Genomic DNA, 144,179 nt, shown 5'->3' on the forward strand with positions numbered 1-144,179 from the left:
TTTATAATAAACTCGAAATATTATTATTTAAAGTAATAAATATACTATTAAAGACATTTTTTGATTTAATAAAAGAGAGAAAATAAATTTAATAAATTTTATTTTAATTAAAACATGGAAAGTTTGCACATGAAATTGAAATGAATTAAATTAATAAACAAAAGGGTTTGTGTGATTGTAAAACTAAAATCATAAAGGGAGAAAGCTCTGTATTAAGAAATTTGAGCTCATTTGTCCAAATAGGTTTGGCGGAGCAAATTTTGAGACAAAGGGTTTTTGAGAAGATAGTAATTCTTGTGAGTTCCAAGGATTCATATGGTTAGCATCAGATCAAGGTAGGATCTTGTTGATATTTGAACAGTAATTTCCTTTCAAAATTCCTCTGTCTTCTCTGTGTTTGTTATGGATATGTTTCAAAATTAATTCAGGTTGAAATCCTTGTTAAATTTAATGTTCTTTCATATGGAAATGTCTATAATCAAAAATCAAATTTGAAACCCTCATGCTGAGAAATTATGTTTGTTTAATCAACTTAGATAGGGTTTTTTATTATTGGAAAATTTAGATCTGTATTGAAATTGGAAATCAAATTGGGAAAAGTGTTGTTATTTTAAAATAATAAAAAATAAAAAATGAACTACTAGAAAACACTCATTTACAAGGTTGTGTTTTTAATACTTTGTTATCAGTGCCAATCTACTGAGCACAAGATTAGGGATTTCCCTTTGTTGAACTGCAATCATCCACCCGTCTCCAAAGTTGAGCAAGTTGTAAATGCCAAAAGAGATGAATGGACAATGGTGGTGAAAAAAGGAAAGGGCTTGACTACAACTAGTGTGATCCCTTTGCCTGTATATACGGGTTGACCTAACTCAAGCCTAGTTCAACCAGAGCCTTCAATTTCCTCTGCCTCTTGTTTTAAGCCTTGCTATGTAGGGGATAGCGAGAGGTCACACTCTTGAGCCTTAGCCCTTATGGATTTGAGTGCCACAAGGGACGTCAATAATCTCATAGCAAAATCTTCGTAGGTCTCATAGCCAAGACAATTGTGATGAGTATTTTGATAACGGGGAGAAGATTCGAAGAGTCATTTCTATTGATGACTCTTCATTCGATGCTCCAACATGTTTGCATAAAAACTTCTCCTCTCTTGGAGACGAGGATGATATGCAAGCTAGTTTACAATGAATTATCTCTAATGGAATGTGTGGGGGCTGACATACCTCCCTAAAAAATATTTTATTTGTGAGACCAAGTGCAAGCTTGGTAATATTGATGTTGTTTGCCTTCAAGAAGTTAAAGTTACTAGGTTTTTACTCACCTCAGCTTGTATTGTTCTATGGCCAGATAGTACCATATTCTCTTCTCAACATGAGGTTGGTTGAGGTGGAATTGTTACTATTCTCTCTCCTCATTTACTTTCTTTTATTATTTTGCATGGTTTTGACCCACTACACATGATGGTTTGGATTTTGATGTCTTTTTAGAATCATTCTTTTGGTATTGTTAATGTTTATGCTCCTAATGATGCTATGGAATGATCACACCTATGGTGCTGGTTGGCAGATAATTGTCCACCTATGACTTGGGTCTTTTGTGGGGACTTCAACATGGTAGAGTTGGCCACTGATAAGGAGGGACTTCTTCCTTTTAGATGGGTAGCTAGAAAACATGAGGCCTGGTTTTATATGTGGAACAAGCTAGGTATTTTTGATCCCAATGCTAGCCACCACTACCTAAATGGGGTTTGGCATACATGGTCAAATTTTTAAGCTAGATCCGATAGAGTTTTAAAGAGACTTGACAAGGCTATGATTTATGCGTAGTCCTTTTTCTCTTTTTCCCACAAGTATTCCCTACCTATCACTCCTTTTCTAGATATGACACTTTCTGATTACTCCCTCATTATTTTTTCTATCACTTGGAAAATGGCTCAGGTCCATCCTTGTAAAGCTTTGTTTACCTCAACACCTCATTTTTGTCCCATCCATCCACTATTTCCCACATTCTTTGAGTGTGGAATCTTGAGCCTCGACCCCACACCCATGTTGGGTGGATTCAGTGGTGGAATGATGCCATTCTTTGTATTGTGAGGTTTCTTTGCATTTATGGTAGACATTTGGCCAAGTACCATAAAAGATCTTATGAAGCTACTACCAAAAATCTACGTATAGCTTCTAAAGATCTTGCCATGAATCCATTTGATATGGATCTCTAGATTAGGCTTGCCAATATTTAGCACCATAAGATAGTTATAGACATCTATGCTGCTAGAGGAGCTTAGATCAAGGCCCATCTCCACTGGTTGGAGATTGGCGATTAGGCTTCCAAGAAATTTTTTAATGTTGTGTAGGCTAGCCATTCTATGATGGGCATCAAGTGCATCAATGAAGACCATCAGGTCTTTACAAATCTGCCAAATATTCTTCAAGATTTTATGTACCATTACGAGAAGGTTTTTATGGCTCAAGGGCATTTTGCTGCACATCACTAACCTCTTCAAGAATGCCTTGCAATTACTCCCAATCGGCTTGCTCCTCAAAATATGCCTTTCATGAGAAAAAATTAACGCTTTCAAACTTGAAGGAAGTTGTCATTTCCATTGTTTCTGACAAGGCCCCTGGTTGTCATGGCTTTCCTTGTGAATTTTACAAAATCTTGAGGGATGATATTGGTCCTAATTTGCTTCAAGTTTATTGTGAAGCTTTCAATTCTAATTCCCTGGGCAACATTATCAATAAGGGAAATATTAAATTCATATCTAAAGTTGGTGATCCTTAGGAAATTTGCAATTGGAGACCCATCATCTTGTTGAATATCTCCTACAAGATCATTGCCAAAGCCCTCCCTCTCAAAATTTGACATTTTCTTCCTCACATTGTTTGGCATAAAAAAATTGATTTGATCAAATCTCTCTATATTTTGGACAACATCATTGTTGTTTGGGAAGGCGTGGAATGGGCTATTCAATCTAAGCAGTAGGCCTTATTTCTCAAAATCAACTTTGCCAAAGTCTATGACTAGATTGAGTGGCCCTTTATTCTAGCTAAGTTGCAAGCTCTGGGATTTGGGCCAACCTTTCTATAGTTTGTGCAGATTCTTCTGGGGGATTAATCTGCTTACATCACCATTAATGGGAGGAAATCTAAAGCTTTTGGGCTTTATAGATCCATTTTTCAAGGTTTCCCTCTTGTGCCTTTGCTCTATGTGTTGGCAGCTGAGGACTTTGGCTATCTTCTTGCCAATCCCATTTATTGGGGTATGGTATGTGGTATTTCTCTTCTAAAATCTTCTACATAGCTTGTGAATGACCATTTTGCTGATGATTCCTTTCGTACTTTGCTTGAGGAGGAAGATAATGTTGGCAATGCCTTGCAGTGCCTAGATACTCTCTGCGTTGCTTCTGGGTCTACCATTCAATGACACAAAACCTTTTGTTATCGATAGTCCTTTTTGCTAGGCCCTCAGTGGCTTCAACAATATGGATTGAAATGGGTCTAGCATGGGGGAATCTTTAAGTTCTTGGGCATTCCCTTCACTTTTTAAGCCTCCCCTATGGAGTTGTGGAATGTTGTACTTGCCAGGATTGAGAAGAAGCTAGAATATTGGATCACTAAACCTCTTTCCCTTGCAGGAAAGTTTCAAATTTTCTCTAAAGTTCTTACTTCCAAGCATGGGTACTATTCTTCCTACTAGGCTCCTTCTAAAGCTTCTTATCTCAAGCTAGAGCATCTCCTCCAGGACTTCCTCTAGGTAACTGATGTTATGCATCATGGCTTTCACAGAGTTGCCTAGGATTATTGCTGCTTACCCAAAGCCTCAAGGGGGCTTGGGTTTATTTCTAGTCAAAAATAGGGGATTTCCCTTTATGCCAAGTGGGTCATTTAGGAGCTCACTACAAATGAGGCATGGAAAATTATTTTAAGGTACTGTATTTCTTTAGGCTTCCCAATTAACTGGCCTACCTAGTAGGGGATTGTTTTTTAGACCTTTCTTGTGACTCTTGAACCTATTCAAATTTAGGGTACTTTTGTTGTTAAGAGTATTTGGAGAGCTTGGGAAGCTCTCAAACCATGGCTTTGCTGGTCTAGTAATGGGTTTAGAGGTAGGCTTTCAATGAACTAGCAAAACCTTTGGTGGTCTCTTTTGTTTTCCACTCAAGGTGTTCCTTTAGCTAAGATTTAGGGAGCCAGTGCTCTATGTTTATTCTGTAGGGGTATTAAAATTCCAAAGGATTTATTTTCCAAAGTTACTATGAGCCTTCACTTTTGGGAGAATTTGCAGGTCCATTTCAAGCTAATCAATGCAGTTGATCTTCTAGTTTTTGTAATGCCTCCCAATCTGTTACACAAGCTTGGTATATACTCATCTCACCCTTGGTGGAAGCATTGGAAGTGGTATCTACTCCTCCTATGGCTAACTACAAGCCCAAGCTGGGGTATTGGTGGCTAATGCCCCATCTTCTGATGGTTGATTTCTCACTTTGCCTAGTATCTCCTTTTCTAGGGTTTTCCTTTGGGCCTTTGGCTCTGGCATTTGGGAGTTCTAGATCCTAGATGCCCCTTTTGTGGCCAGCCCAAAAGCTTCTTGCACATTGTTTGGTTCTGTAGGCAAGCCCAAAGATATTGGCTCTAGATTCATGAATTTTTCAAGCCTTTCGACCTCAAGGAGTTCACTTGGCATATGGTGGTGCTGGGAGATCCGTCGAGGCTTCCATTTAGATATGCCTAGATTTGGCATGCTTTTAGAATAGAAATTTTGTTTACTATTTGGAAGGACAAAAATGCGGTTTTATTTTCTCACAACTTTCTTGATACTCATATTGCTATGTACTCTAAAGCATGTATTTACAATAATGTCATGATGTAGATTCAAGTACAGACTAACAAAGTCACATTGGAGGTGGTTCACCTATAGGAGCTACTTTCTCATTGGGGAAATGTGCCATGTATGGTTCCGCATGTGCATCTAGATGCAATTTTTTGTGACCACACTCCTCCTCGTGATTGTTGGTGAGGTTGGAATAGATCTATATGCCACTCACACACTTCCTGATTGTAGCTACATTACCACTCTCCTAGTGGTGGTTTTGGTGGTCATCGCCGCTCAACCTTGCCTCCATGGAGGTTTGGTTTAGGCTAGTCTCCAGTGGCTCCCCTTGGTGCCCCTATTATGGGTGGGTCATCTATGCAATGTGATCTTAAATGGACTTTCCCTCTGCTGGACTTAGCCATCTCCCCGTCCAAGCCTAAGGGAGATAATATGATGATGTTGATGTTGTTGCTGCTGATGATTGGGCTCCCCTTGAGCCAACCACTAACCCCAGGGACTTCTGGGGTTATGATGATAAAGACCCTCCTTTGGCTAGCACTACTCTTGCTATATGAGGCTTTATGCTTTTCTTTAAGCAATTTTTTTGAATGAATTGTTGTTAATCCAAGCTTGTGCCATTTGAACTTGTGGCCCGGTGATCTTGTATCCCCTGAACCTCTTTTTTTGTGATTCTTTATCCTAATATTATAAATTAATGGAGAGGTTTATTCATCAAAAGAAATGGATCTAGTTTATATGGAATTGATTCTAAATGAAGGAAATTCTTGTTATACTTGTGAACTTGAGAAAAATTTCTCATATATATATATATTTTTTATCTCAGATTGGTTTTGCCTAATGAGTGTCTACACACTTATGTCATTTACTTAGTTCATAAAAAATAGGTAATACATGTCGAGCACAACATGTATATGATAGAGCATGTCGAGTCCACAGTGAGTGTCGAGCCACTCATGTGCTAAGTCACTCAAGTGCTGAGAAGATAATGAGTGCTGGGTGATTCAAGGGCCATGTAAGAAGTGCATGCCGAGTGATGTAGATGTCAAGTCATAGAATATAAATTAGTATATGTCGAGCATTAGAGACTTCAGATGCTAATTAAGATAGTTTTTTCATAATTGTTTGTAATGACACAAACAATTATGTTAGTATATGCTGAGCATCAGAGACTTTAGATTCTAACTAAGATAGTTTTTTCATAATTGTTTATAATGGCACAAACAACTATGTAAACCATTTTTGAGCTAACTTGAGGATTAAATTATGATATTTTGGAGATAAGGATGAATGTTAAGTTGGAATCCCTATGAATTGCATGCAGCCAATCAAGAAAAGGGAAGGTTTAAGCAACAAAATGGATCAATCAAAGCAATTGATTCATACCTAATCCTAAGTCACCTAAGTCTTCTTAAAGAGGACAAACCCTAAACTTTCTAAGGTGAATGAAGGAGTGAAGAGAGAAGTTTGCATGCAAAAATAGAGAATTCATGGTGGCTAAAGTGTTATGATCTAAGATTACATTGTAGAATTAGTTAAAGGAGAATAGAAGAAAGGACATAGTGTACAACAAAGAGACATCTAATTAAGAAGGATCGAGAATAAATTATTTTAGAGGTGATCTGTCATCAGGCAAGGAAGTGCTAACTGCATTATCATTGCTAAATCATTCTAGCAGGTGAATCAGTTAAATCTCTTAATAGAGTAGTCCTAATAGGTTGTATTGAAATCCTCTAAACAGGGGCTTACTTAATTTTGAGTTAAAGGCCTTTAGAAAGGCACACTTCTAATAGGGTGTTGAAATACTTTAACAAGGTGAGACCTAAAAGTCTTTGTAAGCCTTTAACAAGGTAGACTTTTCACAAGGTAGATTATGTTTCATGATCAAAACATTGTAACCTTCATTGGATACACTTTATTACTATAGTAGTGAAGATTTGTGGGTTTCATCCCCACTCCAATTTTACCTTCTCATTGGAGGGTTTCTAGGTAATCATATTTGGTTTCATATATGTGTGAATAATTATATGTTTACATGATTTAGATGTACATGCTTTACATGGTATTTTAGTTTACTTAGTGAATGTATGAGATGGATGTGTGGTGAATGCGTTTATGGGTCAAAGTTTAAACTACTGATTCACACCCCCCCCCACATTAGTTTAGCTTTCCTATTGTAATTCCAAATATATGACACTTTAAAATAGAATGAAAACTTGAACCTTGTTTGTAAATTGAAACTTTTATGTTTTCAAACAAATGACTTATGAAGCAAAATTTAATGTGATGGATGGTTTACTTTGAGTTGGGTTTGGGTTTGACTTAGAACATTGACTAGTTTTGGAAGTTTATGAAAGGCTTGGGAGTTTCTATTTTATGATGTTGTATGAGATGCCCTCATTTTATGTTTTGATCTTTGAGGTATGGATGAGTGACCTCATCTTTTACTTTCTAGTTGCTTGTACAGGATTGAGGTGAATATTGTAATTTTATTGGTGTAACCTTTGAAATTTTGATCGATTATCTCTTGGTGCTTTCTAGTTGCTTGTATAGGACTAAGGTGAATATTGTGATTTGATGAATTGTACTTTTTATGATCTTAGGGTAGGTTATCTATGTGTATGTTTGGAAGTGGATTACAATGGAGATCAGAGACCTAAACAGGTTGCCTAGGTAACCCATTGTAAGTTGTTTTAATAAGTGATAAAATTTCATTAAATGGGTTAAAATGAATTAAAAATAATCAATGCTTTACCTTGTCCATGCCTCAAGTGCTTGTACAGGCTAGGATAGGAGTAGATAGGATGCTTGGTTGTGACCTCTTCTCATTAGTATGCCTTGTCTATACAAGAGGATATTGATGCCACATGGAGTCACTAAGGGTTGGAGTCGAGAGAGGCTACTAGGGTAAGCTTAGAGTTGACTCATGAGATGACACGTTCCCACTTACATAGTAGATTTCCTATGTGTCTTTATTGCCTTTGGATTTAGATGTTACTTGTGTCTTGGTACCCTTTGAGATAAATTTCTATTAGGTTTTCCTTGATGTAGATGTTGGTTATGATTGTTGGATTTCATTTCCATATGGGACTTGAGATTCTCCTCAACATGGTGGGAGTGGGCCATTTAGGTTGCACAAGGTTAGGTTGTAGTGTTTCTTATACCATTGAGATCTGACTATTGGATGTCATTACTGGATGTACTTGTGTAGTTGTTCCTCTCATTATGATCCTATATTTTTGTTTGATGGTCATATTTTGATGTACTTTACTTGGTTATTTGGAGATCTTATGAGATGTTGTATTCATTCATGATGTATATTCTTTGGGCTTTTCATACCTTGTGACATGTACAATGAATGATTATATGTTTTGGTTATGCCATGTGGCATCTTACATAATTGTATATTATCTCATTATATTCATTCTTGTGGTTATTCTATGATGTAGATTTTGGTTATGTATCAGATTTAATATTAAGAAAACTTATGTATGTGATTCAACATCATGGAACCCTTAAGAGATGGTATTTGTTAATAGATTGTTTGTATGTCTGTGGGTTATTTCTTCCACTATATTATCTCTTGTTATTTTAATCTTTAAAAAAAAAAGTTTGGCAAACCTAGTAAAACTTTAGGTTAATTTCTTTTGGGTTCCCTAGCGGGATGTTACATGTATGCAATCAACCTAATTAAGATACCAATCACAATATTTAATTATGAAGGGAAATAATATATAAAAGAATCATCTTGAAATGAGTAGAGGAAGTTGTATTTTAGATCCAAAAAGAACGGATCTCAATTTGTATCGGTAAAATTGATTGTGAATCTCTGAACATAATGAAAAACCTAGAAATTGATTTTCTAAAAAAGTAGCAAAGAACAGGTCAGCCTAAAAGTATAACTATTCCAAAATTATTCCCATGAGGTCACCATTATTTTGAGACACTACAATGAAGTCAACTGAAGTTCTCTAAAAATATTTTAGGAAGTTTTAGCTCTGTAATCACAATTTTTCTATCCTACTCCTACACATAGAAAGTAAAGGTTTTTGTTTCTTGTTGGATGAGAGATTTCCTTGGGCAAGACCTAGATTATGGAATCAACCTTAAATTGAAATATAATTGATAGAGAAAATGTTAACATGTAATAGGATTAAATACTATCAAATTAAAGATACAATTACGTCCATTAATGCAATTGAATTGTATATGTGACCAAGTATGTAAATGTAGTAACCTTGAACCAAAGAAACCAAAAGAAAATCAAAGAAGCCAAAACCTCATGAATATGAATGTATGTGATATTTGATGGATGAATTATAGAAGAAAATTGAAGGAATATGAACGATAGATCTCCACCTTTGAAGCCAAACTCCAATACCACCTTGAAGGAGGAAGCTTGATGCAAAGAGGAAATATTTCGAGTTGATGAATGCTTGTAGATTCTTGCTTGCTTGCTTGCTTGAGCTCTATACGTTGAAATATTAAATGCCTTGGATGCTTTATCATAAAGAGTGTGGACGTGAAAATTAAGCTCTCAAGCCTCATTATATATTAATTTTTAGGTGGGAAAACAATGTTAGAGAAGTAAAGTTTTTCCTTATTAATTAAATCATATTGATTTAATTATTAAGTCACTTATTATCTCTATTTCACTTAAGCTAAGCTTTAGGCATATAATAATTAATTATTATAGTGCAACCTCAGTTAGATTCTTGATAGGGTTTCGATGTCCTTTTCTAAGGACAATCTCTCTTTGTAATAATTTATTCACTTTTGATTATAGCAATCTCTTTTTTGCTCATCAAGAATGTCTCTTCTTTGGATCTTTGAATTCAAGCCTCCATAGCTTTTGCTTCTTGCTTTTTGTGACAACTATTTGCATGCAGGTGATTCTTGGGAGCTGTGGGGTTGATCTTTCATAAACTTCAACATGTATTAGAGCTTTACATCTTCATGCCTTTGTTTTGTTTATGAGAGCTTTGGATTGGCTTTCAAATCTATGATTTTTATTTCAAAGGGTTTCATTTTCCAAAGTTATTTTTTATTGAATCTAGGAGGTCATTGATTTGAAGTGCACTTTGAGCCCAAAAGATGCTCACTATTGAGCTCAGAGCACCCCAAAACCCTTATTTTCATATAAAATTCATTCAATTTGGACATAGTTTGAATCTGAGGCAAAATAATGTTGCTTCTAGATTGGGCACATTTCTTGAGGTATTGATTCTGTGATTTTCAGTAATTTTTAGCTAAAAATTTGAGGTTTTTCAGCATGACAATGAATATTTTTGGCACACAAATCAATATTTTTTGTATGAAATTTGATATTTTTGCATGAAAATTGAGATTTTTGTACATATTTTGAGATTTTTTGACACACAAATTGAGGTGGTTTTGTACAAAAATTAATGTAGATTAACACAGTTCTTGAGGTAGTTTTTGGTATTGGTGGGAAACTTTTCGAGACATCTTGGCATGGATCCTTAGGTATGATGCAAGATACTCCTCTTAATACCATAAACTCATATCAGAAACAAAGAAACAATAGCAAATGTGAGAACAAAATATGGACTTCTTATTATCACCGCAAATGTGGAATTACAAAATTCTCAATTACAATATGCTAACCCAAATAGGTGCCTTCATTACAGTAATATGCAAGATAGTGTTGCGAACTATCACCCATAACTGCCCTTGACAATATTCAAGCCTTTCTTAAATAGGTAGTTTTATGCTGCTTGAGAAGGTTCTAGATGCTCAAACTTAATACTTAGGGCCGAGAGACCCTAACAAAACATATAGAGTCAACCAAATACATTTTTGACAATTATTTTGGAAATTTTGGGTAGCCCAACTTTGGAAGGCCATAACTCAAAAATTGTTGCTCCGATTGGCTATTATAACCACTTTTCAAAAATGCCAACTCCTAAACTATAGGCACAAAACCACAATAGTGCCCTTCCATCACATTTTTGAACCTCATCTAGGCACTGTAAGGCATCCAACGGTGAGCTTGAAGATTTTTCTGCAAATTTTTCCATTGAAATCCACAATAACTTCTCTGATACTTAAGCTAGAGCAATGAGATTTTTATGCTAAGCTTATATCCCTAAAATGAACCTTCCTATAGAAAATGAGAACATTCTAAGCTCATATGAGAAACTTACTAAATATAGCAAGCTTCTAGAAATAGCAACCTCCTTGTCTACTAGTCCTTATTAAAATAGAAAAGATTAGAAATAAAAATATTTTTGGGTGATGCAAGATTTCTCATACAATCAAGATGCTCCTGCATCAGACACCCAGGAAAATTTTAGAAGTGACCCTATCACATCTCAGGTGTTCAGAGGAAAATCAAGATGGTTTACCTCCTTTGTTAGCCATGATGAATCCTCAACTAGTCTCCCTTTCCATTTGAATAGATATTCCTCATAAGTTCTATTTCTAGCACTTTTTCCAACATGACTGTCTAGTATCTCTTCAATCTCCTTTGTAGCTGAACTTGCTGTAGAATATTCCATTGTGCTTCTGCAACTTCATCTCCATCACCTCCTTCATAGTACTTTGTCAAATCTAAAATATTAAATACTGGTGAAATATTCAATTCAGTAGTTAACTCCACTTCATAAGCATTTCTAGAATCATGCCTTTTCACTATCTTGCATGGGCCAAACTTTTTCATCTTTAGCTTATTATATGTGCCCACTAGAAAACACTCCTTCCTCAAATGAACCATGACATCATCTCTAATCTAAAATAACTTATATCTCCTTTTCACATCTACCTTAGCCTTATATTGTGTATTCATCTTTATGATGTACTTCCTCACCTCCTCATGGATGTTCTTTAAATGTTCAACAAAATCTTCTTCTTCAACACTAGTTATCTCTCCTTTATCCAACTATCTCAATTTAGAAGCATTTTTGGGACTTTCCATATACATTCTTGAATGGTGATTTTCTAGTGCCCCTATTGAAAAAATTATTATATGCATATTTGGCCTATGGTAAAATCATATCCCATCCTTTTGGTTTATCTTTGACCAAGCATCTTGGAAAATTTCCCAAACTATGATTCACAGCTTCTATCTATCCATTAGTCTATCGATGATGTAATGAACTGAACTTTAGATCTGTCTTCAACTTCTTCCGTAATGTACACCAGAAATACCCAAAAAATTTGGTATCTTGATCTAAACCTATACCCTTTGGTAGACCATGTAGTCTCGCCACTTCTTTGAAAAACAACTCTGCTACATGAACAACATCACTAGTCTTCTTGCAAGGAATAAAATGTTCCATATTTGAAAACCTATGAACCACCACAAAGATAGAATCATGCCTACACTATGTCCTCGGTAATCCAAGAACAAAATCCATGATGACATCCTCCCATGTCTTCTCTGGTATAGGTAATGGCTAATACAACCCCATATTTTGCTTCACTCCTTTCACCATCTAACATACTCTGCAACTTTGTACAAACTTCGTCACATCTTGTTGTAACTATGGCTAGTAGTAATTTTCAGCAACCAAAACTATGGTTTTTTCTCTACCAAAATGTCTAGCTAATCCTTCACTATGCTTCTCCTTGATAAGATTCTCTCTTATTGAACTTTTGGGAATGCACAACTAGCTTCCTTTGAACAACATATTATCCTGGATCATGAAATCCAACCACTTTGTCCTATCAAGTGTAATAGGTTCTCTACAAACCTTCCACACTTCACCAAAATCAAGATCATTTGGATACAATATACTGAGTTCCTTAAACCCAACCACCTTTATCTACATTTCTATCAGCAAAAGTTGTCTTCTACTGGGAGCATCTACAACTTTGTTAGACTTCCCACTTTAGTATTTCAAAACAAATGTATAACTCTGCAAAAACTCAACCCACTTTAAATGCCTTTGGTTCAATTTTCCTTAACTATTCAAATATTGCAAAGCTTGATGATCAGTATACAAAAAAACTCCTTAGGAAGAAGATAGTGTCTCCACTTCTTCAATGGTTGAACTATAGCATAAAATTCTTGATCATAAAAAAAATATTTTCTTTTTGCATCATTCAACATCTCACTAAAATAAGCAACAGATCTACCTTCTTGGCTCAAAACAACTCCTATTGTAGTACCACTAGCATCACAATCTACACACCTTGTTAAAATCAGGAAGTGCTAAAACAATCTACTCAGTAAATTTTTGTTTGAACAGAGTAAAACTCTTATCTACTCCTACAATCCACTTAAACTCTTTCCTATCTTCTCTCATTGTTTCAGTCAAAGGCCCACAAATACTACTAAATTTTTTTATGAACTTTCTATAAAATGTAGCTAGTCCATGAAAAGATCTTACCTCTATTTCACTCCTTGGAGTAGGCCATTCAAAGATAGCCTTCACTTTTTCTGGGTCCATTTTTAGACCTTCTTCTAAGACTACAAATCCTAGGTACTCCAAATCTTTCTTTACAAAACTACACTTCTTCAAGTTTATCAGCAACTTTTCTTCCCTCAACTTTTCAAACACCTTGCGAATATGAATCAAATACTCCTCCAATGTCTTACTAAATATCAATATATCATTTAGGTAAACAATGACAAACTTACCTAGAAACTCCTTCAATACCTCATTAATGAACCTCATGAAAGTACTTGGTGCATTGGTTAGCTCAAAAGGCATGACTAACCACTCATACAATCTATCCTTTGTCTTGAAAGCAATCTTCCACTCATCATCTTCTTTGATACAAATTTTATGGTACCCACTCTTTAGATCTATCTTTATGAAATACTTAGCTCCACTCAAACAGTCCATAATATCATCAATCCTTGGTAATGGAAATCTATACTTTATTGTGATCTTGTTGATAGCATGAGAATCTATGCACATCTTCCATTCTCCATTCTTCTTTGTTGCTAATACTACCAGTACAACACATGGACTCAGGCTCTCTCAAATCAACCCATTCTGCACTAACTCATAAACTTGCCTGTTCAACTCTTCACTTTCTGCTGGTGTCATTCTATATGCTACCTTGTTTGGAAAATTGGCTCCTAGAACCAAATCCATCTTGTCACTAATCTTCCTTATTGGGGGCAATCCATTAGGTACATTATTTGATACAATATTAGAAATCTCTTCCAACATATCTACAACTTCTACAGGTACCTTCTCTACTTCTTCTTTACTATCTTTAGGAATTATAGCAAAACACATATGCTCATGCTTCATACCTTTAAGGAACTCTTTTCCATCAATCAAACATATTTTGGCAACACTACATAGCTTTTCTTTTTTATCCTTCAATGGCTTCTACTTATGTTTCACTCCATCTTTAGTCAGAGGGTAGGTATTTGCTTGCCCATCATGTACAATATGCCTATCAAACTAACATGGCCTACCCAACAACATATGACATATGTCCATAGGTATGATATCACATAGTAACTCATCCTAGTAGTCTCCAATATTGAAGTTCATAGAGCACTACTCATTGACCATGACCTTGTGGTCATCTTGCACCCAAGCAACATGGTATGGATGCAGGTCTTTCTACCTCTTCAGCTTCAACTTGGTGACAATCATTTCTGACACCAAATTATTAGTACTATCACCATCAATGATCACATCACAAAAATTATCTTCACATATGCACCTTGTGTGAAACAAAGTCCTTCTTTGATAAGGTTCATTCTCACCACTCAGTATGACTCTTCTATTAACTAGGACTTCTCCTCTTTCAGCATCTTCAGAATGTGAGGATCTGACATCTTCATCAACATGTGCAACTCTAGGTGGGTCTTTAGTTCTTCGATCTATCCTTTCTTGGCACTGGATACATTCAAATGCTCTATGCCCTTCTTCTCTACAATGAAAACATATTCCACTAAAGCATCCTCTTCCAGATCTTTGTTCTCTGCCTCTTCCACTTTGGTTCTGATTGCTACTTCCAGCCTCATCTTTGTTCTTCTGATCATCATTACAACCTCCACAAGATCGTCCGCCAGATCTTCCACCATAACCTCTTCCACTATTCTTATTGTCAAAGTTCTTGCTCAGTTTCTCCTCAACCCTTAGGGAAAATAGGTATGCCTCCTCAATACTACTCATTCGAACCAAACTTAGCTCATACTGAATGCTTGGCCTTAACCCATTAAGATAACAAGCGAATTTCTCCTTATCAACTTCTACATGGCCAGTTCTAATGAGAACTGGGTAGAACTCTTCGATATACTCTTGAATAGATTTTCTCATTTGCTTCAACCCTTGCATTTTCTTCAATAGATCAAGCTCACAATCCATGGGAATGAATTATCACTTCAGTTTATCTTTGATCCGATCCCATCTAGTGATTTTTTCTTTTCCCTTTCTATTTCACTCCAACTAAATCTCCTACCACCAGATCTTCGCATGTCCCTTTAGTTTTTCCTTCACAAACTTGACGCTATCAGGATCATCAATATCTTCATACTCAAAGTACCCCTCTAGTTGATTGATCCAATCAATCAGCTCCTCTAGGTTAAGACTTCCCAAAAATGTGGGAACCTCAAACTTAGGTCTTTTTCCAATTTTGGAGATGGCCCTAAAAAGCATCTCTTCCTCTAGATTTAGAATAGCCTCTACTTAGACAATTTCTTCTACTTCATCCTCATCTTCACTTTTGTCTCTTATGGGAAGATTCATTCCCCTACACATTTGTTCTTCCAATGCTTGCATTTATCTTTGGAGGGTTTGAAAACCCTCAGGTGTAACACCTGTAGCTCTTTCGCCACGCTCTCTTCGTGGAGGCATTTTTGTGCTTGTACTAAAACCCTAGTGCAAACTGCCTCACAATCGATGATCTATCTACACACTGAGCCCAAACCATGGTCCTGGTGCAAATTACCTCACAATTCGCGATATATCCACACGCTCAAGAACTCTAGCTCTAATACCACTTGATGCAGGGTACTCCTCTTAATACCATAAACTCGTATAAAAAACAAAGAAACAACAACAAATGCGAGAAAAAAAATAGACTTCTTATTATCACCACAAATGCGAAATTATAGAAATCTCAATTACAATATGCTAACCCAAATGGGTGCCTTCATTACAGTAATTTGCAAGATAGTGTTGCAAACTATCACCCAGATCTACCCTCGACAATATTCGAGCTTTTCTTAAATAGGTTGTTTTATGCCATCTAAGAAAGTTCTAGATGCTCAAACCTAATACCTAGGGCCGACAGACCCTAACAAAACATATAGAGTTAGCCAAATACATTTTTGACAATTATTTTGAAAATTTTGGGTAGCCCAACTTCAGAAAGCCATAACTCACGAACCATTGCCCTGATTGGGTATTATAACCACCTTTTGGAAATGCTAGCTCCTAGACTACAAGCACAAAACTATGATAGCACCCTTCTGTTGCATTTTTGGACCTCGTTCGGGCACTCAAAGGCCTCCAATGGTGAGGTTGAAGATTTTTCTACAATTTTTTCCATCAAAATTTGCAATAACTTCTCCAATACTTAAGCTAGAGTAATGAGATTTTTATGGTAAGCTTATATCTCTAAAATTAACCTTCCTATAGAAAATGAGAATATTCTGAGCTTGTATGAAAATCTTACTAAAAATAGCAAGCTTCTAGAAATAACAACCCCCCTATCTACTAGTCCTTATTAAAATAGAAAAGATTGGAAATAAAAATATTTTTGGGTGATGCAAGATTTCTTATACACCTAGGATGCTCCTACATCAAGGTAGTTATTTTTTTTTTGGCTTTTGACACTTTTTTGACCTTCATGTTCTTTTTTGGTCGTAATTTGCTCATCCAAACTCTTTTTTTTTGCAAATGAGATATCACTGAAAAGCTAGTTCCTAGCCCATCATGATGGTGAAGTTTATTTTGACTTTTGATAGTATTTGGTTTCTATTTTATGAAATCAAAGTCATAGGTTCAACTTTTCACTTTGGGAGACATATCTTGAGACAATCTATTTTTTAGATTCTACTAAAGGAACATCACATGTAGTATATTTTTTTTTTGCAGTCTAGTGGATATCTTGGTTGTTTCATGTTTGGAGATCAATTATGTTTCTTTAGATGATTTTTCATAGATTGTGTTGGCTCTTGATTTAACAATTTTGAAAATAACCAAGAAACCATACCAATACATCTAATGTTAGAAAATTCCTAAAATGGATGCACTTGATTGCAGTCTTGGGCCAACTATAAGGATAATTCCTTCTTCTTCTTCAAGCTCTGTAAGAGCTAGGCAGGTGGACCTCAGATTCATTATATGGTACCAGTGTGAAGGCATACAATTGAATCTAATTAACAGATAAAATCCCTTAATCTTCTATATTTATGCAAGCATTCATGAGTTTGAAATAGCTAATAATAGAGCTCATGAACCTGATAAGCCAAGTGAGGGAATCTCTTTTAATTCTTTAAACATAAAGGGATAGATATTCAATTAAAATTTGGATCTTAGCATAACCTGGGTATGCAACAATAGAGAACATGTAACCTTCAAGCTAACCAATCTCTTATTCATTGGGCATCTATCTATTTGACTTGCAAATAGACATCAATCTTCATAAAAACTCTGATACTTATTGTAATATCCACCTGGTATAACCTGCAACCTTATCAGTATAAACAAGCATTTACCGGGATCTTTGTTCCAACAACAAATTTATTCTAACATACAACCTTAAGGGATTGCAATTGAGTTCAAGCTCTTTGTTCTGAAACACAAAATATTGAAAATAACATAAGCAGGAGATGAGAATTAGAATGAAGCTAAAGAAAATGAAGCTCTTGCATTAATCTCATTAAAACCAATACATCATCTATGTATCAAAACTCATAAAATACACAAAGAATGACTCTATAATATAATAATGCTTCAAAAGAAATACAATACTACTATTCACAATAGAGGAATATTGAGGAAAAATGGTATCATAGCAATGGGAAAGGATTTCAACTAGATTGGAACCACAAAGTAGTTACATTGTAATGAAAAATATCCAAAAACTAGAACCCTTACATAGAGCAAAGAGGAAGAATATATAGAAGAGAACATATTTTCAGGCTCTGGAAGCTGAATTTGACATGTGTCCTATTGAAAATTTCTTCAATCTGAAGTTGTTGAAACTGATCTTCTTCATCTGCCTATAACCAAAAAACCATAAATGAAGTAGAAATATCTGATATATCTCCCTAAAGAAATCTATAAAATATCTCATGGAGAAAATATTAGGTACAAATCAAATCAAAGTAGGAGGCTTAAAATCTGATTTAGCTAGTCACATCTTCTTTTGTCATGAAATCAACTTGTGTTGCTGGCAAAAGACATAATTACTTCCAACTACCTTTAAAAATAATCAAATTGTCCTTCACTATTGTTGATGAGATCAAAATTGATGAAAATTATACTATATCTAATTGCAATTTCATTTGTAATAATAAATTTGCACCTTTCACTAAAAACCCCCAAAAATACAAATCCTCTTGCAGTCGCTTTTGGTTAACACCTGCACAAAATCTGACTGCAAAAATGGAAAGTTTGTTCTTTGTCGATTCCAATGGTATGCTACACTACATGTTTCAAATAAAATTCGTGTCCTTGAGATTGATTTGAATTTCTAGCTCCGAAATTGTGAACAATCATATAAAATTAAATTTTTAAAAAAATTACATAGTCAAAACTATATAAAATCTTAAAATTATTAAAATCTTTCAATTTTATGAACTTAATCATTGAAATCTCATTGATAGTTTCATTTTTATTTTATATTCATTTTCTCTTACTCCCCTTGCCACTTGTCTATTTTTGAGTTGTCAATTATCTGGGTGGGCCTCCATATTTAAATCTTTTTAAAAATTTCTAAATTTACATCCCGTATGATCTTAAGATTCAACCTTTCATTCTACAATGTTATGATGAAATCGTAGCATTGTGAACCATAAAACTCCACTTCTCGTCCATATGCCAATCTTTCAATTTTTGCCTCTCATCGTAGCATCACGCACCTCAAACTGAGCCTCCCTGATCTTACGATGAACTCAAAATTTGTAATATCTTACCATTAAAATTATGGCCCTCTAAACATACGAAAAACATATCATTTTCGTAGCATTAGGGCATTTCAAATTTTTCTAGGCGATCCTATGATTGTGGCCTTGAACTCTACCTCTTTCGATCTCTCGACATCTTGATTTTTTGGAGCATTGCAAAGGTTTGGAAATCCTTGCACAATCCTAAAAACAAATCGTAGCATCGAAGCCCCATGTATTGAGCTTCACGATCCCCCGATGTCATCATAACATTAGAACCCACATGGAATCTGGCTCTCGATCACACAACAGGTTGCCACATGTCTTTGCCAAATCTCTCTTCCACCTTCTGCCTGGATGGTCAAAATGGTACTGATGTTGAGCAGATGGACCCCTCCACATATGCATCGGCTTGCTTGAACTGACGTGTCCTTGAAGACACATAAATCTTGTGTGCTTATGTTTTTAAATACTCATAATATTCTTACCCTAGATGCATATGGGATAATCTTACCAATTAAATGCCCTTTCATAGTGAAGATCCTTCCTTGTTGCAGATTTTGTCTTTCTTGATGACATGGAGGTTCACACTTACCTACAGATCTACTCTGCCATTTCATTTTAATGTGGAGATCCTGCAACTGTGAGTGTCTTTTCCACGTTTACTACCAAAATAGACGTTTCCTCTCCATTTGGCATGGGCTTTCATTCTTCTTACAAGATACAACTTTCACTGGCATCTCTCCCGGCCAAAACATGGACTACCCTTGCTATTTATGTCGCCTCCCCTGCACTTACGAATGCTCCTCTATTCTACCTGTAATGTCGTGGAATTTCTACCCCTTTTCTTGCAGATTTGGGCTTTGGATGTGGAGACACAACACCTAATGCCTGGGTGTCCAACTGTGGATTTCTTCTACTGAAGTTGTCCCCTTTCATAGATGGCTTCTTCGATTCATTCTTTTGTCTTAATACATGGACTCATGATTTTGCATATTGTGTAGAGGTCAACACAGTAGTAAATATCTCAAAACCAATGTCTAGAAATTAAGCTTCCTTTTAGTTGATCTTGAATTTCCATGTGAATAGATACCTTTTTTTATCAAGCATGGGAAGCTTGCAAATGTGGATATTCATTAACATCGGTGCTCATAGTTTTATTTAGCCTGCAACTTGGCTTTGCCATGGAGACTATGGAAGGTGGGAAAATATCATATTTTCCTCTTCATCTAAATTTTAATGCATGTGCAAGTCCTCATGCCCATTTGGCTTCCACTAATGAAATGTCCATATGCGGATGCCATTTTTGTTTGAGATATTACAATCACTTATGTTTGAATGTCTTCAATTCCCACTATTTTATTGATCTAGTGTAATCAATTGGGCCCCAAAGTGAGCCCAACTAATTTTTTTTCATTTTCGAACAATTTATAAGTAGACTAATCCATTGATCACCTCAAAATGACTAAAATCAAAATTGACCACTGAATCACCACTAAGAACTTATTTTAAATCATTTCCACACCACTATGAATTCTATGTTAGGAGGGTTGTTGCCTAGCTTTAAAAATTGATTAAACACCTAATCGGGCTTTGAAACTTTGGGCTTCTATTCTCTCTGACATACTCAACAGGCCTACCAAATCTCATCATATGAAAACATCAAGGTCAAAAGATATTGACCTCCAAATTTTCTTACTTAAATTCACCTACGAATAAACATGTCAGAAAACTAGAAAATGTGTTTTGTTTTAGCTTTCAAAACTAGGCAAACAGATGTTTGAAGTGACAAAAAATGGGGAATTTGTTCTTTTCCATGAGAGGAATATAATTCTATGATTTGGGATAATGAGGAATCATAGGACACATTTGGAAAAAGTCTAAAGTTAGCTATCTAGATTTGCAAGATGGTGAACATTAGTAGAAAAGTGTTTTTTGCAAATCGAAAGACCCTAGGAAAGTGTGCAGATGGATTCATCAAGACTTGAAAAATGAGACATTGGTAGTATTTTTGGAGTAGAATGTAGGGGAACAAACTATTCAGTCTAGGAAATCAAAGATTTAAAGTTATAACATCCCGAATAGAGGTATGGATCAATCTGCATTTCTAATTACCAGTGAAACTTTATAAATTGCAAATAGAATCACGTTTGAAAATTGATCAAATAGATTTTTCATAAGCTCAAATTAGGAACATAGCAAGCATTTGACCCCTAGAATATGATTCAAAAGGAAATTTCTCATTTGGGTCAACTGGTCAAAAGTTATAACTTGTCAAACAGGGCTATCTGGAATTATGAACAATATGTAGGTTTATAACAGAGTCAACTGACCAACTTTGAGACATTCAAAACCTAGTCAAAATATGTCAAAATAACTTGAAACTTGGAACATAGGCTCCTTGATATGCATATTAAATATTCTCGAAGTGTCGATTCATGAATCTTATTTGGCTAACAGATCTTCAAAGGAAAATTGGGCCCTCTGTCACTATTTGACACTTAGGTAGAAAATGCAAAATTGAAGACTACTCAAAATGGGATGTCAAAATAACTTGAAACTTGGAACATAGGCTCCTTGATATGCATATTAAATATTCTCAAAGTGTCGATTCATGAATCTTATTTGGGTAACAGATCTTCAAAGGAAAATTGGGCCCTCTGTCACTATTTGACACTTAGGTAGAAAATGCAAAATTGAAGACTACTCAAAATGGGACTTCATAGAATGGTTTAGAATGTCAGGTTATCATTAGAAAAAACATGCACAAGCTGAATGAAGGGTTTTTTAAACATAAAACACCACTTAAGCATTAATATAATAGCCGAGTACACAAGCATGAAAAGCATTCATGGGGGTTCACAATGACTCAAAACGGGAATGCAATTTTGAGCACTAATAGATTGTACTATCATTTCTATCATCTTTACATTTATTTTGATCTTTTCTGACATCCTTTTATAGTATCTTTTCAAACACACTAAGATAAAGTGGCACTCTATTGCATTTTGGGATCTTGCACGTCTTTATATTTTGTTGTACTTGTAGTACATTATAAAGTACCTTGGGGGGTTTCATGTTGGCCATATTCTCCATCTTCATTTTTCAAGTGAGTGTTCCTTCCATGAAATTAGCCTCATGATTGGTTGATGACATGTGCCATTATAGGTGTTTGTACTTCTTTTGCAATCTCAATGTTCCTAGTTCTTCTTTCTATAGGAGATATTTTATTTAGTTTCAGTTTTCATGTCTCACCTCTTAGCATTATAGGGGGCTTATACTAGTTCTATTTATTTCTTGGTTTGATGGAGTGAGCTATGTATTTAGTGTTTGATCCTATGTACTAGGTGATTGTAGTGGTTGGATACCTATGCATTTCAGTGAGATGGATCATTTATGATATAGACATTCTTTCATTGCTATTTTTGGAGGCCATGAAGATACCTTACATCTTCGATTGATGACTCTTCAAACTTAGTCTTTTCTACCTGGTCATGCTTCAGTGGTGTTCTTCATGATCATTTTTTGTTCCTATCTTCTTGGACATTTCCTAGTTTGGAGGCTTCTTCATTCCTTCACTAGTTCTTTTTAACATTATTTCCATCTCTTTTTGGAGTAGGGATTTTCCCATGTGGGTTTCTCTATTTCTCCTCTTTACAGAGATTTGGTTGTGCTTGGGTACCTCATCAAGCCTTGTTGCTGGGACCCAAATTTACTTTTAGTAGTAGTTCTAGGTTTTTAGCTACTCCCTAAGTTTATCTTAAGGGGGGGTGTTAGAGTAATAAATTTTTTTCCTATTAATTAAATCAATTAAATAATATTGATTTAATTATTCACTTATTATCTCTATTTAACTTAATCTAAAATTTAGGCATATAATAATTAATTCTTTCATTAATTATTATAATGCAACCTAGGTTAGATTCCTATTAGGGTTTCAATGTCCTTTTATAAGGACGATCTCTCTTTGTAATATTGATTATAGCAATATCTTTGTGCTCATCAAGAATGTCTCTTCTTTGGATCTATGAATTCAAGCCTTCGCAACTTTTTCTTCTCTCTTTCTATGACATGTGTTTGCATGCAAGTGATTCTTGGGAATAGTGGGGTTGATCTTTCATCAACTTCATCAAATAATACATACCAACTAGGAAGTAGAGAGTTAAAAATTAAAACCATGAGGCATTTTGGGCCCTGAGCCTCATAATCACTAGGGAAAGGGTCAACCTAGATTGACCTCTACTACACTAGGTTGATATGTTCCCAAAGAAGGGAGAAAATAGGGCTTAGAAAGGTTTAGGAGGAAGATACGACCTAGACGGATTAGTGAAAGAGAGAAAGAGACCAAGACCATTCTGAAGAGAGCTAAAAGTTCTCAAAATGAAGTGTATCCATTTTAAAATGGTTCATTTCCCCCCCACTTTAGTGAGTGTATGAAGCAAGTCATACTCTCGGTAAAGGGAGAAAAAAAGAGAAAGACAACACCACATTAAGGTAGAACATTGCTAAGCTTAAGGATACTCCCATGCATAAGAGCATGAAGAAAAAGAAAAAGAAAACAAAAAAGAAGAGAAGACAAAAGACATAAAAATTGATTAGTACTAAAACCCAAATGAATTAGTGAAGGAATTCTTAGTTAAGGAAACATCTCACACACTAATATCAAATTTAGAAGGCTTTTATAGAGGATAAAATATCACATAGGAAAAGCAAGAGTATCACAAAGGACTACACCCTTCATGATTCTATCCCACTAACGTGAACACATAAAGAGAGAGAGGGGGGGGGGGTGGTGGTGGGTGGTGAGTACCTTGTCCAGTAAGATTTATGTGCCTTATTGTGAATCATAGGAAGGAAGGAATGATAGTCAATCCAAAAAACAAAAAAAATAGAACCCAAATCAAATGATCTAGTAACTTTGTGTGCCTAGTAGTCAATCCTATGGACTTATTGCAGCTTATGCATGCATGCGTATATTTTTCCACCTGTGGATCAATTTCCTAATATCACCATAGTAATTTTCTAATATCACCACTATGTGTGTTTATGTGTGTGTGTTTCCCTAGGATTCTCACTAATGCATGTGATTTATCAATGTATTTCCTCAGGATAAAGGAGTATCACTAATACCCATTGAGGATTTAGTGCCTCAAAAAGGTAAAAAGTGCATAAAAGTGTAAACTATAGTACAAAGAGGGAAAATGTATTCCCCCCCCCCCCCCCCCTTATGATTACTAGGTAGCCATAGGCATCATAAGGAAGAGAATCAAGGATAACTATTTCTATCAACAAGGAGATATCCTTTATCAATAATGCATGCCATAAACTTGGAAAAGAACATTGACTCTTATAAGATAAGGAAATAGATAAATTATGAAAGAACATGTCATGTATGAGAAGATACCCTTAAAGGAATAGATCTTGTGTGAAAGACATCAACATTGAAGAGGAGTGTAATGAATAATGATAACAAATTCAAGAAAAATAGGGGAAGAACAACAAGAATGAACCTATTCAACCCCCTATTTGTAAGTGAAATAGGGATCTTTGGATGAAGGATGAAAAAATTTAGTGCACATAGTAAGGAAAATGTTCTTATAATGATCATAGTTTTGCAAATAATGAAGAGGTGATGATCAAGGACATGCACCTCTTGTATAAGAGAGAGTAATGATCAAGACACAATTCCTTATAGGAAAATAATTTCACATGATAAATAGATGCCACTATACTAAGGAAAGTGATCCTTAGACAAAGAGAGATAAAGAAAGTACAAAAATGCTTTCCCCCCATGTTTTGAGACAAGAACAAAAGTATCTGGTAGGGTTATGCAACAATATTTCATGAGAATTAAGGATGAGCTGTAAGAAATGACTGATAGCCATGTACAAAATAGAAATGTCCCATATACAACAAGAGGTAACATAGAATAATACCACACTATAGAGAAAAAAGAGAGAAAAATTATAGGATACTCAACTCTAAACAACATAAGATTCTAAAAAAGATATCGCATATGAAGTAATCTATAGATGATTATTTAAATGAAAAGAATTAAAATACAAGGTATAAATATACATTTTCTAGGCATGTTATACTTATGATAAAAGGATAACATGAGGAAAGATGATGAGAGAATCCTCCTAGGATAGATCCTTTATAATATGCATAGTATAAAGATAAAGTTTCACATAAAAAATGTTACACAACCAATCAATGTAGACACATTTAAAGATTACATACCCAAAAGGATAAAAGGGAGAAGGGATGGAATATTGGGCTATCCTAACACCAAATATGTCATTTGCAAGAAAGGATATCTAAGTATCAAGTAGCCAAAAAAAATCACAAGCAAAGATGAACCTTGCCCTACATTGAAGGTGAACAAAGAGAAAGGCCTATTGTACAACTCATAAACATATTATGTAAAAGTAAAAGGGAGCAACTAAAATAGTGATTAGAAATGCTTAGTATTTTTATGAAGAAGCTCGAGTAAATATCTTGTGTGTAAGAAAATTGACCAATTTCAATTTTATTTACGAATATAGACAATGAATTATACACAATCAAAAAGAGAATATCCATTAGTGCAATAAAAAGGAAATTAAAATATAGAAATATAATTTGTAATTGATGATTGATATTGTAATGTAGGAGCTTGCAAAAAATGATGATAAACCCTTAAGGCCAAAGCTTACCTAGTGCTAGTAGGAGGAAAATGTTGAATTAGAAGAAGAAGGTTTAAAGGAGGTCATCAAGGAGGGGAAGAAGAAGATGGATCAATAGAAGGGGCTATATAATCAAGACCCCTCTTATGGTGTTGTGAAGGAGGGTTAATAGGATTCTTAATACCATGTTCATTAATACCAAGACCTAAACCCTTCTAACCTTCTCGAGCTATAATGTTGTGTCCTATGACCTATAAGTACGAAGAAGGGTAGAAGGAGAAAATAATTAATCATGAGAGTTATAAGAAAATATAGTGTAAGGAGGAACTATAGGATAATTTGTATGGACATGAAGTTGTGATGTAGGTGATAGAGGAGATGGTTCATTTAAGAATTGAAAAATTGATGTAGTAAAATGTAGGAGAATCCCCAAAGGAGATGTCATAGCCCCTAGAAAATAACCACACAGTGGAAAAAATACAATAATGCAAGATCTGATATCAATTCACAACTCTTTATTCATAAAATAACTAATTATAGGAAAACTTTGGCTATAAGGTCTTCCCATTTATGGCCAAATATAAATCATTTTAGGTTGATTAATGACATCAGAGTATGGGACATAATGTTCTATCTACTTGGGGAGTTTGATGAAGAGGCATCTTGCATCACAAAATAAAAGGGGGTGTGATAAAAAAAAATTGGAGGAGAGAGAAAGTCATGAAAATTAGAGGAAAAAAATGGAAAAAGAGGGTGAAAAGGTTTTTTTTCATTTACCAAGGTGCATGGTTGGCATAAAAAGAAAAATAAGAAAAATGGTTGTCATTTCATTTATCGAGGTGTGTAGGTGTTATCAGACTGAAGGTTTTCCTGAGTGTATAGACAGATCGCCAAAGTTGAAGCAGTTTGTACTAGGACCTAGGGTGAAGATTATCTGATCGTGACTGGATATGATCAATCTTGTGGTGGATTGTTCATTTTAAAGTGCTAGATATCTTTTCTGTGAGGTGGAATATCATGGTTTTGACTTACAATTGCAGAGGACTTATGGATAGATCAATGGTAGCCTAGATAAAAATTTCATCTTGTTGAGTTAAATTTTGGTATGGTCGGTGATTGTCAAGAGCATGGATTTTTTGCAAAGGGTTTGTGAAGATCTTAGAAGATGCCTCTAAGAAGATTAGACCTTGGGATGATACTAGATCTTTGTGATGTGATGGAGAAGAAGATTTTAGAGTTTACTTCTTTGTTGGAAGATAGATTGATCGATCAAGTTAAGGAAGGGATAGTTGAGTTTTACAGAGATTTACGGAGTTGGAGCTTACCAATCTAGAAGATTGTGCAGAGGAGAATACACTCTGATAATGAAGAAGAGGTAAAGAATGACTTCATTGAAGATAGAGAGGATATTTTTTTTCATGATGAGTTAGATGGACTTGACATGGAAATTGTAGAGCATCTTATTGTGGATGATGAGATTGCTGATGTGAGTTTGATATGTGTTGATGAAAATTTACATATGGATGAGGATTTGCATATGGTTTCTGATATGGATTTTATTTCATATGTCATTGCTAATTTGATTGAGGATATAGATGTTGCTACCAATTTGGAGTTGGATGTTGTTGATGTGGTTGGGGATCTACATCATACTATAGATCTATATGTTCTTGATCTACCTTCGGTTGACATGGCTAAGGATTTACATGTTACTAACTTGGTTTTGGAGTTTCATAATGACATGAATTTTATGTTTGAGGACATTTCTATTGCTAGTTGTGATCAACTATATAGATTGTTGGTGAAGCATTATGTTAAGTTTGTTCTTGTGAGTTAGAATGTTGATTGGGCTACTGAGATTCATTCAATTCAGATGTTTGTATGGATGAAGATGAGATGGTTGGCATACCATTTTTTCCTTTTATTTGAGATGAATTGGAAACTTTTGGTGCAAATGAAGTTGGTTGGAAATTTATTTTGGAATCAAAGTATGGGAAATACTTTTCTATCTACTTGGTGGAGTCTAATGTAGAAGCATCTTACATCAAAAAATAAAAGTGGGTGTGATAAAAAAAATTGGAGGAGAGAGAAAGTGACAAAAATTGAAGAAAAAAATGAGAAAAGAGGGCAAAAAGTGTTTTTTTTTTGGTTTACCAAGGTGCATGGGTGGCACAAAAAGAAAAATAAGAAAAATGGTTGTCATTTCATTTATCAAGGTGTGTAGGTGGCATCTTAGAATTTTGTGGAAAGTTTCTTAAACTGAACATTTAATATTTGTTGTTATCCACAAAGGCAATGCAATTTTCTAATTGGCCACATCATGGTGCTTTGTTGTATTTGGGTGGAAATTAAATATTTGTTGTAAGTTAGTTGCATTTTTATTTTAGCCCATATTGGTTTTATTTGTAACATCTTGGGTGGTAAGTGCCTATTTAAGCAAGGGATATGAGAATTTTTAATCAAGCTCTCAAGGTTTGATTTCTTCTTGTATAGAAGTTTGAAGATAAGGATGAAGTAGAGGAGTGAGGTTTGAGAAGAGCTAGTAGTTGCACCCTGGGAAACAAGGATATTTCTTGGTGTCTTGCTAGCACAACTTTAGATCTTGCTAAAGGTTTCTACCAAAGTGTTGTTGTATTCCAGATCTAGACTAGCAAGGGTTTGGATTGGATCTTGGGGGATCTTGTAGAACTAGTACTTGCTTATATTTTTCCATAATTAGGAAGGCCTTACCACCCAACATATTGCATGTAATTACTTATTTTATGAATAAAGAGTTGGGTTTGGTATTAGATCTTATTTATTTTGTTGTGTTTCTACTATGTGGATATTTGTTGGGGGCTAGGACATCTCCTTCGGGGATTCTCTTGCCTTGCACTGCATCAAAATTATCAGGGTCATCATCCATACCTTGGATTTTTTTGAATGTAGAAAGGGTTTGATCATTAGGAAGAGTAGGAATAGGGTTAGGATGATCACTAATGAAATCTCTAATGTGATCTAAAATATAAATAAAAAATTCACATGAAAGTATAATTATTACCTTAAAATATGCTTTATACAGAAACCTTGTGTTAATTAACCTTAAAAGGACATATCCAAGAAAAAGTATTAGGATGATGTGTTAACATTCATGAGTTAGTATGGTTAGTGTAGAAGAAGATATAATAGTTTTACTAGTTGCAAAAGTATACAAATAGGACATAAGATGAAAGAAAATAGTTAATTGTGAGTTAAGGAATTTTTTTATTTATGAAATAATTACTTGACTAATTAGGGATGACATCCTAGATGTTAATCCTTAGAGGGAAAGAGTTAATTTTGTATTTTGTAAAGGTTGTGAAAGATTGAAGGTTGACTAGACATTATTTTGAGAATTACAATGCTATAAAGGAAAGTTTGTAAATGCAAGGTCTAGTGTTCTTCTGATGAAGACTGTGCAAACTTTATGTGATGAAAATTCTAATGCATGATTAGATAATTGTGAGTTTAGTGAAGCTAATCAAAAGTTATATCAAAGAGGTTTTTGTATCAAGGAATTACATTGTATATTGCATGTTAGGGTAGTGGGCTCTTCTTGCATACAATTTGTATTTGTATGTAACAAATCCTAATATTCCTAAGGCTTTTAACAAGGCCTAAGCCCTCTAACAAGGACCGAGACACTAAATTCTTGTAATAGACTCCTAAGAGGGTCAACATCCTTAACCAGATACTTTTGATTAGTGGATCATTTTGTAGGTACCATCTCCACCAGGGTTTTCCCTTGGCCAGGGTTTCCCAGTTACAAAAATATGTTATTATGAGTTCTCTTATTTAATGATTATGTTTAATATTTAGTATAATTTGTTTGATTTCATATGCAAGCTATAAGGCAATTCATAATATCTAGTTTTGGGCTACAGGTTGTAGAATACTAATTCATTCCCCCTCTTAGTATTCCCTACTTCTAACAATTGGTATCAGAGAACAGTTATTTAGAAGAGGCTTAACAATGTTAGTAATATCCCTATGGATATTAAAAAATTACATAAGAACCTCGAAGAAACTCTTGAGTAGATTGATGTCCTCACTAACAAAAGAGATACCCTGAAATAAAGATATGAAGATGCAAAATACTGTGTTTGGAAATCTGAAAGACAATATTGATCATCTCAAATCCAAGAAGGAATCTAAAGATCAAATTAAGGATAGTGATGAAGTTTCAATAGTAATGAAAGAAAATGAGATCCTAAGACATGAATTGAAGATCATTGAACTGAAGCTAAGTTTGAAGAAAGATGATAGAAAAATTGAGTTAGATTTGAAAATTGAGAATGTAGATCTAAGATCCCATTTTACAATAGTTACATTTGAACTTGAATCCCAAGTTAGAATATGGAGAACTTGAGAAACATAACACTATTGTGAAAGGAGAGTTAACCTAGACTAATAAAAAATTAGAGAAGTTATATTCTAGTAGTGAGAAAATTGAAGAGCAATTATATTTTTAGAGACCTTCCTATGATAAGACTAGTCTTGGATATTTTATTCCAGAAAAGTCTGTCAAGAAATATGAAGTAAGAAAGGAACTAGATCCAGTTGTTGAGCATACTGAACATAAGAAAGATGACCATAATACAATGGAATCAAGTCAATCTAAAGATTCATCAAAAGAAGTTGAGCAAGCGAATAAACTTGAAAAAATTGATGAACCTAAGAAAATTGAGCAAGCTAAATCACCCAAGGAAGTAAGGTATGAATTCAAAGGTAGATATTATGCATGTAATTAAATTGGTCATATGAAAAGGGATTGTATAGGTAAGTCATTCAAACTTATTTCTAATTATTATTATTATTATAATTGACATGGTTTTGGTTATAAAGAAGTTGATTGTACGAAACTAAAATTTGATAGTAATAATAGAAATAGTAGAATGTTTAGAGGTACTAACCCTGCAAGAGAAAGAAAGAGATCTAGTGAAGGAACTAATGGAGCAAGGATCAATATTGTGTGTTACAAATGTAACAAGCTTAGATATATTGCTAGAAATTGCAGAGCACCTGTTAACTAGTGTGGACCTAATCATAGAAACAATATAACAATATGTTAGCTATGCAACAACTTTGGTCATATAGCAATACTTTCCAAAATAGATATGATGAATATAAGAAAAACCCAAATTTTAGAAGAAACATCTACAAAAACATAAGAAGGAATGATAGAAATAATAACAATCAGATAGATGAGTTGAGAGAGAATATAGAAGAATTCAAAGAAGTATTTGTCAAAGAGAAAGATACATCAAGCTCGCATGTAGTATTGGAAGAACATTCATTTAATGCACCTGAACAAAGACTGAAGTCAACAATTATACACGACCCATCCTATTTGAATTGGGCATGTTCTATAACTAAATTGAGCATCAGAAAGACATAAAAGGTAGGAAAAGGAGAATTATGATTTGCACAATTAGTATGAGGTAGTTCATGATTAGTTTAAGCTATGGTTAAAAGTACATATGATTTGAATGTCATATGTGTGTGCGCAAAAGAAAACAAGTCTAGTGGTAATTAGAAACAACATTTTATGAATTGTGTACTTGCACAATTAATGTAGAGATGAATTTTGTAAGATTTAAAGGATGTGAACAAGATCTCATGTATCATTTGAGAATGTGAAGAGTTAAGGAATAGTAAAGAATGAATTGAAAGAAAATTGAAGGTTAATTGAAGTGCAATGTTAATAGAACCCTAGTTACACACAAAATTGAGATATTTTATATTTTCTGCAAGAATTGAGCTATGAATTGAGTTCATAATTTAATTTTTTTCATGCAAAATATTTTACTCAAAATTTTAAGAAAGACAAAATACCTAAATTGAAACTAAATCTAGTAAAACCCTTAGAGGATGACCCTAGTGTCACACTCTCTAAAGTTTAAAAAAGAGTCATTCACCTAGAAGATGTAAGTAGCTACAAATGAAGAAAATTTGAAACTATTGGAGAAGAACATGTTTAAAAGGAATTAAACCTAATCTATAGCTAGGATATGAGTCTTAAGAAAGAGTTTGAACATCTAAAAAATAATGACTAGTGAAATTTCTATTTTATCGTGACTTTGACAATGAAGAATGAACTAAGGTTATACTTAGCAGAATTCATGATGGGAAGTTTTGGTTGGGGGAAAATGTAATAGAAATCTTAGATAACCTAATTCATGAAGTTACTAGTATATGCAATGAGGGAAGTATACTTCAAAATGAGAAGAACACTAAGAAGATAATACTTTTAAAGCCACAAAATCTATCTATAATAGAAGAGAAATAGTGATAAGAAAAATCAAACAAGAGGATGTAAGATTTCTAAGAGGAATCATTTAAACTAAGATATGTTATAGTTCATGAAGTGATCACATGGTAGCTATATTCATACAAACAACCTATAAAGTTTGGATTGAGAGAGAAAAAGTTAACTTGAGTGAAATTATAAAGGTGTAGTTGTTTGAGAACCTTGAAAGGATCAAGAAGGTTAAGAACACTCAATTCAAATTCTAATCATTGCTAACACACATATTTTTTCATTTGATCAAAATATTCTATTTGTTCTAGTAGGTGAATTACATAGCAATGATAAGTGTACCATGGAGAAGATATTAGAGATGCATAGTAAGCATCCTATTGATAAGATCAATGACAACACAAACCTTATCATGAAGAAATTTCATAATGAAATAAAGGAAATATATAGAGTACTACCCTCTAAGGTAGAGATGTTAAAAAATGATATGTATTTCATTATTGATACTAATTTCACATATATTGAGGTAGTTGATCCTAGAATGTTGTATATTGAGCCACTTCACTATGAGGTTATAAAAGAAGAAATTGAGGAATATGTAGAGATAATCCTTAAATTTGACAAGGATGAAGAATTTGAGAGGCTTAGAAGCTATGATGAATTAATGCAATAAAAAATTCAAGCATCATTATATAAGTAAGCTCAAAATAAAGTTGATTTTGTGTTAAAGAAGTCAATGTTGGAAGCATGCATGACTAAAGATGTAAGTGTTGTAAAGAAAACCATAATAGGGTTGAAGTAGGTAGGTTAGAAAGGGATGATGTATGTCCCACACTTGACATTGACATGACCATCTGAAGGTGTTACTATTGCACTTTCATCTATAGCTACACCCATAGCACCCTATGCACAAGTTTCATAGGATCAACCACTATTACACCTGTTATTCAACTTTATATGTCATCTAAAGAAGAAGAAGAAGTAGAAGTAGTTGAGTTCAAAAGAAAATTATTCTTACTAGCTAAGGTTAAACAAGAATACCATGATTCCCCAAGAAAGAAAAGAATGAAGGCTATGGTAATAGGACCTAGAAAGAGACACAAGTAGATAATGCCTAATATACCTAGGAAGAAGATGAGAGGACAAACAAAGCCTAAAAAACTTGCAGAGAAGCATCTTGAAGTTGCAAGCATAGGAAGGAAGATATGGAAGCCTAAAATCAAGAAGCTAAATAGTGCATTCATAGTCATTAATGAAGGTAATTTTGTGCAATTAAACAAGTTTTTATCATCTATATACTAGAATTCATAGATTGGAGCTTTAGGATGCAATTATTAGACATTTGATATTGTCTAATAAAAGATTTGAAGATGTTAAGGATGAGATTTTTGAAGATCTCTATGAGAGGTTGATAAAAAAAGAAATAGAGTATCAAATGACGAGAAAGCAATTAGAGAAAACCAACTTAGAAAACTATGTAAGATTGACAGTTATGAGTACCTAGCAACTTTATTGAAGAGTTTTAAGCTCTATCTTAGGAAAATGACTAGAAGCATACTAATTATGGGAGGTAGTTATAAAGAAGTCAATAAAGAAATAGAGAAAACCATAATACAGATGATGGTAGATCTAAATAAGGTAATAAAAATAGCACCACAAATGACCATTGGCACTGACACAATGCAGATTAATAGCACAACTATCGTAGTAGATGTACAACAAAAGATCCATTCAAGGAGTTTGTCACCATTGTTGGCAATTTGACCAACTATACAAGATTAGAAGAAGAGGATGATGAAAATAAGATACTAGATGAAGAAGAAAAGAGAAAAGAGGATAAAATAATAAGGAAAGCAGAATAAAGAAAGAAAGTTAAAAGAAGAGGACAAAAAGAGGAAAAATGAAGAGTAAGAAAAGAAGAAGAAGGAAAAAGAAGAAAAGGAAAGGAAAATTGTGAAATATGAAGAATATAGAAAGAAAAAGGAGGAATAACACAAGAAAATGAAGGAAGAAAAGAAAAAAATTGAGAAGGAAAGGAAGAAATTGGAAGAATATAAGAAAATCAGAAGAGAATAAGAAAAGGTAAGAATAAGAGAAGAAAATAAAAGAAGACTAGAGAAGAAAAAAAGAAAGAAGATGAGAAAAATGCTAGTGTACCTAGTTCTTCTGGGATGCCCTTTACCCTAACAACATTAACAACATTAGATGATGATGATCAGACTAAACTAAACTCATCCCAACAACATCACCAATAAAAATAGAAAGGTAAAGAGTGTACAAAGTTCACTGATGGTGGTAACAGAGAGACTTCATAAAACCTTAGCTGTAAAGTGTTGGAATGTTCAAAATGGGAAGAGTACTTTTGAGAGCGGGGGGGGGGGGGTGAATCAAAAGTATCACACTTTTAACCCTTTCTTATCCTTTAAATCAAATAACTAAAAATAAAATGCATGCATGTAAACATATTAAATGAACATAAAGAAAACACATGCAAAAAATCAATTAAAAAAGTATCGTTTAAATCAAATAACTGAAAATAAGATGCATGCATGTAAACATATTACTTATGATGAGATAAGTCTTATTAAGATGAATAAAGAGAGAGTTTCTAAAAGATTTTCACTTCTCAGAAAAAATCTATCTTTGAAAATAGCAACTCTGGAAAGACAGGTAGAGGAATGTATTAAGGAAAATACATCTTTTGAGAAGTTTGACTATTCATTTTTGAATGTAGTTAAAATTGATCCTATGGACTTTATGCCCTTCTAATTACACTTTACTTAAGTTTACTTAGGTTAATGCATTATTTTATTATTTATTTAGGTGAGACACTTAGGAGTTTGTGTACTCTCATGAGTTTTCATGTTGACAACATAGAAGTACACAACTGTAATTCAACACATGGTGTCTACAAAATTGGATTTTTCATCATTCACTGAGTTCTCATGTAGACAATACAGTTATTCACACTCCCATTTTAGCACATGTTGTCTAAAACATTATTTTCATGCTACTCCATTGTAGGCTTATCCTCTAATCATCGCACTTACTCCCGTGCTTAATGGAGGATAACCCATATCTGGTGGACATGTGCTTGGTTGTATGACTTATCATGATGTTGACTTGTATGAATTCTAGAAGCTCTCTAAAGGCCTTTATATATACAAGAACTCCTAGTGTACTTTCATATGGAATATTTGATGAATATATCATCATTTTGATCATACTCTCTCTTTGGTCTACTGTTGTGCTTGTGTTTGAGTTCCTTGGTCTTGGGTGAATTATACCCTAAGGAATTTTTTTACATGGTATTAGAGCTCAAAGAGATTCTTTTCACACAGCCATTTGAGACTATTCATGCTTCAACATCTTGACCTAAATCCAAAGAATTTGTAGAAATTGAGAGTGTCTAGAGCCAAATCTAACCTCGCCATTGCATCTAGAACATCAATTCGGTAAAGATTGATTATAAATTTCCCTATGCTAGGCTAAAGTTGATCACAAGGTAAAATTTCTTTGCAAACTGACACTTGAAGGCACCAATTTGCAAACTAGGTATGGCCATTTTCAAATCTATTTAATTTTTTTTCTAGATTTGATAGTTCTCTATTTTTTTGAATTTCCATTTTCAATTTTTTTTTTGCCTAGTGAGGCTAGCATTTTTTTTTTTTTTTGTAGAACCATGCAATCACACCTCGGCTCTACAATTTGGGAAGAATATTTTATTTAATCACAAGCATATTCTAGTTGATAGACACTTAAAAAATTTATGAGTTCATCATTATAATTCAACATCTATATCTTTCTAGGTGGATAGAAAAAATCTGAGCACACCCTTATGATTTCTTGCGATCACAGACCAGGCCTGCCCAAAACCCCAGTGGCCTTTTTTATTGAAGCCTTTGTAACATTTTTCTTTTAAATCCTTCACAATCTCATTGCATGAAAAATGTAGGATATTAACCCACTTTTTGGTGAAAATTAAAATTGCCGATGGCATAAACTTTTGGTTTGGCAACAACTCCCAACGTTGGCATTGACAGTTCCCGAGTCACAGATAGATAGTTATCTAGTGAAAAAAAAAAGGATTCCTAATGTGTATCAATTTTTTTGGTGATGAACAACATATTTTGGTAATCGCACAACACCTACACCCTACGACGCGTAATTAAACATCCACTCACCACATGGATTTCACAACACCCACCACATTGAACACGTGGACCTTGACATGTCCACTCACCACATCATCTTGACATGTGGCATCACTCACGTACACAACTATGTGGACTACTCTCTAGCCACTCCCCGCTTGACACTTGGCTCAATCCATGTCAGCCCCACATAGTTAACAGATCCATGTAAGTGACACTATACTATACAGTCAATGCTTGCTATCGAGACACATGGCCATATAGTTAGCTGACCATATGCCAATTAAGCAAACCATGTCTACAAATTTCATATAGGTCTGTACAATACTATATTGTTGATGTCATCATGATGTCATGCTAATGTCATCATAGGGCTTGGAGTTACTGATGTCATCAAATTCACTAGTCTAAATTTGATAGTTGTGTGACCGTAATTCAAGGGCAAAATTGAATTGTTGTGATGGCTGTATGATCATCAAATTTAACCTTATCCTTTGCTAATGCAACCCCTCTCCAGATTGATTTTTGACTTTGCAGTTTGACTTTGGGAGGCCATATCTCAGTCATTCAAATTTCAAATCAAGTGTAATTTTTTAAAAAATTGGGTAGAATTTCTTAAACTTTTTAGTGATGTAGCTCTTTTCTAGTTTTGGTCCATGGATTTGTTAGAATTTGCATCTTTTGGTGACTGTACCTATCTAATCCTATATTTTGTGAATTCAAATGCTTTGTATGGGCTCATCGAGACACAAAAATAGGTTCCATTTCTTTTGAAAGTGTGTTATTTTCTGTTTACTTTCTAGATCTGCAATCAAACTATAGGGTTGTGTGCACAAAAGTGTCACTTTCAGAATTAAGTCCCTTTTTGCATTGTAATATCTTTAGAATTGTTTTATATTTGAGATACATTGTAATGTTCTAGTTTTGAACTCCATAAGGAGGTTGTAAAAGGAAAAATTAGAAGTCCACTAAGGCTAAAATTGGAAAGTGTCCATTGTAATCACACTACATATAAAGTGTCAAAAGCATCTTTTTTGGGGGGGTTTCTTGATTTAGTGAAAAGAGCGAGTTGTTCTTGGTGTTGCATTCTTTTTTTGTAGTTTCCTTTCATTTTCTATATCATGAAAAATTTTAAGTTTCCAAAATTAACTCCACATAACTATGCTACATGGTCCATTAAAATGTGGTGTCATTTAATGCATAAAGGAGTTTCCCAATATGTAGATGGTACCCTTACTAAACCAATAGGTGATCAAGTATCTACTAGTGAAATCACTGATTGGAAAGCAATGGATAGGAAAACCATAGGTGATATTTGTTTTGGGGTTGATGACAAGATCATTTATTAGATTCAGAAGTCTAATACATCCAAGGAAGCTTGGGATACCCTCAAAAATCTATATGATAAAGTGTCTAAAAAGGATGCTTTTAGAATTGAAGATGAGCTTGTCTCCATAGATCCTAAGTCATTTGATTCTATACAGGGTTTCATCATTAAGGTGAATGAACTAAGGACAAAGCTTATTGATTGTGGGAGTCCTATCAAAGATGACAGATTGATCTATCTCATTCATAACAAGATGCCATCTGAGTACTCTACATTTTTTTCTACATATAACACCTCAAAGACTACTTTAGGGTCTACCTATCAGAAAGTCTCTTTTGATGATTATGCTGATATGTTGGATAAAGAAGAAAATAAGTTGAAATCAATGGGGATTCTCAATTTGCCAAAGTCTAATGCATTGGTGGTCAATAATGAGGGTTCTCAAAATTCAACTGGTCAATCTTCAAATAAAGGAAAGGGCAAGAATAAGAAGTGGAAGAATAAATTAGAGGATGCAGAAAAGACAACACCACAATCAAATCAACAAGGCAAGTCTTTGAATTCAAATAAGAAGGGAGACAATAATAAGGAAAAGAAGAAGTGTGCTTATTGCAAGAGATTGGGTCATGAAGAAGCATAATGTTCCACTGCCTAATGCTTATAAGGAGAAAGGATCTTCTTTAGATTCAAAGGGAAAAGGAAAAGCACTCATGGAAAATTCAAATTCTTCAAAGGAATGGATTCTTGAATCAGGTGCCTCATATCATGTGGGTTCTTCAAAAGGGGATTTTTCTTCATTGAAGCAATCAAAGGTGCCACACATCTTTGTGGGAGATTATACAAAAATGGAAGTTGAAGGGAAAGGAAATGTGGAGAGTTTAAAGATGTTCTCTATGTTCCAAACCTAAGTTCTAATCTCCTTTCAATTTACCAAATCACTCACCTTGGAGATGGTCACAAAGTTGAGTTCCTTCTTGACTTAGTATAGGTGCACAGTCTAAAAGATGATTTAGTGGGTGTCGTGGGGAAAGTGAATCATGACAAAAGGTTGTATTCTTTCTCCCACTTTGTGCCCGAATCTCCTTCACAAGCCTTATTGACACAATCAAATTCACAAATGCAATTATGGCATGAGTGGTTTATTCATCTTTCCTTCTGCTATCTTAAATAACTTTGCTCAAACAAAATGGTGAAAGGTCTACCTACAATAAAATTTTTCATAGGTGAATGTTCAATAGGTTTAGTAGATATGCATCTAGAGGAGAAGTTACATAAAGGGAAGTCTTCAAGAGCACTAGTTGTTCTTCAATTGGTACATTAGTTAGCCAGGGTCACTACATACTTACTTTCATTGATGCATTTTCAAGGTATACTTGGATCTACTTTCTTCATAACAAGAATGAAGTGTTGGATAAGTTTCTAGCCTTCAAGACTCATGTTGAACAAAAATCAAGGAAAGCCATCAAATTTCTAAGGATGGAAAATGAAAGCAAATATGTGAACAAAAGACTTAAATACTTTTGCAAACTTGAGGGTATTGATCTTCAAAATCCACTAGCATTTAGTCCGCACGAGATAGATGTTGTAGCATTGAGGATTATAACTCTTAAGTCCATGGAAAGTTGCATGATTGAAGCCAAGTCTCTAGATCCATCACTTGAAGTCAAAGCAATTAGCAGTGCCAATCACATGCTTAATAAGTCTCCTCATCCTACCTTAGATGGAAAGACTCCTTTTGAGGCATGGTGTGGCAAAAAACCAATTGTGAGACACTTCAAAGTCTTTGATTGTCCTGCATGAGCAAATTGATCTTCCAAGGGATGCAAGGCACCATCATCTTGGCCTTGTACTTTCATTGGATATGAAGATAGTGCGAATTCATATAGAATCATGTATCTTGAGACACATGAGATCTTTGTGGAGAAGGATGTACACTTTGAGGAAAGTTCACCAAGCTTATCCTCTAATCCTCTTCACACATCATACATTGTGGAAATTGATACTGATACTAGTGATAGTACTTCAATAGATTAAGAAACATGGGGTTACATTGATAGTTGTAGCGAGAGGTCATGACATCAATATAGTCTACATGCATATATTGCCATAGTGATAGGTCTAGCAAAGCAGGGTACACCCAGTCTTCTAGCTCTAGCACCAAAGGATGACTACATAGTAGACATTTCAAGTTTGTTTGTGGAGTCACACATAGTGGATTTGGGGGATATCATTGATGTTGTACATCTTCTCTTTGATGGAGAAGATCCTTCTACAATTGTTGCAAGCACTCACTTTGACCCTCATGTCCATTCTCTACATGATTGATCTTCATAGGTTGATGTGATTGTGGATACTTATGTACAATAGTTGTAGGAGGTCTCTTTATTAGTTGAGGAGAAAGTAGATTCTTTGAGATAGTTTCTAAATTCTTCCTTCACAGGGGCAGTTGAATAGGTTTCAGAGGCATCAGTGATCATTGGGATTCTTTCCACACATAGCAGAAGCATCTCACTTGTACCTAGGGTATTGTTTCTTCCAAAGGACAGGAACACTATTCAATAGTCCTGGATCAACTTCTACATTGAAGCAGTTATCACTGGTCGACATTCTTCATTTTGGGGGGGGGGGAGGGGGGGAGACTACCTTGTCTCTCTTCTTCTTCTCTCTTATGGGGGGGGGGGGGGTGGGCGGGGGGACCTTTTCCTCTTTTGGGATAGTGTTATTCTCACATTTCTCTATTGTATATACTTGATGTATGTCATAATGAGGGGGTCTTGATTACTCCATCCATCCATGCATCTAGTCTTTTCATCTCTCTTTTTGGGGGAGGGTTTTTCCTATGAGGTTTTACCTCTTTGTCCACTTTATGAGAGATTGCATTTCATTATGTACATGGGTACCTAACATGGCCTATAGTCGAGACTCATCATGCATTTCATTCTAGTTTTTTGTAAGCTTAAAGGAATTCCCTTAAGTTGTAGTTAAGGGGGGTGTATGTGTAAATAATTATTTACTATTTACACTTTACTTAAGTTGACTTAGGTTAATGCATTATTTTATTATATTGCATTATTTTATTATTTATTTAGGTGAGACACTTAGGAGTTTGTGTACGCGCTTGAGTTGTTATGTTGACAACACATAAGTATGCAACTCTAATTCAACACATGGTGTCTATAGTACTAGAGTTTTCATCATTCACTGAGTTGTCATGTAGACAACACAATTATTCACACTCCTATTTTTTGCATGCTACACCATTGTAGGCTTATCCTCTCATCATCGCACTTACTCCCGTTCTTAATGGAGGATAACCCATATTTGGTGGAAATGTGCCTAGTCGTATGACTTATCATGATGCTAACTTCTATGAATTCTAGAATCTCTTTAGAGGTTTATATATATAGACACTCCTAATGTACATTCATATGGAATATTGAATGAATATATCATCATTTTGATCATACTCTCTCTTTTGTCTACTTTTGTGCTTGTGCTTGAGTTCCTTGGTCTTGGGTGAATTCTTCCTGAAGGCAAATTCTTACACACACACACTCACCCACCCATACACACACACATATCTATGTGTGTGTGTGTGTGTGTGTGTGTGTGTGTTTTTTACACATTTTTATTCGATATCAATGTGGGAGAGATAAGGAAAATTGTATATGGGTATATTTAAAATATAAGATAGGGGATTAATATATCAACTACAACTATAGTCGAAGGGGGAGTTGTGAAATATAATTAAGAGTAATAAGGAAATATGGTTAAATATAATGATCTACACGTTTAAAGGGGGGAATGTCGGGTTCACCAAAAGAAGTAAAACCTATAAAATAAATAATCTAACTTTGCAAAGAAAAAGGCCATGCATCAAGATCACCAAAATATTTAGTCAAATAATTAAAATGTTTTAATATGATGTAGGGTTCTAATTTTAGCTTTGAAAAGTGCATATATGGATCTATAACTATAAATCTGATCACGGATCTTTGAACTAAATGAAAAGGCCAAAAACTAATTTTGTAAAAAAGAAGTATTGAAAATTTCAACCTTGTTGTAGCTATTCTAGAATAATCCTTACAAAGTCACCGTGCTCTTGGCGCACTAGAAATATTTCTAGGTTCTCTAGAAATATTTTGGAAAATTATTTTCAAATCTATAATCACAATTTTGTTATCCCAGACTTACCCATAGAAAGTAAAGGTTTTTGTTGTTTGGTGGATGATAGCTTGCCTTGGTCAAGTCCTAGATTGAGGTATAAATAATGAATTGAAATGTAACTGATAAAGGGTACTTTAACATGTAATAGGAGTAAATAATATCAAGTGAAAGATAAAATCACCTCCATTGATGTTGATGCAGGAGCATCCAGAGGTATAAGGGCAATCTTGTGTCACCCAAAAAAATGTACTTAGACTTAGTTTCTGTTTCATGTGTTTTCATTTTTGGATACCCATTTGGGTCAAATAAAGGTTCCAACTCTCACAGTTCCACTATCAGTGTGTTTGAAAATCCTAAAAAAATTGGAGCATGCAATTGGGCCATCATTTTGGTAAACTAGAAGGTGTGAATTGGCCAGATGAATGTAATCGTGATTTAGAGCATTCTAGAAAAAGAATCAGGTCAAAAGGCCCCACGGTTTGAAAGTTATTGTAGTTTTTCAGATTTTGGAGACCTCCTAAGAATGCTTCAAAGTTAGGTTAGGGGCATTAAATGACCTTGAAAAGGGCCAAAAATGGGGGATGAGTGAAGCTGGTCCATAGGGCTATAGAGCACTTCAAGAGCTTTCCAAAAATGTAAACAGTTCATCAATCGGAGCTACGGTTCAAAAGTTACGCCTCCCGGATGTTCGGTTACCATTTCTGGATTCTTCTAGATTTGTGCTGACTTCTAATGTAGTTTCTAGAACCTTCTATTTGGTCGATGGATGCCTACTAGCACTTTCTAGAATGTACTCCTAGTCCTTAACCCTCCAGTATCTATTTAAGGAGATTTCTGGCATTGTAAAAGGCAGTTTGGAGTGGAGTTGGAGAGGAGGTACTGAAAGGAGAAATTATCTCCAGATTTATGCTACTGTAAGCCCTTAGGGCATGTTTTGAAGTTTATTTTCCTATACTATTTGTACTAGCTTATTTTCTCAGTTAATATAGTTTTCCCTTTTCTATTGTGTCCATTTTGTTCTTGGGTTGTGTCCCCATCAAGTGGTATCAGAGCTAGTTTTCCTGAGTGTGTAGACAAAGTGCTGACTGTGAGGTAGTTTGCACCAGGACTGTTTGGTTGTGGGATTGAGTTAGAAGATGCCTCCATAAAGAGAGCATGGTGTAAGGGCAAGAGCTATTAATCCTGGGGAGGTTAGAGCCCTCCAAAGGTAGGTGCAAGCATTGCAAGAGGAGCTCCGTACAGGAGCAAATGTTGCCACAGGTGACGACAGTGAGGATGACAATGAAGAAGAAGTAATGGAACTAGAAGGGGAAATTGATGTGGAAGTTTTGAATCATGTAGAGGAAAGGCTTTTTAGGGCCATTACTAAGTTTGGGAAAAGACCTACAATTGAAGTGGGTGTATTTTCAGGAAATATGAAACCAGATGAGTTGATCGATTGGATCAATGAACTGGAAGAATACTTTGAGTATGAGGATATCAGGGACCTAGATAGGGTTAAGTTTGCAAAGGCCAAACTGAAAGGCCATGCCAAAATTTGGTGGCAAGAGGTTCAATTGGAAAGAAATAGAAGAGGAAAGGAGAAGATCAAAAGATGGGATCGCATGGTGGACAAATTGAAGAAGCAGTTCATTCCTGTGGACTACGAGCTTGATTTGTTTAAGAAGATGCATGGGTTAAAGCAAGCAGGAAGATTAGTCCAAGAATATACAAAGGAATTTTATCGACTCTTGATTAGAGTGGGTCATGTAGAAGCAAATAAGTAGAAGGTTGCTTGTTATATCAGTGGGTTGCGACCTAGCATCCAGGAGGAATTAAGTCTGGTAAGAATGACTAGCGTTGAAGAGGCATACCAATTTTCCCTATGAGTTGAAGAGAAGCTGAATAAAAGGTTTGAAGGAAGACAAAGAGGGCATGGTCAAGGAGGAAGGGGAAGCAGCAGATCATTTGGAGGCTGCAATTAAACCCAAAAGAAAAATGAAGATGAGGGTACTAGTAGGAACCAAAGGAATGAGGGTTTCAACCGCCCCTATGACCAAGACTTTGGAAATCAGAGAGGAAGAGGTAGAGGACGTGGATAAGGAAGAGGAGGCTTTCATGGTACCTGCTTCCATTGCAATGAAGAAGGTCATCATGCCTTTGAATGCCCTCAATGACAAGGAAGGACAGATAGGAGAGCTGAGGGCCAAGCTAGGGTTGCTCATGTGGATGAGGATGCACAATCATCACATTCAGAGGATGCAGAAAGAGGAGAGACCTTGGTAAATGAAAGAGTCCTACTAAGTGGTGAGATTGAACCAGGACAACGGAGGAGTTTGTTCTGTACCAGATGCAAGTGTGAGAATAAATGTTGTGACATGATCATTGATGGTGGTAGCACTGATAACTTGGTATCAGAAGAGATGGTCTCTAAGATGAAGCTCAAGAGGGAGAAACATCCCTAGCCCTATCGGATTGCTTGGGTAAAAGATGATCATAAGGTCCTGGTAAGTGAGCAATGTTTAGTAAAATTCAAAATTGGGAGTTACCATGATGAAGTTCTTTGTGATGTTATTTCGATGGATGTTTGCCATCTATTGTTGGGTAGACCATGGCAGTTTGATAGACATGCAGTACATGATGTACATACAAACACATACTCTCTGACAAAGGATGGAGTTCGCCACAAATTGAAGCCCATGAAAAAGGAAGGTGAAAAGGTATGTAGCAGTGCTCGGATTTGTCTTGTTGATGAAAGGAAGTTTTTATATGGCATGAAACATCAGCATATGTGCTATGCTTTGATTCCTAGGAAAGATAAAGAAGGTAGTAGTGAAATACCACTTGAAGTTTCAGATTTACTAGGGGAGTTTGGAGATATTATCTCTGATAATGTTCCAGATGGATTGCCACCAATAAGGAAAATTAGTCATCAGATAGATCTGATTCTAGGAGCTAGTTTGCCTAACAAGGCAACTCACAGGATGACTCCTACTGAAAAAGAGGAGCTAAATAGATAGGTTCAGGAGCTATTGAGGCACGGTTTGAAAGTTATTGCAGTTTTTCAGATTTTGGAGACCTCCTAAGAATGCTTCAAAGTCAGGTTAGGGGCATTAAGTGACCTTGAAAAGGGCCAAAAAATGGGGGATGAGCAAAGCTGGTCCATAAGGCTATAGAGCGCTTCAAGAGCTTCCCAGAAATGTAAACGGTTCGTCAATCGGAGCTATGGTTCAAAAGTTACACCTCCCAGAAGTTCGATTACCATTTCTGGATTCTTCTAGATTTGTGCCAACTTCTAACACAGTTTCTGGAACCTTCTATTTGGTCGGTGGATGCCTACTAGCACTTTCTAGAATGTACTCCTAGTCCTTAACCCTTTGGGATCTATTTAAGGAGATTTCTGGCATTGTAAAAGGCAGTTCAGAGTGGAGTTGGAGAGGAGGTACTGAAAGGAGAAATTATCTCCAGATTTATGCTACTGCAAGCCCTTAGGGCATGTTTTGAAGTTTATTTTCCTGTACTGTTTGTACTAGCTTATTTTCTCAGTTAATATAATTTTCCGTTTTCTATTGTGTCCATTTTGTTCTTGGGTTGTGTCCCCATCAGATGCAATTGGATTTTATATATGATCAAGTATGTAAATGTAATAGCCTTGACTCATAGAAACCAAAATGAAATCAAAGAAGCCAAAATCTCATGAATATGAATGTATGGTACATGCCATGGATGAATGATTGAGGAAAATTGAAGGTATGGGAATGATAGATCCCACCTTTGAAGCCAAACTCGACTACCACTTTGAAGGAAGAAGCTTGATGCAAAAAGGAAATGCTTGGACTTGATGAATTCTTGAAGATGCTTGCTTTTTCTCTTGAACTCCATGCCTTAAAATATTGAATGCATTAGATGCTTGATCATAAAGAGCATGGATGTGAAAAAGAATCCCCCAAACCTTCTTATATGCTAGTTTTTGGGCAAGAAAACAAGACAGGTTCATTGGGAAGAAGTGAGTTAACAATTAGAACCCCAAGGAATTTTGGCGCTCAAACCCTACAATCACTAGGGAAGAGGTTGACATGGGTGTACCTCTACTAGAATAGGTTTACCTATGTCAACTTGTTTCTAGAGAAGGGATAAAATAGGTCTTAGAAAGGTTGAGGAGAAGTACATATGAAATGTGAAGATATAGGGCTTGCCAAAAGATATGACCATAATGGTAGCAATGCAACACTTAAAGGACCATTTTAGAAGGAAAGAGGTGATATAGAAGTGTGAAATGGATTAGAGGAAGAGATAAAGATAAAAAAACCATGCTAAGTAGGGCTAAAAGGTCTCAAAATGACGTGTTCCATTTTAAGATTATATAGTTCCTAAGAAGTCGACCTATACTGCAAGTTGCAAGTCAACCTCTTCCTAAGAAGTCAAACTATACCTAAGGTAGATCAATATGCAGAATTTGAGGTTGAGATATGGTATTTTATGTGAAATAATTATTAAGGTCCATCATGTTTCCATTGCAAGAGCTACTAGTGATTAGAGAGAACTACATATTGAATATGATTATCTATGTTTGTGACCATATAGGAAAGTTGAGAGAGTGAGATATAAATCATGAGAGATGCTGACTTCTATTGGGTGGCCTAGCTACCTCATATTCTCTTTCACATGGCCTTTCTATTATCATTGATTGAGAGATGGGATAAGGACACATGATCATTCCATCTACATATTGGATAGATTAACATTACCATGGAAGATGTATATTTAGATCTTACATATAGCAATTTAAAAATTGATGGTAATACCATGGGTCAGCCATTCTTCAAGGGAGATTAGAAAATATTTCTAGTACTGCATGGGCATTCCATGTAGGGAATAGGGAGATAATCAATCAGGTTGGCCTAAAGGGAATCTTGTTGGGACAAACTTCTCTATACATGCACCTCATTCTTTGTATTGTTACCACAACTACAATGCACAATAAAAAGGGAACCATGTTCTATACTCTTTTGAATCATATAGTTTGGCACATGAAGAGGGAGTCAATAATGTAAATGCAAGGTAAGATTATTCTTGCACACCTATATTATGCATTTTGGAGATTCATAAGATACCAACAACATAGCTTAATGATATCTACACTCCTATAGGTGTGGACCTTTGAGGAAAATAAGTACACCAAGTTAGTTGGATGCCCCGTGGATGTGTTGGCCAAGTCACTAAGAGATTTTTCATATCCATTGAGCCATCCATGTAAATTTGGAGATGTATTATAGTAGAGAGTTAGGCTAGACCATCTACCATTTATATAGGTGATATAAAGAAATTATCATCATATGATAACATGATAAAAATTAGAAGTACAATTGAGATAGATGCAGAGACTCAAGTTACTAGAGGTTAGACATGATTACATTGTGGTGTCACACTATTATGTTATTGTGATGTGGTAGTTTGGTTTATAGTTGGGTCCTCCCACATAGGTATATTGATACACACATGGGAAAAGATATATAGAGAGGCCTAGAACCATAGCATAATCAAATATTGATGATTTGAGATGACATACATTAAGAGCTCAGGTGATGTCACAGTCCCTCCTATAGTCAAGGATATAGGATTGTCGAGGGACTATTTATGATAGTGAGTGTACATGGTGTAAAGACCCTATTCCCAAATGACTATCCTACTAGAAATCTAAGGCCATATTTTAAGGCTCAACATGAACATGAGAAAGATTATGATAACCTACCACCAAGAAGAGAGACAATAAAGCTAGGGGAAAGGGAGGAAGTGCAAGCAGCAAGCAAGACAATAGATGATGCACCACCATCTCACATAGTAGAAAAAACCTTACATTCATGAGCATCATTATTGAATGTAGAGATTTCCCCACCTTAGATGAGATAGAAAAAGAAATGAGAGTCTAATCAAATGACTCCAAAATAACATCTCTAAGAGATAGACCCTAACTTTCATGGGGGAGATTTGGGTATGAGAAATTTTGATATAAGGTTAATTGATGCAAAATTTACATATATACAAAAATGGACTATTTATGATATGTGAGTGTACATGGTGTAAAGACCCTATTCCCAAATGACTATCCTACTAGAGATCTAAGGCCATATTTTAAGGCTCAACATGAACATGAGAAAGATTATGATAACCTACCACCAAGAAGAGAGACAATAAAGCTAGGGGAAAGGGAGGAAGTGCAAGCAGCAAGCAAGACAATAGATGATGCATCGCCATCTCACATAGTAGAAAAAACCTTACATTCATGAGCATCATTATTGAATGTAGAGATTTCCCCACCTTAGATGAGATAGAAAAAGCAAGGAGAGTCTAATAAAATGACTCCAAAATAGCATCTCTAAGAGATAGATCCTAACTTTCATGGGGGAGATTTGGGTATGAGAAATTTTGATATAAGGTTAATTGATGAAAAATTTACATATATACAAAAATTTTATATGCAGATAGAATCAAGGAATGGAGATCCTTTGTGCAAGATTTCTTGAGAGACATGGTTGAAGATTTTAGGAATCCATATACATTATAGGTGTTCTATGAGGGAATGCTAAATCCTAGGAGTCATAGGGATATCTTCACACCCATAGAAGTGGAACTACTTCTAATGGTAGAGAGGGGGAAGAAGCTAGAGTATGAGATAAGAGAGCTATGGTGTAGATCATATAGTCAATCAAGGAGGATCTCATCTAGGATCTATACATACACTTTGACTACACACTAAGAAACACCACCATTGTACTACAAATTTGAGAGATCCATACCTCATTGTCCTATGATTGAGACATGGTGTACTATTATGATATTAGGTACTTTTTATCTAGTGCCTACTTTGTATAGAAAAGTAGTTTTATGATGTTATATATATTTTATGGACTCACATTTTTAATTTATCTTTTACTATTTCTATGATTAATCTCCTATAAAATTAATAGCATTGAAACTAAAGGAAGAAAAATGAGATGATGACAAAAGATATGCACTTAATAGTTTGAAGTACAAAATTGAATGAAAATATTCTACATCACATGTTGAGAAAGCATAAAACAATAGTCAAAAGAAAAATGTAAGAACATAATAGGGAAGAAGATAAAAGGATGAACTAAGAACAAAAGAAATAGACATGCATAATATTAATAGGTTTCTTAAGAGGAAAACCATTCATATCGGAAATCCTATACACACTAAAGCCATTCTTAATCATAGCATCAATCTTTCAATGAAAAGATAGTGTCAATCTTTCAATGAAAATGATAGTATCAATGTTTTCAATATCAACCTCAGTGCTTCTAATAGAGATGATGAATCCAAGGAGTTTTCCACTATCAAACCCAAAGGAAAACTTTCATGGGTTCAAGTGAATCTTATATTTATGTATCCTTCCAAATATTTTTCTAAGTTTAGGGACATGTTCATTTCATTGCACACATTTTGTAAGAGTGGCATCAACATAATCCTCTAGAATATTATGAATGTAATTAGAAAAGATCAAAGTCATATCTTGTTGATAGGTACCACCTACATTCCTCAACCCAAAAGGTATAACTACCCAAAAAAGGTTCCCTAAGGAGTGATGAAGGCGGTATTTTATTGATCACAAGGAGGGATGAAAATATGATTATATCCTCAAAATCCATCCATGAGAGATAAGAATTCATGCCCAACCATAGAATCTAGGATCATATCGATGTTAGGAAGGGGAAAATCATTTTTCATTCCAATATCATTGATAGTGGAATGCTTAGTGTCAATCTTTCAATGAAAATATCAACATAGCCAATTAGTACTACATTTACCCTTTTGATGAGGTAGGGTATTAACATTTCTCTAATTCTCATAGAGAAAAAAATCACAAACTGAAAAGGAATGCTCAATCACATTACCATGGTATCTCTTGTTCACATATTTTTGATAGGCCATGATAAGGTCCAAAATATTAATACATTGCTAACCTAATATCTCAAGCTCATGTAATTGTTGTTCTCTAAAAGTATCCTTATAAATGATAACTTTCAATAAAAATCTAAAAGAAGGAGCCTCTACCTCTAAAGTCATAATTATATATGGTCCATAAACAAGATTATAAGGTGATGTTCCAATCACACTACATAAACTTGTTCTATAGGCCCAAAAAACATAGTTTAATTGTGTATGATAATCCCTAGCTTTTTTATCAACTATCTTCCTAAGGGTTTTCTTGATAACCTTATTAGATGCTTCAGCTTGACCATTAGATTAAGAAAAATAAGGGGTAGAGAAGCATTGGTTGATACAATATTTCTCCAAGAAAAATTTCAACTTTATTTAAATTATTAAATGGGGTTTCATTATAAGAAATGACTATCATGGGAATACCAAATTGAGTGATGATATTTTGAAGAATAAAATCACAAATAACTTCATATCTATAGTTGAACAAAGAGGGAGAGCTTCAAACCACTTAGAAAAGTAGTCAATGGCTATAAGGATATATGTATGTCCTTGAAAAGAAGGGGGAGACATCTTAGCAATGGGATCTAAACCCTATATAATAAAGGGAAAGGGAGGAACTTGTGAAAATGATGCATAAACAAGAGCATTAATAAAATAATTATGATGTTGACACTACAAACACTTTTTGATTAAAAAAAAAAATCTTGTTCCATAATTTTCCAATAGTATCCCATACAAAGGAGTTTGTTAACTACTAATTTTCTTCTAGAATTCCCCCCAAAAGATCTAACATGAGCCTCATGTAAGGATATAGGGATCTCATCTTTATTTGGGAATCTAAGAAAAAGGAAATCATAAGAGAACTTATAAAAAACATATATGAGAATGATGTAGCGAGCTGTAAGATTCCAAATTTTATTTCCGTAACTCCTAGTTGTTGACTTATGAAATAAAAAATCCTTTAAATAATGATATTTATGTGAATACCATTCATCAAGATGTGTGTTGAGGTAAAATGTAACTAAGTATAATTAGAGATAACATGACTCAATAAGGTTTGAATAATAAATTGGAAATTCAATCTACCATCATCTAAAGAAATGAGGGGTACCACACTAATCATAGAATCATCATGTGTATTATCCTTCCAAGGAAATTTTTGAATAGAGGAATAAGAAAAATTCCCAAGAAAATTCATATAAAGGTCATGAATTGGTCAACTTATCATTCTTTTATCAATAAGTTCCATTGATCTTTTGCACAACTAATTTTGAATCACCAAAGATTTTGATATTTTTGACATGTAGAGATAAAGCCTCTTTTAATACCACAATTAGAGATACATGCTCAAATATTTTATTAGTGTAAGAAAAAATGAGTTTGTAGGAGAAAGGAATATGTTTCTTAGATGAGGGTATTATTATGACATCCACACTAGACCTAGTCTAACATCTAAATCCATCAATATATAATTCCCAACTATCATCTATCTTGATAGGTAAGGAAAGATCATTGGAAAATTCAATTTGTTCTATTATAGAAAAGGATGAAGAATCCTTAGCTAAATGAATATTTAAGGATTTCTCTTTAAATTTTTCTTTTTGAGAAATTAATTTCAAATCAAACTCTATTAGGAGCATGACCCATTTAGAAAGGTTTCCTAACAAATAGATTTTCAAAAAGAGGTGTTTAAAGGATCAAATTCCACACAAACGTTAATCTCTACATTAAGCATATAATTTTTGAGTTTCTAATAGGCAGAAGCCAAAGAAAGATTGTTTCTCAATTATGTTGTATTGTGTCTCATAAGAAATCAATGTATGACCTATAAAATACACATGGAACTCTTTACCATGTTTTCCATGTTGAACCAAGATAACACTAAAATATTTTGAAGAAGTGGAGGTGTAGAGAAAGAATGACTTATTTGGTTGAGTTGGCTTGTATTGATCACAAGGAGGGATGAAAATTTGATTATATCCTCAAAATCCATCCACGTGAGATAAAAATTATGTCCAACCATAGAATTTGGGATCAGATCAATGTTAGGAAGGAGAAAATTATCTTTCAAGGAGGTGAGTGCACCAAGTTCGTCTAAAAAAAGAGGTTATAACTAGACACCATTTTTCTAAAATTAGTTAATCCAAGTAAATTGGATGAAAAATTTGAGGGTCTTCCACTCAAAATGACAAAACATGTAAAAAATATAAATTGTAGTACTCTAAATTTACTTTCTAAACTAATAGAGATTTTAAAAAATGGATAATATTAGGTGGGTCAAACCCTGTGCACATAAAAAATAGTTCTTGATTGTTTTAGAAAATATAACATAGCTATTTTTGTGTGCAGTAGAAAAGGCATAGTTATATTCACTATTTTTCACATCCCTTTAGTAGGATGATAGTTAAGAGTCACATAAAGAGGTTTTATATTTTATTTTGTAATTTTTTGATGAGTATTTTATTTTTTTATGAATTATTCAGCTAACTAAAACAAAAATTTTGGCACTTGTTTATGTGTTGAACATAATTTGTACCAAAATAATTGAAAATAGAAACATAAAAAAAAATTGTGTATAGAATCAAGTATAGAATAATAATAAATAGTTTTTTTTTTTTAGAAAGTATATCAAAAGTTATTAAAAAGATAGAAGACATATGTTTGTGAGGTATGTCAAGGAATTGGAAAAAGTAATTAAAGTTTACCATATTAATGTTGTCTGAAAATAGAAAAATTTACATGGTTACAAAGCTAAGAAGATGTGTAAGATAATGGTTGAACTTTTAGAGATACCCACATCACCATTAGCAACTTGATGAATAGAGAGACAATAATTCATCTTAGAAGATGAAAAAACATCTAAAGGAAAAAAAAAATGGAGGGAAAATAGTCTCCCAAGCCTTTAGGTCATTTCCTTGGGCTTTTACCAAACCATAAGCTGATCGAGTTATGACAATTGGAAAAAACATTCAAAACCCAATGGGGTTTTAAAGCCCAGTTGGATTTTGATAAAGTAAAAATTTACTAGGTTTTGAAGAAGTAAAAATGGGCTCTACTCTAGATGCCATAACTTTCACATATAGAGTCCAATCGACTCCATTCAAAATGCATTGGAAAGATATTGAAGAGATATAAAAGCTGATATTGATAAATCAATCCAATGAAATCAAGATTTTATTTTCCATCAATTTTAATTAAATATGGTCTAAAATAGGTAGTCATTATTTCCCAAATATGCAACCAATAGGTAGACATGAATGCTAACATTTTACCCTTAACATGTTTCTCTCCAAGGTGAAGGTAATTTTTTTTTGTGGATGACACACACAAAATCTTCACTAGTGCATAAATAAATGTGTGCTTATTAAGGCTACAATGTTTGATCACTTCTAAGTATGTGTAGGATCATGGCATGCCAAAAAGTGGCAATGTGAAAAAGGTGGAGCTTTTAAATGTCTAAAAGTATTTCAAAATTTTCTTTGACCTTTTTTCACCCATCCTAATACCAAAGAAAAAAGATTAGACCAAGCCTTTTCGGGTATCTGATCCATTATCAGGTACTTGATATCATACCAAATACATGATTAGATATCTAAAACCTATGAGTATAAATTGAAAAAAAAAAAAAAAAAAACCTGATACAAATCATTTTTAATCATTTTCAATTATTTTTCTCTGTATTTTGGGTATCCAATAGAAAAATAGTATACAATATTGGTAATTTCAAATAATTTTTAAAAAAAAAAATATATTTTAAATTTGATTGTTTTCAATGAGTTATATTTAAAATTAGGTTTTTTTAATAGAAATCACTAATTTGTTTGATTTTAATTTAAAAATATTAATACAAATAATAAAAAAATGTTCATCAAAACCCTCAACCAAACAATCCACTAACCCCTCAAAACTCTCCTCAAATTGAATATTTGATACACAAAAATATTACTAAACTGAGGGGTTTCTAAACCACATTTAACACTATACCTACATTGGCTTGGATGTTATCCACATCAAAGAACACAGTGGATAATATTTAGACACTTACCGGTGAACAAAATGATGCTCATTACTGGCGTGAGAAAATGCATGCCATTTTTTTTATGATGGGTTGGACTATGATGAGGCTATGGCCCTAAACATAAGTAAAGATGATATAGTTAACCTTTTTGGGAACCCAAAAAATACTAAAAACTTAGACCGCACAAAGCTGAAATTATCAATTAAATGGTGCACAAATGAGGCTATGTGTGTAAACTTTTGGGATTATTGGTGGATGGTTTTTGACAGACCTCCACACAAATATTTAGAGGTCCCATTCCATTTCATTAGAAAATTGTATGCTAAATTTGTGTTGGGACTCAAGGTGAACTATTGGAGCATGAGGATCAAAATGGGCATAAGAGGAGGAGATCCTCAGTATAAAACCCTTTCCCAATAGAAGAAAGATAACACTTCCCCCCCCTACTAATGCCTCTCTCCCTCCTCTAGTGGAACATAATGATATCATTGTAAAGGCTATCTCTTAGACTATTAGGGCGATCTATAGGTTGAGTAGCCTATTGATATCTTAGGCTAGGTAAATGTTGCCTCCCTGTGTTGATGATGTTGGCATGAGTTCATAATCATCAAAATCATCACATGTTTGCATGCCCCATACTTGCATAACATGTAAGAATATTCTTCTAGGTCCTATTGTGATCATCTAGAGTATCCATTTCTTTTTGGGGAGGATGATACACTGAACACTCCTACATAGACTATACACCCTAACATAAGAGAGGAGAAGCCATGGGATCCTTAAGTGTTAGTATATGGATACATTTATTTATGAAATATGTGATTTAAAGTTAATATTTATAATAGAATAATTTTAACCCATAGTGACTTATACATGTATTGGACCTTAATTCATGTTTAGTTGATGACTGAGGGGAGCTCTGATAGGTTGATGATGTTACACTCTTGGCTATTTGATTTGGCCTTGATACATCTATGGTAAATTGTGTTGTGTTCTCATTCCTTTTCTATTTGACATTAGAACATATATGGTTTCTAATCTTTCTTTTCTCTTGCAGGTATCACCTATCAATGAGGGGTAGAGTGTGGGGGGTGAGGGACAACCCATTGACAAGGGATAGGTATTTAGATCACTTTAAAGTGATTAAATATCGATGCATTGTTGTAAAATTTTTGAGCTAATGAAATTTAATTACATTATTTATTGTATAAGGCATGGATACTAGTGATGAGTCTAGGTAGATTCATCTACTAGAAACAATAGTCCACCAAGATAACTTGGCGAGGGGGGGGGGGGGGGTTGTTGAATCAATTATCTAGTAATTAAAACATTTATCCACCTTAAATAAACTTAACCATTTACCAAAATAAACAACAACCATATAAAGATGTGCATACACAATTACACTAGCTATGTTAACTAGGGAAACCCTTGATCAGAGGGAAAACCCCGATGGGAATGATGCCCACAAGATGATGTACTAATATAAATATTGCTTGTTAGAGGATGGACCCTATTAGGAGTCTATTACAACATTGAATACATATGAGTCCCTATTAGGAGACTTTGAATCCTTGTTAGAATATTCCAACCCTATTAGGAGTTGTAGAAGATAGAATGACCCACTGTCCAAATAGCTTCTAGGGAAAGATCACCGAACTCACTGCCCAACTGATCTCTCAACTATTCCTTGTAGAATAATTCTTTGAACTACACTTTAACTTCTTTCCTTTTTCTTATTAATTAGAATAATGACTATCAGACCTTGTAGACTAGATCACAAACCTTAGATCCAAGTTTCCAACTTTGGATCACACAATAAAACCTTGACAATGAAGTTTCCTTCACCTTCTCTATGCTCTACTCAACCTCATATTCCACTCTTTGTGTTGCCTACAATCATTCCTAAATCTTACTCTTTCACCATCCATGATGAAAATGCGTGCCCTTCCTTTATACCAAATCCATTAAACAATTCATTGAGTCAGCTGTTACACCTTCTCAATTAATTATTAGAGGACCACATTAAGAACATGTTACACTTAGTGATAACTTAATCTTCTGCCTTGAAAATTAAATAGCTTTTCATACATGTGTCATTATGACAAGTGATCTTGGTCATGTCATCTTCAACATGTCTTCTTCACATCTTTAACTTGGACTTCTAAGAACAGCTACTCTGGTAAGAGATATAACAAGTTAATTAGAACATGCCTCTTTAAACTCTATCTCAGAATAGTCTTCACCAAAACTTGCATAACTTCTTCCTAACTTAATATCTTATTCTTCTGAGGTTAGCTATGTGTACTAGACACATAATATGATCTCCTTTAACCTTTCTTCATGAAAATGCTCAACTATCTATCTGTACCAACTTGATCTTTCTGTTGTTCTTCTGTTAGATACCATAGAAAATTGCTATGTCGACATCAATGACAAACACAATCATTAAGGTAACATATCATCATAATAATGATTTAAAAATGTTACTAGAATACTCTCCCATAGGAATATCATCATCATTCATGCTTCCAAAAATCTCCCCCTTTGGCATTGATGGAAACATAGATGAAAAAAATATAGTTCCAAGAATGCCAATTGCAAAAGACTATTAATCTTTGTTTTCAAATCCTCTTCATCAATCATTCTCCGATGGTATACTTTTCATGCTGTACTTCTTTCCAAATAATTTTTTGAATATGTTGTACTTCTCCCCCATTGACATCAATGTTAAAGGTTTTAGAAACCATCAAACTCTGAAACAATTATTTCTAACTAGCTCAAGTGTCAAAAGACACGGTTTAAAAAACAACATCCAACAAGAGTCCTAGATGACTCTGTCCATCATAGATACTCCACCATATAGGAAGCATCAGTATTTAGTCTACAGAAGCAATTACACTAGACTGATGCACTTCTTACATCATCTACTCTAATGTAGGAAGGGGCATAACCCCTAGGATACCTCACAATTACTCAAAAGTCTCTTTGGGAAGACTCTTAGTAAAAATATCTAAAATCTACTCTTAGTGCTTACATACTCAAATCTAATCTCCTTTTCTACAAATTTCTCTCTCAACATGTGATACTTGATAGAAATGCGCTTAGTATTAGAATGCAACACTTGATTCTTAGGCATATTTACTATGCTTTTGTTGTTACAATGTATGACAATAGGTTCACTGAATTCTATCCATATATCTTTTAGCATCTATTTCATCCAAACAAGTTGATTACAATTGTTTTTTGCTGCAACATATTGTCTTTCCACTATACTTTATGAGGTACAATCATGCTTCTTCCTTAGCCAAGAAACCAATCTTCCTTCAAGAAAGAAGGCTCCACCATTGGCGCTCTTTCTTTCATGCATACTACCTACCCAATCAACATCAGTATAAGAATATTGAGTGAAATCATTAGATCTATCATACCACAATCAAAACTCTAGTGTGACTTTTGGGTATCTAAATATCCTTTTGACTGCTGCATATTGTGCTTTACTGGGGTCAACTTGAAATCTTGCAATAGTTTGAACTACATTAGTTATATCCAACATTGTGTGAGTCAGATATTGCAATCCTCCTATCATATATTTGTACTTCTTCTTCTTAATAGTAAGTGTCTCATCCTTCATAGATAACTTTTGTCTAGTTACCGTAGGTGTTCCAATAGGTTTACATGTTTCCAAACCAAACCTTTTTAGTAAAATTTCAAATACTTAGTCTGAGAAATAAAGATTCCTTCTTTGTCCTGCACAATTTGTAATCCTAGAAAATATTTCATCTCTCTTATCATACTCATTTCAAATTCCTCCTTTATTTCTTCTAAAAACTTTTCATTTTCATTATCATTTGCTTCAAATATGATATCATCAACAAATATTACCAAAACCATCAATCCATCATCAATTTCTTTCCAATAGAGATTACTATTTGTCATACCTTTGCTATATCCAAGCTTTGCCAAATGCTTATCCAACCTTGCATACCATGTTTCAAGTGCTTGCTTCAAGCCATACAATGTTTTCTTTAGCTTGCATACTGTTTCTTTGTCATCTGTTAAAGGACAACCTTCAGGCTATTCTATGTATGCCTCTTCTTGAAGTTCTCCATTTAGAAATGCTGACTTGACATCCATCTGATATACTTTGAATTTTTTATATGCTGCATATGCTAAGAATACACTTAATCCTTCTATACTTTCCATAGGAGCATAGGTCTCATCATAGTCTATTCCTTCTTGTTGAGAGTAACCTTTACATGCCAATCTTTCTTTGTTCCTTACAACTTCACCTTGTTCGTTCATCTTGTTTATGAATACCCATTTAGCTCCTATTAGATTCTTATCTGTTACTCTGGGAACTAATTCCCATGTTTCATTCTTTACTATCTGATCTAATTCCTCTTTCATAGCTTGTTTCCAATATTCATCTTCACATGCTTAATCTACATTCTTAGGTTCAACTTGGGATATCAAACATAGTTCTTCAATGATTTTGCTTCTTATCACCACACCTTTATCTTTTCTTCCAATGATATGCTCAAGTGGATGATTCTTTGTCATATTCCTAACTAAAGTAGGAGTTGCTATCCCAACTCTTAGCTCTATTGAAGGTTCTGAGCTTTGCTCCTGCCTTGGTTCTCCTTCATTCCGAAAATCATTCTTAGTCTCAAAGAATACTTTATCATTCCTAGGGTTAGTAACATTCTCATCATATGAATTGTAATCAAATATTTTTTCTTGTATCCTGAATTTCTCATCAACTCTCACATTTGCACTTTCCATAATGGTCTTTATTCTTAAATTATAACATCTATAAGCCTTGCTTTCAATGAATAACCAAGAAATAGACCTTCATCACTTCTACCATCAAACTTACCAATATCATCATCTCTTTTGATATAACACTTACTACCAAAAATTCTAAAAAACTTAACTATAGGTGAGTGACCAAACCAAAGTTCATAAGGGGTCTTGTTTGTGTCTTTCCTAAATTGCACTCTACTCATAGTGTAGACTATTGTATTCATAGCTTCTCTCCAAAATATCTTGGATACATCATTCTTAGCTAACATAGATCTTGCTACTTCTATTATTGACTTTTTTCTTCTCTCTAATATACCATTCTATTCAAGGGTTCTCAGAGCTGATAACCATATTTTGATTCCATTAACTTCACAAAATATGTTAAACTCATTTGATGCAAATTCTCCTCCTCTATCTAATCTTAAACATTTAATCTTCATACCTAATTCATTCTCAACTCTATTCTTGAATATCTTGAACTTATCAAATGCCACCCACACCATTCTAGAAAAGTCATCAACTAAAATCATGAAATAAATTTCACCATAGAATCCTTTAGTCTTCATAGGACTACTAAGATCTATATGTAAAATCTCCAATTTTGTTTTAGTAGTAAACTTCAAGCTAGGAAAAGAAGTTCTATTTTGCTTTTCTAGAACACACTCATTGCAAATTGTGTTAGTAGGGCTTACAATCTTAGGCAAATCTCTAACTACAAACATACTACTACTTTTCACAATACTATCAAAGTTTATATGAAAAAATCTCTTATGCTATAACCAATTGTCATCTACCTTTGCAAACAAACATGTCATTTTAGTAGGATTCAACTAAAATGCATTACTTGTAGATCTGGTTTGTGTTCCAATTACCTTTATGTCTTTATCTATGCCCATGCATGTCTTCTCTATGAACTACAATTGATAACCTTTATCCACTAGTTGTCCAACACTAAAAATGTTGTTCTTCAAACCATCAACAAAATATACATCCTCAATGTTAGTCTTACCATCAAGAGTTATAGATCCAATATGCTACAGTGGAAGACCAAATAGTTTCTGCTACAGGAAGTTATGTAGAAAGTTAATGTAGACCGAATAGTTTCTGCTACAGGAAGTTCTGCAAAAAATTAATGTCATGTTTTATAGTTTAATATTTCTAATTATGTCCTACAATGTAGTGGCATAAATGGAATAGCATTCTTATAAGCTCTCCAATTATAGCCACCTAGGACAATGTATGCTTGCTTTCAGTTATGTTAGTTTTCAATTTCAATCAGAGTTTTTGAGTGTTTAATAATAAAATAAAATCATGTACTAGACAGTGATAGGAAGATAGGAATATTCATGATTGCTGAAATGACTACACAGTATTGATTTGTAAAACGATGTTTCAGATTCCTATTCTTGATTTGGAAAGAAGACGTTTCATATTACTACTCAACATAGAGGAAATTCATTTTAAAAAGCCAATTTTAATGTAACATAAGGGATTGAATACGAAGGGAATAGGAAGTTTTGAGTTTTTTTTATTTTTTTGAGTTGATGGTCTTTTGGATATATGTTTTCCTATGTTTCTTTATTGAATTGATATTTTGAACTCAGAGAATCTATGGATGGTTTTTTTTAATAGAACAGTAGTATATCATTCAGTTTTGAGTTTAAAGTAAATTTGTTGGCTGGAAGAAATCTTAAGAAATATGATTTCTAATTTATTTGTATCTAAATATTTACTATTTTGAGAGTCATAGTAATTGATGAAAGTCTTTTAAACTCTCCATGATCTAGTTTTTGAGATCGTGGAGGAGTGAAGCATTATACCCTTTTTGTTTTTATTTTGTTTTCTTATTCTTTTATTTCTGTTCATAGCTACGCGGAAGTCAATTTATGAATTGGGTGAACATGTTCATATATTCATCAAAATATTGAAATTGAAAACCTGATATGTGATATGGATAATGGTGAATTTGAACCATAAATTTGCAGATTAGGGGAATGGAAAAAGGGGGTCAAGTTCAACGATTTGTTTTTTGGGTATCAAGTTCTAAAACCCATGCAAGGAGAAAAGATGGTGTAGGTTTAAAGATTTATAAATGCTATTTGATGGTTAGTCTATGGTCAGGTTGATTTTAGGTTTTATTTTCCAGAAAAAGTATTTCAAATAGATTGCAGAAAAGTTGGGTCGGATTTTATTAAGTTTGGTGCAGAAAAATGTTGTGACAGGAGGTTGAGAAAGTTCATGTCGCATGATAGTTTTTACTGGATATTGAAAAATTAGTTTGTTAATAGTTTGTAGGAGTTTTTAATCATTCCTCAAGTTCATGTTGCATGTTCTCATTTTAAATATGTATGCAGAGAACTAGTTAGTTAATTGCAGAGTTTGATTTTAGTTTGATCCTAGAAGGTGCATGTGCCCCTTGAAGCAACTCAGTTGAGTGATTGATTTCCTCCTGAGTTTTCCAAGGTGAGGCTCAGTATCATTTTTGGTATCAGAGCTCAGCAACAAGTTTTGAAAAAAGTGGTTGTGTGTGTTTGTGCAGTTATAATAGGTTGAGAGAAGAATCTGAGAAGAAGTCCAAGAGACTAGAAAAAAAATAAATTTCTAGGTGAGACACAATGGAGCAAGGGGATGCAACTTTAATAGCAGGGTTGTACCTATGTAGAAAGTATCAACAGAGAAAGGATCCACAACTAAGGAGTGAGAAAAAGAATAAAAGAGAAGAAGAAATAAGAAAACAAAGAGAAGAGATGAGCAAGATACAAGAGGAGATAGAAAGTTTGAGAAGGAATCTTGAAGAGAATGAAGCTAAGTTGGAAGAAAATAAAATGTAGAAAGAGGAAGTGAAAGAATTTTTGGTGGAGGCTAATGAAATTGCAGAGAAGGAAAACATAAAGAGTGCAGATGTATGTGAAGTTGGGATAGAAATCTCAACAATGACAGGTGCAAGTTGTCCTTTGGAAGGGAAAGAACATGAAGTGCAGAAAGAAGAAGTGTAACAAGTAACTATTGATGAGAGAGGCAATGAGACAAGTCCTATGGGATTTGAGTGTGAAGAATCTATGGTTGGAATAGTAACATGTCCTTTGAAAATAGAGAAGAGTACAATGCTAAAAGGTACTCCTATGAATAATATTTTGGAGGCGACTGATGAAGCCTTAAATTTGAATGATGAATTAAAATGTCAAGAGGAATGTCATGAAGATGGAGATAAAGATTGTGTAGCAGCAAGTTCTAAAGATGAATCTAATTTATGGGAAGAGTTTTCAGCCATCATAGGAGAATGGCAAAGGAATGGTGGTAGTATGGAGACTCAAGATGAAGAAGTTTGTAGAGAAGAGGTATCTGATGATGTTATGGAAAAAGAAGCTGAGGCTGAATATGTCTATGACAAGGTAAGAAATTTTGAATGTGTTTATGACAAGGTAATAAATTCTGATTATGTTTATGACAAGGTTGAAGAAATGCAAATTGAGAAATCTGATTTGGTACCAACAGAAGAGACTATAGAAAAGTTGGTTATGGGTTATGAAAGGGATGAAGTATTTGTGTATTCTCTCTGTATGGAGAAATGGCATGTTTGGGAGGACAAGAAAGAAGAATATCATTGGCAAGTTTATTTCATGGAGTTACAAATGTATGCAGTAGTAAAGTTGTTATTGGAAATGAATGATCAGCAACAAATAGTCTTTATGTTACAAAATAGAGACAAACCAAAGGTTAAAATGAAGAAGGAAAGAAAAATAAAAGGGAGTCAAGGACAAGAAAATGCAGGATTACAACTAGCAGATGAATATAAGCCTAAAGTAAAGATGAAGAAATATTTTTCTTTTCTAGCATTTATTTTTGCAAGTGTTTCTAAGAAGACTCAAAGGGGAAAAAATACTTAGTATCTCATGAAATGGAAGAACAAACCTACACTAGAAGATACTCAGATGGATGAGGAACAAAACAAAAAGCATGGCTCATTACTACAACACCTCATCTGAAAAGGACTTGAGATTCATTCTACAGGGGTGTATGCTGCAGTGGCAGACCAAACAGTTTCTGCTATAGGAAGTTATGCAGAAAGTTAATGTAGACCAAACAGTTTCTGCTACAGGAAGTTCTACAGAAAATTAATGTCATGTTTTATAGTTTAATGTTTGTAATTATGTCCTACAATGTGGTGGCATAAATGGAATAGCATTCTTATAAGCTCTCCAATTATAGCCACCTAGGACAATGTATGCTTGTTTTCAGTTATGTTAGTTTTTAGTTTTAGTCAGAGTTTTTGAGTGTTTAATAATAAAATAAAATCATGTACTGGATAGTGACAGAAAGATAGGAATATTCATGATTTCTGAAATGACTACATAGTATTGATTTGTAAAATGACGTTTCAAATTCCTATTCTTGATTTGGAAAGAAGACATTTCATATTCCTACTCAATAGAGAGGAAAGTCATTTTAAAAAGCCAGTTTTAATGTAACAAAAGGGATTGAATACGAAGGGAATAGGAAGTTTTGAGTTTTTCTAATTTTTTTGAGTTGATGGTCTTTTGGATATATGTTTTCCTATGTTTCTTTACTGAATTGATATTTTGAACTTAGAGAATCTATGGATGGTTTTTTTTTAGAACAGTAGTATATCATTCAATTTTGAGTTTAAAGTAAATTTGTTGGTTGGAAGAAATCTTAAGAAATACGATTTCTAATTTATTTGTATCTAAATATTTACTATTTTGAGAGTCATAGAAATTGATTGAATTCTTTTAAACTCTCCACGATCTAGTTTTTGAGATTGTGGAGGAGTGATGCATTATACCCTTTTTGTTTTTATATTGTTTTCCTGCTCTTTTATTTTTGTTCAGAGCTGCACGGAAGTCAATTTATGAATTGGGTGAATATGTTCATATATTCATCAAAATATTGAAATTGAAAACCCGATATGTGATATGGATAATGGTGAATTTGAACCATAAATTTGAAGATTAGGAGAATGGAAAAAGGGGGTCAAGTTCTAAAACCCATGCAAGGAGAAAAGATGGTGTAGGTTTAAAGATTTGTAAATGCTATTTGATGGTCAGTCTATGGTTGGGTTGATTTTAGGTTTTATTTTCCAAAAAAAGTATGTCAAACAGATTGAAAAAAAGTTGGGTCAAATTTTATTAAGTTCGGTGCAGAAAAATGTTGCGACAGGAGGTTGAGAAAGTTCATGTCGCATGACAGTTTTTACTGGATATTGAAAAATTAATTTCTTAATAGTTTGCAGGAGTTTTTAACCGTTCCTCAAGTTCATGTTGCATGTTCTCATTTTAAATATGTATGCAGCGAACCAGTTAGTTAATTGCGAAGTTTGATTTTAGTTTGATCCTGGAAGGTGCATGTGCCCCTTGAAGCAACTCAGTTGAGTGATTGATTTCCTCCTAATTTTTTGAAGGTGAGGCTCTGCATCACAATACCTTTAACTTGGCATGCTACATTGTTTCCAACTCTGACAATGCCTCCATCACGGCTTTTAAAGTAAACAAATTTATTCATATCGCTAGTCATATTATGTGAACAACAACTATCAATTATCCAATTAGATTTCTTTTCAACCTATGACCATTTTCTCTAGACTTTCTTCTTTAATAGCTACAAATTCAATTTCATCATCACTAGCATTTACTACTTGTTCATCAAAATCATCATCTTCATTTGCATACAAACATTCTCTATCTCTTCTAGGTTTGGAATCACCTCTACACTTTTTCTCTCTTTTAGGACACTTAGATGCATAATGACCAAATTCATTACAAGTCCAACATTTAAATATTTTCTTACCATCTTTTTCTTTTCTTACTAGAAAGGCTACTCCTTCTTTAATCTTTCTACGATCATTAGTTTTCTTGCTACTAGAAAAGTCTCCTCTAGCACTTGTACTCCTTGATAAACTATGTCAAATATTCAAGGCATTGAAAGCTATTTCTATTCTAGTTAATTCTTCAGATTATCTAAGCTCATTCTCAACTAATTTAAGTCTTCCAAGTAATGTCTCCTTTGTGAAATCTTTGGTACAAGAGATCAACAACTATATCTTTTGAACTACTAACTTAAATGGTGGTGTTTAGATCTTCAATATCTTCCATATCACCTCATCATCTTGCTTGGTTCATTCTTGAGATCTAATACCTGCAATAATTTTTTATATTCTACCTATAAATGTTCTTATAGATTTATCTTCAATCATCTTAGCATCTTGAAATGCACAAATCTAACTTTGTAACCTCAATTTCATAGAATGTTCATCACCTTCAAAACTATTTTCAAAATATTTACAAATCATATGAGAAGTAACAAGTGACTTTACCTGGTTGTACTCAATTTCAAGAAGTGCAAACAATAGTGCTTCTCTAGCTCTCATGTCACACATGAAGAGTTCACTTTCTTCCTCAGTACAAGTTTCCAAATCTTTCTCAAGAATGATTGCTTTTTCTAATTTTTTCAAGATCCAATATCTTGGACCCATACACAGTAGTGTTGGATACAGGTTACTAATTGTGTGTTGTCGATAATGTTACACAAAATTCATGTGAGCTGACATTCGGTATCTACCAAGCGTAGTCGATCAATAAAACAAATTTTTTTCTCTACCGATCTCTCTTAGGTGTCAAAGGTAAAAGTAGTAGAAAGTAGTGTTAACCAATCTCTCATGGTTAACAAAGGAAAGATAGTGCATACTGAGTTTACTCAGTGTCCAAAGGATTGTTGGTAGGTTCATAGTGTTGATTGAGCTTAGGTCAGTTACCACAAGAGTTCATCTCAAGTCAGTGTTTATCGAACACGGTTGACTATTGAAGGATTTTGTTTTTGCAATTAAAAGTGACCAAAAACAAGGGGGTTGGCCCTTAACAGTCAAAAGGGTGGTAACTAGCACATTACTAGCCAGTAACAAAACTAGACAAAAAGAATAGGAGTACTAGTAGGCAGAGACTTAAACCATAGACCAGTGCGCTAGAAATAGAAAGGAAACAACTTAGCTACTAACCACATAGTCCATAAAGGCACCCAGGCCTAATAAAAACTTAAATACAACTAAATACCAGCAAAACCATAACTGCCAAAAAAGTATATAAAGTCTTTGGATCATTAGATCTCCATAACTGAACATAACTAAAAAAGATTTAGATTTCTTTTTCCCTCTTCCCCTTGCATGAAGTAGAATATGGGCCCAATCATCAGCATTGAAGGATTTTGTTAATTTGAGGAATAAATTTTAATTGTTTCAAGTAATGATTACAACCGACTAAGGTAATAATTGTTGGTAATTGTAACTTGTAATTGAGCTGACTTGACAACTTGTAAGGTATATATGAAAGGTTAGGTTGTGAATTCAAGTATGGATGAATGAGTATGCAAATATATTGATTGTTGAGGAAAGTGTGAGTGAATTTGAAGGATGGTCAGAGATCCTTGAGTAGCAAAGTTTTATTTGATCAAGAAGGATCTAGTGAAGTAGAACAAAGATTTGTAATCAGAAATTTAGTTGCATCTTATTCAGGTAATTTCATTTTTAATTTCTTATCATTGTAGCAGTGATTTCAAAATCTCTTAATAGAGTTGCTTTAATAGCCATTTGTAAATTCTCTAGCAAGGTGACAGTTCTATTGAATTGTTCTAAAGTCCTCTAGCAAAGCCACTCCTAACAAGGTGATTAAATCCTCTAACAAGGTCACACCTAACATTTTGTTTTGTAACCTTTAACTGGGTTGACTCCTAAAAGATCTGACTTCAGAAGAGTGAAAATTAGTAGCTAGTTACTTGGTGGTTTTTCCCATATTGGGTTTTCACATTAAATGTGGTGTCTTATGTGTTGATGTTATTTCTTTATGGTTGCATGTTAGTTACTATGAATGTTTAAAGTTAACATAAACTACATTTTCCAAGTTACAACATTTTTTTGTATGGTTATCGAGTGACAAAAGTAAGTAGTTTTATTAGACATCTAAGGGATGTGTGGATTTTTTTTTTGGTGTAACTAATTCACCCCCCTCTCTTAGTTACTCCATCTATATTTTCAACAATTGGTATCAGAGTTTTTGGTGCTTGTAGAAAAGGTTTCAAGGACCTAAGCTAAAGATTAGGATGTCTTACAAGAGAAAAATTCCAAGGCTTAACTGAGATAAATTTTCAGCATGACAAGGTCTCATGAGACTTCGTCTAGCTTCCATTGGAGATACAAGATTGAAATACCTTGATCAAGAATACACAACACCTTCTAGTACATTATCTGTCAATGACATTGCTAAGAAAAATACTCATAATACCATGATGATAGACATTACATCTTCTCTAAGCTACAAAGAATTTGATGATGTCAAGGATTACAAAATTTCCTTTGAAATGTGGAACAAGCTAAAGGATATCTATGGAGGTGATGACAATGTGAGGAGAGCCGAAGTAGAAAGTTTAAGAGGACAATTTGATTAGATGAGATTTAGAGAGGATGAAAACATTATCAAATATGTTGAAAGGGTCAAAGCAAGTGTCAGTGCAATCAAAGCTTCTAGAGGAGATATCAAGGAAGAAATAGTTGTAAGTAAAGTTCTTAGAACATTACTTCCCATTTATGCAATTAGAGTATCTGCAATTCAAGAAATAAGATGTGAAGCAAATCATAAGATAAATTTGGATGCTATAGTAGTAAGATTGATAGCGTTTGAGCTAGAAAACTTTGACAATTATGTTCCAACTTCCAAGAAAATTGAATCAACATTTGAGGCCAATCTTTCACTTAAAGAAAAAGGAAAGAAAATAAAAGATTCTCACTCAAAAAGTGAAGAAGAATCAGAGGAAAGTTCTGACAATGATCTTAAAGTTGTTGAAGCTCTTCTTGCATGGAAATATTCTAGAGGTAGAGGAAAATACAAAGGTAAAGTTCCCGTAATCTATTTTTCATATGAAGAAGTTGGTAACATTGTAGCTAAGTGCCCTAACAAGCAAGAAAAGGATGAAAAGAAGAAAGGTCACAAGTGCAATGGCAAAAAATATTCTAGATATTTCAAATATTTTAAGGACAAAGGTAAGAAGACTTGTTTTATGGGTAAGGATTATGAAAATAGTGAAGATGAAATTGTTTACATTGCTATGAAAGATGAATCTGATAATGATGAAGAAGATAAAATGGCACTTATTTCTCATGTGAGAAAAAATGATATATGGATCATAGACAATGGATGTTCACATCATATGACTAGTGATAAAATAAAGTTTAAAAACTTTCAAGACTATGATGGTGGTAGTAAAAGATTTGGAAATAATGAACCTTGTTGCATAAAAGAAAGAGGTTGAATCTCATTAACTAAAGAACTTGTATGTGATAATGCCTATTGGGTTGAAGGACTAAAACATAATCTATTGAGTGTGGCACAACTAATCATTATTGGATTCAAGGTAGAATTCATGCATGGAAAAGCAAGACTATTAGATGACAAAAGAACACTGATTGGATCAGGCATACAAATAAAAGGTAACCTGTTTCATCTTAATCTAGGTGAGTGCTCATGTTTTATTGCCCAAATTGAAGAAAGTTGGTTATGGCACAGAAGGCTATGCCATGTGAATTTTGATAACATGGTAAAGATAAAAAAATTCAGGAAAGTAAGAGGCATTCCTAGTATAAAGAAACCTAATGTTGGTCTATGCAAGAATTATTAGATTGGCAAGATGGGAAAGACTAGCTTTAAAAGTAAAAACTATTAGTTTAAAGAAATTTTGGAAATTGTGCATACTGATTTGTGTGGACCTATTGGAATTGAAAGCTATACCAGAGAAAAGTTCTTCATTCTTTTTGTTGACGACTACTCTAGGATGATGACTATTATGTATTTGAGAGAGAAGTTAGAAGAATTTAAGACATTCAAATGGTATTTGGCTAGAGTAGATAAGGAAACAAGAAAAATATTGAAATTCTTAAGATTAGATAGAGGTGGTGAATTCATCTCCAATGAATTCAATAACTTTTGCATTGAAAGAGGAATCAAAAGATAGGTATCAACCCTTGGAAATCTTGAGTAGAATGGAATAGTTGAAAGGAGGAATAGATCTATCATGGATTGTGCAAGGACTCTAATGATTTAAAAAAATATTGCTATCAAATACTAGAAAGAAGCTATCAACACTACAGTTCATACCTTAAACCGAGTATAGTTGAAGAAGGACTCATTCAAAACCCCTTATGAGTTATGTTATGGCTATAAACCCAATGTAAGTTACTTGAAAGTATTTAGAAGTAAATGTTACATTTTGAAAGAATCTAGAAAAGGAAAATTTGATGTGAAATATGATGAAGGTATATTTCTAGAATATTCTTGCAAAAGTAAGGCATATAGATCTTTGAATTTTTCTACTCCCAAAATCATAGAAAGTGCACATGTGAAAGTTGATGAGTTTGTAGAAAGGACTGAAGAAGAAAGCAAAAGGGAACTAGAAGATTACATGAGATTTTTTTTCATTGATACATTTCCAGACACATCTATCAATTAGGAAACTTGTACTCTCAAGTCTGATGCAGAGGCATCTCTGGAAAATCTAGGAGGGATTAAACACTCAACTAGATTACATCAAAAGAATCATACACCACAAATAAATTCATAATGATCTCTTTTACCCAAATATATTTCTCTTATTTCTCTATCATAAAAATTCAGAATAGGGGAAAACTCAAAGTAAACATATATTATTTCTAAAAATCTGCAGTAACATAGTTTTGTTAAAAAACGACAGGAAGATGAAAAATTTATTTAGCAAATCTGTTATTACTTGTCAACATATTTCAGATTCGAGTCCAAATCATATGAATTCCAATATGAGGAACTCTGAACCAAATACCGGCAAATATAGATCAATACATATTCTGAAATATTTTCATACATGATTGAATCACTCAAATATTAAACCTTTATCCATTACAAGGACAACACCAAGAAATAGAAGAAAAATAATCTGAAACTCAACTATGAAAATCTTTATTGAAAACTAAACAAACTACATAAATGAAATGTCTGTCTATAGCCAAAGAGAACTAATAAGACTACATTTTTAACTGTTCTTTTTGTTGTCCTCCTTTTTGAAAACTCTAGCCCATTATATATTGTTCATGGATAGTTACAAATGAATGACTCTTCATATTCCATTATTTACAATGACAAGTGGGAATATTCTAAATCTTATAATAAAATTTTGCATTTTAATATACTATCATACTTCCTGTCGCTGTCAGACTTCTTGTCGCAAAACTTCTACATTTTAATAATATTTTTTGCAACTTCCTATCACAAAACTGCTGTACTTCAATAATATTTTTTGCAAATTCCTATTACAAAACTTTAACATTTTAATATACTGTCATACTTCCTATTGCTATCAAACTTCCTATCACAGACGTGCTCCTGCACCATACTCCCAAATTTGAAAAATTTCCATTTCCCATGGAAACGTACTTGATTGAAACCTACAAAAAAAAAAAAAAACATGAACCTCTACCTCTTCCTCTTCACTTTCTTTCTCATCTCTACTAAACCATTTCTTCAAACTGAATATCTCATCACTAAAATTTGTAATGGCTGCCTCCAAATGTCCACTTCTCTAGTGCTGCATCTCACACACATAAAAAAACCTCTATGCCTCACCTGGGAGTTTCTTCCATGCCTCTCTCCCCAAGACTTTTGGCCAACAACCCTAACCTCCTTCTAAGGCCCTCATGGTAGACCTCCATGTCCACCTCTTGCAGCGAGTGAACAGAACATTTGCAACCAATAAAAACTCCACTAACCAAAAAATCAAATAAAAAAACTCTTCCACTTCCCAAATCTTTTACTCAACTCTGATACCAAAATTTATGCAGAGGCATCTCTGGAACATCTAGGAGGGATTAAACACTCAACTAGATTACATAAAAGGACTCATACATCACAAATAAATTCATAATGAACTCTTTTACCCAAATATATTTCTCTTATTTCTCTATCATAAAAATTCAGAATAGGGGAAAACTCAAAGTAAACATATATTATTTCTGAAAATCTACAGTAACATAGTTTTGTTCGAAAATGACAGAAAGATGAAAACTTTATGTAGCAAGTCTATTATTACTTGTCAACATATTTCAGATTTGACTCCAAATCATATGAATTCCAATATGAGCAACTCTGAACCAAATACCAACAAATATAGATCAAATACATATTCTGAAATATTTCTATACATGATTGAATCACTCAAAGATTAAACCTTTATCCATTACAAGGACAACACCAAGAAATAGAAGAAAAATAATTTGAAACTCAACTATGAAAATCTTTATTGAAAACTAAACAAACTACATAAATGAAATGGCTATCTACAGCCAAAGAAAACTAATAAGACTACATTTTTAACTATTCTTTTTGTTGTCCTCCTTTTTGAAAACTCTAGCCCATTATATATTGTTCATGGGTAGTTATAAACGAATGACTCTTCATATTCCATCAGTTACAATGACAAGTGTTAATCATCTAAATCTTATAATAAAATTTTTCATTTTAATATACTGTCATACTTCCTATCGCAAAACTTCTACATTTTAATAATATTTTTTGCAACTTCCTACAATAAAACTATTGTATTTCAATAATATTTTCTGCAAATTCCTATTAGAAAACTTTTACAGTTTAATATACTGTCATACTTCCTATTGCTATCAGACTTCCTATCACTGATGTGCTCCTACACCAAAGTCTTCCTTAGTCACCGTGTTGAAAGAAGTTCAAACTAAGTCACAAGGACCTAAGTCACATTTAGATGCTACCTAGCCAATGTCTATCAAGTCTAAGCAGCTAGAACATGAAGTTGAAGTTCAAGAGAATGACAATGCAATTCATTCAAGAGGAAAGGAACCTATATTAGCCAAATATGTCAAGAGGCATCATTAAATAGATCAGATTATTGGAGATAAATCAGAGGGTACCATGACAAGAAGTAAGCTAAAAGGTACTTGTTTACTTTCTAATTTTGAACCTAGAAATGTCAAGGATGTATTGGAAAATGAAAGTTGGATTGGTGCTATGAATGAAGAGATAGAGAAAATTGAAAAGAAAAAAACCTAGACTGTTGTACCTAGGCTTAAAGATAAAAATGTGATTGGAACAAAGTGGGTATTTAAGAATAAGTTGAATGAAGATGGTAAGGTGTTAAGAAAAAAATCTATATTGGTAGGTAAAGCCTACTCTCAAGAAGAAGGCATAGATTATGGAGAAACTTTTGCTCTTGTTGCAAGATTGGAAGGTGTTAGAACCTTACTTGAATATGCAACACATAAAGGATTTAAGGTATATCAGATGGATGTCAAGTCTACATTTCTCAATGGTATTCTAGATGAAGAAGTCTACATTGAGCAACCTGAAGGTTTCATTGATCTAGACAAAAAGTACATGGTCTACAAGTTACTTAAATCATTGTATGGTCTAAAAAAAGCTCCAAGAGCATGGTATGAAAGATTGCATAACTATCTTATTCAAATTGGTTTCTAGAGAACAAATGATAATAGTAGTCTATACATCAAGGAAGGACCAGACAACAAGATTGTTTTAGCATAAATATTTGTGGATGATACTTTATTTATAGGGAATGATACTCTATGCAAAGAATTTTTAGAGAAAATGAACAAAGAGTTTGAAATGTCTATGTTTGGTGAGATTAAATGCTTTGTTGGTCTTCAGATTCAACAAAGCAAGAACGATATCTACATTACCTAGTCTAAGTATATCAAGGAGATTGTCAAGAACTTTGGTATGAATGATTCAAAATTAGTTGGAACTCCCATGTGTATTGGACTGAAGCTTACTAAAGATGATGATTCAAAAGATGTAGATCAGACCTTATATAGATCAATGATTAGAAAATTGTAGTATGTAGTTCATACAAGGTCTGATATTGCTCTTGCAATTGGTATAGTGGCAAGATTTTCAGCAAAACCCAAAGAATATCACATGATGGCAATTAAAAGGATCTTAAGATACTTGAGAGGAACTAAAGATTATGGAATTTGGTATAAATTTGGAGGTAATGTAGACTTAAAAGTGTTTACTAATGCTGATTGGGTAGGCAAGATTTATGACAGAAAGAGTACAAGTGGTGGAGCATTCTTTCATGGAAAGAGGTTGGTATCTTCAACAAGTAAAAAGAAAAATTGTACATCCCAGTCTACAATAGAAGCAGAATATGTTGTAGTAGTAGTGAAATATTCAAATATTGTGTGGTTCAAACAGTTATTGGAAGGCATGAAGGTTGAGATCAAAGAACCAATTGTTATGTTTTGTGACCGTACAAGAGCAATTAACATATCAAAGAATCTAGTGATGCATTCCAAAACCAAGCACAATTCAATAAAGTATCACTTTGTCAGAGAATTGGTGTAGGATAAAGAAATCATATTGGAATATGTTCATACAAAAGAACAAATTGCAAACATTGTCACCAAGCCATTACCTAAGGATGCATTCTTGTATCTAAGAGGTAAGTTAGGGGTCATTCCCCTATCTAAAGCTCACTAAAATAAAGTTTTAGTGATGCATCAATAGGAACCAAGTAGAAGATCTATCAATTGATGTAACATAGTCATAGAAACATTGCATATGAATAAGTACTTAAAGTACATTGTTACTCATTGGACATGTGTTGTCAAAGAGGGAGAAGTTTACTGTCATATCTCATAATAAATTTCTCATAGAGGGAAAAGTTTGTAGTAAGAGGGAGAACTATGCAGTGTCTACTAACAAAAGGAGTTCAAATGATTGGATGAGAATCAGAATCAAACTAAGGATATTTTCTTTTGAAATTTTATTATGCTATGACATGTTGTATTTCCATCAATGCCAAAGAGGGAGATTGTTGGATAAAATTGACTAATTGTATATTTTCTTTGATGTTACACAAATGTCATGTCAGTTGATGGTTAGTATCTACTAAGCTCAGTCAATCAACAAAGAAAATTTTAGTGTCTACCAATATCTCTCAGGCATCAAAGGTAAAAGTAGCAAAAAGTAGTGTTAACCAAGCTCTCATGGTTAACGAAGGAAATATAGTGTTTATCGAGTTCACTCAGTCTCCAAAGGATTGTTGGTAGGTTCGCAATGTTGACCGAGTTTAGGTTGGTTAACACAGGAGTTCATCTCAAGTAAGTGTTTACCAACTAGGGTCAACTATTGAAGGATTTTCTTAATTTAAGGAATAAAGATTAATTGTTTCAAGTAATGATTGTAGCTAACTAAGGTAATGATTATTGGTACTTGTAACTTGTAATTGAGCTGACTTGACAATTGGTAAGGTATATATGAAAGGTCAAGTTGTGAATTCAAGTATGGATGAATGAGCAAGTATGCAAATATATTGATTGTTGAGGAAAGTGCAAGCGAATTTGAAGGATGGTCAGAAATCCTTGAGGAGCAACAAAGTCTTATTTGATCAAGAAGGATCTAGTGAAGTAGAATAGAGATTTGTAATCAGCAATTCAGTTGCATCTCATTTAAGTCATTTCATTGTTACTTTCTTATCATTGTAGTAGTGATTTCAAAATCTCTTAATAGAGTTGGTTTAACAACCATTTATAAATCCTCTAGCAAGGTGATAGTTCTATTGAATTGTTCTAAAGTCCTCTAGCAAGGCCACTCCTAACAGTGTGATTAAATCCTCTAACCTCATACCTAACAATGTGTTTTGTAACCTTTAACTGGGTTGGCTCTTAACAGAGCTCACTTTAAAATAGTGAAAATTAGTAGCTAGTTACTTGGTGGTTTTTCCCATATTGGGTTTCCACATTAAATCTGGTCTCTCATGTGTTGATGTTATTTCTTTATGGTTGCATGTTAGTTACTGTGAATGTTTAAAGTTAACATACACTGCATTTACCAAGTTACAACATTTTTTTGTATGTTTACCAAGTGAAAAAAACAAGTAGTTTTATTAGACATCTAAGCAATTTATGGATTTGTTTTTGGTGTAACTGATTCATCCCCCCCCCCCCCCCCCCCCCCCTCTCAGTTACTCCATCTATATTTCCAACAAGTAGATGTGTCTTCATCTTTTCCTTCCAACTGTCATAATTTGTTCCATCAAAATTTAGACTATCATTTTCAAGTATGTTCACCATGGATGTCCCAAAGTTGATAAAATCTATCTTCAAGGACCTAATGCTCTAATACCAATTGTTAGAAACAATAGTCCACCAAGATAACTAGGGGGGGTGAATCAATTATCTAATGATTATAACATTTATCCACGTTAAATAAACTTAATGATTCAACCAAAGTAAATAGAAACCATACAAAGATGCACATACACAATTACACCAGATATGTTAACTAGGGAAACCCTTAATCAAAGGGAAAACCCTAGTGGGCATGATTCCCACAAGATGATGTACTAATATAAATATTCCTTATTAGAGGATGGTCCATGTTAGGATTCTATTACAACATTTAGTATATATGAGTCCTTGTTAGGAGACTCTGAATCCTTGTTAGAAGATTCCAACCCTATTAGGAGTTTTGCCAACCTTGTTAGGAGTTGTAGAAGACAAAAGGACCCACTATCCAAATAGCTTCTAGGGAAAGATCACTGAACTCACTATCTAATTGATCTCTCAACTATTCCTTGTAGAATAATTGTATGAACTGTACTTTAACTTCTTTCCTTTGTCTTGTTAACTAGACCAATCACTATTAGACCTTGTAAGCCAGGTCACAAACCTTGAATTCAAGTTTCCAATTTTGGATCACACAATAAAACTTCGGCAATAAAGTTTCCTTCACCTTCACTCTACTTTTCTCAACTTCACATTCCACTCTTTTTGTTGCTTACAATCATTCATATTCTTATTCATTCATTATCCATGATAAAAGAAAATGTGCTTCTTTTATACTAAATCCATAAAAAATTCCTTGAGTTGGTTGTTACACCTTCTCAATTAATTATTATAGGACCACATTAAGAACATGTTACACTTAGTGAAAACTTAATCTTCCACATTGCAACTTAAATAAATTTATGTACACGTGTCATTATGATGAGTGAGCTTTTCCACATCATCTCCAATATGTCTTCTTCACATCTTTAACTTTGGATTCTCAGAATAACAAATTTGCTGAGAGATATAACAAGTTTACTAGAACATGCCTCTATAAACTCTATCTCAGAACAATCTTCACCAAAAATTTCATAACTCCTTCCAGACTTAATACCTTATGCTTTTAGGGTTAGCTACATGTACTAGACACATAGTATGATCTCCCTTTAACCTCTCTAAGTGAAAATGCTCAACTGTCTATCCATACCAACTTGATCTTTCCATTGTTCTTCTATTAGATACCATAGAAAATTTCTATGTTGACATCAATGACAAACATAGTCATAAATGTAACATATCATCATGATAATGATCTAATCATGTTACTACGATACTCCCCCATAGGAATATCATCATCATTCATGCTTGCAACATCATCATCGTAGACCCTCTAATATTTCCATTTGCAATGAGAGCCCAATCATATGTATAAGTATCATTTATTTGTTATTTGCCTTATTTTCATAAAATAATTCAAAACTAATTTCCATGATATTACCAAATAGGATTTTTTTATCTCATAGGAAACACATAGTCTATAGGACGTTGGACTTCAAACTTTTGTATCTTTTCTCACACAACCTTTATATCTAGAGGAGAAGTTGACAAAGGTAAGTTTTAGTTTCAATTCTTAATTATATGTTATAAATCTAGTATTCTATGAATTATAATGTTATATTTTAAGTTTTAGATCCATACCACAACAACACTTAAACATATATATGCCATAATAAATGGGGTTCATGAATTGCTGAAGATATATGAGAGGACTATTGACTATCAATGGAAGTCAACTAGAGAGGCATTTATGATGAATGTTTTAAACTATAAATCTTAATTAAAACAAGGATAATTATGCATTTGAGTATTTCAATTTTAGATACATAGAATCATATAAATTCAGTAGTCTAACTTTGGGTTTTCCTTTTTGATTTATGTAGGAGGCATCCAATCCACCTACTTCAGCAAATAGACTACATTTTGGTAATCCACCATAGCATAGGATAGTATAGTTGTCATAGGATGCAACATGAGACATTTTGAGATGGCATATGCCACATTGTATACACAAACATTGATATTATATACATTTCGATGGTATGATCAACCACATTTTGTATATGGATCTATGTATTTTGATATATTATTTTTTTATTTATGTACACAAGAATATACATATTAATTTAGTATAGTATTGTTTAACTTATCATGGATCATGTGTGTATTGTTCATGTTTATGGAATATCATTCATTTTGATCATGATTGTTATATTTGATTCAAATGCAATAATTTGTGAAGAACATTTTATCAACCTTTATTATCAAATTTTTATGCAATATTTAATTTGAAATTATATCATATATACTTAATTTGAAATTATCTCTGCAATCCCATAAGATGTCTACAATTAGCCAAATCCATGACCAATTTGGTCTTAGGAGCCCATCATTAGTCTTACGAGACCCTTCAATATGTAGTGGTCACAAATGTTAAATGGGATTTGTGGTCAAAATAAGGGTGTCAATAGGGTTCACTCATCCATCCAGAGCTAATTGCATTGACAATTCAATTCCAAGATCAATGGTTTCAGAGTTATGTAGTAATACACCAATAAACTGAGACACACTACAAGTTTTGGCATCGAACAAGATTGATGTGGCAAATCTAAATAGAATGTGATCTCTTTGAAATGAGATAGGTTATTATAGACCTCAACATGACCATCCTATAAAATTTGACATTTCACTGATAGTCCCCATGAGCTATGAGTTACAACCCTCAGAAGATAAATCTCCAAACACACTTAGGGCATCTTAGAGACTCTTTCATATGAGGTGGATGTGAACATTGTAGGATGTTTGTGGGTAGAAAAATGGTACCGCTAGGGTTTACCCAACCATCTAGAGTTAATGACATTGATGATTTGATATCAAGATCAATGGTTTTAAAGTTACATAGTGATGCACCAATAAGTTGAGGTGCACTACAAGTTTTGGCATTGGCTGAGATTGCTATACCAAATCCAAATAGAATGTGATCTCTCTAAAATGATATAGGTTATTTTAGATGTCAAAATCACCATATTGTAGCATTTTACATTTTACTGATAGCCCCCACAAGCTCTGACTTATGACCCTTGAAAGACCGATCTCCAAACACACTTAGAGCCTCTTAGAGACTCTTTAGTATGGGATGGCCAAAAATGTTGTAGATTCTCTGTAGTCATAAAAGGGTATTACTAGGGTTTAGCCACCCATCTAGATCTAATGGCCCTAATAATTTGATGACAAGATCAAGAGTTTCAAAGTTATGCAGTGATGTACCAATGAACTAAGGCACACTGCAAGTTTTGCCATCGCGAAATATCATTGTGCCAAATCCAAACAAAATGTGATCACTCCAAAATTAGATAGCTTTTTTTAGACCTTGACATCACTATCATGTAGCATTCAACATTTCACTAATAGTCCCCACAAGCTCTGAGTTATGACCCTTGGAAGATCAATCTCCAAATGCACTTAGAGCATCTTAGAGACTCTTCATGGTTGGAAAAAGGGGGTCATTAGGGTTCATCTACCCATTCAAAGCTAATGCAACTAACAATTTGATGCTAAGATCAATGGTTTCAAATTTATGTAGTGATGCAACAATGAACTGAGGCACACTACAAGTTTTGGCATCGAGCAAGATCGCTATGCCAAATTCAAATGAAATATGATCTCTCTGAAATGAGATAGATTATTGTAGACCTCAAAATTGCCATCCTTTAGTAGTTGACATTTAACTTGTATCCTCCACAATCTTTGAGTTACAAGCCAAAGAAGATTGATCTTCAAACACACTTAGAGGATCTTAGAGACTCTTCAGTACAAGGTGGTTGTGGACATTGTAGAATCTCTATGGTAAAAAAAAGGGTGTCAATAGGGTTCACCTTCCCATCCAAAGCTAATAGAATGGATGATTTGATACCAACATTAGGGGTTTCAAAGTTACAAAGTGATGTACCAATAAAATGAGGCACATTACAAGTTTTGGCATTGGGTGAGATCATTGTGCCAAATCTAAATAGAATGTGATTTCTCTAAAATGAGATAGGTTATTGTAAACCTCAAAATCACCATATTTTATAATTTTATGTTTCACCAATAACCCCCATGAGCTCTGAGTTAGGACCCCAAATAGATCAATTTCCAAATGCACTTAGAGCATCTTAGAGACTCTTTAGTACAAGGTGGCTGTGAATGTTGTAGGCTATCTAAAATTGGAAAAATGGTGTCACTAGGGTTCACCCTCTCATCCAAAGCTAATGGATATAATGATTTGATGCCAAGATCAATGTTTTTAATGTTACACAGTGATGCACAAATGAAATGAGGCACACTACAAGTTTTTCCATTGAGCGAGATTGTTGTGCCAAGTCCAAATGGAATGTGATCTCTATAAAATGAGATAGGTTATTGTATAATTTGACATGGCCATTCTTTAGCATTTTAAATTGCACTGATAGCCCCCATGATCTATGAGTTATGATCCTTAGAAGATCAATCTCCAAACATACTTAGAGCATCTTAGAGACTCTTTGGTATGGGGTGGTTGTGAATGTTGTAGACTCTCTATGGTTGGAACAAAGGTATCACTAGGGTTCTCCTACCCATCTAGAGCTAATGGTGTTGATGATTCAATTCCAAGATTAGTGGTTTCAAAGTTACGCTATAATGTACCAAGGAACTAAGGTACACTCCAAGTTCTAGCATTAAGCAAGATCGCTATGCCAAATCTAAATGGAATGTGATCTCTCTAAAATGAGATAGGTTATTTTAGAACTAAATATGACCATCCTATAGCATTCCACATTTCACTAGTAGCCCCCAAAAGCTCTAAGTTACGACCTCGAAAAGATTGATCCCAAAATGCACATAGAGCATCTTAGAGACTCTTTAGTATGAGGTGGCCAAGAACATTTTAGACTCTCCATGGTCCAAAAAAGGGTGTCACTAGGGTTCACCAATCCATCTAGAGCTTATGGGGTTGACAATTCAATACCAATGTCAATGGTTTCAAGGTTATGCAATAATGAACCAATGAACTAATGAACCAAGACACACTGTAAGTTTTGGCATTGAGCAAGATTGTTGAACCAAATCCAAAAATAATGTGATCTATCTAAAATGAGATAGGTTATTGTGAACCTTGACATGAACATATTTTATCATTTGACATTTCACCAATAGACCCCATGAGCTCTAAGTTGTGACCCTCAGAAAGATCAATCTCTAAACACACTTAGAGCATCTTAGAGACTCTTCGATATGGGGTGGCTACAAAATTTTTAGAGTCTCCATGATTAGAAAAGGTTGTTATTAGGGCTCAACCACCCATTTGGAGCTAATGGCATTGATGATTCAATGCCAAGATCAACGGTTTCAAATTTATATAGTGATACACCAATGAATTGACACACAATGCAAGTTTTGGCATCAAGCAAGATCATTGTGAAAAATTTGAAGGGAATGTGATCCCTCCAAAATGAAATAGGTTATTTTAGACCATAAAATCACCATCTTGTATAATTTCACATTTTATTGATAGCCCCCATGACCTCTGAGTTACAACCATTTGAAGATCGATTTGAAAATGCACTTAGGGACTCTTTAGTATGGGGTGGTCGTAAATAATATAGACTCTTTGTGGTTAGAACAAGGGTCTTACTAGGGTTCACCCACCTATCCAAAACTAATGGAGCTAATGTTTTGATGACAAGATTATCGGTTTCAATGTTACATAGTGATGCACCAATGAACTGAGGCACAATGTAAGTTTTAGTATCAAGTGAGATTGTTGTACCAAATCCAAATAGAATGCGATCTTTATAAAATTACATAGGTTATTGTAGAAATTGAAATCACCATCCTATAGTGTTCAACATTTCATCAGTAGCTCCTATGCACTTTAATTTATGACCCTTGGAAGATCGATCTCCAAACGCACTTAGAGTATCTTAGAGACTCTTTGGTATAGGATGGCCAAAAATGTTGTAGGCTCTCTATGGTAAGAATAAGGGTGTCAATAGGGTTAGTATTTTAAAAAGAAAATACATTTCTTTAGCTCCCTCAATTTTTTGGCATTGTGCATAGTGCAAGTTTGGTGTTAGTATTAAGTAAAAGCATTAGTTTTTAGGTCCCTCCACATTGATTACATTAAGTAAAAATATCCTTGTTTCTTACATTAATTCAACAAGTTTATATTTACGATATCTCAAGTGTTTCATCATTATTAAATCAATACACAACTACAATAAATTAGTGTAAAAAATTGTAGTATTAAAAATTGAATAAATTTTTCTTCATTCCTCTCCTTATTTAGTTCTTATCTTCATGGATGACTACTCTTTTAGAAATATAAGAGGAGGAACTAAAAGGGAATGGTGAACTAGTTACCACTAAAATAAATCCAAGATCCCTTAGATGCCAACATAGAACACAAGCTTCACTAAAAATACTGATGCTCAATAAGCACAAAGACACTCAGTTTACACTAGTAAATGTTGTAACTTAGTAAACATTGAAATAGTAACTATAACTCAAAAAATTATTAACATGAAAATCTTAAGATATTATCTATTATTAAGCTTACTTAACTTAGTTGCATACACATAAAAGAAATAGTATTAATACAAGTGACACCAAGATTTAATGTGCAAACCCAGTTTGGGAAAAACTACTAATTGCAACTAGTTACTAATTTTCACTCTTTTGAAGTGAGCCCTATTAGGAGCCAACCATGTTAAAGGTTACAAAAAAAACTATTAGGTATGACCCTATTAGAGGATTTGATCACCCTATTAGTAGTGGCCTTGTTAGAGGTCTTTAGACACTTCAATCTAGAAATGCCACCTTGTTAGAGGATTTACAAATAGCTATTAAGCCAACTCTGCTAAGGGATTTAGATAATCGCTACAATAGTTAGAGAGTAAAAATGAGATGAATTGATTTCTAATGCAACTGAATTATAATCACAAATCTCAATTCTAGCTTGTATACTTGATCCTCTAATTGAATATATATTTGCAGCTCCACAAGGATATTCTACTTATCCTTCTAATTTTCTTCCTCTAAGAATCTTCTATTCTTGCATATATTTTTACATATTCAATCATCAACTTGACCTCATATTTATGTCATACACATTGTCAATTCAGTTTGAATATGACTTAGAATAATTAATATCCATCTCCTCAGTTTGCTAGAACCAAAAAATATATCTATTAAAATGTATATGCCAAAACAAGAAAATCCTTCATTAGCTAACCCTACTCAGTAGACACTAACTCATAAATGATATTCCTATGTTAACCAATGAACTTGGTTAACACTGAATCTTCATAAACATTCTTTTGTAACCAAGTGAGCTTGGTTAACACTGGTTCCATCCAAATTTTCCTTCATTAATTGAGTGAGCTTGGTTAACACTTAACTTCTACAAACTTCTCTTTGTCTCTCGAGTGAACTTGGTAGATAATGACTTCTAAACTTGGTAAAATCTAGAATTCTCAATAGACATAAGACACTATCTTCAATGCCCAAGTGAGCTTGGCATGCACCGACTAATAAATATATTACATTTTATGTAATATTAAAGACAATACACAATTAATCAATTTTATTCAACAATTTCCCTCTTTGGCATTAAGGGAAATACAACTTGTCATAATACAATGAAATTTTAGAGCAAAATAAATTCAGGAAGATATCCTTAGTTTAATTTTGATTCTCATCCTTGAGAACTCCCTTTATTAGTGTGAACTCCCTCTACCTTCAATTTCTCCCTCTATCAAAAAACTTTGTCTTCAACATCTTCTTCTGATAGAAAACTTTGTCTCTTTGATATTAGACCAAGTTCTTCTTCTTTACAAATTCTCCCTCATCACAAAACTCTACTTATATAAAAAATTTGTGAATATGGCAGTAAACTCGCCCTCTTTGACATCTTCTGCCAAAGACAATATTCAGTGAATAGAAATGTACCTCATGTACTGATTCATATGCATTCTACCCTTTTCAATACAATGTTTAACTAACTAATCTTCAACATGCTCTGGTTGATGCATCACTAAACTTCATTTTAATGTGCTTTAGATAGGGTAATAACCCTTAACTTACCTCTTAGACACAAAAATGCATCCTTAAGAAATGGCTTAGTGAATATGTCTACAATTTTTTCTTTAGTATTCACATATTCCAATCTTACCTCTTTATCTTGCACTAATTCTCTAAGAAAATGATATTTTATGGCAATGTGCTTGGTCTTGGTATGAATCTTAGGATTCTTTGATACACTAATTGCACTGATGTTATTACAGAATATGACCACTAGATCCTCCATCTATATCTTCATACCTACTAACATTTGCTTGAACCAAACAACATTGGAGCAATTAATTGCTACTACTACATATTCTGCATAGGTTGTAGAATGAGAAATACAATTCCACTTCTTGCTTTTCCAAGACACTAATTTTTTACCAAGAAAGAATGCTCCATTATTGGTGCTCTTTTTATCATCAACACTTCCTACCCAATCAGCATCTGTGAAGGCTTTCAAATATAGATTACCTCCTTTCTTGTACCATAATCCACAATCTTTAGTACCTTTCAGATACCTCATGATTCTCTTGATTTCCATCATGTGATTTTCTTTAGGATTTACTGAGAATCTTTCCACTGTACCAATTGCTAATGCAATATCAGGCCTTGTGTGACTACATATTGCAATTTTTCAATCATTGATCTACATGTGGTCTGATCTACCTCTTTGGAGTCATCATTTTTGGAAAGCTTATGTCCAGTAGACATAGGTATTCCAACTAGTCTTGAATCTTCCATTCTAAACTTCTTTAATATCTCCTTGATATATTTAGATTGAGTAATGTAGATACCATCTTTCTTTTATTGAATCTATAATCTAACAAATAATTTTATCTTTACAAACATGGACATCTCAAATTCTTTACTCACCTCTTTAAAAAAATCTTTGTGCATGTCATCATTTCTAGTAAATAATGTGTTATTTACAAATATTTCAATCAATACAATCTTCTTGTCTGGTCCTTCTTTGATATACAAGTTGTTGTTATCATTCGTTCTTTGAAAACTAATCTTTATCAAGTAGTTATAAAGTCTTTCATACCAAGCTTTTGGATCTTTTTTAAGACCATACAATGCTTCGTGTAATTTACAAACCATATCCTTTTTGCTACAATCTACAAAACCTTCTAGTTGTTCTATGTAAACTTCCTCTTCAAGAATTCCATTCAAGAATGTAGATTTTACATCCATTTGATAACCTTTAAATCCTCTATGTATAGAATAAGACAATAAAGATCTAACATCTTCTAATCCTACAATAGGATAAAATGTTTCACCATAATCAATACCTTCTTCTTGAGAATAACTTTGCATACTAATCTTTCTTTTTTTTTTGAAACTTCTCCATCTTCATTCAACTTATTTCTATAAAGCCACTTTTTGCCAATTACATTCTTGTCCTTGGGTCTAGGAACAAGAGTCTAGGTCTAATTCCTCTCTATCTGTTCTATCTCTCCATTCATAGCTTCAATCCAACTTTCATTACCTAGAACATCTTTAATTGATCTAGGTTCAAACTTAGCAAGAAAACATGTATCTTTCAATTTGTTTCTTGTCACTGTACCATCTAACTTGTCTCCAATGATCTGATCAGGTGCATGGTTCCTTCTAACATATCTTGCTAACATAGGCACTTTAGATTTGCATATTTTTCCACTAGCCTTGCCATGATCTTCTATATCAAGCTCAAGTCCCACTATTTATGACTCGGGTCCTTGAGACTGATTTTCTCTCGCTTCAACTTGGTAGCCTTTGATTACAACTTGGGTCCTTTAAACTGTGACTTGGGTTACACTAGTTACAACTCAGGTGCTTCTAGAGATTTTGGGGAATCAGGAGTTGAAGTCTTATGACTTCCAATTAGATTTGGCAATGTATCAGGTTCATAGTAAATAAACCTTTTGTAATCATTAGGTTCTTTTCTACTCTCTTCTTCACTCTTTTATGCAAACTCTTCAATTCTCACATGTGTACTTTTTATGATCTTATGAGTGGATAAATTCAAACATTTATATGCTTTACATTTGTTTTAGTATCCTAGGAATATACCTTCATCACCTTTGACATCAAATTTACCTTTCCTAGTCTCTTTCAGAATATAACATTTTCTACCAAATACTTTCAAGTAACTTACATTAGGTTTGTAGCCATACCATAGTTCATAAGGAATTTGTTTTGAGTCTTTCTTCAAATGCACTCTATTCAAGGTATGCACTACAATACTAATTACTTCCTTCTAGTATTTGATTGCAACATTCTTTTCTATCATCAAAGTTCTTGGACAATCCATGATAGATCTATTCCTTCTTTCAGCTATACCATTTTACTGAGGTGTACCAGGGGTTCATACTTGTCTTTTGATTTCTCTCTCAGTGAAAAATTCATTAGAGATGAATCCACCACCTCTATCTAACCTCAAACACTTTAGTATCTTTCTAGTTTCTTTCTCTACTCTTGCTAGATTCCATTTAAACTTTTGAAATGCTTTAGAATTCTCTTCCAAATACATTAATTTTGTCATTCTAGAATAATCATCAACAAAAAGAATAAAATACTTATCACCACTATAGCTTTTAATTCTAGTAGGTTCACATAAGTCTGTATTAACCAACTCCAAGACTTCTTCAGAATGACAGTTCTTTCTTTTAAAACTTTTCTTGCCCATGTTACCAATTTGACAATTTTTTCATAGGCCCATATCAAGTTTCCTCAAACTAGGAATACCTCTCACTCTTTTTTTCTTTCTTGTCTTGATTACATTATCGAAGTTCACATGACATAACCTATTATGCCCTAACAAACTTTCTTCTACTTGAGCAATGAAATATAAAATTTCACTAAGATCTAGGTAGAATAGATTACCTTTGGTTTGTTTGCTAGACCAAACTAGATTTCATTTTCCATCCAGTAGCTTGGCCTTCCCATTCATGAATTCTACCTTGAATCCAATGTTATGCAATTGTGCCACACGTAGTATTTAATGCTTTAGTCCTTCAACCCAATAAGAATTATCACATCTAAGTTCACTGGTTAGTGATATACAACCTTTTCCCTTTATGCAACATAGTTCATAATTTCCAAATGTCACACTTCCACCATCATAATATTCTATATGTTCAAATTTTGTTTTATTACTAGTCATATGATGTGAGAAACCACTATCAATAATCCATGTATTATTTTTTCTAACATGAGAGATAAGTGTCATTTTATCTCCTTCATCATCAAATTCATCTTTTACAACAATATATACCATTTTAGCATCTTCACTACTATCTGAATCTTTAGCCATAAACAAGATTTCTTTCCTTTTTCCTTGTAGTTTTTGAAGTTCTTGAAATCCTTCTTGCCTTTTTACTTTTTGTGCTTCTTTTCATCTTTGTCTTCTCTATTTTGACATCTTGTTAGAATTCTTAAGAATAACTAAGAGGGGGGGGGGGGGGGGGGGTGGTTGAATCAATTATTCAAGGTCTAAATGCCCTAATAATACTTTTTCACTAATTATAGTGAGCCCATTAAACTATTCATCCATCCAAGGTTAAATCAACCATCTTAGCAAGTTACAATGAATCAACATGCATGAATAAAACATGAAAGATCAATACATGACACAAAGATTTATGTGGAAACCCAATTTGGCAAAAACCATCAGTAACATGCTACTCAATTCTCACTCTTCTAAACTGATGCCCTGTTAAAGGCCTACCCTATTCAAGGCTTACAACACACTGTTAAATGTGACCTTGTTAGAGGATTTCACCATACTATTAGAAATAGACCTGGTCAAAGGACTTTGGAACATTCACTTGGAATGTTAGTCTGTTAAAGGATTTACAACATGGCTATTAAACCAACCTAAGTCCATAGGATTTATACTAACTATTACAATTGCTAGAGAGTAACAATAATGGCTTTTTATCTAATACAACTTACAACATATCTTGCAGATTATAGATCACACTTCAGTTCAATCCTTTGCTTGACTTTAATTACTGCAGCTTTGACAGCTTGTCATCTCAAGCTTCATCTCCTTGAGTCTTCTTGCTCATCATACCAATGCAATCATATCTATATTCATCTATCAAAATAGAGTATCTATGGTCTTTTTCTCCTTAGCATCTTCTTCAGCACTTCAGTCTTTCATGCTTGACCATCTTTGCTTCATGACCTTGTGACTCCTTAAATAGAAATTTGGAATACCTTTCCTGCTCAATTCTCCCTGTCCAACTTTAGGGTTTCAATAGATTACATAGGATACAATGTATCTATCCCATATCTTGCTCTTATCTAGAAACTTCATCTAGAATCCAATTGTATTTGCCAAGAATGTTTTACATAGTGTTCTGTGCCACTAGCTCATCATTCTTATCTTCTATCTGATTAACAAAATTCTAGATAACTATCGTGTCAGCATAGATCTAGTGAATCTTCAATTTTCAAAATAATGTAGGAACTTGACATCATTGGTTTACTGATGCTTTGCTTCTTCTATGTTACTCGGCACTTGTATCATGCTCGAAACCTAATCTTCACTCAGCACCTAAAGGCTGCTCGGTACCTGAAGATCACTCGGCACTTGAAGATCACTCAGCACTTACTAAAGTTAAACATTTCTTAGCTTCAACTGAGAATCTATTTAGCATTAACTAGCTTGTTCGGCTCTCTCTAATGAACTTAGTTAGGCTTTACAAATGATTTAGCTAAACCTTACATCTTTGATGTGTTTTAGTGTGCCCATTCTCTATGTCTTAGAGTATGGCATCAATACACTATTTCATCAATGGCTTAGCTGATCCTTATACTTCATTATAACATCATAACTTCAACCTTTCTTTAGGTGCTCTAGTTACATCTTATTGATTGCCTCCTCCTTGTCAATCAACCAATTGATAGTATTTGGAGCACTAAAGCAATTGTCATTCCTGTAAGTGGCAATTTTGACATCAATGAAAAAATAATGATTGAAACAATTCTTTACCAGTTCCATTACTTTTTATTCATGATCTTTTCAATCATTTCCAACAATCTCCCTCTTTGGCATTGATGGCAAACCAAACTGATCAATTGATCAACTTAGTTACCACAAAAATTATATACATTTTCTACTACTTTCTACTTCCTTCTTGACTGCTACATCCTTACTACTGATCTCATATATCTCTATATCTTTACCTTTCAGTTTCTCATAAATCTCCCTCTTTCATATATATCTCCCTCTTGCTTTTGTATTGATCAGTTTTCTGCATATATCTCCCTCTTTGACATAAATGCCAAATATTTAGCATCTATTACATGTGAATATATAAGCTTTGCATCTCGTGTTTTCTCCCTCTATCACCATACTTGTGACTGATTTGGAGTTTTTTCTCCTATTGTCATCCTCTACATCATTCTTCTAATATTTCAATGATTAGTTCCTATTGATGTAGGGAAGCTTCTTTGTTTCTTTAAACTACTTGAGTTAGGGGCATTACCCCTAACTTGCCTCTAAGATATTCATAAGCATCCTTGGGCAATGGTTTGGTGAAGATATCAGTAGTTTGTTCTTTTGTATTGATATATTCCATCTTCACTTGTTTTTCTTCTACCAATTCTCTGACATAGTGATACTTGATTGCAATATGCTTTGTTTTTGCATGCATTACTAGATTCTTGGATATGTTTATAGCACTTGTATTATAACAATACAATATCACAGGTTTGGTTACCTCCTCTTTCATTCCTTTCAATAGATGTGTGAGCCATACAATGTTTTTGCAATTGACTACTACTACCACATATTCTGATTCTGTAGTGGATTGAGATGTGCATGTTTGCTTCTTGCTAGTCCAAGTAATTAGCCTTTTACTTAAAAATAATGCTCCTCCACTTGTGCTTTTCCTATCATAAATGTTGCCTCCTAAATCTACATCTGTGTATGCATTGAGCTCAAAATTTTCATTCTTTTTATAATATAGGCCAAAATCATCAGTTCCTTTGAGATACCTCATTATTCTTTTTACTGCTATGAGATGATTTTCTTTAGGATTACTAGAGAATCTAGCCACTATTTCAACTACTAATGCTATGGTTGGTCTGCTATGTACAACATATTGTAGTTTTCCAATCATGGATATGTACATTGTTTGATTCACTTCAGCTGATACATCATTTTTGGATAGCTTATGTCTTATTACCATTGCTATGCTGACTTGTTTGGAGTTTTCCAATCCAAATTTTTTAAGTGTCTCTTTGATGTACTTTGATTGTGTCATAAATATACCATGTTTTAGTTGATGTACTTGCAATCCAAAAAAAATTTTGATCTCTCCAAACATAGACATCTCAAACTCATGTTTCATTTTGTCGGCAAATTTTTTTCAAAAAGCTTCCTTTCCTCCATAAACTATGTCATCCACAAAGATTTTAAATACAATAATATCCCGACCTTCTTCTGATTTGATGTACATGTTGCTATTATCATTAGTTCTTTCAAATCCTATTTGCACTAGATACTTGTGAAGTCTCTCATACCATGCTCTAAGTGATTGTTTTAGACCATAGAGTGCTTTATGTAGTTTACAAACCATATCCCTATTTTTCTCATCAACAAATCCCTCTAGTTGTTCAATATAGAATTCCTCTTCCAATATACCATTCAAAAAAGTAGACTTTACATCCATCTGATAGACTTTAAAAATTTTATAGGCATCATATGCAAGTAAAGTTCTTGCTCCTTCCATTCTAGCAATAGGGGAAAATGTTTCCCCATAGTCTAATCCTTCTTCTTGAGCATAACCCTTACATACTAGTCTAGCTTTGTTTCTAGTAATCTCACCATTCTCATCTAGCTTGTTTCTAAATACCCACTTGGTACCAATCACATTCTTGTCAACTAGTCTAGGAACCAAACTCCATGTTTTGTTCTTCTTTATTTGATCAATCTCTTCTTCCATAGCTTTACACCAGTCACCATCTTGTAATGCATCATATACTATCTTAGGTTCAAATTTTCTTAATAGACATGATTCATTTCTTAGTCTATTCCTTGTCATTGGCCTTGCATCTTTGTCACCAATTATCTGTTCAGCAGGGTGATGTTTCTTTACATATTTGGATAATCTTGGTTCTATCCTTATTTTGATGTTTGATCTTTCAGATTCAGGGTCACTATGCACTTCGTTGTTAGGTAGTTCTACATCTCTTTGATGTGTACTGACTTCAAAGCCAGAATGTGCATTCTCTTCATTCTACAACTCGACTTCTGAATATAGTTCAACATTCACTAGTTGTGACTCAACTGAAACTAAAACCTGTTGTTGAATCCCAATTTGATTGATAGCAAGCTCATCAATAGGCATTCCTTCATAAGAATACACAAAGTTTATGTAGTCATCCATTCTCTTTGGTTTTTCAACTTGGACATCTATATGCTCATCAAAGTTTATATTTGCACTTTTCACAATTTTTTCAGTGTTAGTATTTAAACACTTATATGCTTTACTTCTAGTGGAGTAACCAAGGAATATGCCTTCATCACTTTTTGCATCAAATTTTCCATTTCTAGCATCTTTAAGAATAAAGCATTTGCAACCAAATATTTTGAAATGCTTTACATTGGGTGAGTGACCATACCATAATTCAAAAGGTGTTGCACTTGTACTTTTCTTGACTTGTACTCAGTTCAGTGTATGAATAGCCACACTTATAGCTTCTCTCCAATATTTTAGAGCAACAGTCTTTTCCATCATTAATGTTCTGACACAATCAATCATAGATCTATTTCTTCTCTCAGCAATTCCATTCTATGGGGGAGTTCTAGGAGTTTATGTTTGTCTCTTGATTCCTTTGTCATTGCAAAATGTCTCAAATTCATTTGATGTGAATTCACCACCTCTATCTGATCTCAAGCATTTCAAACTCTTTCCTATTTCCTTTTCAACTCTAGTCACATACCACTTAAACATTTGAAAAGCATCAATTTGTTTTTTAAAGAACATAATAGTCATCATCCTGAAATAGTCATCAACAAACAACATTATATATTTATCTCCTTTATAGATTTTTACTTCTATCAGACCACATAAGTTAGTATGGACTAACTCAAGTACTTCTTTAGATGTATAGTTTTTACTCTTAAAACTTGACTTAGACATCTTTCCTAGCTGACATTGTTTGCACATGATGTTGTCAGGCTTCTTTAGTTTAGGTAAACCTCTGACTTTCTTCATTTTACTGATATTGATCAGATTATCAAAGTTGACATGACATAGCCTTCTATACCATAACCATACATCATCAAATTTTGCAACAAGACAAGAAGCATTTTCCATATCAAGATAAAATAGGTTACTTCTTGTTTGATCTCCTTTTCCTATCAATTTACCATCAGTATCATAGATTTTTGCAATTTTGTTTCCAAATTCTACTTTGCACCCTACATTACCTAACTGTGAGACACTTAGCAAATTGTAGTTTACTCCTTCAACATAGTATGCATTATCACATGAAATTTTCTCTATAAGGTTAATAGAGCCTTTTACTTTGATTTGACATGGAGCATTATTACCAAATCTAACACTATGTCCATCATACTGAGTAAAGTTAACAAACTTAATTTTGTCTCCTATCATGTGATGTGAGCATCCACTATCTATGATCCATCTATCATTCTTGTTCATACATGTTACCAGTGTTGTAGGCTCTTATTCATTAGATTGGTCCTTCATGGCAATATAAACAACTTCATCATCATTATCATTGAAATCCTCTTCAGCAATATAGCACTTCTTACCTTTGTTTTTGTAATCTTTCTTATCATCTTCTCTTCTATATTTGTACTTGTTTCCTTCCTTTTATTCCTTTTTTTGTGTACACCTTGCAGAAATATGTCCTACTTCATTGCAATTGAAACAGCTAATAGGCAGCTTACCTTTGAATTTTACTTTGCCTCTGTGAAATCTTCTAGCTAGCAATGCTTCCAAGTGTTCCACATCTTCCTCATCAATGCTACTGTCATTGGATACATATTTCATCTTTCTTCCCTTCTTTGATTTCACCTATTCAACATCTTTTAGTGATAGCTTGGCCTTGAAAGAAGATTCAACATTCTCAGGTCTGTAGTTGTCAAAGTTAGATAACTCAAATATAGTGAGTCTACCCACTATACCTTCAAAACTTAGATTGTTTCTTGGCACACATATTAGCTCTTGTATAGCTAATACTCTAATAACATAGATAGGGAGAAAAGTTCTTAAGAACTTACTATTAACAATATCATCATCTAATTGACCACTCAAACATCTTATTGCACTTACCACTTCCTTTTTTCTAGAGGCATATTGAGCAACATTCTCACTTTCCTCCATTTTCATATCATCAAACTTTCCTCTGAGGCTTTCTCTTTTTTCTCTTTGGACATTCAAACCTCCTCCATAAATTTTTGATAGGGTTTTCCACATCTTGAATGTAGTATCACATCCTTTGTTATCATCAAATTCAGTGTAGTTGAGTGTAGAAGCAATCTCCAGCATTGTCTAATTGTGTTCCTATTTGTTTTGCAAATCTTCTACAGTAAGAGTACCAGTTGGATCAACATGTTTAGTAACAATTGAATTTTGGGCATAATCTCCTATGGATCCAAGATGTAGCTTCATCAAAATTTTCCATGCAACAAAGTTGTCTTTGTTGAGCTTGGGAACTTCTCTCTTAGGAATTTTGATCTTTTTTGCTTCTAGTCCCTTTAAACTAAGTTAGCAGTAAAGCTTTGATACCAATTGTTAGAATTCTTTAGAATAACTGAGAGGGGGGGGGGGTGGTGAATCAGTTATTCAAGGTCTAAATGATCTAATAATACTTTTTCACTAATTATAGTGAGTCCATTAAAATATTCATCCATCCAAGCTTAAATTAACCATCTTAGCAAGTTACAACAAATCAACATGTAGGAATAAAATATGCAAGATCAACACATGACACAATGATTTACGTAGAAACCCAATTTGGGAAAAACCACCAATAACATGCTACTCAATTCTCACTCTTCTAAAGTGATGGCCTGTTAAAGGCTTACAACACACTATTAAATGTGACCTTGTTAGAGGATTTCACCATATTGTTAGCAATGGGCCTAGTCAAAGGACTTTGGAGCATTCACTTGGAATGTCACCCTGTTAAAGGATTTACAACATGGCTATTAAACCAACCTAAGTCCATAGGATTTATAATAACTATTACAATTTCTAGAGAGTAACAATAATGGCTTTTGATTTGATACAACTTACAACATATCTTGCAGATTACATAGCACACTTTAGTTCAATCCTTTGCTCGACTTTAATCACTGCAGCTCTGATAGCTTGTCATCTCAAGATTTGTCTCTTTGAGTCTTCTTGCTCATCATACCAATGCAATCATATCTATGGTCATCTATCAAAATAGAGCATCTGTGCTCTTTTTCTCCTTAACACCTTCTTCAACACTTCATTCTTTCATTCTTGACCATCTACTTTGCTTCAGGACCTTGTGACTCCTTAAATAGAAATTTGGAATACCTTTCCTGCTCGATTATCCCTCTCCAACTTTAGGGTTTCAATAGATTAGGTAGGATACAATGTATCTGTCTCATATCTTGCTCTTATCTAGAAGCTTCATCTAGAATCCAATTGTATTTACCAAAAATGTTTTATATAGTGTTCTATGCCACCAACTCATCATTCTTATCTTCTATCTGATTCACCAAATTCTAGATAACTACCATGTCAGCTTAGATCTAGTGAATCTTCAATTTTCAAAATAATGCAGCAACTCAACATCATTGGTTTACTAATGCTTGGCTTCTTCTGTGTTACTCGACACTTATATCATGCTCGACACGTGATCTTCACTCGGCACCTAAAGGCTACACGACACCTGAAGATCACTCGGCACTTGAAGATCACCTGGCACTTACTAAAGTTAAACTTTTCTCGACTTCAATTGAGAATCTATTTGGCATTAACTAGCTTTCTAAGCTCTCTCTAATGAACTTAGTTAGGCTTTACAAATGACTTAGCTAAACCTTACATCTTTGATGTGTTTTAGTGTGCCCATTCTCTGTGTCTTAGAGTATGACATCAATACACTATTTCATCAATGGCTTAGCTGATCTTTATACTTCATTATAACATCATAACTTCCACCTTTCTCTAGATGCTCTAGTTACATCTTATTGATTACCTCCTCCTTTTCAATCAACCAATTGATAGTATTTGGATCACTAAAGCAATTGTCATTCCTACAAGTAGCAAGTTTGACATCAATTACAAAATAACGATTGAAAACATTCTTTACCAGTTCCATTACTTTTCATTCATGATATTTTCAATAATTTCAAACACATCTTGGATCAATGTGTCCAACTTCTTTACAAGAGAAATAGATCATAGGAATTTTACCTTTGCGCTTTCATTTTCCTTTGGGATACCTTCTTGCAAGTAATGCTTAAATGGCTTTAAGATCACTATCAGAACTGTCTTCCTCTTTACTTTTAGATTATTTGCATTTAGAATTTGTAGATGTCTTCTACTTTAGTGATAACTTGGCTTCAAATGAAGACTCGAGATTGCTAGAACTAGGAGTATAACTATCATAGTTATCTAGTTCAAATGTAGTCAATCTCCAACTAGAGAATCCAATGTTATCTTGTTATTTGGATCACATCTAATCTCTTGAATAGAAGACACTCTAATTGCATAGATAGGAAAAAGGGTTCTAAGTATCTTTCTTACCATTGTCACATCTTCAATTGTTCCTATGGAGGCTTTGATAGCACTGACACTAGCTTTGATTCTCTCAACATATTTTGCAATTTTTTCATGTTGTCATCTTCATCTAATCAACCTAACCTCTCAAGCTTTCTGCCTTGGCTCTTTTCACATTATCATCACATTTATAGATATCCTTTAGTTTGGTCCACATGTCAGGAGTAGGAGCATATCATTTGACCTATTCAAATTTAGAATAGTTAAGAGTTGATGCAATGTCAATCATCATGATGTTATGATTTTTATTTTTAGCAACCTATTCCATAGTTAATGTTCTAGTAGGAGCCTTGTAAGATTTTTTCAAATATTTCAAACTTGAATTACTGACAGTTGCTAGGTGAAACTTCATAAGTTCCTTCTATAACTCTAAGTTATCTTTATTTAGCTTGGGAATCTCTCTTCTATAAGACATCCTGATCTTTAGCTTAGGTCTTTGAAACCTTCTCTACAAGTACCAAGAAGCTCTTATACCAATTTTGAGAAATACAAGAGGAGTAAGTGAGAGGGGAGGGGTGAATCAGTTACTACTAAAATAAATCCCAAATTTCTTAAATGTCAACAGAGAACAAAAACTTCACTAAAAATACTTATGCTTGACAAACACACAAGCACTTCATTTGCACTAGTAAATGTTGTACCTTGGAAAACACTAAAATAACAACTGTAACTTGGAAAATTCTTAACACAAAAATATTAAAATATTATCTATGATTAACCTTAATTAACTTAGTTGCATACACATAAAAAAAATAGCATGAACACAATTGACAAGAAGATTTAACATGGAAACCCAATTTGGGAAAAACCACTAATTGCAACTAGTTACTAATTTTCACTCTTCTAAAGTGAGCTCTGTTAGGAGCCAAACCTATTAAAGGTTACAAAATACATTTTTAGGTGTGACCCTGTTAGAGTATTTGATCACCCTATTAGGAGTGTCCTTGTAAGAGGTCTTTAGACACTTTAATCTAGAAATGCCACCTTGTTAGAGGATTTACAAATAGCAAATAAGTCATCTCTGTTAAGAGATTTAGATCACTGCTACAATGGTTAGAGAGTAACAATGAGATGACCTAATTTTTGATGCAACTAAATTCTAATTATAGATATCAATTCTATCTTGTATACTTGATCATTTCTTATTGAATATATCTTTGCATATCCACAAGGATATTCAACTTATCCTTATAATTCACTTCCTCTAAGAATCTTATATTCATCCATACATTTTCACACATTCAATCCTCAACTTGACCTTATATTTATATCATACACATTGTCAAGTCAACTTGAACATGACTTAGAATAATTAATATCCATCTCCTTGGTCAGGTAGAACCAAAAAACAAATCTATTAAACTCAATATGCCAAAACAAGAACATCCTTCATTAGTCAACCCTACTCAGTAAACACTAACTCATAAATTATTTTCCTGTGTTAACCAAGTGAACTTAGTTAACAATGCATCTTTGAAAAATTTCTTTGGTAGTTGAGTGAGCTTGATTTAGACTGGTTCCATCCAACTTTTTCTTTATTAACCGAGTGAGCTCAGTTAGCACTCAACTTCTGTGAACTTCTCTTCATCTCCTAAGTGAACTCGGTAGACACTGACTTCTAGAATGCTCGATAGAAATAGTAAATTATCTTCAATGCTCGAGTAAGCTTGACATACACTAACTAATAAAGATATGAAAATTTGTGTAACATTAAAGATAATACACAATTAACCAATTGTATTCAACATACTCTTCATGATGTACCTACATTCCAATATCAGAAAAGTATCAGTAAATAATTATATTAAACAAGATGATCATCAATTCACCGAATCATTATGAACAAAAGAACATAAGAAGTAAATTTACCTAGTCAAGTGTTCCTATAGGGTCTTGTCTTTGCTATAGGGTCTCCAATAGGGCTTCATGATCAACATTACTAATATTAAAAAGTCCTTTTACATTTGGTCTTCCTTTAAGCTTAAAAAACTTCACATTTTATACTATAATAAGATTTGAATATATGAGAATTGTTTTGTGCTTCTGATAGTCTTCAAATGTGGGAATTCCATTCCTTATAAGCATGTATGTTTGCAACCATGTACCGACAATAAAAATTGAACTAGTAGGATATGTGAATCCATAATCATCTATAATTGGTTGTGGAAGCTTTTGTTTACCTCTTACACAACATGTTAACCAATAATTTGATTTCTAATTATTCTCCTATGGTGCAACCAATGCAAAGACATGTCTTGGTTGAAGAAGATCTGATATATGGTTATGATCAATTGATCTTTCCATGTCATCATTTCTAATAGAAGGTATGATTGAAAATAGATTAAGATAATGTGGAGCCCATGTGTCCACCCACTCACTTGACTCACAGTGATCCCAATCACATTGAAAACAACTAAGACAAAAGAAAGTTATCTATCATGTCAAAATGGTCCATGAATTATAATCAAAGCTCTGGAATGAATGCATTTTTGATGAATCTCTAACAATTGCTAAATTTGATCTATCACCTATGGACCCTTCCTCAACCAACTAAAAGAACTTGCATATTACTGAATCAAGAGTTCCCCCTATGATAATGTTGAAGTACGCCAATCATCAATGCTATGAGCATCAAGAAGATCTACTCCTAAAATCTTTAGTTGCTTCTTGACTAGAGCTCTCTTCACACATGCCTCTACTCCATCATGTTCCCCTTTCCCATGGATAGACTTAAAAAACCTCCAAATATGAGGTGCCCTCTCTCTACATGCATCCTACACAACAAATAAAACATAAGAGCATTCTTGAATTGAGCTATTCAATTATATGACCAAATGATATGTGTATCCATAGCAATGTCATGCTTCTATAAGAAATCAAAATAATTCTTGAAACAATGTTGTGAAAACTCATGTGAGTGAGACCTATCATCACTCATGTAAAAATGGAACTCTCTAATAATCTTTTGATTATCTTCCACACTATTAGGAGACTGTCTATATGTTATGTGGAAAAAGATTGAAATATGAATGGAGTTGTAATACCGAGACTGTGTCTCATTTTGGGGCTTCAATGTGCAAAGTCAACAACTAATATAATATTGACAATGAGAAAAGTCTCCTTAGAAATTCTAAATTTTTGATTCAACCAATGAGACCTATGACTATGCCTTACATACTTGTAGAAAAGATTTGTCTTGAAATCTGAAATAAAACTAGCCACACTAATTTCTTTTGCAAGCAATTCAGATCTAGAGTCCTCACCTCCACTCTTCAATGTGTATTTCATCATTTTGTATATTTTTTAATTTACTATTGTCCTCCCAAGATTTTGTTTGCACCCCTCATGGAAACATGTGTCAAACTTGGATAAGCCACCTCATTCAAAAAAAATTCTTATTTAAGCAAGCATTTCTATAAAAGAAAAAGCCATCAACTCTAGGACATAAAAATTGATCTAACAAGTCTCTTGATGATTTTGGAATCCCAGTAGCACCACAATTCTCCAAAATTTTATTACTATAAAAAGTATAATACATGGAGCATAATAATTCATGGTGCATAGAATACTCCACATGTATTTCAAATCTTAAGTGGTACACAATAAAATGGCTTCAAGGATTCAAAAGCCCTTTGTGATACATGCAATCTTGGTTGACTCTCTGTAAATTCTTTGAGCAACATAGTTTTACTTACCTCTAAATAGTGTTTAGGATGTGGTGTGTGGTCTCTAATACCAATTCTCAACTTCAACTCATCTTTAGCATTAGGTGAGACTCTTGAGCTAGAGTACCAAAATTGTGTAATTTATTTCTTTACATCATCGATTAGCTTCTTATCAAATTATGGAAATCTCTCACCAAAAGGCCATGTATCATTTTGAAGAGGATCATCAATTCTATCTCACCTAGTAAGTTCTCTTCTCAAAGTAGTATGATTTAGATTCAAGTCAATAAAATTTTACATCTCATATATCTACCCTTTCTCAAATGATGAATTACCAATGAGGTTGTAATAACCCTTCAAGCAACTCTTTTATCCTTTTTCCTACTATTTTTGCTGATGTTATTGAGCAAAGTGAAAAAATTCTTCACAATAATGGAATTTCTTTTCATTTTCATATTGACATTGTTAACCTCTTTTTAAGAGTTGTTGCTATGGAGAAATTTTTTGAATTCTTGAGTTTTGAGCATTTTTTGCCCTATTTCTTTAAGGAAGGAATTTTTTCAAAAGATAAAACCCTAGTTTACTATATTGTGACTTTTCCATTTTCTTTGGTTAAGGTTTTTATCCCTTTATCCCATGTTGCTTGTCATGGTTACATGTCTTGACTATTTTGTGCGAACTTTTAACTTGGAAATGAGTTATTCCTCCACTTTTAGATAGATCCTTGATCAATGAATCTCACTTTGTCATAATGAAAAGATACAAGTCCTTTAGCCAAAGTGACATAGAGAAATTGTGACAAATTTCTAGTGTGATTCGACAATTGCAATGGTGCTCAAAATCAAATTTGGCCCCATATTGACCTCAAAATCAATTGTGTAATGCGTATTTCAGGCCAAAATGTTAAAGGACAAAAAGTTTTGGATAAAGTCTCTAGAATAATGACACTTGTCCAAATTCAAATATATGTTGGGTGAAAGACTAATAGGATCAACACTTACTTGAAAAGTCATCCAAAGATTAGACCAACACAAAAAGTAAAGAAGGAAAGATCTCTGACATGAGTTTCTTTGCTTGAATGGTATAGGTTTTTTTGGGTTTGAGTGAGATAAAAAACTATGGCATTCTTTGAAGGACATCAGTGGAAGTGGGACATGATGAATCATCTAGACATGAGAGCTAATTGGTCCACATCTACAAAGTGTCAATAGGGCCCATAAGCAAAAAGAAAGGAAGAGATCTATCATGTGATGAATCTACGGTCCACATTATCTCACAAGCCTATAGGATTTTCTTTGATATACATTGTGATGGTGCCATGTGTTACACTCAACATTAGAGGGTTTTAAATGATGGTTTATGCATGAGGATTTTCTATGGCCATGATTTAACCTTGAATGAATCGTGGCCATCCATCAACTCATTAGAAGATTAGATGATCAACAACTCCAAATGAATTTGGGCCATTTTTGGCAATACTTGACTTGCATTGATATATTCCTTGGAAAGATGACATATGGCATACTTGATGTAACATCTATTATGGTAATGAAATCCTTTACAGTATTACACGCCATTCAATCTATAAATATCAAATGGCCCTAATCCTATTTTAGGCCTAAATGTTCAAGGGAAACAAGTTTTAGAAAATGTCTCCAAAATAATGACACCTATCCATAGTCAAATCCATTTTGGGATAAATCTTAAAAGGCCAAAAACTTACATGCAAAGGGTGTAGAAAGAAGACACATTCCATACATGAGATGAATGAGAAAATTCCACATGGCATACACTTTCAAATAGAAAACTGACATGGACCAATCAATGCCTAACATGTGGTAGCTCAAGACCCAATGAGAATGTGACACTTGGCATGGAGTTTGAGGCTTGGTGTGGATTTTGAGGTAGGTGACAGCCTAGAAGAGTACACATGTAGTGATGTTGCTAGATTGTGATGACTTAGCAAGGTGCTAACTAAGATAGAGACATAGCAACATTGTGATGTGTGTCCAATGGGACCAAAAAACTACAGTTGTGCTCAGAATTAACTTCAGCCATAGATTGACCTCATGATCAACAATCATTTTTATATCATTATTGAAAGTTGCAAGGTTTTTAGTTATAGTGACATAGCTACAACACACCATGTGTCCAAGGTGGGACCAATTTGAATATCAGCTAACCAAATGTAGTCATAATAATGTCCAATGTCAATCGTTGATCAAATTAAAGATCCACAATTGTCACTATGTCATGATGAAAGGATGTAAGCCATTTAAGCAAAGGAACATAGTGATAGGCCACCATGTGGCAACATGTCAAAGATGAGATGGCTATCTATCGACCAATTAGGTGGCACAACGTTGTGCCTAGGTGGCAGAAGTGCCTAGTGTGTTGCTAACTAGACAAATGACTAAGTAGAGTTCAAAAAATTGGAGAATGACACATGTCAGGCCAATCAAACCTATGTTTAACCCCAATTCAAATCAGAGAAATTTTTTAAAATTTCAAAATAATTTTTTTTTATTGTTTTCCTTATTTTGAATGTACAAGGACAATTTTAAAATAAGCCCAGGTTTATACTATAAAGTTCAAACCTTATAAAAGGGTAAATATTTGTGAAATATAAGCATTGTTCATCTATTTTTCCTATGAATTTCAAATGGACATCTAGGTTTTGGCTTTTGCTAGAATATGTGTATCATATATTGTTAGAAAGGGGAGAGAAGGAGGAATCAATTTTTGCAATCATTTTTTGCATAGGTATTGATGGGAAGTAGTTATGATCAAATTTTTCTAAGACACTCAAATTTCAACTATAATCTAGTATGAGTAGTTCATATTTAGTTTGTGGCTAAAGGGTTAGATGGGTATTCACCAAACTTGGAGAGGTTCATTTTAGTAGTATTATTTTACCTACAAATCAGTTTGGTAGGGGTTTTGGAAAAGTTTTTCAACAAATCAGATATTTTATTAGAATGGGGATTTTCTCATCATTTTTAGAGATATTTTTCAAAGTTTGTTATGGCAATGCTGGGATTTAATATAGTTTTTAGTTCTAGAGAGATGAAAGATATTTTGGAACAACATTGAACGGAGATCCAAGTGGACAAGCATTGATTCTAGATCATATATGAGGTTCCTTCCTCATCTATATCTTTCTTTATTCTCTCATCGTACAAGGTTACATGTTGTTGGTTCTAGACTATTGAGTAGAGCTCTAGCTATGTTTTCACCATCCCCCTTAGAATTTACTTTGTATGAACAAGAAATAATGAAATATAGAGTACAATTCTAGTTTATTGTGCATTTATGAGTCTTTTGTGCATCTTGAATGTACTTGTTTCAAAGGAATGAATACAAAGAGCAAAAAATAATTTAGTTTCATTTCAAGTCTTGTCTCTTACCTCCATTGTTTATAGTCTTTTTTGATCTATGGACAAAGAATGTAGATCCAATTTCATCTCATTTTAAGTTGTATATCTTAATGTGTTTTCCTTTTGCTTCAAAGAAATTAGTAAATGCTTGATATATTTTGATAGGGTTGTGAGTTTCATGAGAATGATGTTTGATAAGTATGAGGTTCAGTGTGAATATTGATGTTTGATTCAGAAAGTGATAGGATAGATATGATATCTCAATGTATGAGATAGATCATTGATATCTTTGATGTATGTTGTGATTTATAGAATAGCTAATGGAAAGGGCATTGATTAACTAAATGATCAATTTTGTTTGTTGTTTCATATGCGGGTGATGTTATTTCAAAATCAAATATTGATCATCCATTTCCCCTTTTTGTTTAGGAGCTAAAAGGATACCCTCACTCAACTTGTGGATTTCATAGGTTTTGTAACTTTCTATTAAGTACCTTTTTTATTACATAACTATAGGAGAAATAAGGGTTTAATCTTCTTTGTATAGATTCAGATGTATGCTTTGAATTGGTATCATATGAATGAATCTAAAGGTTTACCTACCTAGGTTTTGTAGAGCCTAAAGTAGAAGAAGGACTTCAACCTTATAGTTTGCTTGGGTTCTTGACAAATTATGCCCATCATAGGAGATAGATGCATTTAGATGCAATCTTGTCTTAGCTACATGCTAGTCAAAATGATTGTAAAATTAGGAGCCAGAATATGTGAATAAATTCATTGATAACACTACTACATTTGGGCCCAAATTGCAATGAGCACCCATCACTCAAGTGATAGTACAATGAATTGGCTCCTATCAGATGGGCGTCAGACTTTTTTGATCACAAAATCCCATGGAAAAGGCATATGTTGTAATTGTGATAGATAAAACCAGCATAACTTGGAAGAAGGAAAGGGAAAGATTTCATCTTCACACCATCCCAATTATGATAGTAGACCATTACAATTATGAAGGCTTAAGGTTTTAGTCTACCATCACAATTATGATGGTTTTATGATAGTTCTGATGTAGGAGCAATGACTATCTATTAGAAAAGGTTGTTACAAGTTTGATGGGTATGTGACCATAGTGTTGTAGGAGCGATGACTATCCATTGGAATAGGCTATCAAAATTATGATGGGTAGTTGAATTATAAAAAAACATTTGGCATAAAATATTGAATAAGTATTCCCAGATTCCCCACAAGGACATCACATGTAGTGCCTCTCATGTTTGTAGTTTGTACCTTGTCATGTTTTGATTCAAGAAATACTTGTACTCATAGTTTTATTTAAACATTTGAGATGACCTAAGGGTTAGATATTTTACCTTGATTTAAGTATCATAGAGGCTACACTACTATACTATGTAGTTGATCATATTTTCATTTTGATGCCATTTTGAGATGACAATATGTTTTATAATGATATCTAGCTATCTAGTATTTGGATATCTCTCTAATTTGGTTATATGTTGGCTTTAATACTATGATTATTTACATCATTCTTGCTTCATTATGCTTTATGTGAATGTGAGTGATGTAAATGGATTATTTTAGTATAATTGAATAAATAGTTTAAATTAGGTATTTAATGTATTTATTGCTTTGCTTGCACTTGATCATGTAATTTTAGTGTGGAGGATTTATATCCCTAGCAGTGGCACATGGAATTAGTGATTTAACTATTCATATTTACCAGTGTCATCCCTGTATGCTTGACATATCTTGTTTAATTGTTCAATTAAAATTTCTAGTGATTTGATAAATCCAAAATCATTTGCAGTATGTGATTAGACTGATGAACGTATCTGTGCATTTAGAGTTTCACATTGTTACGAAGTTGTTAAGGCTTTTTTTGATTTTGGTTTAAGGGTTTTTGGGCTTTATTTAATTGATTTTTAATTTCTAATAGCTTTACCATAGATGAATTCCAATTACTTGGAATAGCCTTTTTTTTTTGGGTCAATTTGAGGTTTAACTAGTTTAACTGGTTATTTACCCTAATCAATTATTCACTTGAAAAGTGAATAAGTATTGAAAGAGAAAATTAATTCCTCACTTCTCACTTTTGAATTGTGAGCTTGAGAGCTTTTTCCAAAATCCTCTTCTAGATGATTACATTTATGTTCATTGTGAGAGCTCTAGGCATGAGATCTTCATGAGGTCAGTCTTGTTTGATCTAGCTTGGGGAGAAATTGCTTTCCCATGATTTTTGGTAGCTTCTGTGGGTTATTTATTTTATTGTGTTGTTTCCTATTTCAACCCCTTTTTCTGTTAAGTAGGGCTCTCCCATTTTTGCGTTTCAACTCCATTTTTGGCTATGTTTCTAGTAGCTATGTGTTAGGATGCTAAGAACTAGTGTTCCCCTCTATTTCTATTTGTTGGTTCTACCTAGTTGGTTAGGTATGAGCATTTTCCTTATTTTTGGGATGAGGGTTTGGCATTTCATACCATTATGCTGGATGTTAATGCATATGGTGTCCAAACCCAAATTTTATTGGATTTTCATGGCTTTTGTGCCCTAAGACCAAATGGGAATTATTTTTGAAGCTTTCCAAATTTGGGGGTTTTAACCTTGATTTGTGTGCCACCCTATTTTCTTGAGTATTCTTGGCATGATTTTGGTCATGGACTTGGATCATTCATAAGATGTGATTCAGACCATGGTTGCACTGGGATGCATGCTACATCTGTCCTCCCAAATATTTTTCAGATGAGTGTTATTTTTTCATTGTGTTCTCATCCAATTCTTGTGAAATGATCTTTGTAATGGTAGTGTGCCACACTCAAGTACGCGTACATATATTTGTTGGGTGATTTGTGAGGCTTGATCTCTTGTTTGTACTTTGGTGGAGTTATGATCATTTGGGGTTAGGTTGAGAATATGCATGCCTACAAGCACTCATCATTAGATAAGCATGGGTAGGGTAGGGTAGCATATGGAGGGGGCTTCTATCTTGCAGCCTAATGACCATTTCCCAAAGGGTTGGTAGAGAAAATTTTAATCAAGTGATAACTAAATAAAACATTGGGTGGTAATAAAACGTAAGATAACAAAATGTTTTAGTGTGAGAGCCTTGTATTAAGGAGTTGAGCCACACGATTTGAGCTTGGGCATTTTGAAGCCAAGTGACTCTCCATGATGTCCCACTGATTCTATTGGTTGCTACCAAGTTATAGGCATTGCCAAGTGCTAGTAATTATTCAGTATTGATTGAGTTAAATTTTTCCAATGTCGTGTTCACATAATGGTTAGCGTGTTATCCCATTTATTCTACTAGTATCAATTGAGTGATATTTCAAGTGTCGAGTTGGTTAGTTTCAGTGTTTGTCAAGTTGCAGTGTATGCCAAGCTATCTAGTATTGATTGATTGTTCCTTCATATGCCAAGTGAGCTCATTATTTGTTGATGCTAGGTTCCTTCTTTTGCCAAGTTGTCTATATTTTGGTTCTTAGTGGGAACTAACTTTCATATTTAATTTTGATCATGAGTTTAATGATAGGATCTTATCTTGGAATATGTGTAGACCATTTTAATGTCAACCTTTGCATTATGTAATGTTCTAGAGTTTTCTATAAGCCATTTTGGCAAGTATCAATAGGGTGTTTAGGCTTAGGTTAGAAGTAGAGAAGTAGAGAGAAGTTATAGAGAAGTGGTAGGAAAGTTAGAAATAGAATTGAAAAGGTTTTGAAAGCTTGATGCAAATGTGTCTAGAAGTGTGAATTTGAAGCTAGATCATGGATCTTGAATGTATTTTGTATCTAGACATAACCCAAAAGGCCTTATAGCTAGGCATGTATGCTGACTACTTAAAAAATTCAATAAAATTGTTTCATTCTCTCTCTTGATGTTGTTCTCTTTGTGTGTTGTCTTCTATTGTGTTGAATCTACAAGGTGGTTTGGATTGATGGGTGTACTTTTGGCCCTAGTTCTTCTTTCTCTCTTTGTGTCAGGTGGTATCAAAGTGAAGGTTGTTCTTGAGTATGTGAACTGATCACCAAAGTTGAGGTAGTTTGCACTAGGACTTGGGTTGAGAGAAGTTGATCTAAGAATATCTTCATCTTGTTGTGGATTGTTCTTTTTGGAGTCCTAGATCTCTTGGTTGTGAGGTGATAGATCATGGTTCTAACTTGCAATTGCAGAGGGCTTGCAAATGTATTGATGGATCCAAAGATCGAAGATTGATCTTGTTGAGGCATGATCATAGAGAGTTTTTGTATTGCAGATCTGTGTTACTGGACTTGTAATGTGGTTCCTAACTATTTGTACAAGGTGGTAGGTTGCAGTTTGACTTGCAAACAACTCAATTTTATCAAAAGAAGTGTGGGAAGGATTTTTTGTAGAGGGTTTGCAAAGATCTTGGGAGATGGCTCTAAGAGGATTGGACTCTGAGATGATTGTGAATCTCCATGATATGGTGGAGAGGAGGTTTTCTAAGATGTTGCTCAGTTTGAAGCTAGTTTGGTAAATCAAGCTAAGGAGGTGTCTGCTCAGTTTGAAGCTAGTTTGACTAATCAAGTTAAGGATTAGATGAGGAAGGCATTCCATAGATGTTTGTGGAGTTGGAGTCTACCAATCTAGATGAGAGTTTTCTAGTTCATTAAAAGACTTGTTTGAGAAAGAAGAAGGCATGGCAAGGTTGAGGTTGAAGAGGTTGGTTTTGTTGATCAGTTTGTGAAGTGTAATATAGAACCTAAAGAGAAACTTGAGGTTGTTGCTAAGGATATTCCTAACCTTGTTGATGTTGGGATGGATATTGGTCTTCATGATCAGTTGGTTGAGTCTGACATGGAGATTGTAGAGCAATTTTTTGTGAGAAATGAGATTGTTGGTGTTGTGAGTTTGGCATGTGTTGATGTAGATCTACATATTATTGTTGATGTGGGGTTTTTTTTTCTATGGGTGTGGATTCACTAGTTGTTGACGTGGATGTGGATTTTTTGATGAAGCATTATGTTTAGTTTGTCCCTAGGAGTAAGCATGCTAATTGGATGGTTGAGATTCTAGTGTTTGATAGGAAGATGTAGATGTGGATGATGTGTTGATTGGTTTTCTTGTCCCTATTGGAGTAGAAGCCTTTGGTGAAGATGAAGATTATTGTTGATCTTTCTTTTGGCCTCAAAGTGTGGGGCACAATTTTTGATAGATACCCGAGGAGTCTGACGCAAGAGCATCTAAGGTCTTTTCTACTTACCCTATTAGAAACGCTTTATAATAACTAAGAGGGGGGGTGAATTAGTTATTCAAGGTCCAAATGTCCTATTCAAACTTTTCACCAAGTATAGTGAGCCCATTCATTCATTCATTCATTCATTCATCCAAGCTTTAACTTTTCTAATCAGCAAGTTACTATAAAACAACATGCAAGCATAACACATAAGAAATCAAAACAGAACACAATAATTTATGTGGAAACCCAATTTGGAAAAAATCACTAGTAACATGCTACTCAATTATCACTCTTTTGAAGTGATGCCTTGTGAAAGGCCTGCCCTGTTAAAGGCTTAGAACACACTATTAAATATGACTTAGAGGATTTAACCACCTTGTCAGAAGTGGCCCTGGCTAGAGGACTTTAGAACATTCACTTTGAATGTCACCCTATTAAAGGATTTACAAATAGTTGTTAGGCCAACCTAAGTCCATAGGATTTTCCTTCTATCCTAACTAATATAATTGCTAGAGAGTAACAATTATGGATTTTGACCTAATTGTAGAATACAACTTAACTTGTATATCTCATATCACTTCTCAGCTCATACCATTGCCTAGCTTTCAATCTCTCCAACTCTGACAGCTTGGCCTCCTTTCAAGCTTAGTCTCTTTGAGTCTCCATGCTTAATGTACCAGTGCAATCATCTCTTCTTGACCACTTGTAGAAGTAGAGCCTCTATGCTCTTCCTTCTTCTAAATGTCTTCTCCTTGACACCCTTCTAACCACTTCACAATTTGGCTCTCTTGGCAGCAACAACATCAACAACATTTACTTCTTGGTTTGTGACTCCTTAAATAGAAGTCTCGGAGTTCCTTTCCTGCTCAATTCTTCCTTCCTTTTGACTTCAATTCATATGGATTAGGTAGGATTCATTACATCGAACCCATATTTTATTTCCTCTAGAAACTTCTTGAATAATCCTTTTGAATTTGCCAAAAAATTGTTTACATAGAATTCTATGCCACTAGCTCATCATGCTTATCCTCCAACTAGTTCACAAAATTCAAGGTAACCACTTTGTTAGCTCAGATTTGGAGAATCTTCATTATTTAAAATAATGTAGCAGCTTGGCACTATTGAAATACTGGTGCTCAACACATACTATGTTACTCGACATCAACTATATTTTTCTTGATGTTCGACACCTGAAGATCACTCGGCACCAGCTAAGAATTTTCTAATGCTTAGCACTTGAACTTCACTTGGCACCTGGAGATCACTCATCACACACTAGGATTTCCTGTGACTCAACTTGAACTAAGAATTTTCTCAGCTTCAACTAACTTGCTCAGCACCCACTACTAATCTTAATTTAAGCTTTGTAGTCAACCTTGTTACAACTTCTTCGTCCAATGTTTCTAAATGTGACCAACCTCTTTATCTTTGAGTAAGTTATCAATACATCATTTAGCCATTGTCTTAATTGATCCTTGCACTTCATTACAACATCATAACTCAACCTTTCCCTTAGGTACTCTTGTTATATCTTGTTGATCAAATCCTCTTCATCAATCAACTAAGTGATAGTACTTGGATCTTATAAGAAAATGTCATTCCTACAAATAGTAGGTTTGACATCAATGACAAAACAATGATTAAAAATAACAATCTTCCTTCTTTGCAACAATCTCTATTTTTAATCTTCAATAATGAACTTTTCAATCAAATTTCCAACAATCTCCCTCTTTGGCATTGATGGTAAACCAAACTGATCAACCATCAGACCAAACTATTTAACCAAGTGCTAGGTTAGAATAGTAAGTCAAATGCCAAAAAGTAATTTTTTTACCATCAATTTTCATATCTCCTTCTACTATCTTGATTAATTCATTTTTGCTTCTCCCTTTTAGCTATTGTATCCTTGTTCTTTTTTTCTCTTCCCTCTGTATTGCTCATCTTCTACTATTCTAATCAACTTTTGATTATTTCTATCTACTTCTCCCTCTATCTCTACTTGATCACATGCTATTGATTAGTTTCTCACAATTTCTCCCTCTTTGATAGTAATGCCAAAGACATATTAACATCTTATCATGTAGGTGTAGCTTATGTAGGTTCATTCAATTTCTCCCTCTATCACCTTTCTTGTGACTAATTTAGAACTTTAGCACTTCTACTACTTTAGGCATGAATCCTAAAGTAAACATCCTCTGCGTCAATGTGTAAAATCTTCAACAATTAGCTCATTCTATGTAGGGCATTCTTACTTTTTCTTCAAGTAGCCTTGGCTAGGGGTATCACCCTTAACTTATCTCCAAGATATTCAAAAACATCTTTAGGTAGTGCTTTCGTGAAGATGTCAACAATCTATTCCTTTGAGCTAACATATTCCATCTTCACTTGTTTGTCTTCCACCAACTCTCTTACATACTGATACTTGATTTCAATATGCTTGGTTTTAGCATGCATTATAGGGTTCTTTGATATGTTGATAGCACTTGTATTATCATAATAAAGTATCACAAGCTCATTTACCTCTTTCTTCATACCTTGCAATAAATGTTTGATCCATACAATATTGATGCAATTTATAGCAGCTGCAACATATTCAGCTTTAGCAGTGGACTGTGAAGTACAACTTTGCTTCTTGTTGGTCCATGTAATCAATCTTTTTCCCAAGAAAAGTGCTCCTCCATTGGTGCTTTTCCTATCATTAATGTTACCTCCCCAATTTGCATAAGTTTAAGATTTTAGTTCAAAATTTTCACTCCTCTTATAGTACAAACCAAAGTCACCAATCTCTTTTAGATACCTCAGTATCCTCTTTACTACAATCAAATGATTTTCTCTGGGATTTGCAAAAGATCTTGCCACAATTCCAATAGCCAATGAAATGTTTGGTCTACTATATACAACATATTTCAACTTTGCAATCATTGATCTATATGATGTTTGATTCACTTTAGTAGACTCATCATTCTTGGATAACTTATGTCTAGTTACCATTGGTGTGTTGACATGCATTGAGTCTTCTAATCTAAATGTCTTGTGTATCTCCTTGATGTATTTGGATTGGGTAACAAATATGCCATGTTTCAATTGATGTACTTGTAATCCAACAAAGAATTTGATTTCTCCAAAAATTGACATCTCAAATTCATGCTTCATTTGATCAGCAAAATGTTTTCATAGAATATCTTTTCCTCCAAATATTATATCATCAAAAAAGATTTCTAATAACAAAATGTCTTTACCTTTTTCAGCTTTGATGTACAAGTTGCTATTGTCATCCGTTCTCTCAAATCCTATCTTCACAATATATTTGTACAGCCTCTCATACGATGCTCTAGGTGCTTGCTTCAATCCATAAAGTGCCTTGTGCAATTTGTAGACCATGCTTTTGTTCTTCTTATCAACAAATCCCTCTAGTTGTTCTGTGTAGACTTCCTCTTCCAGTATACCATTCAAAAAAGTAGACTTAACATCCATTTGGTACACTTTAAAACCTTTATATGCAGCATATGCAAGTAATATTCTTACTCCTTCCATTCTTGCAATAGGGTCAAATGTTTCCCCATAATCCAATCCTTCTTCTTGTGCATAGCCTTTATAAACTAGTTTTTCTTTGTTTCTTATTATCTCATTGTCATCAAGTTTGTTTCTAAACACCCATTTGGTACAATCACATTCTTGTTAGTTGGTCTAGGAACTCGGGCCCATGTTTTGTTCTTCTCAATCTGATCTATCTCCTCTTCCATGGCTTTATACCAGTCATCATCTTGTAGTGCATCATTCACTATCTTAGGTTCAACCTTGCTCAGCAGACATGATTCATTCCTTAGTCTATTCCTTGTCATTTGTCTGGCATCCTTGTCACTAATGATTTGATCTACAAGGTGATGTCTTCTCACATACTTGTCTAACCTTGCTTCTATCCTTCTTTCCATGTTTGATCCTTCTGCTTTAGAGTCATTTTGTTCTTCTTCATCTAGCGCTTCATCATTACTCTCATGTATATTATTTTCAAAATCAGAATTTCCATTTTCTACATTTTGTAGCTCAACTTGTGAATGTAGGACTGGCCGTGACTCGACAAATATTGAAATTTTTTTGTTGCTAATTCCCAACTTGATTTGTAGCATTTTCTTCAATAGTCATTCCTTCATAGAAGTATACAAAGGATTTTTAATCTTCTAATTTCTTAGATTCATTAACTTGGACTTTTGCATGCTCATGAAAATTTACATTTGCACTCTTCACAATGTTGTTAGCATTAATGTTCAAACACCTATATGCTTTGCTTCTACTGGAGTATCCAAGCAATATGCCTTCATCACTCTTTGCATAAAACTTGTCATTTCTAGTATCTTTAAGAATATAGCATTTACTTCCAAATACTTTGAAATGTTTTACATTAGGTGAGTGACCATATCATAATTCAAAAGATATTGCATTTGTTCCTTTCTTGACTTGGACTCTATTTAGGGTGTAAAAAATAGTGCTTACAACTTCTCTCTAGTATTTTATAGCAACATTTTTCTACATCATTAAAGTTCTTGCATAGTCTATCACTGATCTATTCCTTCTTTCAGAAATACCATTCTGTGGTGGAGTTCTTGGTGCTGATGTTTTACTTTTGATACCTTTGTCATTGCAGAATATCTCAAATTCTTTTGATGCGAGCTCACCTCCTTTATTTGACCTTAAGCATTTTAGACTCTTTCCTATTTCTTTCACTCTGGCCACATACCACTTAACCATTTGAAATGCATCATATTTTTTCTTTAAAAACATCATAGTCATCATCCTAGAATATTCATCTACAAATACATTATGTATCTATCTCCTAAGTAGCTTTACAATTCTATTGGACCACATAAGTCTATATGGACTAACTCTAGTACTTCTTTGGAAGTGTATGTTTTCCTCTTGAAGCTAGACTTAGTCATCTTCCCTAGTTGACATTGTTTGCACATTGTGTTTTCAGGTTTCTTCAATTTGGGAAATCCTTTGACCTTCTTCTTCTTGCTGATGCTAATCAGATTATCAAAGTTAACATGACACAACCTTTTATGCCATAACCACACATCATCAAGTCTAACAACAAGAAATGTTGCATCTTCCATATCCAAGTAAAACAAATTACTCCTAGTTTGTTCACCTTTTCCTATCAGATTTCCATCAATGTCATAGATTTTAGTAGATTTGTTTCCAAACTCTACTTTGCAACCTTCATTGCCTAACTATGATACACTCAACAAATTGTAATTCAATCCTTCAACATAGCATACGTTATCAAATGATATTTTCTCTGTAATCTTGATAGAACCTTTCCCTTTGATTGTACATGGAGCATCATTACAAAATCTAACACTATTTCCATTATACTAAGTAAAGGTAATGAACTTCATTTTATCTCCTGTCATTGATGTGAGCATCCACTGTCTATGATCCAATTGTCATTTTTGTTCACATAGGTTACCAAGACTATTGCTTCATCTTCATCTAATTCATCCTTCATAGCCACATAAACTACTTCATCATCATTCTCATCAAAATCTTCTTCAACAATGTAGCATCTTTTGCATTTGTCCTAGTAGAATCTTCCATCATCTTCTCTTTTTTTCTTGTACTTGTTTCCTTCTTTTTAGTTCTTCTTCTATGTACACCTAGCAGCAATATGACCTACTTCATCATAGTTAAAACAAATGATAGGAAACTTACCCTTGAATTTACCTTTGCCTCTATGGAATCTTCTAGCCAATAATGCTTCCAATTCTTCCACATCTTCCTCATCTATGTTGCTATTGCTGGATGCATGCTTTCCTTTTCTACTATTCTTCTTTGATGTTACCTCTTCTATGTCTTTCAAAGTTAGCTTGGCTTTGAAGGTAGATTCAAGGTTCTTAGGTCTGTATTTGTCAATGTTGGACAATTCAAATGCAGTAAGTCTTCCTAGTATCCCTTCAAAAGTTAGTGCATTTCCTAGTACACACCTCAACTCTTAGATGGATGAAATTCTAATAGCATTGATAGGGAGTAGAGTTCTTAAATATTTTCTCTTAATAGTATCTTCATCTAATTGACCACCTAAACTTCTCATAGCACTTACCACTTCCTTTATTCTAGCAGCATATTTGGCAACATTCTCACCTTCTTTCATCCTCATATCATCAAACTTTCCTCTAAGGATTTCTCTTTTGGCTCTTTGTACATTTTGATTTTCTCCATAGATATCTAACAAGGCTTTCCATATCTTGAATACAGTGTCACATCCCTTGATTTCATTAAATTCAAAATAGTTGAGTGTAGAGGCAATCTCCAACATTGCTTGATTGTGTTCTTGCTTTTTCTTCAAATCATCTATAGTAGGAGCACTAGTTGGGTCAACATGTTCAATTGCAATTGAGGTTTGTGCATAATCTCCTATGGATCCAAGATACCACTTCATCAGACTTTTCAATGCAATAAAGTTCTCCTTGTTAAGCTTAGGAACCTCTCTCTTGGACATCTTGATCTTCCTACTTCTAGTACCTTGAAACTAAATCAGCAAATGGCTCTAATACCAATTGTTAGAAATTCTTTAGAATAACTGAGAGGTGGGATGAATCAGTTATTCAAAGTCCAAATTTACTATTCAAACTTTTCACTTAGTATAGTGAGCTCATTCATTCATCCAATTTTTAACTTTTCTAATCAGCAAGTTACTGTACAAACCAACATGCAAGCATAACACATAAGAAATCAACACATAACACAATGATTTACGTGGAAACCCAATTTGACAAAAACCACCAGTAACATTCTACTTGATTCTCAATCTTCTGAAGTGATGCCCTATTAAAGGCTTACAACACACTACTAAATGTGACCTTGTTAGAGGATTTAACCACCCTGTTAGAAGTGGGCCTAGTTAGAGGACTTTAGAACATTCACTTAAAATGTCACCTTGTTAAAGGATTTACAAATAGCTATTAGGAAAACCTAAGTCCATACGATTTCCCTTCTATCCTAACTAATACAATTTCTAGAGAGTAACAATTAGGGATTTTGACCTAATTGCATAATATAGCTTAACATGCAGATCTCAGATCACTTCTCAGCACATACCATTGCATGGCTTTCAATCTCTACAACTCTAATAGCTTGGCCTCCTTTCAAGCTTAGTCTCTTTGAGTCTCCATGCTCAATGTATCAGTGCAATCATCTCTTCTTGACCACTTGTAGAAGCAGAGCCTCTGTGCTCTTCCTTCTTCTAAATGTCTTCTCCTTGACACCCTTCTAACCACTTCACAATATGGCTCTTTTGGTAGCATCAACATCAGCATCATTTTCTTCTTGGTCTATGAATCCTTAAATATAAGTCTTGGAGTTTCTTTCCCACTCAATTCTTCCTTCCTTTTGATTTTGATTTGTATGGATTAGGTAGGATTCATTGCATCTAACCCATATTTTGTTTCCTCTAGAAACTTCTTGAATAATCCTTTTGAATTCACCCATAAATAGTTTACATAGAATTCTATGCCACTAGTTCATCATCCTTATCCTCCAAATAGTTCACAAAATTCAAGGTAACCACTTTGTTGGCTTAGATTTGGCAAATCTTCATTATTTAAAATAATGTAGCAGCTCAGCACTATTGAAATACTGGTGCTCAACACATACTGTGTTACTTGGCATCAACTTTATTTTTCCTGATGTTTGACTTTTGAAGATCACTCGGCACCAACTAAGAATTTTTTGATGCTCGACACTTGAACTTCACTCGGCACATGAAGATCACTTGGCACACACTAGGATTTCCTATGACTCGGCTCCAATTGATAATTTGTTTAGTTTCAACTAACTTTCTCGGCACCCAGTAATAATCTAAGTTTAAGCTTTGCAGTCAACCTTGTTACAAATTCTTCCTCCAATGTTTCTAAGTGTGACCAACCTTTTTATCTTTGTGTAAGTTATCAATACATCATTTAACCATTGTTTTAACTGATCTTTGCACTTCATTACAATGTCATAACTCAACCTTTCCCTTAGGTGTTCTTGTTACATCTTGTTGATGAAATCCTCTTCATCAATCAACTAAGTGATAGTAATTGGATCTTATAAGCAAATGTCATTCCTATAAATAGCAGGTTTTACATCAATGAAAAAATAATGATTTAAAATAACAATCTTCTTTCTTTGCAACAATCTCTCTTTTTGATCTTAAATAATGAGCTTTTCAATCAAATTTCCAATATACCCTAGTAGTTTTATGCAAGAACATCCTATTCATCATGTTATCCCACTGATTCTCTTGGTTGTTGCCAAGTTACAAACATTGTTGAGTGCTAGTAATTATTTAGTATTAATTGAGTTGAAGTTTTCTAAAGTCATGTTCACATAATGGTTAGCATGTTATCCCATTTATTCTTCCAATATCGACCAAGTGATATTTCCAGTACCAAGTTGGTTGGTTCCAGTGTTTGCCAAATTATCCAATATTGGTTGAGTGTTCCTTCATGTGTTGAGTGAGCATGTTATTTGTTGATGCTAGTTGCTTCTTTTGCTGAGTTGTCTATGTTTTGGTTCTTAGTGGGAGTCAACTTGCATGTTTAATTCTAATCACGAGTTTAATGATAGGATCTTATCTTGAGATGTGTGTAGACCATTTTAATGTTGACCTTTCTATTATGTAATGTTCTAGAATCTTCTATAAGCTATTTTGGCAAGTATAAATATGGTGTTTAGGCTTAGGTTAGAAGTAGAGAAGTAGAGAGAAGTTGTAGATAAGTTGTAGAAATGTTAGAAGAAGAACTGAAAGGGTTTTGAAAGTTTGATGCATATGTTTCTAGAAGTGAAAATTTGAAGTTGGATCATGGATCTTGAATCTATTTTGTATTTGGCCATAACCCAAAAGGCCTTACAGCTAGGGATGTAGGCTAATTACTTGAAAATTCAATAAAAGTGTTTCATTATGTCTCTCTCTTGGTGTTGTTCTCTTTGTGTGTTTGCTTATGTTGTGTTAACTCTATAAGGTGGTTTTGATTTTTGGGTGTGCCTTTGGCCCTAGTTCTTCTTTCCCTCATTACATCATAACCCCTATATAGTAACCTATTGAGTGTCTGACTAGGACCTATAGTACTTGCATTGTCACATGATCTTGGTTTCAGTCACCATTACTATTTGGTGTGAGTGTTAGCCATGGATGTTTGGTTTATGTGTGTTTGTGGTTGGATCATTATCTCCATCAGCATGTCAGGAGTGTACCTATGATATTTCACATGGTTGGGAGGTATAGCTACCTTCACCTTTGTCTTGGACCAATGTATAGAGACGGTCTATTTTTCTAGTGTGACTGTTGCCTGATTTTTTTACTTGATACTTTGGGTTCTGGAGTATACTTTCTTGTGATTTATGCTTTCATTGGAATGCTTGGATATCATGTCTAGATGATGTTAGTTTATTTTATGCATCCTTATTATGATGTTTAGCATATGATTAGATGATATTATTTTGTTAGTTGGAGTATCTATTTCTTATTAGTTTATCATACTAGATTTCATGTTCTTTTGATGTTATTATGCTTTAGTAGTGACATCCTCATAAGATAGCTTTGACTACCTAGTTGGAAGGATGTTACACATGGGGGATGGCTAGGACCTTTGAGGTCTCATGATCCTATTATGGTTGGGAGGAACCACACACTCAATTTTGTTGTTTCAACTCATTACAATGTTTCTTTCTATTCGTTTCCTTCACCACCATGTTTAGATGGTTAGGATTTAGTTTTCATCTTTTAGATATTATTGTTTGAGTGTTTATACCTTGATTGTGGATTTGGTACTCCCTAGTGTGGAGGAATCATCTTTCCTATCTTTTTATCCCTTGCTTTCCTAGTTTTTGGTTCTATTTCCTCACACAAAATTTTAATTCATTGCATAAGAATGTGGAAGTTTCATGTGATTCTTTTCATTTCCTCACATGGCTTAGTGCACTTCCTCATGTGAACCTCATCACCAGTCTAGTGCATTTTGGTTGTTGGTCCTAGAATTTCCTTGCATGGGATGGCATTTCCTCAAATGGCTTGGTGTACTTTTTTATGTAAAGAGGTACTTCCTTGTGCAAGACTATTATTGTAATTTCTCTCATGTAAAAATTTGGACTTTTGAGTACCCTTTAGGAATTCTAGTGTTTCCTTGCTTCAATAGATCTAAGATTTTGTATTTTGATGTTGTCTTTGGTTTTCATTCCTTAGTTTAGTTGTGTCAATTTGGTAGTGGCATTTGGAGATCCGTTGGTGTTTGTATGTTTAGTTAGTCTTTTGTTGTGATCTTTTGATCCTTTTATGTTGATCATCATGTACATCTATACTTTTTAAAATATTTTTTTCTCTTGGCTTATATTTATCCTTGTTCTAGGGATCTCCAGGCAAGGCATTACATCACGACGAGGCTCAAAGTTAGCTATGACTCGCCTGGAAGAAAGAGAAGGATATTTTCTTGGATGCAACACATTTATTCATTGGAGAAAGAAGAAGTACAAAAATTGCAACATGGGACACTCAGTTTTATGGAACACTTGATTGGGGAACTCTTTTCAATAGATGTCTTGTTGAGGAGGATGAAGATGGTCAGATAAGAATGCACAATCACTTGAGGACATGGGGAGGGACATTGCAAATGGACAGGAGCCATATGGCCTTTGTCTCCAAAGTAGGTTATCAAGGTGAAGTCAATGTCTTCTTGTATGGATTTATTAGTCATGGAAGGGTTCCACCTTTGGTCTCAAAATATTCCTTCTCAATAGGTGAAGTCAATGCCTTCTTTTTATTACTTTAATAAGCATGGATAGGGCACCCAACTTCTCTAGTTATAATGAGCTCTAAAATATTTCTTATCTTTACTTTGATAATTTAGGAACCAATATGAGTCCAAGGAATAATAACCATAGTTAGTAATAATTATTACCAATAGAATGGGGAGCTCATAATAAACACCACAAATCAAGGAAAGTGAAGCCTCATACCCTCACTTCTTGGATTGCAGATTTTTGTTGGTAAAGAATTTTTAAGTGAGGAATTTAGTGAGATATATAAAGATCTCATTTGGCTTAAGTGTAATAACATTGAGCATAGAAATCTAGAGATAGGGAGTAAGTTCCTGATGAAATTTCCAACCTTTGTCAAGAGTTTGTCTCCCTTAAATACACTTACAATCAAAGGGTGTAAGAAGTTGAAATCTTTACTATATTCTTTGGAGAATCTTTCTCTCTTCAAATATTTGACTATAGAAGATATAGTAGTACAATGTTTACTAAAATAATTATTCAATCTTCAAATCCCCACAATAAGGTCCACTTTAGTTAGTGAATTAAGTTTTAGGTCATGGTGCATGCTTAAGAGTGTCATTCTATATAGTACAAAAGTGTTTAAGATTTCAATTGGTGGTGATAGTTGTCCCACTCTTGAGAGACTTGACCTCTCTTTTAATGATGATCTAAGGGAACTAGAAACTTTGCTAGAAAAATTGAATACCTTAAATATTAGATATTGCGAGGTTTTGAAGGACATTAGAGGTGTTTGTGGCTTGAAAGAACTTAAGAGTCCGCAAATAGAAAATTGTAAGAAGTTGGATAGATTCCATCTTTTGTAGGATTGGTGTCTTTATAAAATATCACATTCAATGATAGCAGTAAGGTGAAGAAAATAGCAGGTCTAGAAAATATGAGATTATTGTGAGAGATGAGCACAAGGATAGATAATCTTTTGAGTTTTGTAGAGTATACTTCTTCCAAAAAACTTTGATTACAAAACTATAACAAATTGAAAAAGATTGAAAATTTAGAATATATAAAATCATTGGAGGATCTCAACCTATGTTTTTGTCCAAAGTTGAAGGCACTTACAAGACTCTAAGGGATCACTTCTTTAAGAATAATTGAATTGTGGCTTTGCAAAAAGTTGGAAAGGTAGAAGTTTCAACTTCTCTTAAACAAATTAGTTTGTACTTTCTCAAAAAATCAGAGAGCATAGATGTCTAGAAAAAATAAAATCACTAGAGAAGGTCACAATACATTTATGTCCAAAATTAGCTAGACTTCTAGGGATTGCAAAATTAACTTCTCTTAAAGAATTTGAATTGGGATAGTGTATGAAATTGGAGAAGATAGAAAGTTTAGAAAACATCACATCATTGCATAAGCTCCTGATATATGATTGCCCAAGACTAGATGGGCTCCAAGGTCTTGCAGAGTTAACCTCCTTTAAACAATTTGAAATTAAAAATAGATGGTTTGGAAAAGATAAGATCATTGGAGAAGCTCACTATATCTGATTGTTTAAAATTAAGTGGGATTCTTAGTCTTATTGAATTAACTTCTTTAAAAGAATTTGATTTTAAATGGTGCTGTGAATTGGAAAAGATAGATGATGTAGAAAAATGAAGATCATTGGAGTGGGTATGTGCAGGATCATGGTGTGCCAAAAAGTGGCGATCTAAAAAAATATGTAGTTCTGAAATGCCTTAAACCATTTCAAAATCTATTCCAAATTTTCTCCCACCCACCCTAATACTAAACAAAAACAATTAATATCTTTATCAGGTCTACTATATCTTTTTATACCAACCCTATATGCTCAACTTTAAAAACATCCTAAAAATGTGTTTTTGTCCTGTTTTTATGTGATTTTTACATCAAACATGTAGTTGACAACTTTTTTTTTCACCAATTTTTTTTGAAATGGAAAGTGTTTCTTAAGAATGTTCTTATATTTTCATAAATGTAGGGTTTGTCAAATTATGAGTTTAGTAAGTAATTATTACTTATTTTCTAATGGAGTTACATATAAAGTGCTAACTAACACACTACTTGAAAAATAACTATAACTTTCAAATGCTAAAACATTTTTAAAATCCAAAAGATATATCACATTCTATATTTCTTCCACTATAAGGAAAAAAAATGAAAAATAAAATTTTGTAGAGTTTTGAATTAGTTAAGGTGGTCAGACACAAGAGTTTTTTTATTCCAAAAATACTAATGTCAAAAATTAATTAATTATTATTTATTTAGAATAAAAATACCCAAAAATATGTGTCACATCTAGGCATGAGTCTACTACTTATATCTAGAATATTATTAAAATATATTATCATTTGATTTTGATTAAGGTGGTAAGACATATGTCTACTTTTTAATTTTGTTCTGAAATTTTTGTAATATTGTATTAAATTTCAAAATTTTGACCAATCAATTTTTATTTTTTTGAGATAAGTCCTAGTAGTTTAGAAACTAGATTCAATTTCCCAGAGATTCTTTTCTCTCTACTTTTTGATATGAAGCTAATAACAAGTAGAAAATTGTGCATCAAGTTGACATAACCTTGATTTCTAATTTTTTATTTCCACTTAATAGCATAGTTTGGTTGACCATGATCTTGCAAATACCCGAGTGTGTCTAGATACATGACTATCCACAATTAGATAGTCTTCTCAGTCTTATAGAATTATCTTCTCTTAAAACAAATTATTTGAGAAAGTTCCTAGGATTGAAGAAGCTCAAGATATGTAACTATGTACAATTAAACGATGATCTCAAACCTTAAGAGTTTTCTTCTCTTTAAGAATTTGAGTTGCAAAAGTTCCCTAAATTGAAGGGACTTAGCATATATGACTATCCACAATTAGGTGATTTTTGAGTCTTATAAAACAAATTTATTTGAAAAAGTTCCCTACATTGGAAATGATAGACAGTTTATTAAAAAAAAGGTTGTTAAAGGAGCTCAAGATAAGTGATATTCAAGAGTAAGAAAAAGCAGAAATCACTTCTCTAAAAGCTTTTGAATTGGAAAATTGCTGCAAATTGGACGAGGTAGAAATTTGGAAACATCTGAAATCATTGAAGAAACTAACATTAAGTGATTGTCCAGAATTGGATGTGCTTTTAGGTCATGTTGAAATGACATCTCTAAATTATTTACAATTGGAAAAATGCTACAAATTGAAGAAGATGAAAGGTTTAGAAAACATGAAATCATTGGAAATGCTCAAAATAAGTACATAAGCATTGGAATGCACCATTTATAGTTAGCTTAGAGAAAAATTAGAGATTGTGGTCATTGGATGTCGTAGCAAATGACATATCCATTGTGGAGCCATTTGTTAGTAACATATAGGTATTTCAAAATAGTTGAATTATAAATTTTTATATTTTTTATATTCTCATGAACTATTTTAAATCTGTGTGAGCTAGAGATTTCTTCAAACAATGTCTAAATGAAGTAATCTAAATGAAGCCTAGTGAGGAAACAATATTTAAAAAGAAGAAAATTTACAAACAATTTTAATATATAGAAGCAACATAATTTTGAAATAAGAATCAAAATTCTTATTTATGATTCAAGAACATTTTTCCTATAACAATAGATTACTTGATTTTAAAAATATTGTGGAAATTATTAATTGTAATAAGAAAGACCTAAAAGCCTCTCAATACTGAGGTTAAATAGTGAGGAAACTAATTCAAGGATTGATTATGCAAAAAAAGAACACACATGTACAAGATTCTCAAAATAGTTGTTAATATTGTAAATTTTTGAACTTCCATTTGTTGCAATCAAAATCTTTTTGAAAAATATATACAGTGTTCATAAACATGATGATTTTCTATGTAATATAAATGGGATACTGTGCTACCAAGCCTATATTTTGTCACATTATTTAATTTATATAAATGATGGTAACTTAAAATACCTAATTAAAGACCTTTAACAAAAATGCAAACCTGTTGGGCTTTTTCAGCTCCACTTGATGTTGTATATATATATATTGAGATTGCATATTGAACTATGGAATCCCTCTATGTTGCCTGAAAATAAGAGATTCACACAGTTAGTTATGATGCAATCATAGGTTAATGTTGATCTTCACTTGGTTTTGATAATAGTTTAATATTCTCTACTAATCAGGGCCAATAAGGTGAAGGTGGAAGCTCATTTGGTCCCCCTTAACATCTAACTTCCTTGTTAACATATAAAATTATTTCATTCTATTAATAAAATGTAACATTTATTAATAATCATATTATATTATTCATTAACACATAAGTTTCATTGGATCATTCATATTAACATTAATACATAAGATTCATCGGAACATTCACATGAACATTCAATAGAACATAAATAAAACATCTAGACATAAACATCAAATAAGTTACATAAGTTAACATTAATTTTTTCTTTTTTCTTTTTTCCTTTCTTGTCCTTCCCTATATTTTCATAGAGGCATATCCATGTCATCATCAATATTTTTTTTCTCACAAATAGACCTCAACACACTCATTAGGAACAACCTCTGCATCCCCTACAACTATAATACAAGATGTTTTCTTAATCCCAACACATATTATAGTTAAATTTATATTACTATACCAAACTCAATTTAAAATATTTTCTTGTATTAATAATTTAGAAATAAAAAATAAAATAGAAAATATATACCTTGGGTAATATGTTCCACATTTGAATCAATGCCTCCATGGTGCTCGACTGACATATGAGGATTGACAGGATGCAATCCAATGCAAATAATTATTGCATTTATCAATAATATATACATATAAATATGAGACAAATACTAAGAAATATTAATCATTCATTTTAATAAATATAAATATATTCACTTTAAAGTATTAAACAAATATATAATGATTGTTTCCTTACTCAAAACAAATATAACACCTTATATTTTTGGAACTTAATATCAAATAGAGTAATGGCTAAAGTATTCAATTTGAAATAAGAATGAATTCAATTAGTTACCTCATTGATAGATCTAGGAGAAGAACCCTGCACACTCATTTCTCTAAGTCACTCAACCACAATTGTATAGCCTTGTTTGTAGGCTAATTTATTGTCCTCTTCAAAAGTTATTTTTAAAACTCCATGGCCTACATTTTTTCTTGTTATCATGACTTCTTTTTATAATCAATTTTATAAAGACCAATTTTTTTACAATTTATAAATATTTGCATATAATTTTTCATTTACTTATACTTACAATTTGTGCAGCAAGTTTTGAGTATCCATTCAAGATGACCTTGTACTGCCCATGCTTCTCTTTTCTTGCTTTGGTTGCCTTCAATGTGTCAAGCAACCTATGTGAATTTTGAAATATGTTAGATCACATAATTATTAAGTGTAACTATTACATAATTTTATTCTTAATATTATGACATGCCTTATGCCTTAGGTGGTACCATTTCTCCATCATCTATTTCTTTTTTCTCAGTGGCATGCTATTTAAGATTCTCCCACTCAATAATAGGAATATAGGGGGGCTTCTCATAATAAGGGTTCTTTTTCATTTGGGTGTTGTAGTTGTATCTAATATACTTCAAAGATTAGCCTTCTTTCTCAAGGAGCCTAAGTCTTTGAAAGACGTTGGGTCCAAAAAGTGTTGTCATGGCATTAATGAGTTTATCCTTAAACTCTTTCATTTGCAAATTCCACCTTTTAAGAAAAGAAAAGAAACTATTAGATTCATAAATGAACTAAAGCTACCTTTTAATTTACTTGAAGAAATTGATCAAAGGAAACATGATCTAGCAATGTAATCAAAATATGATACCATGTGCATATGGTCAGCCCAAATATACAAAAATATTCATCATTAAATTTTTCATAAAATATATTATTCCCTAAAAAATAATAACGAGATTAGTAGTTATTACAAGGGATTAAACAAGAGGTTAGTGCATTTTATTATGAGTATATAACATTGTATAGTAAAAGAAATGATCAATATTTAAAGTACTTGGAAGTTGGGCAACTCTCAGGGGAAGACCATCTTCATTCCTAACAAGCAATTGATCATAATTCTTTATTATTCCCTTACATCTAACATGGGTACACCCAAGAATGTCCTCATCTCCTCCTACATAAAATAAATCCAATATTACAAAATCCTCCCTAAGAAATAATAGTTCAAGTTAAATAAACACATGAAAAATGAGAGAGAAAAAGAGGAATCTACTTACCAATAGGTGCTGCCACCACATCTATTGCCATGTTGTGTGTTGCCAAATTTGTAGTCAACAATGCCGCTTTAGTTCTATTCCTTGTAGTAGGCATCGTAGTGAACATATGATCAATGTTAGGAGCTGAAAAATGAGATTATTAGAGCACAACAAAATAATATTGTTAGAGCTATTAAAAAAAGATTGTTCTAGAAAAATACAAGTGTAGGATAGAACATGCGATGTACTTGAACCACCTAAATTATCATCCTCTAAGGCATCATGCTTGTATGTCCTCAAAATCCTCCGTAAAAATAAAACATATGCATTTTATTTAATGACATAAATAAAAAAGTATACTATAAAAATCATTATTGAAATTTTGTTATAATTAAAAACTACATTAATACTTACTATATATGTACAAACTAGGTGCATCAACTCATCCTCTATCTATTATATTTCAGGAGTCTAAGGTCAAGTTGATGCCAATTTCTTTAACCTTCTTGCTAAATCATGAAGCAACTTTTGGATTGCAGTGAAAGGATCAACAATTGACATGAAATCAATAATGGATTCATCATGCTAATTGTGTGGCTCCTCGTGGAATAATTTTTCCTTTCCCTTTTCCTGATCACCACTCATCTAAAAGAGCAATATTATTAGTTCCATATTTAAAATAAATCTAAAATAGTAGTGAATAATTAAAAAAATTAAAAATTTACATTAAAATATTTCTTGTATCTAATTTGTACAATAAGAATGAGTTTTACCTAATGGGAAGAAGTCCCATGAGAAGCATCATCATCATGTGTATCATGTGGCTATTGATCCATAATTTATCCTTGTATATCAAAAAAAAAAAAATTAGACATGTTAAAACACATGTTTTATTATTATAAGTTAGCACAAAAGATATAAAAATTTAATGGTGTGTTGGATTCATTGATTAGAGTTGATTTTAAATGTGTATATAATGTACCACCTCACCCATGATAGTGTCGTTTTTTCTATCTATGGGATTTTAATTATAATTAATAAGAAGCTCTTCGCATCCATATATTAAGTTTATTGCACATACAAATACATGATTTCCCTCATGTGCCTCAAATATGCCATTGGGTCACTTCTTAGTTGATGCAAGTCATGTACTATTTATAAAACCTACACCATTCCCTCATGATTTTGGCATTTCATCAATGTATATAGCTACTATTTTACCCTTTTCACTAACTTTTGGTTGTATATAATTTTTCGTGAGTGCATACGTACACATACTTTTTTTGACATACTTCATCAAGTCAACAATCTTATTGTAAGAGACCTTTATGTCATCCATGGAAAATAAGAAAAATAATGTAATGAGAATGGTGTTATGCGATATATCCTCTCTCTAACACCAAAATCAGTGTTTATTGGAGGAAGTTCATCAAGGACCCATTGTTTCTATAGATTTTGGTACCTAAAGGGCATATCAAAGTTTCCTTCACACTTAAAATTGATCTATGAGGATCTAAATATTGAATAGCATAGGCATTGATCACATAGTTGGTTATTTCATTATTCTCATTGATAATCAAACCCCCCTCCAATGTTAGCTAATCAAACCCCCTATCATTGATATTATTATTCATCCATCTCATCATTAGTATCATCATCATTGTTGACATCATAATTACCACTATCATGGTCATCATTTTGATCAGCATCAACATCATCATCATCAACATCATCATTAGCATCATCATGGTTAGTAGCAACATCATTTGCATCAGGAGTATGATCAACTCATGCTTGATCATGATCCACTTCTTCCTCTTCCTTGGTATCTTCTTCCATTGCATTATACTTTATCAACCTTCCTCTTGGAACATGTCTAACATCAAATGACTAACCTGGTTTATGTGGAACCTTTGAGTAAAATACCTTCTCACATTGGCTTGGAAGAACATAGGGTGCATCCTCAACTAGCTCAAAAAATCTTGTATTAATCATTGGAAATCCATTCTCTTGCTCAATTTAAAGGAATTAAACTCACATTCAATTATATCAACCAAAATTCTATAACATCAATTTTGAGATTCTTGAGGATGTCAATCATTTCTAGATGAAATATTGGTCATCAGAAAGACTGTGCTAGACTCATCCCAGAATCACAAGTTCTCCTCATGTCATGAAAATCTTTGATATGAAATTTATAACCATCACATAACATAACCTTTTGGTGTTTCACCGACAATAATTTCAAACATGTATAAGTTATTGCATCATGAGTTCAAAAACATACGGTTGATTAAGAAACTTGTAAGTACCTGGAGATCTCTTAAACCATATGCCAAACCTCTTTCCTTTTGTGTAAAATTGGGATCTCCATTACAATGAGCTTGTTTAACCAATGAAGACACATATTCCCATTTTAATCTATGACTAGAATTTTGTTGTCATCATTCAATCTACACTACCATACAATCTTGATTATTTATAGTAAACAAATGTATCAAATCCCACTCTTTAGTAGTTCTACAAAAGTAAATAGATGACTTGCAATAGATTTATTTTGAAGATAAGAATTAATGAACTACAATAACATCTCATAATTTATTACCTTTCACTTTCCCAAATCTATCATTCCCCACCAAGTACTCCCCTTAGAATTTTTTAATGGAGTTGAGATCCCAAATGCACTCTATATATGTCTTTCTTGCAAGATTAGGAAGATATTAACATACACTATCATCTAGTATACAATATATCCCTCAATCATAGAGCCCTTATAATTTCTCTTTGTTGAACCAAACCATTCAAAAATTTCAAGTGTCTCTTAACCATCCACATTGACCTAGGTTGTATAGGTCCATAGAATTCAATCTCCTCAACTTAGTGTATGAGGTAGTGTTCTTGTGCATTGAAAAAAGTTGAAGGTAAACACTTTTTCATTTCACACATTAATAGAAAAAATATTTTCTTCCAATATTTTATATCTTCTTTATGGATTTCTTTAGTTGACAAGCACCTACAAAGGATTCAAGACACAAAATCATATAAATATGAGACTTTACAATATATTACTTGTTTGATATATTAAAAAAATATTACCACTTACCTCATGTATTTTCCAAGATCATATACCACTTGTTTGATATTATTGTCAAATTTATTTGGGAGTGATAGGGATAGTACATACTAAAACAATTGCCAACTGGTCATTTTATTCTTTTCTAATGTAATAAAATAAAAATTGAATGCAATTTCAAAAATATATCATAAATACAAAAGATTGTAACTTACCTTGATGAAGGTCTGCCAATCATGCATTTTTAGCCCTAGCCCAAATTCACTTTTCTTTGGTATGAGATTTCTTATATTCATAGAAAATCCTATAGGAAATCAAATTTTTTAGAATGACTTCTTTTATGGCATTACTTTGCTGCTTCATTAATAACCAAGGAAAGGAACTTGCATTAATCTAGTCTCCATCTCCATTACAATGAGCTTGTTTAACCAATGAAGACACATATTCCCACTTTAATCTATGACTAGAATGTTGTTTTCATTGTTCAATCCACACTGTCATCCAATCTTGATTATTTATAGTAAACAAATGTATCACATCTCACTCTTTAGTAGTTGTACAAAAGTAAATAGATGACTTACAATAGATTTATTTTGAAGATAAGAATTAATGAACTATAATAACATCTCATAATTTATTTCCTTTCACTTTCCCAAATCTATCATTCCCCACCAAGTACTCTCCTTAGGATTTTTTAATGGAGTTGAGATCCCAAATGCAATCTATATATGTCTTTGTTGCAAGATTAGGAAGTATTAACGTACACCATCATCTGGTATACAATATAACCCTCAATCATAGAGCCCTCAGACTTTCTCTTTATTGAACCAAACCATTCAAAAATTTCAAGTGTCTCTTAACCATCCACATTGACCTAGGTTGTACAGGTCCACAGAATTCAATGTCCTCAACTTAGTGTATGAGGTAGTCTTCTTGTGCATTGAAAAAAGTTGAAGGTAAACACTTTTTCATTTCACATATTAGTAGAAAAAATATTTTCTTCCAATATTTTATATCTTCTTTATGGATTTCTTTAGTTGACAAGCACCTACAAGGGATTCAAGACACAAAATCATATAAATATGAGACTTTACAATATATTACTTGTTTGATATATTGAACAAATATTACCACTTACCTCATGTATTTTCTAAGATCATATATCACTTGTTTGATATTATTGTCGAAGTTGTTTGGGAGTGATAGGGATAGTACATACTACAACAATTGCCAACTGGTCATTTTATTCTTTTCTAATGTAATACAATAAAAATTGAATGCAATTTCACAAATATATCGTAAATACAAAAGATTGTAACTTACCTTGATGAAGGTATGCCAATCATGCATTTTTAGCCCTGGCCCAAATTCACTTTTCTTTGATATGAGATTGCTTATATTCATAGAAAATCTTATAGGAAATCAAATTTTTTAGATGACTTATTTTATGGCATTACTTTGTTGCTCCATTAATAACAAAGGAAAGGAACTTGCATTAATCTAGTCTCCATTTCTATTTGATTCAATGATATTTTTCATTACATAATTGGAACTGTGAATGTTACTACAAATTTTGGCAATTTTTTCTTTGTCATTCCTTCCTTCCTATATTTTCTACAATATATCTATTACATTCTTTCCAATATGCATTGTATTAAAAAAATACAAATTTGTAGCTGCTCATAGTAGTGCAGCATACTAAATTCTCTGGGATAACATTTTAGTGCCTTTGGAAGGTGGTCAATGATGCCTCAAAAACCTTCATGATCATCAAATCAAATAATTAGCAAACAAAACACAATCAGAATATATAATTTCCTAACATAAACCATTAGGTGGAGTGATACTACCTCAATTTCTATTATATTCTAACTCTCACAAGTGAGGTGTCATTCCTTGTGACTTTCATATAGTATCTTCTTTCCCGTTGAAAATATTTTTTTCCACTTCAATACTTCTTATTTATGATGCAAGAGCATCTAGAGGTATAAGGACAATCATGTGTCACCCAAAAAATGTACTTAGACTTAGTTTATGTTTCATGTGTTTTCATTTCTAGATACCCATTTGGGTCAAATAAAGGTTCCAACTCTCACAACTCCACTATTAGTGTTCTAGGATAGAGTATTTGAGCACCTTGGGATACGTGTAAATGCCAAAAAAATAGAAGTATGTAATTGAGCCATAATTTTGGTGAATTAGAGGGTGTAAATTGGCCAAATGAATGTAATTATAATTTAGAGCATTCCAGAAAAAGAATCAGGTCAAAAGGCCCCACAGTTTGAAAGTTATTGCAATTTTTCAGTTTCTGGAGACATCCTAAGAATGCTTCAAAATCAAGTTAGGGGCATTAAATGACCTCATACAGGGCTGAAAAATGGGGGACAAGAGAAGCTGGTCCATAGGGCTATAAAGTGCTTTGAGAGCTTTATAAAAATGTAAACGGTTCGTCAATCGGAGCTACAGTTCAAAAGTTATGCCTCTCGAAAGTTTGGTTACCATTTTTGGATTCTTCTAGTTTTGCACCGACTTCTAACATAGTTTTTGGAGCCTTCTACTTGGTTGGTGGATGCCAACTAGCACTTTCTAGAATGTATTCCTAATCCTTAACCCTTTGGGGTCTATTTAAGAACATTTCTAGCATTGTAAAAGGCAGTTCGCAATGGAGTTTGAGAGAAGGTACTGGGAGAAGAAATTATCTCCTGATTTACACTATTGTAAGCCCATAGGGCATGTTTTGAGGTCTATTTTCTCTGTACTGAATGTATTAGCATATTTACATAGTTAATAAAATTTTCCCTTTCCTATTGTGTCCATTTTGTGCTTGGGTTGTGTCTCCATGAAGGGGTATCAAAGCCAGTTTTCTTGAGTGTGTAGATAGAGTGCCGACGGTGAGGCAGTTTGCACTAGGACTGTGTGGTTATGGTTTTGAATTAAGAAGATTCCTCCACAAAGAGAGCATGGTGGAAGGGAAAGAGCTATTAATCTTAAGGACGTTAGAGCCCTCCAAAGGTAGGTACAAGCATTGCAGGAGGAGCTTCGTAGAGGAACAAATGTTACTACAGGTGATGAAAGTGAGGACAACAATCAAGAAGAAGAAATTGGACCAGAAGGGGAAGTTGATAGGGAAGTTCTGAATTAGGTAGAGGAGAGGCTTTTTAGGGCCATTACTAAGTCTGGGAAAAGACCTACAATTGATGTGGGTGTATTTTCAAGAAATCTGAAACTAGATGAGTTGATCGACTAGATCAATGAACTAGAAGAGTACTTTGAGTATGAGGATATCAGGGATCTAAATAGGGTTAAGTTTGCAAAGGAAAAATTGAAAGGACATGCCAAAATTTGGTGGAAAGAGGTTCAATTGGAAAGAAATAGAAGAGGAAAGGAGAAGATCATAAGGTGGGATCGCATGGTGGACAAACTAAAGAAGCAATTCATCCTATTGACTATGAGCTATATTTGTTTAAGAAGATGCATGGGTTAAAGCTGGTAGGAAAATCAATACAAGAATATACTGAGGAGTTTTATCAACTTCTAACTAGAGCGAGGCATGCAGAAGCAAATAAGGAGAAGGTTGGTCATTATATCAGTGGGTTGTGACCTAGCATCCAGGAGAAATTTAGTCTGGTAAGAATGACCAGTGTTGAAGAGGCATACCAGTTTGCCCTGCAAGTTGACGAGAAGCTGAATAAAAGGTTTGAAGGGAGACAAAGAGGGCATGGTCAAGGAGGAATGGGTAGTGATAGGTCATCTGGAGGCTGAAATGAAATCAAAAAGAAAAATGAAGATGTGGGTACTAGCAGGAACTAAAGGAATGAGTGTTTCAACTGCTCCAATTATTAAGACTTTTGAAATTAGAGAGGAAGATGTAGAGGATGTGGACAAGGAAGAGGAGGCTTCTGTGGCACCTATTTCCATTGCAATCAAGAAGGTCATCGTGCCTTTGAATGCCCTCAATGACAAGGAAGGACAGATAGGAGAGCTGAGGGTCAAGCTAGGGTTGCTCATGCAGATGAGGATGAACAATCATCACATTCAAAGGATGTAGAAAGAGGAGAGACTTTAGTAAATGAAAGGGTCCTACTAAATGGTGAGATTGAACTAGGACAAAGGAGGAGTTTATTCTGTACTAGGTGCAAATGTGAGGATAAATGTTGTAATGTGATCATTGATGGTGGTAGCACTGATAACTTGGTATCAGAGGAGATGGTCTCTAAGCTTAAGCTCAAGAGGGAGAAACATCCCTAGCCCTATCGGATTGCTTGGGTGAAGGATGATCATAAGGTCCTTGTAAGTGAACAATGTTTAGTGAAATTCATAATTGGGAGTTACCATGATGAAGTTCTTTGTGATGTTATTACAATGGATGTTTTCCATCTATTGTTGGGTAGACCATAGTAGTTTGATACGCATGCAATACATGATGGTCATGCAAACACATACTCTCGAACAAAGGATGGAGTTTGCCACAAACTAAAGCCCATGAAAAAGGAAGGTGAAAAGGTATGTAGTAGTGCTAGGATTTGCCTTGTTGATGGAAGGAAGTTTTTAGATGGCATGAAACATCAACCTATTTGCTATGCTTTGATTCCAAGGAAAGATAAAGAAGGTAGTAGTGAAATACCACTTGAAATTTTAGATTTACTAGGTTAGTTCGGAGATATCATCTCTGATAATGTTCTAGAAGGATTGCCCCTGATAAGGAAAATTAGTCATCAGATAGATTTAATCCCAGGAGCTAGTTTTCCTAACAAGGCTACTCATAGGATGACTCCTACTAAAACTGAGGAGCTAAATAGACAGGTTTAGGAACTATTGAGGAAGGGCTTGATTTAGGAGAACCTAAGTCCATGTGTAGTACCTGCAGTACTAGCACTAAAGAAGGATGGAGAGTGGAGGATGTGTATAGACTCTTGAGCTATAAATAGGATAACCATCAAGTATCGATATCCTTTGCTAAGAATGGATGATCTTATGGACTACTGGAGTGGAGCTCAGTACTTCACAAAGATAGATCTCAAGAGAGGCTATCATTAGATACGAATTCAAGAAGAAGATGAGTGAAAAACTACCTTCAAGACCAAGGAGGTTCTTTATGAGTGGTTAGTCATGCCCTTCTGATTAAAAAATGCCCCAAGCACCTTCATGCGGCTTATGAATGAGGTACTTAAGAAGTTCTTGGAAAAATTTATTATTGTTTATTTGAATGATATTTTAATTTTCTTCAAGACTTTGGAAGAACATTTATTGCATATTCATAATTTCCTTGGAAGGTTAAGGGAAGAGAATTTTTAATTAATCTAAAGAAGTGTATCTTTGCAAAAAGGGAGTTAGTCTACTTGGGGTTTGTTATGTCACCTGAAGGCCTCAAAATGGATCTAGGGAAGGTAAAAGCCATCTTGGAATGGCCTACTCCAAGGTTAGCTACTGAGGTAGGATAATTTCATGGTCTGGTTAGTTTTTACAGGAAGTTCATTAAGAATTTTAGTGGCATATGTGCACCCCTAACTAACACAATAAGAGGGGATAGAAAAGAGTTCAAATGGACTGCGACAACTACAAGAAGTTTTGAATTGCTGAAGAAGAAGGTGACAGAACAACCTATGTTGGCACTTTTAGATTTTAGAAAGGTGTTCCTGGTGGATTTTGATGTTAGTGGCAGTGCTATTTGAGATATATTGAGCCAAGAAGGTAAGCCTATTGCATATTTTAGTGAAAAATTAAATGATGCAAAAAAGAAGTATTCTGTTTATGATCAAGAGTTCTATGCAATAGTTCAAGCCTTAAAGAAATGGAGGCATTATTTATTGCCAAAGGAATTTGTTTTATATACTGATCATCCGGCATTATAGTACCTAAATAGCCAAGGTAAATTGAATTAGAGGCATATGAAGTGGGTAGAGTTCTTGCAGAGCTATACATTTGTGTTGAAGCATAGAAGTGAAAAATCTAACAGGGTTGCAGATGCACTAAGTAGGAGACAGTTGTTTCTTAGAGTAATGTAGGTTGAAGTAGTTGGGTTTGATGAACTCAAGAATTTGTACCCTGAGGATCCTAATTTTGTTGAAGCATGGAAATCTTGTAAAGAGTTTGTTGTTGTAGATAGAACCAAGTGGCTAGACTATTTGATTCAGGATGGTCTGTTATTCAAGGGCAGTCAATTGTGCATACCAAGGAGTTCCATGAGGGAAAATCTAATTAAGGAGAAATATAGTGGAGGGATGGCAGGACATTTTTTTCGAGATAAGACCATTGCCATTTTCAAAGAACATTATTTTTGGCCTCAAATGTCATAGGATGTGAAGAAGTTTGTACAGAATTGCCAGGTTTGTCAAGAGGCCAAGGGATTTAGTCACAATATTGGACTATATCAACCATTGCCTATCCCATCAAAGCCATGGGAGGACATAAGTATGGATTTTTTTCTTGGATTGCTAAGGACACAAAGGGGTAATGACTCTGTATTTGTGGTGGTTGATAGGTTCTCCAAAATAGCACATTTCATTCCATGCCATAAAACTCATGATGTTGTCAATATTGCAAACTTGTTTTTCAAAGAGGTGGTAAGACTACATGATCTCCCAAGGAGTATAGTTTCTGATAGAGACACTAAATTTGTGGGGTATTTCTGAAGAAACTTGTGGAAGAAGTTGAGAACAAACTTGAAATTTAGTTCCACACATCACCCGCAGACTGACGGCCAAACAAAAGTGGTAAATAGAAGTCTGGATAATTTGCTGAGATGTTTAGTTGGGGATAAGCCCAAGGGATGGGATTTGATTTTACCACAAGTAGAATTTTCTTACAATAACTCTGTAAATAGGAGTATTGGAAAATCACCATTCCAATTTGTATATGGAACTAGCCCAAGGATTGCACCATATTTGAGAAAGATAGAGCAAGGGGAGAGGACAAGTGTTGAAGCTAAAGAATTTGCCGAACATATCAAGCATCTACATGAGGAGGTCCAAACACACATTACCAAGATGAACCAAGAGTATAAAGCTAGGGCTGATCAAAGGAGAAGACATAAGGAGTTCCAAGTAGGGGATCTAGTCATGGTACACTTAAGTAAGGAGAGATTTCCAGCTGGTACTTACAACAAGTTGAAGATGAAGAAATTTGGCCCCCTGCAAAATTCTAAAGAAACATGACTCAGGAAATGCATATGAAGTAGAGTTGCTACATAGAATTCACATTTCTCCTATTTTCAACATTGTGGACTTAACATAGTATCATGATGATGGTACAGATGAGGAGCTGATGTTAGAGCCATGTCCAATTCTTGTTGCTAAGAAGAAGGAGATAGAAGACATTCTAGATAGTCATGTGGGTAGGAGTACTAGAAATAGGTAGTATTTAGAGTATCTGGTCAAGTGGAAAGGACAACCAATAGAGGACTTAATTTGGATATCAACAGCTAAGGTTTCCCATTTGGGATTTCCTCTACCATCCATAAAGTGACAAGGTCACTTTTCAATCTACCCTGGGTGTCTGATGCAAGAGCATCCAGAGGTATAAGGGCAATCATGTGTCACCCAAAAAATGTACTTAGACTTAGTTTTTGTTTCATGTGTTTTCATTTTTGGATACCCATTTGGGTCAAATAAAGGTTCCAACTCTCATAGTTCCACTATCAGTGTTCTAGGATAGAGTATTTGAGCACCTTGGGATGCATATGCACCGAGTTGTGGTGCCAAAAAGGTGACAAGAATTTTTTTTTTCCTATTTTACAAAGCACATATGCGCTATGGCTTGGGAAACCCAAGCCATAGCACGTACGCACTATAGTGCGTACATGCTATAGTGCATACGCGCTTTAAAAAAAAAAAAGTATATATGATGGGCTGCAGACTCGTAGCCCATCATTTTCATCAGTATTTTCTTCTACTCCTACAACGAGCAGCGCGTACACAAGTTGAAGACAACATTTTCACTACCATTTGCCAAAATGCCTCCTCATCGACGAAATCCAAGACCACAAGTGCACCCATGATGATGCCGTAAGTGATATAAACCTAACTTTGCATTGTTTGATATATTTTTCATATTCTTTTGTAATTTTTTTATATTCTTTTGTAGGGTTTTTACAAATTTCATTTAGATTTGTTTATTTATTTGGATTTCAATTGATTTTTTATCAGGAAATGTTCATAATCAACCAAAAAATCCACAAGAACATCAAAACCCTCAAGAACCCCAAAACCAAAACCCTCCTCAAGAAGAACAAAAAATTCCACAACCCGAACCAATTGCAAGACCTCCACCAGGCACACAAGAAAATATAATGAATGAAATAGTGAGAGGCAAAATTGAATTAGAAAGACTCATTGCTCGGTTGAAAGAATCCGGATGAACCAATCCAATGAGGGCTCAATTGGCATCATCCCTCGAATCCATTAACACCCAAATAGCCTCAGTTAGTGGTTAGTTAGATATTTGGTGGGTTAAGAGGGATGAACAAAAAAGATTTTATGCAAATAAATTGTCATATGAAGATGTTAAAAAAATAATAATACCAAAAGGTAGTATATGTGCATTATTTAGAAAATCCAGTGAGAAAAATACTATTAGAGAGGGTACTAAATGATTCCCCATCCATTGGTGCATACACGATGGTATTAGAAATAATTTTTGGGATAGATGGTGGATGGTTTTTGATGCCCCTCCTTGCAACAATCATGAGGTCCCCATGTATTTTTTAAAGAAATTATATTGTGAGTTTGTCCTTGGGGAGATCCCTAATTATTTTGATATATTAGACTCCCAGGGTAAAGGTGGGGGGTCATCATTTGAGAGGCCAGGAGCAGGTCATGACCCTAATGTAGTTAGGGCACCTGTGGTCAAGCCACAATGCGAGCATGTGACTATTCCTTTAGTTGTGAAGGAAAATGTAGAGGCCAGCACTCTAGGGACCATTAATGCTTTGACGCAGACCCTCATCCATTCCACAAGCCCATTAGTTGAGGGGAAGCCTTTTGTGCATCGTGCTCACATGTGCACTTCATGCGGATCCCTATGCACATTTGGAACTCATGCTGGAGATGGTGCAGATGATGGGCTTGTCATCGATCAGTTCCTAAACGAGACATTTGGCATTGACACATAGATAAATTACAATTATAATTTACTAATTTGATCACATTTCATATGTATAGTGAATGATTAATTAATTAGCATCTATTGACATTGTTCATAATTCAGGGTCAGAGTGTTGTTGGGCCTAGCAGCAATCCTCCAAGCCCATTTTTTGTCCCTTCCACGAGTCCTGAGGTATGTATCGATTTAATCATTTTTATTAATACATAAATTTATTATGTAATCATATTAAGGATTGACAAAAAAAAAGTATGCATGTGCATCAGTTCTCCATAGGACCCTCAACCTTTACCATAGACTCGGAGCATAGACATCATACGAGCTTCACATAGGTACAGTTGTTTCATGTTAATTTAATTCATTTGATTATATTTATTTTATGTTTCATGTTAGATGTAATGTGTATTGTATGACATGCAGCTCATGATGTCGGACACACCTCCTCATCTGCGACAGTCTGTTGATAGTGGAGTGGCCACAGCTGTGGCTAGCTCACAACCACTGACAGAGGTATGAAATAATTTTCTTCATTTTAGTTGTTGTTTATAATAGTTAATCTGAAAATTTCTAATGTTAACCTTTGTTTATATATTACTATAGCTTTTATGGTTTTTACACAAGCAGTATGTATGTTAGGCCAACTGATACTCTTTTAATTATGGATCGAAACCTTGTTTTTGTTTTACTAAGTGGTAAGTGGTAGTTTTGTTTAATGGTTATTTGCTAATAGTAGGTTAGTTTGTTGTTAAAGGGTCAGACCCCTAGTTTTGGCTACTTTTAATTCAAAAAATAGGAGTGAAGGTAGAAGTGGCAGTGAAAGAATTAGATAAAGACGAACTAGGAGCACATATTGAAGTTAGAAGTATAGAAGAAGTAGGAAAATCAAATAAAGGCATGAAGACTAAGAGTAGGAGATAATGAAATTAAAATTAAAGATAGGAATAGAAGATTAGTTGTATTCCAAGTTGATTGCAACTAGGAGTAGGACCTACAAGATGGAATTTATATGTTTTCTATAAATAATAGTCAAGTTTAAAGATATAATTGGTGATTAGATATACTCACCTTGGTCTAGTAGAGTCATAAGTGCAGGAGAATTTGTGTTTTAAATTAATATTATTCATAGGTCAAAGTCAAATGTTGAACTTGATAATAGAACTAAGAATATCCTTATGATTCAAAGAAACTATAGTTTTTGGAATCAACACCATCAAATCTCCTTCACTATTTCTTTGGGATGAATGGAACTAGCATAACAAAATTCTACATTCTTTCATTCTCGTCCTCCTCCTCCTCTCTCTCTCCCTCTTCCACCGCCTACTTTCTGTCCCCCATCGTCATACTCTCTCTACCACCCCATACTCTCTCTCACACTCACACTACTACTACCTACTATCTCTCACTCTCAAGTTCTCTCTCTCCCTCTCTACTCTCTCTCTCTCTCCCATCTTGTACAAGCTCTCTCTGCCTCTCCCACTCTCTCTCCCATTGCCTACTTTCTCTCCCCCATCCCCTGCTCTCTCTCTCTCATCTCCCATCCCCTACTCTCTCACACTCTCACACTCTCCCCCATCCCCTACTCTCTCTCTCCTCTCCCATCCCCTACTCTATCTCTCTTACACATACAACCCCATCCCCCCTCTCTCTTTCCCTCTCCCACTGCCTACTTTCTCTCCCCCATCATCATACTCTCTCTCTCTCTACTACCCCTACTCTCACACTCTCACACTCTCTCCCATCCCTTGCTTTGTCTCTCTTACACACACACTCCCATCCCCCCTCTCTCTTTTCCTCTCCCACTGCCTACTTTCTCTCCCCCATCGTCGTACTCTCTCTCTTTACCACCCCCTACTCTCACACTCTCAAACTCTCTCCCATCCCCTGCTTTGTCTCTCTTACACATAGACTCCCATCCCCCCTCTCTCTTTTCCTCTCCCACCACCTACTTTCTCTCCCCCATCGTTGTACTCTCTCTATGCCACCCCCTACTTTCACACTTTCACACTCTCTCCCATCCCCTACTCTCTCACTTTCATAGATACACACATTCTTATCCCTCCACTCTTCTTCTTCTCTCCCATCCCCTACTCTCTACATCTGTCACACACACTCCCATCCCCGCTATTTATCTCCCTCTCCCTCTCCCTCTCCCACTCCCTCTCCCACCGCCTACTATCTATCTCTCTCAAGTTTTCTTTCTCTCTCTCTCTCTCTCTCTCTCTCTCTCTCTCCCATCCCTTACTCTCACTCTCTCTCCCATCCCCTACTACTTTCTCTCAAACTCTCACACTCTCTCCCATCCTTTACTCTATCTCTCTTATAAATAAATTCACATTCCCATTCCCCCCCCCCTCTCTCTCTCTCGCAATCCTTGTCCCACTGCCTACTCTCTCCCATCCCCTACTCTATCTCTCTTAAATGCTTCCATTCCACCTCTCTCTCCCTCCCACTCCCTCTCCCACCACCTACTATCTCTCTCTCTCTCTCTCACTCTCTCCCTCTCTCTCCCATCCCTCTACCATTTCCTACTCTCTCTATCTCTCTCTCCCCTCTCTCATTCTTGACTCTCTCTTTCACACACACACACCCATCCCCCCTCTCTCCTCTTCCATCCCCTACTTTTTCTCTCACTTGCTCTCCCTCTCCCATTGCCTACTCTCTCTCACTCTCACTCTCTCCCTTTCCACTCTCTCTCTCTCTGCTACCCTCTAGTCTCTCTTAAATTTTCACACTCTCTCCTATCCCCTACTCTCTCTCTCTCTCTCTCTCTCTCTCTTACACACATTTCTATTCCCCCCTCTCTCCCCCTCTCCCACTCCCTCTCCCACTCCCTCTCCCATCACCTACTCTCTCTTCCATCCCCTACTATCTCTTAAGCTACTTTGTCTTCTCCCTCTCCCATTCCATACTCTCTCTCTTTCACACACATGCACTCCCATCCTCCTCTCTCTCAAGTTCTTCCTCTCCCACTCCGTCTCCCATCACCTACTCTCTCTCTCCCCCATCCCCTACTCTTAATCTCTCTCTCCCAACTTGTACTCTATCTCACACTTCCTTTCAAAAAACATCACTCCCCACCCTCCCTACTCTCTATCCCCCCTACTCTCTCTCCCATCCCATCACTCTCTCTCTTCCTACTGTCTCCTATCCTTTACTCTCTGTCACTCTCCCTCTCCCACCACCTACTCTCTTTACCTCTCTCACCCCCTCTCCTCTCCCATCCCCAGCTCTTTAGATCTCTCACACAAACTCTTATCCCCCATATCTCTCTCCCTCTCCCTCTCCCTCTCCTACCACCTAATTTCTCTCCCCCATCCCCTACTCTCTCTCTTACACACACTCCCATTCCTCTTCTCTCTCCCTCTCCCACTACCTACTTTCTCTCCCCCATCGTCGTACTCTCTCTACCACCCCCTACTCTCTCTCACACTCACACTACTACTACCTACTATCTCTCTCTCTCTCTCTCAAGTTCTCTCTCTCCCTCTCTAATCTCTCTCTCCCATTTTGTACAAGATCTCTCTGCCTCTCCCACTCTCTCTCCCACTGCCAACTTTCTCTCACCCATCCCCTACTCTCTCTCTCATCTCCCATCCCCTAGTCTCTCACACTCACACTCTCCCCCATCCCCTACTCTCTCTCTCTCCTCCCCCGTCCCCTACTCTCTCTCACTCTCACTCTCTCCCATCCCCTGCTCTATCTCTCTTACACATACACCCCCATCCCCCCTCTCTCTTTCCCTCTCCCACAACCTACTTTCTCTCCCCCATTTTTGTACTCTCTCTCTCTGCCACGCCCTACTCTCACACTCTCACACTCTCTCCCATCCCCTGCTCTGTCTCTCTTACACACACACTCCCATCCCCCCTCTCTCTTTTCCTCTCCCACTACCTACTTTCTCTCCCCCATCATTGTACTCTCTCTCTGCCACCCCCTACTTTCACACTTTCACACTCTCTCCCATCCCCTACTCTCTCACTTTCATAGATACACACACTCTTATCCCCCCACTCTTCTTCTTCTCTCCCATCCCCTACTCTCTACATCTATCACACACACTCCCATCCCCCAAATTTCTCTCCCTCTCCCTCTCCCTCTCCCACTCCCTCTCCTACTGCCTACTATCTATCTCTCTCAAGTTCTCTTTCTTCCTCTCTACTCTCTCTCTCTCTCTCTCTCCCATCCCTTACTCTCACTCTCTCTCCCATCCCCTACTACTTTCTCTCAAACTCTCACACTCTCTCCCATCCTTTACTCTATCTCTCTTATAAATAAATACACATTCCCATTCCCCCCCCCCCTCTCTCTCTCTCTCACAGTCCTTGTTCCACTGCCTACTCTCTCTCATCCCCTACTCTATCTCTCTTAAATGCTTCCATTCCACCTCTCTCCCCCTCCCATTCCCTCTCCCACCACCTACTATCTCTCTCTCTCTCTCTCTCTTTCACTCTCTCTCCCTCTCTCTCTCATCCCTCTACCATTGCCTACTCTCTCTATCTCTCTCTCCCCTCTCTCATTCTTGACACTCTCTCTCTTTCACACACACACACCCATCCCCCCTCTCTCCTCTTCCATCTCCTAATTTTTATCTCACTTGCTCTCCCTCTCCCACTGCCTACTCTCTCTCTCTCACTCTCACTCTCTCCCTCTCCACTCTCTATCTCTCTCTCTCTGCTACCATCTAGTCTCTCTTAAATTTTCACACTCTCTCCTATCCCCCCCCCCCTCTCTCTCTCTCTCTCTCTCTCTCTCTTACACACACTTCTATTCCCCAATCTCTCCCCTTCTCCCACTCCCTCTCCCATTGCCTACTCTCTCTTCCATCCCCTACTCTCTCTTGACCTACTTTGTCTTCCCCCTCTCCCATTCCATACTCTCTCTCTTTCACACACATGCACTCCCATCCTCCTCTCTATCAAGTTCTTCCTGTCCCACTCCGTCTCCCATCGCCTACTCTCTCTCTCCCCCATCCCCTACTCTTAATCTCTCTCTCCCAACCTATACTCTCTCTCACACTTCCTCTCTCTCCCATCCCCTACTTTAAATCTCTTTCCCCATCCCGCACTCTCTCTTCTCCACCCCTACTCTCTCTCACACTTCCTCTTTTTGCCACCCCTACTCTCTCTCTCATCCTATACTCTCTTTGCCACCCCCACTCTTTCTCACTTTCTCTCTCCCATCCTGTACTCTCTCTCCTCTCCTATCCCCTACTTTCTCTCTATCTTTTTCACGAACACACATAGCCATTCCCCTATCCCCCCCATGTAGTTCTCTTTTTCAACTTAGATCTTAATAGTGCATGCGCACCATAGCGTGCATGCGCTATTTAGAACTGAGGTTTAAATAGCGCGTGCATGCTATAGGGCATACGTGCTATAGGGTGCACACACTATTTAAACCTTAATTAAACCCAAGCCTAAGGCTTGGTTTTTCCTTGGAGATCCAACCCAAAGGTTTGGATTTGATGAATAGGCTTGAGACGTGTTTTCTAGCAAACATACAAAAAATGATTATTTTTTCTTCTGTGCTCCCCTTCAATATTTCTCATGGTTGGGTATCGATAAGATCAAGTTACATAGCATTATAGATCTTTGTGTTAGCTATCTAACCATATAATTTATTTTTAATTTGAACTATTTCAAGCCTTTCATCTATAATTTCTTTTGAATGTATGTTCATTTTTTGTCAAAAACCACCACGTACTAATTGGGCTATAGATTTTAGCTTGTTCATCAAATTTTGTAATAACTTAATTTTTTAGAAACTAGACTCCATTCTACACACCTTGAAAAAATAAAGTTTTGATTTTAGATTAGTTTTTAGTTATTTCTAGGGGGAGCACACAGATATTTCACGTTTTTGGGATGTGTCTAGTTAAAAAATTCATTAAAAAAAAATACACATTATAAAATTACTCAAAAAATTTAGGATTAACTACATAGTGTTAAGTAACTTTTGACTAGAGCGATTAAAGAATTTCAAAAAAAAAGTTAAAATTTTAGGGGGGCCACAGTTTGTACTGTGTTATGTTTTTTTGGAATAAACAGTACCACTTTTTGTGGCCCCCTTTTTTGAAGTCCTAAATCTAAACCATTTTGAATTTTTTTTTATTAGTTTAGAAACTAGATTCAAAGGACTACGGCTTTTGTTTTTGTCATATCTGAAAATTTTGAGCATAACTATCTTCAAATTCTTGTTGAAGTTCAAAATTTGCAGATTTCAGGAAAAAGGTGTCCATTTATACCCCACTTTTGGCACCACAACTTTGTGCACTTACCCAAGGTGTAAATTGGCTAGATGAATTTAATTGTAATTTAGAGCATTCCAAAAAAAGAATCAGGTCAAAAGGCCCCACGGTTTGAAAGTTATTGCAATTTTTCAGTTTCTGGAGACATCCTAAGAATGCTTCAAAATCAAGTTAGGGGCATTAAATGACCTCATACAGGGCCAAAAAATGGGGGATGAGTGAAGCTGGTCCATAGGGCTATAGAGCGCTTTGAGAGATTTTCGGAAATGTAAATGGTTCGTTAATCAGAGCTACAGTTCAAAAGTTATGCCTCTTGGAAGTTCAGTTACCATTTTTGGATTCTTCTAGTTTTGTGCAAACTTCTAACACAGTTTTTGGAGCCTTCGACTTGGTCGGTGGATCCCAACTAGCACTTTCTAGAATGTATTCCTAATCCTTAACCCTTTAGGGTCTATTTAAGGACATTTCTGGCATTGTAAAAAGTAGTTCAAAGTGGAGTTTGAGAGAAGGTATTGGGAGAAGAAATTTTCTCCTAATTTATACTATTGTAAGCCAATAGGGCATGCTTTGAAGTCTATTTTCTCTGTACTGAATGTATTAGCATATTTACATAGTTAATAAAATTTTCTATTTCCTATTGTGTCCATTTTGTGCTTGGGTCATGTCTCCAGCAATTTATGTGGAGGAACTACCTATTCTCATCAAACACCCACTTTCTTAAACTTTTTGAATGATGCAATTTCATTTGTGGACCACACATTGGAGATAAAAATTTTCCCTTTGTTTGAAGACCTATAAGATAATGATACAATTAGATTAAATATTTTCATTTTTGAAATTAGTATTATCACATACAGCCATATTTCAGCATAACATACCACAAAAATGTGTCAACCCTGGGGCATCATGAATTGTCTGCACAAGAATTGCATGGAATTGAAATTGTTTTTGTCCAATTGGTCTAGAGATATCATAAAAAGTGAAACCATTCCATAACAAAAGTAACTCATTGACAAGAAGCACAATATATACATTCATATCTTTCACTTGGTACTTACCTCTAGTTGAATGAACAACATCAGGTAATTATTATGGTCATTTCACTCCAAGACATATAAATACATGTAAGTAACAATAAAATAATAAAATATTTGGAATAATCATTTCCAACATAATGTGCTCCCTCTTTATTGACATCGATGGAGGAAGGTTATTGTTGATAACAAAAATAGGCCACATCGAGTAAATAAAAGTCATCTCTCCAAATGGATTGACATCGTGAGTTTCCAGGGAAAGCCTGAGATTTCAATATTCTTCTTTAAAGTGTGGCCACTTTTCAATTATTTCCATAAATGATGAACCATACACATGCACTCAACTAATGTCATCTTGACTTCTATTGTGTGTATGGTAATCCATAAATTGTGCCAAACTACTGCACCCAAATAGTCATTTAAGATATGGAATAATGGGTATGTAATGAAGAACCTTGTGAGACACCTTTTTTGTCACTTGATCATCTTGATATCTACTCCTATGGCATTTGGGGCATTCTTTTTCAGTTTTGTGTTATTTATTTTAAATTACATGATCTTCAGGACAAGCATCTATTTCTTGATACTCCATTACAATATGTTTTATAGTGGTACATAATTCTCGGTATGACAAATAGTCACCTAGAAATCTACAACAAAAAATATAAGTCATGGTATAAACAATCTTAATGGTACATATTTCACCTTTTATAGACTATAATGACATATATCACCTTCAAAACTATTCATGTTGGATAAATGATTCATGACCTTCAAATTCACCAACAACAATACAACAGAGAGAAGAGTTGATTTGGATCCTTCATAAAGGGTTGTGTTTTCCTTCTCAAGTAGAGGTATATCATGGACCACGTCAACATCATCCTCATCATAATCATCATCATCATCATCATTAGCAGCACTAACTAGTACCAAATATGTCATGGATCAATGCATTCACACCATTATCTTCAAATGTTTTTTCTAGCACATGATCATCATCTTCCATGGGATCATAATCTTCTCCTTCAATACTCACACCTTCATATTCCTCTGAGATGTGTTGGTCCATATCATGTACTACACTAGGGAGATTGACATATATAAAAATGATGATAATCAAACCCTTTTTATATGACTCATATGTATATTATTTTTTAAAACAATATAAAAAACAACTTACCAATGGATGATAATCA

Source organism: Cupressus sempervirens, chromosome 4, assembly GCF_028749045.1.
Source record: "Cupressus sempervirens isolate cs-2001-9-10 chromosome 4, ASM2874904v1, whole genome shotgun sequence".
NCBI lineage: Eukaryota > Viridiplantae > Streptophyta > Pinopsida > Cupressales > Cupressaceae > Cupressus > Cupressus sempervirens.